This window comes from Rutidosis leptorrhynchoides, chromosome 10, assembly GCF_046630445.1.
Source record: "Rutidosis leptorrhynchoides isolate AG116_Rl617_1_P2 chromosome 10, CSIRO_AGI_Rlap_v1, whole genome shotgun sequence".
NCBI classification, from domain to species: Eukaryota; Viridiplantae; Streptophyta; class Magnoliopsida; order Asterales; family Asteraceae; genus Rutidosis; species Rutidosis leptorrhynchoides.
The window spans coordinates 186,477,036-186,621,214 of record NC_092342.1 but is presented as its reverse complement, the minus strand read 5'-3'; positions in this window follow the sequence as shown (position 1 = coordinate 186,621,214).

Below are 144,179 nucleotides of genomic sequence, written 5' to 3'. Positions count from 1 at the left end.
TCCAGAATGGGGCTTGTTGGGCCCGATAGATCTCTCTTTCGGATTCGCGTCAATTTGGGGGTATGTTCCCAAATTCTTGGGCTACCAAGCTAAAAGGGGCATATTCGGCTTCAATCCATTCAACCATATAATGTAGTTTCAATTACTTGTGTTTATTTCGTAAAACAGTTATAAAAGTGCATGTATTCTCATCCCAAAATATTAGATTTTTAAAAGTGGGACTATAACTCACAATGCAGGGTTGGCCTTGGATTCACGAACCTATATCATTCGTATATCTATATTAAAACATATAATCATAACTGAGCAAATTTACTTATTATACCTTTAATTTATATATTATGTATGTTTAATTTGTGTATATATTCATAATAGTTAATATTTATATAGTTATATTAATATATCTATATTTATATACATACTTGTTTAATATTTTATTTAAAAATCGATAATTTGTTATTTGTAAGTATTTATATAAATAATATTAGTAGGTTATATATATATATATATATATAGTTATGTGAAATTTTTAATATTATCATAGTATATGTAATAAGTATATTTCATGTACAAAATATATATCTGCTTAAAAAGGTAGTTTTTGATATTAATGTTTTACTAGTGATAATAATAATAACTTTATTAATAATGATAATATTAATAATAATAATAATGATATTGTTATTAATGATACTTATGTTAATAATAATCATAATAATAACTTGAATACTCATCCTACTTAATAATACTATCAATGATGATAATACTTACTATGTGATGACCCGGGAATTTCCGACCATATTTAAACTTAATCTATTATGATTTCGATACGATAATCAAAGTCTGTTACGTTAAGTCTCAAAATTTTTGAACTAGTTTGTACATACATTTGACCTTTGACTATTTCCGACGATTCACGAACAACTATTTGTAAATAGATAACATATATATTTAAATAGGTATTTATAATTTGAAATATAATTTAGAATATTATATAATCTAATTAATAGAATTTATATTGTAAAATAAATAAAATAAAATGCGATGTAATGGAAACTATAGTTATGAATATATAGCTATATATAAATATGTATATAAATATTACTTTTAAATATATAGAGTTATATTAAATCTATTTGTTTAAAAGTATATAATATATTTGTCTTAATAATTAAAAATTTCTATTTTTAAACTGTTAATATATAGAAAGGGAATATATTAAAAATAATTGATTTCAAGCTTAATTAGTAAACGTCAGTAATACTTGGTTGACATTTCGTTAGCGTTCATATAGATTTAGCATGAGTTTATGAAGGATTAAAATAAAAGTTGAACTGTAAATCGATTACGAAGATTTTAGATTTGTTAAAAATATTTTTACCTTTTTACGTTTAAATATTAGCACTCCGTACATATAAATCGAAACAGAAAATAAATAATTTTCGAACCTTTTTTATTAGGTTTCAAACAGGTAATGAGTGAAATAATTAAATATGTTTAATCTAAAAATTTGGGATTTCTAGAAACATTTTATATTTTAACTGTTTAGCAATGGACACGAAATAATATTCGAAGTCATAAATAATACATAGAAGTCTCCGGTGGCTTTACTGTTCTTTAACATGTGTTTAAGTTTATTATTATATTATTATTATTATTAATTAATAATTATTATAAATTATTAGCTTTATCATGCATATTACTTATACATAGATATAGACACAAAATTTGGAAAATATTGAAAAAGTACACCAACTCTGCCCACTTGATTTCACAATCACCAAACCTACCATCACCTTCATCATTTTTGTTGAACATCAAAACATCCAACCTCGATCGATAATTATTATTTTCTATCGGATAAAATAAATCACCACCATACAACACCTACATCCGCCACCCTAATCCGCCACTCCACCGGTCCTGTTTCTAATCGATAACAAGCTGCCAAAACAACAAAAACAATGCTGCAAATGTTTCTGTTTTAGCTGTAACACTAACTCCACAACCCACTTTGATCACCCTAAACCACCACCTTCACCTTCACAACCACCGTCTCCACCATCAAACCCCTCGTAAACTACTATTTTTATTTTTGTTGTTCGTAGTAAACCACCAGCTGCAACCACTGATGTCGAAGGCTGCTTGATGTGTTCTGTCGAGACCCAAATGAAAACCGAACTTACTGTTACCGGGACTATGTATTTTTTTTTGTCGCTAGAAACCACCACATATACCATTTTTCTTTTTATTTTTTTTATAGTCGCTGTTGATACCTGCTGCTGCTAATACCGTACTTCCATTTTTTTTCTTTCCTTGGACGACAAGAGATGTTAGTAATGATGATGTAAACCGTATGATAAAGATGATGATGATGATGAGATTGCTAAACAATAACCATGATTTTATGTATACGGTAATAATGATGATGGTATGATTTGAATGATGCAAAGTTGATTATGATAATGATATACGAGTATGATATATGTGTTGATATATTCGATTATGTTGAAGATGATAAAAGAAAATGGAACCAGAATTATTTGGGTTAAAAAGAAAAGTCCAGGAATAAAATCAGAAAAACAAAGATAGGCGAATGGTTGAGGGTGTGGTTGTTATCCGATAGGTCCTAGGTTCGATTCTCGTTTACTACATTTTTTTAAACAGTCAGCCACTAAGTTTATAATTGAGATTGACAAAATTATTTCGTGGGCCTGTTGGGCCGAAGATTTGCTAGAGTTTATATTAGGCCGATTATTGTTAAATGGATGTGCAACGTCGGGCTAATAATTGGGCCGAGGAATTTTCAATTTCTGTTGGGCCGTGACTCAACACCAATTTTCCTCTTGGGCTTGATCATATGACGGGCTAATAGGATAAATAGCTTTGGGTATTGAAAAATAACAGAAAAGCAATTGTGACAGAATGGTTTAGGAGTGTGCGGGTGAGCGAGAGGTCTCGGGTTCGAGTCCCGTCCCAGGCAGTTTATATCTTTTTGTTTCTAAGGTATAATTTGATATTTATTATTATTGTTATTATTATTATTATTATTATTATTATTATTATTATTATTATTATTATTATTATTATTATTATTATTATTATTATTATTATTATTACCATAATAGGTATTGTTATTAGTAACATTAATTCTAATATGATAATATTGTTAATATTATTAATTATAATGATATTGTTGTGTTAGTAACACTAATATTAATGTTATAAGTATTATTAACATTAACATAACGAATATTGTTATTATTATTATCGTTATTATTATTAAGATAATGAAAATTATTATTACTCCTAATATTTAGCAATATCATTATTTTAAATCAGATAAAGAGTATTATCAAATCTGTATATGTATCATACAACTAGGATTCTAATTATTATTATTATTATTAACAAAATTATTAACTTTAATATTTTTATTAGTAACATTAGGTATTATCATTATTATCACTTTTACCATTACAAATAATATTATGGTATTATTATAATTACTATATTTTAATAAACAAACGATATATATATATATATATATATATATATATATATATATATATATATATATATATATATATATATATATATATATATATATATATACTTAATACTTATAACATAAAAAAATTTATTGTTTTCATATACAAAATGAACAAATGAAACATATAAATATTATTAATATAAAAAGGATATAATTAATTAATATATATATATATATATATATATATATATATATATATATATATATATATATATATATATATATATATATATGTTCGATTACAACTATATATTAATAAATATACAAATGATATAGGTTCATGAATCCGAGGCCAACCATATACTTGTTCAATGTCGTTCTATGTATTTTTACTACAAAATACATTAGGTGAGTTTCATTAATCCCTTTTTAAATGCTTTTGCAATATATATTTTTGGGACTGAGAATACATGCGCTATTTTTATAACTGTTTTACGAAATAGACACAAGTAATTGAAACTACATTATATGGTTGAATGATCGAAATCGAATATACCCCTTTTTATTAAGTCTGGTAATCTAAGAATTAGGGAACAGACACCCTAATTGACGTGAACTCTAAAGATAGATCTATCGGGCCCAACAAGCCCCATCCAAAGTATCGGATGCTTTAGTACTTTGAAATTTATATCATGTCCGAAGGAGGATCCCGGAATGATGGGGATATTCTTATATTCATATTGTGAATGTCGGTTACCAGGTGTTCAATCCATATGAATGATTATTTTTGTCTCTATGCATGGGACATATATTTATGAGAAATAAAAATGAAAATCTTGTGGTCTATTAAAATGATGGAAATGATTATTTATGTTAAACTAATGAACTCACCAACCTTTTGGTTGACACTTTAAAGCATGTTTATTCTCATGTATGAAAGAAATCTTCCGCTGTGAATTAGCTCATATTAGAGACATTACTTGGAGTCATTCATGACATATTTCAAAAGATGTTGCATTCGAGTCGTTGAGTTCATCAAGATTATAATTAAGTCAATTATAGTTAGATGTATTATGAAATGGTATGCATGCCGTCAACTTTCGATGTAAATGAAAGATTGTCTTTTCAAAAACGAATGCAATGTTTGTAAATGTATCATATAGAGGTCAAGTACCTCGCGATGTAATCAACTGTTGTGAATCGTTTATAATCAATATGGACTTCGTCCGGATGGATTAGGATGGGTCTTGACATACTAATACTTAATTATAATAATAATAATAATAATAATAATAATAATAATAATAATAATAATAATAATAATAATAATAATAATAATAATAATAATAATAATAATAATAATAATAATAATAATAATAGTTATAATTGTAACTATAATATTAGTAATAATAATATTTGATAGTATATACTTTTATTGGTAATAATAATATTAATTATAGTTATAATACTAATAATAATAATTATAATAATTAAAATTATAATAATAATAATTATAATAATTATAATTCCAATAATAATAATAATAAATATTTTTGATATGATAACTACCTCAAAAGAAGCTTTTTTAAAAAAAAAAACATTGTCGCGAACTGGACTCGAACTCGTGAGCTCCCGCTCACCCACTAACCCTTTAACCGTTGGGCTGTTGCCCATTTTCTAGAATTAAACCCCACGAAATTACTTATAACCCGTAATAAATTGCTTCCATTCCTTCATCATCTTCTTCGTTAAAACCAACTGTGACCACAAAGTTAAAATCGATATTTACAATTTCAATTAAGGCATGGTATTGGAATAGACTTGACTGAAATTGTGTTTGTTTTGGATTAATAAACAAACAAAAAAATTAAAATTAAAAAGAAGAACAGATGCTGTTCGTGGAAAAGAAAAAAAATATAAACTCCACATCTGATTTTTAATTCACGAACGTTTTAGATAATACTCATAACATGAATTGTTTTTCAAATGACTCCTATGAACTTTCTCAATCATTAATTTCAACAAAAACGATCTATAAAACTTCAATTTGATTGAAGAACACAGGTTTGACTTTTAATTTTTGAAAGTTTGACTTCAAAATTCATGAGCAATTTGCGAAATTAGGTAATGAAAACTTACAGATAGTTTGTGTGGATGGTTTCTAAGAATTCTGCATTAATACATTTTGGGAATTCGTTCGATTTCAAGCTTTTGAATAATCATGGTCACGAACAGGGGAACGGGTCTGTTTTTCTTTATGTTTTCTGTTCTTGTTTTTCAAATGGCAGCAGTAGAGGATTACATAATGTAATTGAATGATGCCATAACAAGAATTGATAACGATTATTTTGTATTGACAAGCGAAGTTGACGTATAACGATGAGAGACAGAAAGTTAAATCAGAAACAGAAAAATTGAAATTGGTAGATGAAGTTAAATTGAGATTTGGGTTGTTTTGGTTTTTAATTCCACAATCAGGAGCAGTAAATACCAATCAAAAACAGTTGGTGGACAAAAGAAACCGATTTATACTTGTTTCCTTAATTTATTGTTTATAAAATAAATATTAATAATAATAATAATAGTATTAATCTTAATATTAATATTAATATGATATCAAAATAATAATAAGAAAAAATAAAATAATAACGATAATAATAATTAATAATAATGATATTAATATTAAAAATAATAATATTATTATTAATATAACAATTTATGTTATTTTACATAATTAACTATAACCATTACAATATATAATATTTTATCTTATTATATATATATATATATATATATATATATATATATATATATATATATATATATATATATATATATATATATATATATATATATATATATATATATATATATATATATATATATTAACTATATGCATATCTTATTCCTAGTAAACTATTATAGACATTTGTAGTTACCACAAATCATAAATAACGCATCATAAACGTTATTAGTTATATCTACATCCAAATAAAATATGTAGATATCAATAAACTATATATTGTAAAATATATAATTCATTAGTTATATAGTTATATATAGAATATTAAATTAAACTAATATATATATATCTAAAACATATGTTTTATTTTATAAACTTGCCATACATAACTATGTGTTTGCATATTAATTATATGTAAATATGAAAATATTAATAATGTTTTACATATATGAGTATTATATATTTATTATATATTTATTTAAAATATTATGTAATTTCGTAATAGAAACAAATATTATAAATTTCTACATGTAATGTTTATACTTTCTATATATATATATATATATATATATATATATATATATATATATATATATATATATATATATATATATATATATATAAAATAATAATTACGTGTAGAAATCATTTTAATGTAACTCATCCATTTGTTTATCTAGTCGACATCCATTATCTAAGTTATTTACACTCCATGATTCACAATATAAAAGGTAAATAGTTATCTTAACAAGGTCACGAGGAAATTATGGTAAGGCATGTATGGGAAATCAAACAGGAATCTCCATTAACATTTGTCTAGTTCTAGTAAATTGACACATTTGTTCTTACTTTTAAAACACGTTACCACTTTCCGAATATAGTTAAAAAATATAGATTTCTTAAATCACAGTGGACCTCACAAAAGAGACTCGTAATAATAATTCAATGTATCTGATAATTCAGTCATTTGATATTATCTTTTAATTCCGTCGATAATTATTTTAAATATATTTTGAATCAAATACGTTCATGTGAAGTATTATACGTATAATACTTTGTTAATATTTTCAAGTTATAATATATACATATATACATATATATTCACATTCGTTCCTATAATGGTTCGTGAATCTTTGGAATTTGGTCGAGGTTAAATGAATGTATGAACACAGTTTAAAATTCTTGAGATTCAACTTACAAACTTTGTTTATCGTGTCGGGAATATATAAAGATTAAAGTTTAAATTTGGTCAGAAATTTCCGGGTTGTCACCCCCGGTTGTCCACACTCATAACACTTTCTCGGTCCAGTAGGATTTGTCTTCCCCGCTAGGGTGGTGATCTTGCAGTCTTTGCCAATATGCCCGGTCCTTTTACATTTTTCACAGACCACGTTACAGTACCCGGTGTGATGCTTGTAGCATCTCTTGCACAGCGGCAGACTACCCTTGAAGTTAGAGTTTGAGCTAGTGTTCGAATTGGGGTTCCTTCCGTCGTTGTGCCTCTTAGAGGGTTTTGTTCAAAGACCCTCCCCTTGTTATTGTCCTACTTACGCTTCTCACTGCTACCCGATTCGGATTTAGCCCTTTCTGGTTCTTTGCTGGTGATTTGGTTCATCAGGGTATGCGCCATGCGCATAGCTTCCGGGACATCAGCTGGTTTTGAAGAGGTGACATTCCCTTGGATGGACTTGGGAAGTTGAAACGACCCGTCCATATTACTATAAACGCAGTACGTTATTCAGTGGTCCCATAGCGAGGTATTTGACCTCTATATGATACGTTTTAGAAAAATATTGCATTCATTTCATAAAAAGCACACCATTATTATACATAATGAATGTTTTAAACAAGTGGGCGATTATTTAAGAAATAATCCCCATGATACATCGGTTTCCAAATACTACACACCTGACATAACAATTGAATATAATACATGACAAAGGTTTTATTGAATGCAACACTTCATTTAAACAAAAGCATGAGACTCCATGCACAGCTTGCTCAGATAATGCAACAGCGGAAGACTTTCTTAAGGACCTAAGAATAAACATGCTTAAACAGTCAACACAAAGGTTGGTGAGATATATAGGTTTAGCATCGATATAAATATAGACCACAAAATTTTCATAGTTATAAATATATGTACACTCGCAAGTGTATAAAAGTATTCTATAAGTTATTGAGCGCTTCGGTAACAATACTTAACCATTAATGTGGCATATTCCCTTTATTATGAAATCTCCCTACACTGTACCAAGTGTAGTAAAAATGAAGTACTATGCAACCGTTTACGATACTAGAGCGACTAGCCCGATTGGGGTTGTCAAACCCGATAGATTTATCAATAGGATTCGCGCTTACATGCTCTTACAACATGTAAATATTAGTTACCAAGCTATTAGGGAAAAATATGCAAAGTGGTACAACTCAACGTAGAATATATTTTAAGTACTTGTGTCTATGGCGTAAAACATAAAATGCATGTATTCTCATCCCAAAATATTTGTAGAGTTTAAAAAAGGGACTATATACTCACGGTAGTAAAAGTATATTAATAATAAGTTTTTAACTTATTAAAAATATGGCCGTTGTCCTTGGATTCACGAACCTATAATAATAATAACGATTCAGATAATAATACATGTGAACAAAATTAATATAGCAAGTTCATATCATATATTCAATCACATGTGATTGTTTAAGTTTATATTTTCAATCACATGTGATTATTTAAGTTTATATTTTCAATCACATGTGATTATTTAAGTTGTCAAGTTTAGTAGTCCAAAATAGTCCGAAAAGTCCAACAGTCCAATAATCGGTATATATATATAATATTAGAATTACCCCACGGCGTATTGTGTACGTATTGTCTTGCATCAATCCAGAGACGTATTGTATACGTATTGTCTTAGAATTAACTAAGACGTATTGTGTACGTATTGTCTTAGGATTTATCAAAATGTATTGTGCACGTATTGTCATGGAACATACCAAGATTATTATATATACAATCTCGAAATTAATCAAGATTATAATATTTTATTATACTAATGATAACATGTCCAAATATATATAGAATATAGGAAAAGTTAACAAAGATATGGTTAATATAGCTTTTATAATATAAATTTCGTCCATACCACGTTAATTTTAGCAGATTTTGTTTTGCTCGCCAAATATTCATTACAACTCCGTTTAAAGTGAATCAAATTGCTATGAATTCCTTAAGAAGTCAATTTTACAAAACCATTTCGAAAAGTTTATCCCAAGTAGTAATTTTTAGAGCTTTACCCTCTTTTTTTGTCGGTGGACAGATTTGAAAAAATCCCAGCATCCACCCAATATATGACTTTTGATAAAATACTTACACTTTGTCTAAAATCATGAAAAAAATACTGGAAGTCTTATTTACATATATTAACATATTTCTAAAGTCTTAGCCTCGAACTCAAAGTCTAAGATAGGTTTTTAATTCCCAACCCAAAACAGCCCGCTTTTTATTGAATGGAGATTAAAGGATATATGTTAAGTTTCAAGGTGTTCTTCATATGTACAAGTTATAAGTTCTTATATTAACTTAATATAACATCATAATACATATATATAAGTGTTATTAGAGTTAAGTTAGAAAGATTAGATTAGTTTTTCAAACAAGTTTAGAATCAACTAAACTATGTTCTAGTTTATAAACTCTTATATAGATAGCTATAAACATATGAATTGAACAAGAGTTGAAGTAGAGTTTTTACCTCAAGTTTAGAATGTAAAGTTGCTGAAAAGAAGTAGTAGAACAAAACTTGAGAGAGTTTTTGCAAGTGTGTGTGAAAATTGGAAGTAAAATTTGGAAAATGAATGTGTAAAAATGAGTTAGAAATGGTGCTTATTTATAGGCTTGAAAATTTGGCTTTTAGTGAAAATATCTAAGATAAGTTAAAATGTATTAAGTCATGGATGACATATTAAATTGATTAGGTCATGGATGACATATTACACAAATAATGGCAGATTTCTATTGGTATATACCAATAGTAAATACTTCTAGAAGCTGTGTATAATACGGGTAAAAATACCGTATGAATGCGAGTAGAATTCTTGAGAAAATTGAACAGAAATACGAGTATAGCTATCCTTTATATGTATTGGTATATTATAAAGTGTATTCAATACTTGTAAGGATGTATTTACACTCGTAATACATTATATGTAAATACATTTTAACATAAGTTAATTACGTCGTTTAAATAGTAACATATATATTGTTCAAAAACTCTTTAAATTAGTAGTATGAAAATATATATACAATACTTTGTTAATATACTTAATGAGATATTTAATTATCATATTTGCAAGTTATATATATATAAATCCATATATATACACAATAATTAAACAATTAAATCAAGTTATGACTTTCGTAAATCGTCGGAATAAAAGGGTGAACAAAAGCTTGTGTAAAACTCTTTCTGGAGGTTCAAGATTTATTAAAAATTCATTGCTTATCAAGTCGGAATTATATAAAGATTAAGTTTAAATTTGGTTGGAAATTTCCGGGTCGTCATAGAAGTCCCCACAAATATCGTTCCATGCGCTTAAATTCCGGAGTAACCATAGTGAGAAACATCAAAGCTAGTTCCAAGTACCTTCAGTTATAACCATTGAGATCGGTTCCCACAACCTTCAAATCCCATAACTCAGCCTTCATTTTCTGTATCTCTGTCCTGGGGCAATACTCTTCAATCATGGCCCCCTTAAATTCCTCCCACGGGGTAGCATACGCCTCATCAATACCCTTAGCTTGAGCAAGTGTGTTCCACCAGGTTAGGACGCCGTCCGACAGCGTACATGAGGCATACTTGGTTTTGTTCATTTCTGAACAGTTGCTTACACGGAACACAGCTTTCAATTTCTCAAACCACCTAGTAAGTCCAACTGCCCCTCAGTACTACTAAAATTGTGGGGCTTGCAGCTTTGGAATTCCTTTTATGTGCACCCGTTATGATTGTGCTGGATAACCGGTGGAGCTTGGGGGTTCATTTCCACTATAGCTGCGGCTACCTGTTCGGCTATCATTTCTTCCATCTGTGCTGCTGTGGGCGTTGATCTTCCGTTGGCCATTGATCTTCTAAACAAAATTTTTGACTCAAGTCAAAATCCAGCATTCAAATAATAATAATATAGTATATGGTAACCACATGGAATCAACACAACACATGCTAATTAAGTAATGCAACTAGATACAAATACCATAAAATCATCATACAGTAACGTAAATAGAGCACCGTACAAAGATTAAACAACACTAAGTTTCATCCATTAATAAAAGTTGCATACATTCGCATAAGATTCGTACAATACATGAGTGAAACATGAAACTAAAAATGGGATTACACAAAGAAACCTAATACAAAAGCCTTATGGTGACGGTGGGTAAAGGATGTCCATTATGTGGGACATCTGGTCCTCGACCTCAGTTACCTGAGCATGGAGGATCTGCACTTCCCTCATCAGTTCCTCGACGACGGGGGATACTGGTGGGGCAGGTGGTGCAGATGGTACAGGTGGAGCAGGTGGTGCAGATGACGCTGGTAGAGCTGGTGGTGCAGACGGTCCAGCACCAGAAGTAGATGCTGCATATCGGGAAGCCTTACGCACAAATGGATCGGCAGGGTAAGGCACAACCCGCTTGCGGGCAGTGACCCTAACCTTTAGTCCATGTGCGTTTACGAACGATCTACCTCCGTTAACCCCTGGAATAACAGTACCATAAAAATGATAACGCTTCTTCGGTGGGGTAGAGGGTGGCTGCACGGGCGTCTCCTCAGGGTGCTCGTCGGAATCATCATCAGAATCCTCGTCGCTGGAATTGTCGGATGATGAGTCGTCGAAATCATCGGAAGGTGGATGTGCTCGGCCAGTAGTCATCAGTCGGTATCTTCCGGGTGGAATCGGCACGACACATCCATCAGGAAGGCGTCTAGCCCAATGACCATGCTCATTCCGGAAAGGAACGTCCCCATATTCCCCAAGAATCACAGCACCACCGAAATGGTGTTGTAGCTCCGAAGGTCCTGGGATAAGTGGAGCTGGAATCTCCGGTGGATCCTCGTGTCCGTCTGAGATGATCACTGGTCGGGTGCATGGCTACTGGCTCCAGAGGACGAAGCGCCAGAGTCGCTGGTGGGTAAAGAGGACGGGATCTGTGTGTCGGTAGCAGTAGCAGGCGAGGTGGAAGATGAGTCTGAGTCGCTCTTCAAAATGATAACGGGCGGGACATCCGACATCTGAACAAGGAAAAATAACTTTTTCCATGTCAGTAAGTCATAAAGCAAGCACGTATTAGGCAAAGTAACTATGACAGTCTAGATTATCTATAGCAGTAAGTAGCATGGCAATAACGGATCCTACAGAAGCATCATGCAATCAAAAGAAGATGGTAGCATGTAGTAGTGAAATCATGTAGTAGCATACGACATATAGCAGTAAAAGTAAGAGCAGCATGCAGCAAGTTCCGTAGAAACAAGTAAACTAGCAAGTTGTAGATTAGTCCTATTAGTGAATCCTACTCGGTCCAGTTTAGACTCACTAATGCAACCTATTTCCCTACAACCAATGCTCTGATACCAAATGTAACGCCCCGTACAAAATTAACGTGTACGGATCATCAACAACAGGATCATTACAAGGTCAATCACTATATGCTGTTTTAAAATAAGTTTGCATTCATAAAACAGAGTGACGTCTTAACCAACATTAAAAGTTTTACATCTGAAAGTATGCTTCTATGAATAGAAGCAATTAATAATAGTACGTGACCCAATGGTCGTTACGAATACATTGTTCAAAAGTAATAAAGTTTGAATGCAAAATAAACGTTTCATGCGAAGACATCTCTAATAAGCGTAGCGGGAGTCTACAAAGCATGTCAACTGCAGCGGAAGCAATCAAACCTTAAGCACCTGAGAAAAACATGCTTATAAATGTCAACACAAAGGTTGGTGAGCTATAGTTTAAGTATAACAGTAAAGCAAGGTAGGCCACGAGATTTCAGTGTTTCAAAACAGTATAAAAGTATATGTATAACCGTGGACACTTGGTAACTAACTTAACGTAAATAACACCCCCTAAAAGTACACTTAGCGAGTGCATAAGTTTATGAACTATTAAACACCCGTTAAATGCTAGCGCGACTAGCCCGAGTGGGGATGTCAAACCCTATGGATCCATATCTAAGATTCACGTTCACCGATTCAAAAACCAATGACTAAACCTTACCGAGCTAAGGGGAAACTTTATGCCGTTGTATAACCCACAGATATATAAAGTTTAAGTACTCGTGCCTAGTATGTAAAACGTAAAATGCGCAAGTATTCTCAGTCCCAAAATAGTTAAAGTAAAAAGGGATGCTATAACTCACAGTGAAAAGTAGCAAAGGTCAATACGCGGGAATAGTAAGCAAGTAGTTTGTCCGAAAGGTCCTCAACCTAAGTCAAAAGTTACTAAGTCAGTAAATCGTTCCCAAAGGTTTAAAAGTATGTAAATTAGGTTTTAAGTATCATCATCATTCATCATTAATCAAAAAGTGTAAAGTAAGTTTCAATCAAGAATAGAGTTTGAAATAAAGGCTGAGTTCGATCAGTCGCCACGAACTCTATACAAACTAAAATGAGGTGAGAACATTGGCCATGGCTCCGTATATGAGTCCCCTAGAGGCTGACCAATTTCCAGAACTAAACTCATCTTCGTTTGACCGTGGCGACGGTTTAAGTGCGAGTAGGTCAGAAATTTCAGCACAACGTTAAAAGGGTGTAGTGACTTTCGGATGGCCATAAATCCTAAACCGTAACTTGGATTAAGACGAGGTCTAAATGGAAAATCATCTACTCGAACCGAACTAGCTGGAAATAAACTTTTCCAGTAGCCCAGGTTATGATCAGACCCGGATAATAGTAGGTAAGGTGCTCCGGTGGGTTCTTGGTGCTTGATGCTCATCACGGTTCTCATCCTTGATGCTTATAGCTTCAAGTGTACAACTCGTTGATGTGTTTGCATCATCTTAACTAAGTTTTGACCATCATAACACTAGTGTAAGTCTAAAATATGTAGCACAACTCAATTAAGGGTTGTAAGTAGTTTGATGAACCAAAGTTAAATCAAGATCTTAGATCCGACACATACATGAGTTCAAATAGTAATATTAAGCTATAAACTTGAAAGTAAACTAAATAATCAAGATCTTAAGTTGTAGAACTTAGATCTTAGTTAGATCTTAAAGATCCTAGACTAGAAAGTCTAGATCTAGTGTTCTTAAGTTAGATCCTAAGTTATAAAACTTGGATCTTCACTTTAATGAAACCATAAGTTATGAAACTTATATTTTCATCTTGTAGAATGTATGTAAGCTTATAAGCTCTTATTTTCAACAAAATTAGAAGACCATAAGCTATAAAAACTTAGATCCAACATAAGTGTGTGAAGTTATAACTAGAAAGTTATACTTCCATGTTCTTGAACTTATAAAGTTAACTTTAGTTTCAAGAAATATGAGATCAAGTTTAACTAGTAATACTTGACCAAATTAACAATATTACAACTTTAAATTACTTACAAAAGAAAGAAATAAACTAAAGTTACAAGTATTATGTTCATGTTTGTTTCATACTTGAGAAGATTCAAATCAAAGTTTGGATCTTAAGGAAATAAACTTCAAGTATACAAAACATGAACACAAGTATGATTAAAAAGCTTATGAACTTTAAATCTTATAACATTTTAAGTGTAGAACCATAAGTTATAGAACTTAGATCCTTGTTCTTGGTTCTTCATCAAACAAAGATGAAAGTAACAAGATTACATGAAGATACAAACTAACAAGTTTGATCTTTTAACAACAAACAACAACAAACTAATGAAATGATGATGATTATTTTCAGTTTTAATGGAAGAAAAAGAAAGAAAATAAAGCTTGTTACTTACAAGTTTGAGAGAAAAAGATGAGAGAAAAAGAAGTGTAATTTTGTGTGTGTAAAAGTGAAATGAAACTAGCAAATAAGTAGCAAAGAAAAATTAAAAATGGAACTCCCTCCTCCCCTAGTTTGGCCGACGGATTTAGGAGCTCAAAGGGGAAAGGTCAAAAGCTACTTTCAAGCATGGGAAGATGGTGTAAGCTTAGAATGGTTTAAAGTTAAATGTATGGGAAAGAGTTACTAGCATGCTTGTGACAACTTTGCTTCCTCATTAGCTTAATTAATCTAAGTTTAAGCCTTAATAATTCACTAGCTTAATGTTGGGCTAACTAGTAGTCCATTAAGAAAAGTAGGGTGGGCTTCCAAGTCCATTAACATGAGTCCATGTATGTATGCAACAATTAAATAATTAAAGCCCAAGTAATTAACTAGTAACATTAATTAATTAAAAATAATTAATAATAATTAATGATGAACGTAAATAATATTCAAAATATTATTCGTGAAAAGTACGTGTGTCACAAAGATAAGTCGGGACATGTAAAGTCAATTATGATAACAATTAAATGTATAAAAATACATTTATTAAAGCGCAAGCATTAATAATAAATATTAATAAATATAAGTTGGAAAAACCAGGGTCGTTACATAGTTCGATAAGACCACCACTCTGATACCAAATGTAAAGACCCGTCCTAATCCATAACGACGAATACAATAACATATGATTACATCGCGAGGTATTTGAGCTCTATATGATACATTTTACAAACATTGCATTCATTTTTAAAAGACAACCTTTCACTACATCGAAAGTTGATATGCATGTATACCATTTCATAATATCCAACTTATAAATGACCTAATCTGTCATTTACTTAATAATAATCTCTACTGAACTCAACGACTTGAATGCAACATCTTTTGAAATATGCCATGAATGATTCCAAGTAATATCTTTAATGAATTGCCCTGTTCATTCCGATTATAAACGATTCACAATAGTTGATTTCATTGCGAGGTATTTGACCTCTATATGATACATTTTACAAACATTGCATTCGTTTTCCAATGACAAACTTTCTTTACATCGAAAGTTGAAGGCATGCATACCATTTCATAATATATCCAACTATAATTAACTTAATAATAATCTTGATGAACTCAACGACTCGAATGCAACGTCTTTTGAAATATGTCATGAATGACTCCAAGTAATATCTTTAAAATGAGCAAATGCACGGCGGAAGATTTCTTTCATACCTGAGAATAAAAATGCTTTAAAGTGTCAACCAAAAGGTTGGTGAGTTCATTAGTTTATCATCAAAATTCATTTCCATCATTTTAATAGACCACAAGATTTCATATATTTAATTGTACACGTAAACCGAGAACATAATAACACGCGTAACCCGCGAATTAAAATTCATTCATATGGTGAACGCTTGATAACCGACTTAACTTTAATGCATAGAATATCCCCAAACAGAACCTCTCGTCTGTATAATAATAATAATCTCGAAGTACTAAAGCATCCGTACCCCGGATGGGACTTGTCGAGGTCCATAGATCTATCTTTAGGATTCGCGTCAATTAGGGGCCATACCCGTTTCTTAATTATTAGGTTACCAAGCTAAAACGGGGTGATATTCAATATTCATAATCCAGCCATATAATGTAGTTTTTGATCACTTGTGTCTATTTCGTAAAACATTAATAAAATCAGCGCATGTATTCTCAGTCCCAAAAATATATATAAAAAGGGAGTAATGAAACTCACGATACTGTATTTTGTAGTAAAAATACATATGACGAATCTGAACAATGCAGGGTTGGCCTCGGATTCACGAACCTATATCATTTGTGTATTCATTAATATATATAATCGTAATCGAATAAATATATATATAAATTTCTTAGTTATATCATTTTTATGTTAATAACTTATATGTTATGTGTATTCATTGTATATATTTTAACTAAATAAGATATTAAGTTTGTTATGTTTTATATATTAAATATATTATATATATATATATATATATATATATATATATATATATATATATATATATCATTTGTTTGTTAAAATAGTATTTTAATAATATTAAGATAATATTAGAAGTAATATAATGATAATACTAATATTAAATATAATGATAACATCAGTAGTTTTAATAAGATTGATAATTTAATAATAATGGTAATGAAATTAATAATTTTGATATTATTACATAATATTTAATAATAATAATAATTATAACAATCTTATTATTAGTGGTAATCCTAATAATAATACTTTTATTCATAAAAATAATAGTAAGTCTAAAATGATACTAATACTTTTAATTATGATAATAATAATAATAACAATTATGATACTTATAATAATATTTATAATGTTAAATTGTATTATGTTCATAATAATGTTAATAATAATAATAATGATCATAATTATAATAGTAATACTACATATATTAATATTAGTAATAATAACAATAATATTAAGTAATGATAATAATATTTGTAATAATAACAATTTTAACAATAATAATAATAATAATAATAATAATAATAATAATAATAATAATAATAATAATAATAATAATAATAATAATAATAATAATAATAATAATAATAATAATAATAATAATAATAATAATAATAATAATAATAAAAGAAGTTATACCTCAAAAGGATATGATTTTAAAAAAAAAAAAGCCACTAGCAGGGTTTGAACCCACGACCTCCCGTTCACAGATAAACACCCCTGACCATCACTTCGTTTATGTTTTTCTGTTTTAATACCCATTTAATTATTTAAAACCCGTATTCTTTCTGTTTACTTTCTTCTTCATTCTATCTGGACTCAGACTGCTTGATTTAAAATCAATCATAATAGCAAAATTAAGAACTCGATGTATAAATGAAATTGAAAAGGAAAAACGTATTTTATGATACCTTAATCAATCAGATAACAGAAAGGTTTGGCAGCAGCAAAAGCAATCACGAAGAACACTAGTAAACTCTAATTTTGATTTCAAAATTTAGACATGTTTAGGTTAAGGTTATAACAAGAAGTAGATCATAAATCCTTTCTAGAAACTTTATATAACTTCAATTGAACTTGACACATCAAAACAGATTCGAATTTCACAAAGAAAACCTCGGTTAACTTTTTGTTTATAAACATTGATTTCAAAAATTCGTACTCGATATATAGAATTGAATCTTAAAATTTTGCAGAAAGATTTAACAAAAGATTCCTAACAAAACTGTGTTAACACATTTTGAATTTGATTGAGGAATCGAGCTTTTTGAATTATTATTTGGAAACAGAGTAGTTCCCATTGTTCTTCGCCTGTTTATGTTTCAATTCGTGTAATTAAAAGCTGTTAAGGTTAATTGTAATTGATATTTGATAAAGTAAGTTCTACTAACTTGTAAAATACCGAATTGTTTTGATTTTATAGAAAGTGTGGTTCATAAAAAATTCAATCAGGAACAGATAAGGAAAAATAAAAAAATAAAAGTTTAGTGCGATCTTCAACTGTATTCGTTTGTTACTGAGACTTATTGTGAAAGGACCCATTCATATACATTATAAACGATTTGCAATAGTTGATTACATCGCGAGGTACTTGACCTCTATATGATACATTTTACAAACATTGCATTCGTTTAAAAAAGACAAACTTTCTTTACGTTGAAAATTGACGGCATGCATATCATTTCATAATATATCCAACTATAATTGACTTAATAATAATCTTGATGAACTCAACGACTCGAATGCAACGTCTTTTGAAATATGTCATGAATGACTCCAAGTAATATCTCTAAAATGAGCTAATGCATAGCTTAAGATTTCTTTCGTACCTGAGAATAAACATGCTTTAAAGTATCAACCAAAAGGTTGGTGAGTTCATTAGTTTATCATAATCATTCATTTTGATCAATTTAATAGACTACAAGATTTTCATTTCCATTTCTCATAAATATACGTCCCATGCATAGAGACAAAAATATCATTCATATGGATTGAACACCTGGTAACCGACATTAACAAGATGCATATAAGAATATCCCCTATCATTCCGGGACATCCATCGGACATGATAAAACAACATCGAAGTACTAAAGCATCCGCTACAACGGATGGGGTTTGTTAGGCCCAATAGATCTATCTTTAGGATTCGCGTCAATTAGTAGATCGGTTTACTAATTCTTAGGCTACCAAGCAAAAGGAGCATATTCGGCTTCGATCATTCAACCATATAATGTAGTTTCGATTACTTGTGTCTATTTCATAAAACATTTATAAAAGCGCATGTATTCCCAGTCCCAAAAATATATATTGCAAAAGCATTTAAAAAGGGAGTAATGAAACTCACGGTACTGTATTTTGTAGTAAAAATAAATATGACGAGATTGAACAATGCAGGGTTGGCCTCAGATTCACAAACCTATATCATTTGTATATTTATTAATATTCAGAATTTTAATCGAATGAGTTTATATATATAGAATTTATTAATTATATCCTTTTTATCTTAAGAATATATATATATATATATATATATATATATATATATATATATATATATATACATATATATATACATATATATATATATATACATATATATATATACATATATATATATATATATATATATATATATATACTCATTCTGTATATATAAAACATATAAAGTTTATTATGTTATATGTATTAAATATATTGTTCGTTTTAAAATAGTAATTATAATAATATTATTAATATTGGAAATGGTAAAAATACTAATTATAACAGTAACAATATTATTAGTAATAATTTTTGTAATAATAATTATAATAATAACTAATTCATAGGTTTTCTACCAATGATAATAATAATGATAATAATATTAATAATAATGATAATACTAAAAATAATGATAATAATATAAATTATATTTATGTAAGTAATAAATTTCATGATATTAGTTATAATAACAAGTGATCTAAAAATATAATAACAAAAATAATAATAATAATAATAATAATAATAATAATAATAATAATAATAATAATAATAATAATAATAATAATAATAATAATAATAATAATGTTAGTCTTAGTAATAATAATAAGTAATCTAAAAATAATAACAACAACAATAATAATAATAAAAATCATAATAATAGAAAACTACCTCAAAGAAGTAGCCCTTAAAAAAAATGACCAAGTCCGGGTTTGAACCCGCGACGTCCCGCTAACCCGAATACATCCTTAACCAAGGCTATGTCTGTTTCATTTCTTCATCGCGTATTAACATAATTGTCATCATCAATTTCGTATCGAAATCCTAACTTAATCCTAATCACTAATCTAATCATATCATAACATAATCATCTTTTTTTTTTTCATTCTCTATATTGAATATATTCATCTAACCTTATATCATTTTCGAATCATCCCATCTCGATGATTATACTTAACCATCATCATCATCATTTATCTCTTAATATTACAATATCTATCATCATCATTCGTATTACTATCAATAATTCGAATCATAATTGTCATTTTATGTTCATAACATCATCAACATCAACCTAATAACCATATTATCATCATCTCTCATATCAACCTGTATTCATTTTACTCTGTAATAATATGTATCATTATCACTTATCAAGTTCACAATACTATCTACATTTCGGCCCAAGTAGAACAGCAGGAACACGGTAGCCCATCAACCATCGCCTAATGTAAATCCACTTAACTATAAATGGCCCAACTGAAAATAGTGAAATTAACGGCCCAATTTATAAATATGAAACTCTCAGCCCAATTCATAATCTATATGTTCTTAATTCATTCCAGTACCAGAAATAGAAGAAAAAAATAGCGGGTCCCGTAGCTAAAAATAAAACACGTACCCATGATTCTAGCTCGATTGCTTTTGTGTTTGGCATATGCGTTCGTTTAAAAAAAATAGAAACAACACATCATTTTCATTTTACAGCTCACCTTCCCTTTAACATTCCAAATATTTTAATCGATAGCTTTTAACATCATTCATCTCCATTATTCTTTTTATGCGAATAACATCACCATCATGAATTTCTGGGTTTCATTACTGTTTATAAATAAAACAGACAGGGAAATAGCAGCAAGAAGCTACCTTCAGAACATTATAAGGCTGTAACAGTAGCCTGTGGTGTTGGTCTTCGAACAGGTAGTGATGATTACTAATCAAAAACAGAAACAAGCTATAGCGGAACGGTAATAGTTGTAGGTTACAGTAACCAGTAGTGCACCTAATAAAAGTCTCATGGGTTTTTGTTGAGTGATTCACGATGGTATATGTGGGGTGATAGATTTTTTTGGTTAACGACCATAAGTATTTACGTGGTGGGTTTGTTGTGGGTTGGGTATCACTGATCGAACAGAAAAATAATAATGGAACTAGTAGTTAAGATGGTTTCTTGATGGCGATTGTTCGAAGATGGTGGTGACTCTTTGTTGATAGTGGTGATAGTAAATGAAGGTGGTGATTGTTTAAGGTGTTCCATGGTAGTTAATGGTTGTGATGGTGGTGGTGGAAGTTTGTTGGTTGATGAAGTGATAGATGTAAAGACCCGTCCTAATCCATAAGAACGAATACAATAACATATGATTACACCGCGAGGTATTTGACCTCTATATGATACATTTTACAAACATTGCATTCGTTTTAAAAGACAATATTTCATTACATCGAAAGTTGACAGGCATGCATACCATTTCGTAATATATCCAACTATAAATGAATTAATAATAATCTTGCTGAACTCAACGACTCGAATGCAACGTCTTTTGAAATATGTCATGAATGACTCCAAGTAATATCTCTAAAATGAGCAAATGCACAGCGGAAGATTTCTTTCATACCTGAGAATAAACATGCTTTCAAGTGTCAACCAAAAGGTTGGTGAGTTCATTAGTTTATCATAATCAATCATTTTCATCATTTTAATAGACCACAAGATTTTCATTTCCATTTCTCATAAATATACGTCCCATGCATAGAGACAAAAGTAATCATTCATATGGTGAACACCTGGTAACCGACATTAACAAGATGCATATAAGAATATCCCATATCATTCCGGGAAATCCTTCGGACATGATAAAAACGAATTCGAAGTACTAAAGCATCCGGTACTTTGGATGGGGTTCGATAGGCCCAATAAATCTATCTTTAGGATTCACGTCCATTAGTAGATCGGTTTACTAATTCTTAAGCTACCAAGCAAAAAGGGGCATATTCGGCTTCGATCATTCACCCATATAATGTTGTTTCATTTACTTGTGTCTATTTCATAAAACATTTATCAAAGCGCATGTATTCTCAGTCCCAAAAATATATATTGCAAAAAGCATTTAAAAAGGGAGCAAATGAAACTCACAATACGATATTTTGTAGTAAAAATATGCATACGACTGTAGTGACCCGAACTTTTCCATGTTTATATATATTAAATAAAATTGTTATTTACATGATTAAGTGTTTCCAACATGTTAAGCAATCAAACTTGTTAAGACTTGATTAATTTAAATAGGTTTCATATACACAATTGACCACCCAAGTTGACCGGTGATTCAAGAACGTTAAAACTTGTAAAAACTATATGATGACATATATATGATTATATATATAGTTAACATGATATTATGATAAGTAAGTATCTCATTAGGTATTTTAACAATGAGTTATATACATAAAATTGAGTTTATTGAATTAAGAAACTCGAAACGATATATATAATGATTATCGTTATAACAACGTCTTACTAAATACATATGAATCATATTAAGATATTGATACACTATGTTTAATCATGATAAATGATAAATAAACATGTCATTAAGTGTATTAACAATGAACTACATATGTAAAAACAAGAATACTAACTTAATGATTTCGAAACGAGACATATATGTAACGATTATCGTTGTAACAACATTTAACTGTATATATATCATACTAAGATATATTAATATATCATAATATCATGATAATGTAATAATTTAACATCTCTTTAGATATAATAAACAATGGGTTAACAACATTTAACAAGATCGTTAACCTAAAGGTTTCAAAACAACATTTACATGCAACGACTAACGATGACTTAACGACTCAGTTAAAATGTATATACATGTAGTGTTTTAATATGTATTTATAAAATTTTGAAAGACTTCAAGAAAATTATCAAAATACTTCTACATAACAAAAATGCTTACAATTACATCCTCGTTCAATTTCATCAACAATTCTACTAATATGCACCCGTATTCGTACTCGTACAATACACAGCTTTTAGATGTATGTACTATTGGTATATACACTCCAATTATCAGCTCTTAGTAGCTCATGTGAGTCACCTAACACATGTAGGAACCATCATTTGGCAACTAGCATGAAATATCTCATAAAATTACAAAAATATTAGTAATCATTCATGACTTATTTACATGTAAACAAAATTACACATCCTTTATATCTAATCCATATACCAACGACCAAAAACACCTACAAACACTTTCATTCTTCAATTTTCTTCATCAAATTGATCTCTCTCAAGTTCTATCTTCAAGTTCTAAGTGTTCTTCAAAAATTCTATAAGTTCTAGTTTCACAAAATCAAGAATACTTCCAAGTTTGCTAGCTTACTTCCAATCTTGTAAGTTGATCATCAAACCTCAAGAAATCTTTCTTATTTACAGTAAGATATTTTTCTAATACAAGGTAATACTCATATTCAAACTTTGATTCAATTTCTATAACTATAACAATCTTATTTCGAGTGGAAATCTTACTTGAACTTGTTTTCGTGTCATGATTCTGCTTCAAGAACTTTCAAGCCATCCAAGGATCCTTTGAAGCTAGATCTATTTTTCTCATTTAAAGTAGGTTTATCCACAAAACCTGAGGTAGTAATGATGTTCATAACATCATTCGATTCATATATATATATAACTACCTTATTCGAAGGTTTAAACTTGAAATCACTAGAACATAGTTTAGTTAATTCTAAACTTGTTCGCAAACAAAAGTTAATCCTTCTAACTTGACTTTTAAAATCAACTAGACACATGTTCTATATCTATATGATATGCTAACTTAATGATTTAAAACCTGAAAACACGAAAAACACCGTAAAACTGGATATACGCTGTCGTAGTAACACCGCGGGCTGTTTTGGGTTAGTTAATTAAAAACTATGATAAACTTTGATTTAAAAGTTGTTCTTCTGGGAAAATGATTTTTCTTATGAACATGAAACTATATCCAAAAATCATGATTAAACTCAAAGTGGAAGTATGTTTTCCAAAATGGTCATCTAGACGTCGTTCTTTCGACTGAAATGACTACCTTTACATAAACGACTTGTAACCTATATTTCCGACTATAAACTTATACTTGTCTGCATAGATTCATAAACTTAAGTTCAATATGAAACCATTGCAATTGTATTCACTCAAAACGGATTTAAAACGAAGAAGTTATGGGTAAAACAAGATTGGATATTTTTCCTTGTTGTAGCTACGTGAAAATTGGTAACAAATCTATATTAATCATATCCTAGCTAACTTATATTGTATAATACATATATTCTAATATATTATGTAATCTTGGGATACCATAGACACGTATGCAAATGTTTTGACATATCATATCGACCCATCTATATATATTATTTGGAACAACCATAGACACTCTATATGCAGTAATGTTGGAGTTAGCTATACAGGGTTGAGGTTGATTCAAAAAATATATATACTTTGAGTTGTGATCTAGCCTGAGACGTGTATACACTGGGTCGTGGATTTGGTCAAGATAATATATATCAATTTATTTCTGTACATCTAACTATGGACAACTAGTTGTAGGTTACTAACGAGGACAGCTGTGAAATGTCCCGTTCTTATTGATTAAAAACGTTCCATATTAATTGATTTCGTTGCGAGGTTTTGACCTCTATATGAGACGTTTTTCAAAGACTGCATTCATTTTTAAAACAAACCATAACCTTTATTTCATAGATAAAGGTTTTTAAAAAAACTTTACGTAGATTATCAAATAATGATAATCTAAAATATCCTGTTTACACACGACCATTACATAATGGTTTACAATACAAATATGTTACAACAAAATAAGTTTCTTGAATGCAGTTTTTACACAATATCATACAAGCATGGACTCCAAATCTCGTCCTTATTTAAGTATGCGACAGCGGAAGCTCTTAATAATTACCTGAGAATAAACATGCTTAAAACGTCAACAAAAATGTTGGTGAGTTATAGGTTTAACCTATATATATCAAATCATAATAATAGACCGCAAGATTTCATATTTCAATACACATCCCATACATAGAGATAAAAATCATTCATATGGTGAACACCTGGTAACCGACATTAACAAGATGCATATATAAGAATATCCCCATCATTCCGGGACACCCTTCGGATATGATATAAATTTCGAAGTACTAAAGCATCCGATACTTTGGATGGGGTTTGTTAGGCCCAATAGATCTATCTTTAAGATTCGCGTCAATTAGGGTGTCTGTTCCCTAATTCTTAGATTACCAGACTTAATAAAAAGGGGCATATTCGATTTCGATAATTCAACCATAGAATGTAGTTTCACGTACTTGTGTCTATTTTGTAAATCATTTATAAAACCTGCATGTATTCTCATCCCAAAAATATTAGATTTTAAAAGTGGGACTATAACTCACTTTCACAGATTTTTACTTCATCGGGAAGTAAGACTTGGCCACTGGTTGATTCACGAACCTATAACAATATATACATGTATATCAAAGTATGTTCAAAATATATTTACAACACTTTTAATATATTTTGATGTTTTAAGTTTATTAAGTCAGCTGTCCTCGTTAGTAACCTACAACTAGTTGTCCACAGTTAGATGTACAGAAATAAATCGATAAATATTATCTTGAATCAATCCACGACCCAGTGTATACGTATCTCAGTATTGATCACAACTCAAACTATATATATTTTGGAATCAACCTCAACCCTATATAGCTAACTCCAACATTCACATATAGAGTGTCTATGGTTGTTCCGAAATATATATAGATGTGTCGACATGATAGGTCGAAACATTGTATACGTGTCTATGGTATCTCAAGATTACATAATATACAATACAAGTTGATTAAGTTATGGTTGGAATAGATTTGTTACCAATTTTCAAGTAGCTAAAATGAGAAAAATTATCCAATCTTGTTTTACCCATAACTTCTTCATTTTAAATCCGTTTTGAGTGAATCAAATTGCTATGGTTTCATATTGAACTCTATTTTATGAATATAAACAGAAAAAGTATAGGTTTATAGTCGGAAAAATAAGTTACAAGTCGTTTTTGTAAAGGTAGTCATTTCAGTCGAAAGAACGACGTCTAGATGACCATTTTAGAAAACATACTTCCACTTTGAGTTTAACCATAATTTTTGGATATAGTTTCTTGTTCATAATAAAAATCATTTTCTCAGAATAACAAATTTTAAATCTAAGTTTATCATAGTTTTTAATTAACTAACCCAAAACAGCCCGCGGTGTTACTACGACGGCGTAAATCCGGTTTTACGGTGTTTTTCGTGTTTCCAGGTTTTAAATCATTAAGTTAGCATATCATATAGATATAGAACATGTGTTTAGTTGATTTTAAAAGTCAAGTTAGAAGGATTAACTTTTGTTTGCGAACAAGTTTAGAATTAACTAAACTATGTTCTAGTGATTACAAGTTTAAACCTTCGAATAAGATAGCTTTATATGTATGAATCGAATGATGTTATGAACATCATTACTACCTTAATTTCCTTGGATAAAACTACTGGAAAAGAGAAAAATGGATCTAGCTTCAATGGATCCTTGGATGGCTCGAAGTTCTTGAAGCAGAATCATGACACGAAAACAAGTTCAAGTAAGATCATCACTTGAAATAAGATTGTTATAGTTATAGAAATTGAACCAAAGTTTGAATATGATTATTACCTTGTATTAGAATGATAACCTACTGTAAGAAACAAAGATTTCTTGAGGTTGGATGATCACCTTACAAGATTGGAAGTGAGCTAGCAAACTTGAAAGTATTCTTGATTTTATGAAACTAGAACTTTTGGAATTTATGAAGAACACTTAGAACTTGAAGATAGAACTTGAGAGAGATCAATTAGATGAAGAAAATTGAAGAATGAAAGTGTTTGTAGGTGTTTTTGGTCGTTGGTGTATGGATTAGATATAAAGGATATGTAATTTTGTTTTCATGTAAATAAGTCTTGAATGATTACTCATATTTTTGTAATTTTATGAGATATTTCATGCTAGTTGCCAAATGATGGTTCCCACATGTGTTAGGTGACTCACATGGGCTGCTAAGAGCTGATCATTGGAGTGTATATACTAATAGTACATACATCTAAAAGTTGTGTATTGTACGACTACGAATACGGGTGCATACGAGTAGAATTGTTGATGAAACTGAACGAGGATGTAATTGTAAGCATTTTTGTTAAGTAGAAGTATTTTGATAAGTGTATTGAAGTCTTTCAAAAGTGTATAAATACATATTAAAACACTACATGTATATACATTTTAACTGAGTCGTTAAGTCATCGTTAGTCGTTACATGTAAATGTTGTTTTGAAACCTTTAGGTTAACGATCTTGTTAAATGTTGTTAACCCAATGTTTATAATATCAAAAGAGATTTTAAATTATTATATTATCATGATATTATGATGTACGAATATCTCTTAATATGATATATATACATTAAATGTCGTTACAACGATAATCGTTACATATATGTCTCGTTTCAAAATCATTAAGTTAGTAGTCTTGTTTTTACATATGTAGTTCATTGTTAATATACTTAATGAAATGTTTAATTATCATAATATAATGTTAACTATATATATAACCATATATATGTCATCATATAGTTTTTACAAGTTTTAACGTTCGTGAATCACCGGTCAACTTGGGTGGTCAATTGTCTATATGAAACCTAATTCAATTAATCAAGTCTTAACAAGTTTGATTGCTTAACATGTTGGAAACATTTAATCATGTAAATATCAATCTCAATTAATATATATAAACATGGAAAAGTTCGGGTCACTACAGTACCTACCCGTTAAATAAATTTCGTCCCGAAATTTTAAGCTGTTGAAGTTGTTGACGAATCTTCTGGAAATAGATGCGGGTATTTCTTCTTCATCTGATCTTCACGCTCCCAGGTGAACTCAGGTCCTCTATGAGCATTCCATCGAACCTTAACAATTGGTATCTTGTTTTGCTTAAGTCTTTTAACCTCACGATCCATTATTTCGACGGGTTCTTCGATGAATTGAAGTTTTTCGTTGATTTGGATTTCATCTAACGGAATAGTGAGATCTTCTTTAGCAAAACATTTCTTCAAATTCGAGACGTGGAAAGTGTTATGTACAGCCGCGAGTTGTTGAGGTAACTCTAGTCGGTAAGCTACTGGTCCGACACGATCAATAATTTTGAATGGTCCAATATACCTTGGATTTAATTTCCCTCGTTTACCAAATCGAACAACGCCTTTCCAAGGTGCAACTTTAAGCATGACCATCTCTCCAATTTCAAATTCTATATCTTTTCTTTTAATGTCAGCGTAGCTCTTTTGTCGACTTTGGGCGGTTTTCAACCGTTGTTGAATTTGGATGATCTTCTCGGTAGTTTCTTGTATAATCTCCGAACCCGTAATCTGTCTATCCCCCACTTCACTCCAACAAATCGGAGACCTGCACTTTCTACCATAAAGTGCTTCAAACGGCGCCATCTCAATGCTTGAATGGTAGCTGTTGTTGTAGGAAAATTCTGCTAACGGTAGATGTCGATCCCAACTGTTTCCGAAATCAATAACACATGATCGTAGCATGTCTTCAAGCATTTGTATCGTCCTTTCGCTCTGCCCATCAGTTTGTGGATGATAGGCAGTACTCATGTCTAGACGAGTTCCTAATGCTTGCTGTAATGTCTGCCAGAATCTTGAAATAAATCTGCCATCCCTATCAGAGATAATAGAGATTGGTATTCCATGTCTGGAGACGACTTCCTTCAAATACAGTCGTGCTAACTTCTCCATCTTGTCATCTTCTCTTATTGGCAGGAAGTGTGCTGATTTGGTGAGACGATCAACTATTACCCAAATAGTATCAAAACCACTTGCAGTCCTTGGCAATTTAGTGATGAAATCCATGGTAATGTTTTCCCATTTCCATTCCGGGATTTCGGGTTGTTGAAGTAGACCTGATGGTTTCTAATGCTCAGCTTTGACCTTAGAACACGTCAAACATTCTCCTACGTATTTAGCAACATCGGCTTTCATACCCGGCCACCAAAAATGTTTCTTGAGATCCTTGTACATCTTCCCCGTTCCAGGATGTATTGAGTATCTGGTTTTATGAGCTTCTCTAAGTACCATTTCTCTCATATCTCCAAATTTTGGTACCCAAATCCTTTCAGCCCTATACCGGGTTCCGTCTTCCCGAATATTAAGATGCTTCTCCGATCCTTTGGGTATTTCATCCTTTAAATTTCCCTCTTTTAAAACTCCTTGTTGCGCCTCCTTTATTTGAGTAGTAAGGTTATTATGAATCATTATATTCATAGATTTTACTCGAATGGGTTCTCTGTCCTTCCTTCTCAAGGCATCGGCTACCACATTTACCTTCCCCGGGTGGTAACGAATCTCAAAGTCGTAATCATTCAACAATTCAATCCACCTACGCTGCCTCATATTCAGTTGTTTCTGATTAAATATGTGTTGAAGACTTTTGTGGTCGGTATATATAATACTTTTGACCCCATATAAGTAGTGCCTCCAAGTCTTTAATGCAAAAACAACCGCGCCTAATTCCAAATCATGCGTCGTATAATTTTGTTCGTGAATCTTCAATTGTCTAGACGCATAAGCAATCACCTTCGTTCGTTGCATTAATACACAACCGAGACCTTGCTTTGATGCGTCACAATAAATCACAAAATCATCATTCCCTTCAGGCAATGACAATATAGGTGCCGTAGTTAGCTTTTTCTTCAATAACTGAAACGCTTTCTCTTGTTCATCATTCCATTCAAATTTCTTCCCTTTATGCGTTAATGCAGTCAAGGGTTTTGCTATTCTGGAAAAGTCTTGGATGAACCTTCTGTAGTAACCAGCTAGTCCTAAAAACTGGCGTATGTGTTTCGGAGTTTTCGGGGTTTCCCACTTTTCAACAGTTTCTATCTTTGCCGGATCCACCTTAATACCTTCTTTGTTCACTATGTGACCGAGGAATTGAACTTCTTCCAACCAAAATGCACACTTTGAAAACTTAGCGTACAATTCTTCCTTCCTCAATACTTCTAACACCTTTCTCAAATGTTCACCGTGTTCTTGGTCATTCTTTGAGTAAATAAGTATGTCATCAATGAAAACAATGACAAACTTGTCAAGGTATGGTCCACACACTCGGTTCATAAGGTCCATGAACACAGCTGGTGCATTAGTTAAACCAAACGGCATGACCATAAACTCGTAATGACCGTAACGTGTTCTGAAAGCAGTCTTTGGAATATCATCTTCTTTCACCCGCATTTGATGATACCCGGAACGTAAGTCAATCTTTGAATAAACAGACGAGCCTTGTAGTTGATCAAATAAGTCATCGATTCTCGGTAGTGGGTAGCGGTTCTTGATGGTAAGTTTGTTCAACTCTCGGTAGTCGATACACAACCTGAATGTACCATCTTTCTTCTTGACAAACAAAACAGGAGCTCCCCACGGTGATGTGCTTGGTCGAATGAAACCGCGCTCTAAAAGTTCTTGTAATTGGCTTTGTAGTTCTTTCATCTCGCTGGGTGCGAGTTTGTAAGGAGCACGAGCTATTGGTGCAGCTCCTGGTACAAGATCTATTTGAAATTCAACGGATCGATGTGGGGGTAATCCCGGTAATTCTTTCGGAAATATATCAGGAAATTCTTTTGCGACGGGAACATCATTGATGCTCTTTTCTTCAATTTGTACTTTCTCGACGTGTGCTAGAACAGCATAGCAACCTTTTCTTATTAGTTTTTGTGCCTTCAAATTACTAATAAGATGTAGCTTCGTGTTGCCCTTTTCTCCGTACACCATTAAGGGTTTTCCTTTTTCTCGTATAATGCGAATTGCATTTTTGTAACAAACGATCTCCGCTTTCACTTCTTTCAACCAGTCCATACCGATTATCACATCAAAACTCCCTAACTCTACTGGTATCAAATCAATCTTAAATGTTTCGCTAACCAGTTTAATTTCTCGATTCTGACATATATTATCTGCTGAAATTAATTTACCATTTGCTAATTCGAGTAAAAATTTACTATCCAAAGGCGTCAATGGACAACTTAATTTAGCACAAAAATCTCTACTCATATAGCTTCTATCCGCACCCGAATCAAATAAAACGTAAGCAGATTTATTGTCAATAAGAAACGTACCCGTAACAAGCTCCGGGTCTTCCTGTGCCTCTGCCGCATTAATATTGAAAACTCTTCCACGGCCTTGTCCATTCGTGTTCTCCTGGTTCGGGCAATTTCTAATAATGTGTCCCGGTTTTCCACATTTATAACAAACTACATTGGCATAACTTGCTCCGACACTACTTACTCCGCCATTACTCGTTCCGACACCATTTGTTCCTCTCGTTCTATTAACCCCTGGTCCGTAGACCTCACACTTTGCCGCGCTATGACCATTTCTTTTACACTTGTTGCAAAATTTGGTGCAGAACCCAGAGTGATTCTTTTCACACCTTTGGCATAGCTGCTTCTGATTGTTGTTGTTGTTGCGGTTATTATTGTTGTTGGGATGATTGTTGTAGTTGCTGTTGTTGTTGTTGTTGTTGTTGTTGTTGGGCCGTTTGTTGTAGTTGCGATTGATGTTGCGATTGTTGGTATAATTGTTGCGATTATTGTTGTAATTGCTGTTGTTGTTGTATTGGTGATTCTTATCACCGTTTTCCTCCCACTTTCTTTTGACTTGCTTCACATTGGCCTCTTCAGCAGTCTGTTCTTTAATTCTTTCTTCAATCTGGTTCACGAGTTTGTGAGCCATTCTACATGCCTGTTGTATGGAGGCGGGCTCGTGTGAACTTATATCTTCTTGGATTCTTTCCGGTAATCCTTTCACAAACGCGTCGATCTTCTCTTCCTCATCTTCGAATGCTCCCGGACACAATAGGCACAATTCTGTGAATCGTCTTTCGTACGTGGTAATATCAAATCCTTGGGTTCGTAACCCTCTAAGTTCTGTCTTGAGCTTATTGACCTCGGTTCTGGGACGGTACTTCTCGTTCATCAAGTGCTTGAATGCTGACTACGGTAGTGCGTACGCATCGTCTTGTCCCACTTGCTCTAGATAGGTATTCCACCATGTTAACGCAGAACCTGTGAAGGTATGCGTAGCGTACTTTACTTTGTCCTCTTCAGTACACTTACTTATGGCAAAAACCGATTCGACCTTCTCGGTCCACCGTTTCAATCTGATCGGTCCTTCGGTTCCATCAAATTCCAAAGGTTTGCAGGCAGTGAATTCTTTGTAGGTGCATCCTACACGATTTCCTGTACTGCTAGATCCAAGGTTATTGTTGGTATGTAGCGCAGCCTGTACTGCGGCTATGTTTGAAGCTAGAAAAGTACGGAATTCCTCTTCATTCATATTCACGGTGTGTCGAGTAGTCGGTGCCATTTCCTTCAAAATAGTTAAATGGAACAAGTTAATCATACAGAATATTAAGAGTAGTTAATAGTATTTCGTAGCATAATATGAACTCATTTATAAAAGCTTTTTCTTCATATTAGCGTTTTATAAGTTTAAATTCGGGTAGTACCTACCCGTTAAGTTCATACTTAGTAGCTAATATACAATTCAACTACTACAATTCTATATGAAAAACTGATTATAATAATATTTCGCGTTCAAACTTTTACACAATATTTTACAAACTTACAATACCGCTTATTTTACATATAGCATGAAATATAGCACACAATAAATTTGATAGAAGATGGTTGTGAAGATAATTCTAGCTAGTACACAAGTCGTTCAGCAAAGGCAATAAAGACACGTAATTCATACGTCCAGAAACAAGTCATGCATTCTGGTTTTACTAGGATTACTTCCCATCCTTGGTCTTGTGGAACATAACCGTTATGGCCATTGATAAGACAGCGTGTTGTAACGTCGTCAAAGGGACGAGGGTTACGTAATGTCCAACAGTCCCGTAACAATCTAAAAACCTCATTTCTTACCCCAATTACCGACTCCGTCACTTGTGGGAACGTTTTGTTTAATAGTTGTAGCCCGATGTTCTTGTTCTCACTTTGGTGAGAAGCGAACATTACTAATCCGTAAGCATAACATGCTTCTTTATGTTGCATGTTAGCCGCTTTTTCTAAATCACGAAGTCCAATATTCGGATATATTGAGTCAAAATAATTTCTTAACCCATTGCGTAAAATAGCATTTGGGTTCCCCGCAATATATGCGTTAAAGTAAACACATCGTAACTTATGGATTTCCCAATGTGATATCCCCCATCTTTCGAACGAAAGCCTTTTATAAACCAAGGCATTCTTGGAACGTTCTTCGAATGTCTTACAAACTGATCTCGCCTTAAATAGTTGTGCCGAAGAATTCTGACCGACTCTAGACAAGATTTCATCAATCATGTCTCCGGGTAGGTCTCTTAAAATATTGGGTTGTCTATCCATTTTGTGATTTTATACTGTAAAATAGACAAGAGTTAGATTCATAAAAAAAAAAATACTTATTAATACAAGAAATTTTTACATATATCATAAAGCATAAGCACACTATATTACATATATTACACCACACGAATACAACTATCTTATTCCGACTCGCTTGTTTCTTCTTCTTCGGTTTTGGTTTGTTTTGCCAAGTTTCTAGGGATATATGATGTTCCCCTAATACGAGCCGTCGTGATCCACAATGATTTAGAAAAACCTGGTGGTTTAGAGGTTCCCGGGTCATTGTTACAACTTAAGGACTTCGGGGGTTGACGATACATATAAAGTTCATCGGGGTTGGAATTAGGTTTCTCTATTTTTATGCCCTTTCCCTTATTATTTTCTTTTGCCTTTTTAAATTCAGTTGGGGTAATTTCTATAACATCATCGGAATTCTCGTCGGAATCCGATTCATCGGAGAATTGGTAATCCTCCCAATATTTTGCTTCCTTGGTGGAAACACCATTGACCATAATTAACCTTGGTCGGTTGGTTGAGGATTTTCTTTTACTTAACCGTTTTATTATTTCCCCCACCGGTTCTATTTCTTCATCCGGTTCCGATTCTTCTTCCGGTTCCGATTCTTCTTCCGGTTCCGACTCTTCTTCCGGTTCCTCTTCGGGAACTTGTGAATCAGTCCACGAATCATTCCAATTTACATTTGACTCTTCATTATTATTAGGTGAGTCAATGGGACTTGTTCTAGAGGTAGACATCTATCACATAATATCAAACGCGTTAAGAGATTAATATATCACATAATATTCACATGTTAAAAATATATAGTTTCCAACAAAATTTGTTAAGCAATCATTTTTCAAGTAAACACGGTCGAAGTCCAGACTCACTAATGCATCCTAACAAACTCGATAAGACACACTAATGCAAAATTCTGGTTCTCTAAGACCAACGCTCGGATACCAACTGAAATGTCCCGTTCTTATTGATTAAAAACGTTCCATATTAATTGATTTCGTTGCGAGGTTTTGACCTCTATATGAGACGTTTTTCAAAGACTGCATTCATTTTTAAAACAAACCATAACCTTTATTTCATAGATAAAGGTTTTAAAAAAAACTTTACGTAGATTATCAAATAATGATAATCTAAAATATCCTGTTTACACACGACCATTACATAATGGTTTACAATACAAATATGTTACAACAAAATAAGTTTCTTGAATGCAGTTTTTACACAATATCATACAAGCATGGACTCCAAATCTCGTCCTTATTTAAGTATGCGACAACGGAAGCTCTTAATAATCACCTGAGAATAAACATGCTTAAAACGTCAACAAAAATGTTGGTGAGTTATAGGTTTAACCTATATATATCAAATCATAATAATAGACCACAAGATTTCATATTTCAATACACATCCCATACATAGAGATAAAAATCATTCATATGGTGAACACCTGGTAACCGACATTAACAAGATGCATATATAAGAATATCCCCATCATTCCGGGACACCCTTCGGATATGATATAAATTTCGAAGTACTAAAGCATCCGATACTTTGGATGGGGTTTGTTAGGCCCAATAGATATATCTTTAGGATTCGTGTCAATTAGGGTGTCTGTTCCCTAATTCTTAGATTACCAGACTTAATAAAAAGGGGCATATTCGATTTCGATAATTCAACCATAGAATGTAGTTTCACGTACTTGTGTCTATTTTGTAAATCATTTATAAAACCTGCATGTATTCTCATCCCAAAAATATTAGATTTTAAAAGTGGGACTATAACTCACTTTCACAGATTTTTACTTCGTCGGGAAGTAAGACTTGGCCACTGGTTGATTCACGAACCTATAACAATATATACATGTATATCAAAGTATGTTCAAAATATATTTACAACACTTTTAATATATTTTGATGTTTTAAGTTTATTAAGTCAGCTGTCCTCGTTAGTAACCTACAACTAGTTGTCCACAGTTAGATGTACAGAAATAAATCGATAAATATTATCTTGAATCAATCCACGACCCAGTGTATACGTATCTCAGTATTGATCACAACTCAAACTATATATATTTTGGAATCAACCTCAACCCTGTATAGCTAACTCCAACATTCACATATAGAGTGTCTATGGTTGTTCCGAAATATATATAGATGTGTCGACATGATAGGTCAAAACATTGTATACGTGTCTATGGTATCTCAAGATTACATAATATACAATACAAGTTGATTAAGTTATGGTTGGAATAGATTTGTTACCAATTTTCAAGTAGCTAAAATGAGAAAAATTATCCAATCTTGTTTTACCCATAACTTCTTCATTTTAAATCCGTTTTGAGTGAATCAAATTGCTATGGTTTCATATTGAACTATATTTTATGAATCTAAACAGAAAAAGTATAGGTTTATAGTTGGAAAAATTAGTTACAAGTCGTTTTTGTAAAGGTAGTCATTTCAGTCGAAAGAACGACGTCTAGATGACCATTTTAGAAAACATACTTCCACTTTGAGTTTAACCATAATTTTTGGATATAGTTTCATGTTCATAATAAAAATCATTTTCTCAGAATAACAACTTTTAAATCAAAGTTTATCATAGTTTTTAATTAACTAACCCAAAACAGCCCGCGGTGTTACTACGACGGCGTAAATCCGGTTTTACGGTGTTTTTCGTGTTTCCAGGTTTTAAATCATTAAGTTAGCATATCATATAGATATAGAACATGTGTTTAGTTGATTTTAAAAGTCAAGTTAGAAGGATTAACTTTTGTTTGCGAACAAGTTTAGAATTAACTAAACTATGTTCTAGTGATTACAAGTTTAAACCTTCGAATAAGATAGCTTTATATGTATGAATCGAATGATGTTATGAACATCATTACTACCTTAATTTCCTTGGATAAACCTACTGGAAAAGAGAAAAATGGATCTAGCTTCAATGGATCCTTGGATGGCTCGAAGTTCTTGAAGCAGAATCATGACACGAAAACAAGTTCAAGTAAGATCATCACTTGAAATAAGATTGTTATAGTTATAGAAATTGAACCAAAGTTTGAATATGATTATTACCTTGTATTAGAATGATAACCTACTGTAAGAAACAAAGATTTCTTGAGGTTGGATGATCACCTTACAAGATTGGAAGTGAGCTAGCAAACTTGAAAGTATTCTTGATTTTATGAAACTAGAACTTTTGGAATTTATGAAGAACACTTAGAACTTGAAGATAGAAATTGAGAGAGATCAATTAGATGAAGAAAATTGAAGAATGAAAGTGTTTGTAGGTGTTTTTGGTCGTTGGTGTATGGATTAGATATAAAGGATATGTAATTTTGTTTTCATGTAAATAAGTCATGAATGATTACTCATATTTTTGTAATTTTATGAGATATTTCATGCTAGTTGCCAAATGATGGTTCCCACATGTGTTAGGTGACTCACATGGGCTGCTAAGAGCTGATCATTGGAGTGTATATACCAATAGTACATACATCTAAAAGCTGTGTATTGTACGAGTACGAATACGGGTGCATACGAGTAGAATTGTTGATGAAACTGAACGAGGATGTAATTGTAAGCATTTTTGTTAAGTAGAAGTATTTTGATAAGTGTATTGAAGTCTTTCAAAAGTGTATAAATACATATTAAAACACTACATGTATATACATTTTAACTGAGTCGTTAAGTCATCGTTAGTGGTTACATGTAAATGTTGTTTTGAAACCTTTAGGTTAACGATCTTGTTAAATGTTGTTAACCCAATGTTTATAATATCAAAAGAGATTTTAAATTATTATATTATCATGATATTATGATGTACGAATATCTCTTAATATGATATATATACATTAAATGTCGTTACAACGATAATCGTTACATATATGTCTCGTTTCAAAATCATTAAGTTAGTAGTCTTGTTTTTACATATGTAGTTCATTGTTAATATACTTAATGAAATGTTTAATTATCATAATATAATGTTAACTATATATATAACCATATATATGTCATCATATAGTTTTTACAAGTTTTAACGTTCGTGAATCACCGGTCAACTTGGGTGGTCAATTGTCTATATGAAACCTATTTCAATTAATCAAGTCTTAACAAGTTTGATTGCTTAACATGTTGGAAACATTTAATCATGTAAATATCAATCTCAATTAATATATATAAACATGGAAAAGTTCGGGTCACTACAAGCTGACTTAATAAACATAAAACATTAAAATGTATTAGAAATGTTGCAAATATATTTTGAACATACTTTGATATATATGTACATATTTGTTATAGGTTCGTGAATCGACCAGTGGTCAAGTCTTACTTTCTGACGAAGTAAAAATCTGTGAAAGTGAGTTATAGTCCCACTTTTAAAATCTAATATTTTGGAATGAGAATACATGCAGTTTTATAAATATTTTACGAAATAGACACAAGTTAATGAAACTACATTATATGGGTGAATGATCGAAGCCGAATATACCCCTTTTTGCTTGGTAACCTAAGAATTAGTAAACCTATCTACTAATTGACACGAATTCTAAAGATAGATCTATTGGGCCCAACAAACCCCATCCGTTGTAGCGGATGCTTTAGTACTTCGAGTTTTTATATCATGTCCGATGGATGTCCCGGAATGATGGGGATATTCTTATATGCATCTTGTTAATGTCGGTTACCAGGTGTTCACCGTATGAATGATTTTTATCTCTATGTATGGGATGTATTGAAATATGAAATCTTGTGGTCTATTATTATGATTTGATAATATATAGGTTAAACCTATAACTCACCAATATTTTTGTTGACGTTTTAAGCATGTTTATTCTCAGGTGATTATTAAGAGCTTCCACTGTTGCATACTAAAATAAGGACAAGATTTGGAGTCCATGCTTGTATGATATTATGTAAAACTGCATTCAAGAAACTTATTTTGATGTTATATATTCATATTGTAAACCATTATGTAATGGTCGTGTGTAAACGGTATATTTTAGATTATCATTATTTGATAATCTACGTAATGCTTTTTAAACCTTTATCGATAAAATAAAGGTTATGGTTGTTTTAAAAATGAATGCAGTCTTTGAAAAATGTCTCATATAGAGGTCAAAACCTCGCGACAAAATCAATTAATATGGAACGTTTATAATCATATGAACGGTACATTTCAGCTGGTATTCGAGTGTTGGTCTTAGAGAACTAGAAATTTGCATTAGTGTGTCTTATCGAGTTTGTTAGGATACATTAGTGAGTCTGGACTTCGACCCTGTTTTCTTTAAAAACGATTACTTAACACTTTTGTTGGAAACTATATGTTATTAACATGTAAATATTATGTGATATATTAACCTCTTAATGTGTTTGATATTGTGTGATAGATGTCTACCACTAGTACAAATCCCATCGATTCACCTAATAATAATGAAGAGTCGAATATATTTTGGGAAGATTCACAAATTCCCGAAGAGGAACCGGAAGAAGAGGAACCGGAAGAGGAGGAACTGGAAGAAGAGGAACCGGAAGAGGAGGAACCGGAAGAGGAGGAACCGGAAGAGGAAGAGGTTCCAGAGGAAGAAATATTGATACCTATAGTAAATCGATTAAATAAAAGAAAATTCTCAACCAACGGACCAAAGTTAATAATGGTCAATGGTGTTTCCGCCGAGGAAGCAAAATATTGGGAAGATTATCAATTTTTCGATAAATCGGATCCCGATGAGGATTCCGATGATGTTATAGAAATTACCTTGACCCAATTTAATAAAGCGAAAGAAAATAATAAGGGAAAAGGTATAAAAATAGAGAAACCCGATTCCAACCCCGATGAACTTTATATGTATCGGCAACATCCGTATTTCCTAAAATGTAACAATGACCCGGGAACCTTTAAACCACCAGGTTTTTCTAAACCATTGTGGAAAACAACGGCTCGTATTAGAGGAACACCATATATTCCTAGAAATATATATATATACACACATATATATACATATATACGAAGAAGAAGAAACCAGTGATTCAGATTAGAGGGTTGTAATCATGTTTTGTATTATATGTATTGTAGTGTGCTTGTAGTTTTATGTTCTATGTAAAAATTGCTTGTATTATTTGTTAATTATCTTTTACGAATCTAATCCTTGTCTATTTTACAGTATAAAAACAAAATGGACGTTAAGGGTAGACAACCGAATATTTTAGAAGACCTACCAGAGGATTTGATTGAGGAAATCTTGTCTAGAGTCGGTCAGAATTCATCAGCAAATTTAGTTATGGCGAAATTAACTTGTCAAACATTTGAAAGACTTTCCAGAAATGCCTTAGTTTATAAAAGGATTTCCTTTGATAGGTGGGGTATATCACATTGGGGAGACCGTAAGTTACGCCGTGTCTTCTTTAAAGCGTTAAATGCGGGGAACCCAAATGCAATTTTACGCTACGGGTTAAGAACCTATTTTGACTCAACATATCCCAACATAGGATTTCGTGAATTAGAAAGAGCTTCTAACATGCAACATAAAGAAGCATGTTATGCCTACGAGTTAGTGATGTTCGCTTCTTACCAAAGTGAGAAAAATAACATCGGATTGCAGCTTTTAAATAAAACCTTCCCACAAGTGACGGATTCAGTAGTTGGGGTGAGAAACAAGGTTTTTAGATTATTACGGGGCTGTTGGACATTACGAATGAAATGTCCCGTTCTTATTGATTAAAAACGTTCCATATTAATTGATTTCGTTGCGAGGTTTTGACCTCTATATGAGACGTTTTTCAAAGACTGCATTCATTTTTAAAACAAACCATAACCTTTATTTCATAGATAAAGGTTTTAAAAAGCTTTACGTAGATTATCAAATAATGATAATCTAAAATATCCTGTTTACACACGACCATTACATAATGGTTTACAATACAAATATGTTACAACAAAATAAGTTTCTTGAATGCAGTTTTTACACAATATCATACATGCATGGACTCCAAATCTCGTCCTTATTTAAGTATGCGACAGCGGAAGCTCTTAATAATCACCTGAGAATAAACATGCTTAAAACGTCAACAAAAATGTTGGTGAGTTATAGGTTTAAGCTATATATATCAAATCATAATAATAGACCACAAGATTTCATATTTCAATACACATCCCATACATAGAGATAAAAATCATTCATATGGTGAACACCTGGTAACCGACATTAACAAGATGCATATATAAGAATATCCCCATCATTCCGGGACACCCTTCGGATATGATATAAATTTCGAAGTACTAAAGCATCCGGTACTTTGGATGGGGCTTGTTGGACCCGATAGATCTATCTTTAGGATTCGCGTCAATTAGGGTGTCTGTTCCCTAATTCTTAGATTACCAGACTTAATAAAAAGGGGCATATTCGATTTCGATAATTCAACCATAGAATGTAGTTTCACGTACTTGTGTCTATTTTGTAAATCATTTATAAAACCTGCATGTATTCTCATCCCAAAAATATTAGATTTTAAAAGTGGGACTATACCTCACTTTCATAGATTTTTACTTCGTCGAGAAGTAAGACTTGGCCACTGGTTGATTCACGAACCTATAACAATATATACATATATATCAAAGTATGTTCAAAATATATTTACAACACTTTTAATATATTTTGATGTTTTAAGTTTATTAAGTCAGCTGTCCTCGTTAGTAACCTACAACTAGTTGTCCAAAGTTAGATGTACAGAAATAAATCAATAAATATTATCTTGAATCAATCCACGACCCAGTGTATACGTATCTCAGTATTGATCACAACTCAAACTATATATATTTTGGAACCAACCTCAACCCTGTATAGCTAACTCCAACATTCACATATAGAGTGTCTATGGTTGTTCCGAAATATATATAGATGTGTCGACATGATAGGTCGAAACATTGTATACGTGTCTATGGTATCTCAAGATCACATAATATACAATACAAGTTGATTAAGTTATGGTTGGAATAGATTTGTTACCAATTTTCACGTAGCTAAAATGAGAAAAATTATCCAATTTTGTTTTACCCATAACTTCTTCATTTTAAATCCGTTTTGAGTGAATCAAATTGCTATGGTTTCATATTGAACTCTATTTTATGAATCTAAACAGAAAAAGTATAGGTTTATAGTCGGAAAAATAAGTTACAAGTCGTTTTTGTAAAGGTAGTCATTTCAGTCGAAAGAACGACGTCTAGATGACCATTTTAGAAAACATACTTCCACTTTGAGTTTAACCATAATTTTTGGATATAGTTTCATGTTCATAATAAAAATCATTTTCTCAGAATAACAACTTTTAAATCAAAGTTTATCATAGTTTTTAATTAACTAACCCAAAACAGCCCGCGGTGTTACTACGACGGCGTAAATCCGATTTTACGGTATTTTTCGTGTTTCCAGGTTTTAAATCATTAAGTTAGCATATCATATAGATATAGAACATGTGTTTAGTTGATTTTAAAAGTCAAGTTAGAAGGATTATGTGACGACTCCGTCAAAACACTTAACGGCTCCGTCACTTGGTCCCACAGCTTGATCGAAACTCTATATGAATTTAATAAAACAACCTTGCATTCTTTATTTAAAAATGATTTCCTATAAAGGAGATCTAATAAAATGTATAAGTTTAGAAAAACCATACAATAATACTTTAACCAAAAGTTGACCCAAAACAAAGTCAACAAACAACCACTATTTAATGTAACAAAAATAGAATGCAAGTTAATGTTTAACAAAAGCTGCCATCATAAATATGCAGACTCTCTAAGCACAGCGGAAGCATTCAATCATGAACCTAAGAATAAAACATGCGAGTAACTGTCAACAAAAATGTTGAGTGAATTATAGGTTTAATATTGCAAACAATATTTAATTTAAACAATAAAAATTTATGTTTGAAAACATAAAAACTCCTTTTTGAACCTCAAAATTATATGCTAGAAAACATATAATAAAACATTATTCCATTTTCTGTGAGCCACATGGTAACCACTTAACCCTTTATTTACCCTTGCCAAACACAATAAATAATATACACCGAACAAGTGTATCTACAACTAAATACGAAGTACTAAACATTTCGATAACAAATTGCTAGCGCGACTAGCTCGAAATGGGGTTGTCAAACCCGATAGATCTATCCATAGGATTCGCGTTCACCAGTAGAAACCAGTGATTACAGTTACCAGACTAGGGAATATTTTTGTTCAACTCACAATGAATAATTTAAACCAACTTCCACTTGTCCAAAATATAAAATAAATTGCATGTATTCTCATCCCAAAAGATTTAAATAGAAAAATTGGACTATAACTCACCTTAAATAGCAACTGAAGAAATCTCACAAACAAGCGAACAGCAAGTAAAGTAAAGTGACCAAGAAAGATCACAACGCCGACCTATAAATAAAGCAGGTCGAAATAAATAACTAACTTAGGTCAAGTCTTAGTATGATAGCTATTGTACATGTTGCAAGTAGACATAGAACATTACTCAGCAAGCATCGGTTTGATTGGAACAGCATAAGGACACACACTTTCTATTTTTAGAAAGTTTCTATTTTTAGCAGGTTTCCATTTTTGGAAAGTTTCTATTTTAGGAAAGTTTCTATTTTAGGAAAGTTTCTATTTTTGGAAAGTTTCTATTTTAGGAAAGTTTCTATCTTTGGAAAGTTTCTATTTTAGGAAAGTTTCTATCTTTGGAAAGTTTCCAAATTTAGAAACTTCTATTTTTAGAAAGTTTTGAAGTTAGGAAAGTTTCCTTATTTAGAAAGTCCACAGAAGTCAACTGAAAGTCAAAGTCAACCGAAAGTCAACTCAAAAGTCAAACTTGGTCAACATAGTCAACATTAATTTGAAAAGTGTAAGTTATAATAATAACATAGGTTATAATGTTTATTAAAGTCAAAAGTGTAAAGTTATGTCATAACATAAGTTTAATTAAATAAAATGAATTATTAAAGTTAATATAAGTTGAAGTGTTATAATTAGTATAACATAAGTATTTAATTAATTAAATATTAATCATAATATAAGTTTTATTAATTAATAATGAATTTTAATTCATATCATAAGTATTATAAATTAATAATGAATTATTAATTATATCATAAGTTTCTAATTAAAATTATTAAATCATAAGTATTTAATAATTAAATCATAATTAAATAATAATTAAGTCTTATAATAATTAAATAATTATTTAATCTTTGTTATAAGTCTTATAATAATTTCTCAAAAATAAATTTAATACTTATCATAAGTATTTTCCTTTAATAATAAAAGTATTATTAATCATAAGTTTAATTAAAATGTTAATTAAATCATAATTAATAATTAAATGATATAATAAATATTTATATCATAAGTCTTAAATAATAATAATTACTTCTTTTATCATAAGTAATTTATTAATAATGAAAGCCATTCATTTTAACATAAGTTTAATCATTAACCATAAGTTTTAAGTTTAAAAGTTCATCGGGTCGTATCTTGAGCCCCGGGTGTCGGTTTCGGGCGAGTCACATATGCATCTCCGCCTACTCAAACCACCCGACACAATTATGTACTCAAGAACACTCCAAGAACAGTCCCTAGGTCGTGGATATCAGCCATGACAACACTTGGGAATTCAATTTACTCAAAACAGTGATTTAGGCACAACGGGTGAACCGTGGCTCGGATTTAGGTGACCCGAACATGAAAATTCGTCCCACCATCAGTCCTAACCAAATGGCACACCCTAAAGACACCAAGGATGATCACAAAGTCGGACCATACCTTGTTCTTGCCCATAACACCTTTAAATCTTTACCAAAAATCAAATTAAGCATATCTACGACTCCGGGAATCGAAACGACATGAATCCGGAGTCTAAAATTAATGTCTTGATGAGAGGAACTCATTTATATACTTTATTTTAACTTTTATATCAGTTACAAAGTCAGAAACACACGAAAAAGCTGCTGTCCCAATTAAATCAAACCGAAAACATATGCAAACGAGTAATTCTACGCATCCAATCAACCATACAATAACATACAATTATCATACTATCAATATAACATAAAAAATCAGTAAAATATAAGAAAAATCAAAAAGCTAGGGTTAGGGTTTATACCCTAATCAAGAATCAAGAGATAGCAACGTGTAGAGGAGAACGAGAGGAACGCGTTGATGTTAAAAGCCCTAAAATCCAAGCAATAATTGATGAAGAATGATGATGATATTGATGATGAATGTGGCGGCCTCAAAAAGAAAAATAGAGAGGAAGAAAGATGAGAGAAAAAGATACTTGCTAGTTTTAGGTTTAGAAAAGAAATGAGGAATAAAATGGAAATGAAAAATTGAAAAATAAAATAAAAATGGGGTATAAGGGGGTTTTGGCCGAAATTTTTAGAGGGGTGGGCCCCTCATGGACCACTTTGGCCAAAAAGAAGAATACTTGTGGCCCGATCACCCGAACGAAGCCCGAAACGCGAAAACGCTACTACGCGATTAATTTCGGAGAGATAACAAACACGCGACGAATAAAATATATAAACACTATATATAATCATATGACATCAAAATATCATATTTAAAATAAATTGGATTTAAAAATCCCAAAATCTTGACCGTTGGTTTGAAAACCGAAAAGATTCGCCGGATAGAAATCTGCGACACGTAGAAACGTATAACTTGAAATATGAATACAAATATTCATATAACACATAATAATTAATATATTATTACAAAAATAATAATATAGGTCTTAGAAATGACGTGTCACAAATAACAATTAACGGTCGTTAAATAATTAACGGCAAAAGATAACGGAAAAAGTAGGGTCGTTACAGTACCTTCCCGTTACGGAAATTTCGTCCCGAAATTTAAGCAGGTGCAGGGGTTGACTCAGCATCTGAGAACAAATGCGGGTACTTCTGCCTCATCTAGTCTTCATGCTCCCAAGTGAACTCGGGACCGCGTCTGGCGTTCCATCGAACTCGAACAATAGGAATTTTGCTCTGCTTGAGAGTCTTAACCTCTCGGTTCATAATTTCGACAGGTTCCTCAATAAAATGGAGTTGTTTATCAACATGAAGTTCCTCCAAAGGAATAGTTTCACCGGCCTAGGCCAAACACTTCTTCAAATTCGATACATGAAAAACATCGTGAACAGCACTGAGTTCTCGTGGCAACTTCAAACGATAAGCCGCCGGTCCAACTCTCTCAATAATCTCAAAAGGTCCAACAAAACGAGGACTCAACTTTCCCCTTTTACCAAAACGTATCACACCCTTCCAAGGTGAAACCTTTAACATAACACAGTCACCGACCTGAAATTCAATATCGTTCCTTCCCTTATTGGCATAACTCTTTTGCCGACTTCTGGCGGTTCTCAATCTTTCCTTAATCTGTACGATCTTCTTGGTAGTCTCATGAATAATTTCTGGACCTGTGAGTTGAGCATCCCCAACCTCATTCCAGCAGACAGGAGACCTACACTTTCTACCATACAGAGTTTCAAACGGTGCGGCTTTAATACTTCCATGATGACTATTATTATAAGAAAATTCGGCCAGTGGCAAGTACTTATCCCAACCATTACCAAAATTAATGATTCATGCTCGTAACATGTCTTCCAACGTTTGAATGGTCCTTTCACTATGACCTTCCAAAACCTCGATGTAAATCGACTGTCTCGGTCCGAAATAATAGATACGGGAACACCATGTCTAGAAACAATCTCCTTCAAATACAAACAGGTAAGCTTCTCTATCGAATCTGTTTCCTTAATTGGCAAGGAATGAGTTGACTTAGCGAGTCGGTCAATAATCACCCAAATGGTATCATAACCACCCACAACTCTTGGTAACTTCGTAATAAAATCCATTGTAATACCTTCCTACTTCCACTCGGGAATCTCAGGTTGCACCAAAAGTCCAGGCGGTTTATGATGTTCAGTTTTAACCTTAGCATAGGTCAAACACTTAGCCACATACGTAGCCACATCAGCTTTCAAATTAGGCCACCAATACAGCTCCTTAAGATCATGATACATCTTTCCTGAACCAGGATGAATAGAGTACCTAGACTTATGAGCCTTATCTAAAACAAGTTGTCGTAGATCACCAAACTTCGGAACCCAAAGGCGTCCCGCAAAAATACCGAGTGCCATCGGTTCGTACCTCAAACTGTTTACTTAAGCCTCGGACCTTCCCGTTACAAAATTTTCCTCTCTCAAGGCTTCTTGTTGAGCTGCAAGAATCTGCCTTGCGAGGTTTGTTCGAATGGTCATATTCAAGGCCCTAAACCTACGAGGTTCAACTCTCTCCTTTCGACTCAAAGCATCAGCCACAACATTGGCCTTTCCAGGATGATATAAAAGTTCAAAATCATAATCATTCAACGTCTCAACCCGTCATCGCTGCTTCACGTATAGCTGTTTTTGATCAAGAATATGTTGACGACTCTTGTGATCAGTGTACACTGTACTTTTGACCTCATATAAATAATGTTTCCAAATCTTAAGTGTAAACACAACAGCTCCTAACACTACATCATGGGTTGTATAATTCTGCTCATGAATCTTCAACTGGCGTGACGCATGCGCAATAACTTTCTTTCGTTGCATAAAAATGCAACCAAAGCCTTGACGCGAAGCATTACAATAAACAAGAAAATCATCATTACCCTCAGGTAGTGACAATATCGGAGTGGTAGTCAACTTCTTTGTAACGACCCGCACTTTTTCGATCATTCTATACTTATAAGATTAATATTTACATAAATTAAACCTTACCAACATGATAAGCAATCCAAATTGTCGAGACTTATGTTTTTCGAAAAGAGATTTACACAACGTTTGACCGTCTAGTTTGACCGATGATATCACGAACTATACAATATATGATAATTATACGTTTGTATATATATATATGTATATATACATGTTTAACATGATTTAAGGATGTTTTAATACCTCATTTTGTATTAATAACAATAAGTTATAAGTATATTTTGAAACTACTAACTTAAGTTTTCAAAACGATAACCATACGTAACGTTATTTGACTTAAATACTTATGACATATAATGTTTATACATATATCGTATAAGTAATGTATTTAATCATTTTTAAGGACTTAAATACATAAAACCATATAAGTATATTCACAAAAGATAGCTATATTTGAATCCTCGTTCCGTTTTCACAAGATTTCTATACGTATACTTAGGGTATATGTACCCGTATAAATACACAGTTTCTAGAAGTTTTACTATTGAAAAATACCAATTATTAGACTTCAATTATATGATCTTAGCAGCCTTTGATTAGTCAATACATGTGGGATCATATATGAGGACTTTTGAGCTAAAAATCAAAAAAATAAATTCTATATATACATATACATATATACGCCTATATACACATATGCACACTTTCATAACAATTTTCTTTCAAGTTAAATGATCTTCTAAACTCTCTTATCTTCAACCTTCAAGTGTTCTTCAAGGTCCTCATAAGTTTTTAGCTTCAAAACATCACTTAATCATCATAAGAAAACCCTTACAAAAATACTTCAAGAAAACCTTCCAAGAACACCAACTTACTTCCAATCTTTCATCCACTTCCATCACCCTTTTGGTTCTAGGTTCTTACTCCTCTTTTACAGCAACCTTGTCCAAGGAACTTGAGGTAGAATCTATGTTCATAACCTTATTCGATTCATATATATATAACTATCTTATTTTGTGGTATAAAATTTTAACAACAAGAACATAGTTTGAATGTTTTCAAACTTGTTTGCAAACTAAATAGATCCTTCTAACTTAACTTTTAAAATACTCCAAGACCTGTAATATAACTTAAATATATGCTAATTTAACAAGGTATAACTTGGTTTTTCAAAGATTATCTTAAAAACTGTTTTTACGACGTCGGAGTGCCACCGGGGACTGTTTTGGGTTGGATAATTAAAAACTATCTTAAACTTTGAATTGGAGGTTTATGTTCTGGAAAAATGATTTTTACTATGGATATGATAACACATAAAAATTCCATGATTTAATTCAAAGTATAAGTATTTTTAGAAAAATAATCATTTAAGGTTGTTTACATAAAGGAAAATGTTTAACTTCATAAGTTTCACTAAAGTTTCACCTATGCCGTGTGATTTTGAATACAAACCAAGGTATTTTCAGTTCATAGTCTTAAAGAGGGACTCGATCTAAGGAGGTGGCAAGTTGAATCAACGAAAACGGATTTGTAACGAAGAAACTATGACCGAAACAAAATTGGTTATCCAAGACTTGTTTAACTTCGGGATTAATTGGGAAAAATTAAATAAAATCACATCTTTCTAAGATAACATGATATTTTATATAATTCAATTTTATATGGTTCAGGATCACCCGTAAACAACACGAGAAGATTAACCATAAGATCCCATGATTGTACGCAACACGTCATTTGACAACACCGGTACTTTATGTACGCAACACGTCATTTGACAACACCGGTACCGTGGGTCAAGATTAATCTCGACCAATACATATACGATGGGGTTTTATTTATTTTGTTGGGGGTTTTATTTATTTCATTGCGGGTATATTAAACATCTAAAAATGAACCATTAAAATTGAATTACTAACAACGAACTGCTAACTACGGACTAAGGAATTATTCAAAGTATTAAAAGTATAACAAGTATATATATGTGACGTTTGTTTAAAAAGAAAAGGTATTGATATATTATATATGGATAGGTTCGTGATATCAACCGGAGACCAAGTCAAATTATATATATATATCTTCAAGACGAAAGTGAGTATATAGTCCCACTTTTAAACTCTAAATATTTCGGGATGAGAATACATGTATTTTATGTTTTACAATATGGACACAAGTAACTGAAAAATATATTCTACGTTGAGTTGTACCACTGGCATACTTCCCTGTAGCTTGGTAACTAATATTTACAGCGGTATTGTAAACGCGAATCCTGTTGATAGATCTATCGGGCCTGACAACCCCAACCGGACTGGACGACCAGTATTCAACGGTTGCACAGTACTTCGTTTCGTGACTACACTTGGTACGGTGTAGTAAGATTTCATAATAAAGGGAATATGCGACGTGATTAAATGTTAAGTATGGTTACCAAGTGCTCAACCACTTAGAATATTTTTTATTAAAATGTTTATATATGAAATCTTGTGGTCTATATATATATATATTGCTGCCGGCATTAAACCTATATCTCACCAACTTTATGTTGACGTTTTAAGCATGTCTATTCTCAGGTGATAATTAGAAGCTTCCGCTGCAACATGTTGAATTTAAACAAGATCTTGAGTATGCATATTTGTGTCAAAAATAAAACTGCATATCGGAGGATTTGTAATGTAAAATATGCTAGAAATCGTATTGTTATCATCACATGTAAAGTTTGTAAGTCTAAGATTATCGCTAAACGATAATCATCTTTATTTTGTCTAAAGCTTGTATCAAAATAAGAATTATGGTTTGTAATGTAAAATATATGCAGTTGTTCTTTTAAAAATGTCGCATATAGAGGTCAATACCTCGCAATGAAATCATACGTTATCTAACACGTTCTTATGGTTAAGGACGGGTTATGACATGTGGTATCAGAGCGGTGGTCTTAGCGAACCAGGTTTGCATTAGTGTGTCTAACTGATAAGTTGTTAGGATACATTAGTAAGTCTGGACTTTGACCGGGTTTGATTTAAAAACCATTGCTTATCATTGTTGGTTAAAATTTATATGTAAATATTATGTAGTACTAATGGGTTAGTTGTTGTGTGATAGATGTCGGGCTCAAAACTTGTTATCACATTCAGCGACTCCGAACCAGAATCTTCAGATGGTGTTCCAGTCATTAACCTATCCGATGACGAAAATAATATCTTTGGGGAAGACTCACAAATTCCGGATGAACCGACTATAGAGAACCCGGAAAGTGAACCCGAGGAGGAAAGTGAACCCGAGGAGGAAAGTGAACCCGAGGAGGAAAGTGAACCCGAGGAAGAAATACAGGAAATTACAAAAGACGAGTTCGAACTAGAAAAGAAACGAAAGGCTAATGAATTAGAAAATTCAAATCCCGAGTTTAGTAAGGATGATGTGGCACCAATTCCACTAGACACTACCACCCCTATTCCCGCTATTCCTATTCGTTCTATCCCGGCATCCAGTTCTTCAGTCCCACAGCCAAAATATAGGCAGACAGCCAGGATAAGCGTTAAGCGATTCATTGAACCTAAACGTCCTAGAAAATAGACCAAACGATGCGCTGCCGTATTAAACCATGGGATCATATAATGTTTTGTATAATATTATTAGTGTGGTTTGCTTAATGTTCGATGTAAGATAAGCATATGTAAAATAGTGAAGTGTGAAATGCAATAATTTTCCATGGTTAAGTATTATTTGGGTGGTAGTAATTGATTTTCGTACTAAGCTATTAAGTATGAACTTTAACGGGTAGGTACTACCCTAGATATAATTATAAAATGCTAATAAGAAGAAAAGGCTTTTATAATAATACCTGGTTCATATTATTAATAAGCTATAATGTACTGTAAATATACACTACATCTATAATATTCCATGTGAATAATTATTTTCTTTTCATTCTTATAGAAGAATATGGCGCGATTGAACCGAATGACGGAACAAGAAATCCAGGAACTCATCAATCAGTGAGTGAACGACAGAATGTTATGGGTCGAGGCTGCAAGAGGTGCTGCAGTTAACCCAAATCCTCGTGTGGGGTGCACTTACAAAACTTTTCAAGCTTGCAAGCCCTCATCATTCAGTGGAACAGAAGGACCGATCGGTTTAACCCGGTGGATAGAAAAGATGGAGACTGTGTTTAAAATAAGTGGTTGTGTTGAAAAGGACATGACCAAGTATGCATCGTGCACTTTACAAGATAGTGCACTCACGTGGTGGAAAAATTATGTGAAGGCTGTAGGAGGAGATGTAGCTTATCATACTCCGTGGGAAGAATTCAAAACGATGTTAATCAACGAGTATTGTCCAAGGAACGAGGTTAGGAAGTTGGAAGATGAATTACGAAGTCTGAAGGTTGTTGGTACTGAAATCACCAACTACAATCAGCGATTCATGGAATTAGTTTTGCTATGTCCTGAATTGGTTCCAACCGAAGAACGGAAGATTGAAATGTACAAAGATGGTTTGCCTAAAAAGGTCAAGGCAAATGTTACAGCATCGAAACCTAAGACAATTCATGAAGCTATAACCATGGCAAACGAGCTAATGGATCAGGTCATCATGGATAAGAAAGTATCCAATACTGATGTGAAGGTATCAGGTAACAAAAGAAAGTGGAATGGAAATTATGATCGAGGTAACCAACAACAATCTTTTAAGAAACAAGAAAACACGCAAGGTGCGGGTAGTGGTTTAAGCTTTGGTTATAAAGGACAAAATCCTTTATGCAACCGATGCCACAAACATCACTCTGGTTACTGTAATGTGGTATGCAACAAATGTAATCGAAAGGGTCATCTTGCTGAAGATTGTAGGGCTCTCGTTACAAATACAAATGGTACCAAGACTCCTGCCACCAATGCAAATAGAACTGCTTTGGCTACCATTACTTGTTTTGGGTGTGGAAAACAAGGTCACTATAAGAGCCAGTGCCCGAATCCAGAGAAGAATATCGAACCTGCACGTGGGAGAGCATTTGTTATTAATGCTAGAGAGGCATGTGAAGACCCGGAGCTTGTTACGGGTACGTTTACCATTAATAACTTATCCGCATCTATTATATTTGATACTGGTGCCGATAGAAGTTACGTGAGTAGAGGCTTTTACGCTAAATTGAATTGTTCATCATTACCTCTAGATGCTAAGTACATGATTGAGTTAGCTAATGGTAAACTAATTAAAGCCGATAAAATTTGCCGTGATTGTAAAATAAATTTAGCTGGAGAAACATTTAAAATTGACTTAATACCCGTAGAATTAGGAAGTTTTGATGTAATAGTCGGCATGGACTGGATGTCCAAAGTAGGAGCTGAAGTTGTGTGTGCCAAGAAGGCAATTCGCATTCCTTGTAAGGATAAAATGCCGGTGATGATTTATGGAGAGAAGGGTAACTCAAAGCTAAAACTCATTAGTTATTTGAAAGCTCAAAAGTGCTTGAAGAAAAGGTGCTATGCTATTTTAGCACATGTTAATAAAGTTGAAAAGAAAGAAAAAGATAAGTGCATCAATGACGTGCCTGTGGCAAGAGATTTTCCTGAAGTATTTCCGGAAGAGTTGCCGGGATTACCTCCATTTAGATTTGTAGAATTTCAAATAGATTTAGTACCAGGAGCTGCACCAGTGGCTCGTGCTCCATATAGACTTGCACCGTCCGAATTAAAAGAACTTCAAAGTCAGTTAAAAGAATTACTAGACCGTGGATTCATACGACCAAGCACTTCACCGTGGGGAGCTCCAATTTTGTTTGTTAAGAAGAAAGATGGATCTTTTAGGATGTGTATAGATTATCGTGAATTAAATAAGTTAACTATCAAAAATCGGTATCCACTACCGAGAATTGACGACTTATTTGATCAACTCCAAGGATCATGTGTGTACTCGAAAATTGACCTAAGATCGGGTTATCATCAATTACGTGTCAAAGAAGAAGATATACCGAAAACTGCTTTTCGGACACGTTATGGTCATTACGAATTTTTGGTCATGCCGTTTGGATTGACGAATGCGCCAGCTGTATTCATGGACCTCATGAATCGAGTTTGTAGTCCATATTTAGATAAGTTTGTTATCGTTTTCATTGATGATATTCTTATCTATTCCAAGAGTGAGCAAGAGCATGAACAGCATTTAAGGTTGATATTAGAGTTGTTGAGAAAAGAACAGCTATACGCTAAATTTTCTAAGTGTGCTTTCTGGTTAAAAGAAGTGCAATTTCTTGGTCACGTTGTTAGTAGCAAAGGAATTCAGGTTGATCCAGCTAAAATTGAGGCCATTGAAAAATGGGAGACTCCTAAAACACCAATGCAGATACGCCAATTTTTGGGTTTAGCCGGTTATTATAGAAGGTTTATTCAAGATTTTTCCCGAATAGCTAAGCCATTGACAGCATTAACGTAAAAAGGGAAGAAATACGAATGGACCTCGGAACAGGAGAACGCATTTCAATTACTGAAGAAGAAGTTAACTACGGCGCCTATTTTATCGTTACCTGAAGGGAACGATGATTTTGAAATATATTGTGACGCTTCGCGACAAGGTTTTGGTTGTGTTCTTATGCAACGGAAGAAAGTTATTGCATACGCATCCCGACAATTGAAGATTCACGAGCGAAATTATACGACGCATGATCTAGAATTGGGAGCAGTCGTGTTTGCATTGAAGATGTGGAGACACTACTTTTATGGAGTTAAATGCACTGTGTTTACTGATCATAAAAGCCTTCAACATATTTTTGATCAGAAACAGCTGAACATGAGGCAACGTAGGTGGGTCGAGTTAATAAACGACTATGATTGTGAAATTCGTTATCATCCCGGGAAAGCGAATGTGGTGGCTGACGCATTAAGCAGAAAGGAACGAGAACCAATTCGAGTACGAGCGATGAACATAAAAATTCGCATGAATCTCAACTCACAAATCAAAGAAGTTCAACGAGAAGCACTTACTAAAGAAAATATAGGAAATGAAATTATGAAGAAGTATGAGAAGCAACTCGTTATACGGGAAGATGGAATTCGATATTTTGCAAACCGTATTTGGGTACCGAAGTTGGGTGGATTAAGGAAGTTGATATTGAATGAGGCACATAAGACAAGATACTCGATACATCCTGGAGTTGGAAAGATGTACCAAGATCTTAAGACACATTATTGGTGGCCTAATTTAAAGACAGACGTTGCAACATATGTTGGGGAATGTTTAACTTGTTCCAAAGTCAAAGCTGAACACCAGAAGCCGTCAGGATTACTTCAACAACTAGAAATCCCAGAATGGAAATGGGATGGTATTACCATGGATTTCATCACGAAGTTACCAAAGACTGCCTGGGGATACGACACCATTTGGGTGATTGTTGATCATCTCACCAAATCTGCACATTTCTTGCCTATAAAGGAAACGGATAGAATGGAGAAACTATTACGATTGTATATAAAGGAAGTTGTTTCAAGGCATGGAATACCTATTTCCATTATATCCGATCGTGATAGTAGATTTACATCAAAGTTCTGGCAATCACTACAGGAGGCCCTAGGAACTCGTTTGGATATGAGTACCGCGTATCATCCGCAAACCGACGGGCAGAGTGAAAGAATGATTCAGACTCTTGAAGACATGCTCAGGGCATGTGTGATCGATTTTGGAAACGGATGGGATAAATATCTACCATTAGCAGAATTCTCGTATAATAATAGTTATCATGCGAGCATTAAAGTTGCGCCATTCGAAGCATTGTACGGATGGAAGTGTAGATCTCCTATTTATTGGAATGAAGTAGGAGATCGACAATTAACTGGTCCCGAGATCATACACGAAACGACTGAGAAGATAGTACAAATCAAGGAGAGATTGAAAACAGCCCGTAGTCGCCAAAAGAGCTACGCCGATGTCCGAAGGAAACCATTAGAGTTTCAAATCGGTGACATGGTTATGCTAAAGGTGTCACCTTGGAAAGGTGTAATACGTTTTGGAAAAAGGGGTAAACTAAACCCAAGGTATGTAGGCCCGTTCAAGATCATCGAACGCATTGGACCGGTAGCTTATCGACTCGAGTTACCGCAACAACTCGCCGGAGTACATAATACTTTTCATGTCTCAAACCTTAAGAAGTGTCTTGCAAAGGAAGACCTCACCATTCCTCTTGAAGAAATCCATGTCAACGAGAAACTACAATTCATCGAAGAACCAATCGAAATCATGGATCGTGAAGTTAAACGGCTCAAGCAGAGCAACATACCGATCGTTAAGGTTCGTTGGAATGCTCGAAGGGGTCCCGAGTTTACTTGGGAACGAGAGGATCAAATGAAACAAAAAATATCCACACTTGTTTTCCGATGACGCAAAATAGGTACAATTTTAAAATTTCGGGACGAAATTTATTTAACGGGGAGGTAATGTAACGACCCGCACTTTTTCGATCATTCTATACTTATAAGATTAATATTTACATAAATTAAACCTTACCAACATGATAAGCAATCCAAATTGTCGAGACTTATGTTTTTCGAAAAGAGATTTACACAACGTTTGACCGTCTAGTTTGACCGATGATATCACGAACTATACAATATATGATAATTATACGTTTGTATATATATATATGTATATATACATGTTTAACATGATTTAAGGATGTTTTAATACCTTATTTTGTATTAATAACAATAAGTTATAAGTATATTTTGAAACTACTAACTTAAGTTTTCAAAACGATAACCATACGTAACGTTATTTGACTTAAATACTTATGACATATAATGTTTATACATATATCGTATAAGTAATGTATTTAATCATTTTTAAGGACTTAAATACATAAAACCATATAAGTATATTCACAAAAGATAGCTATATTTGAATCCTCGTTCCGTTTTCACAAGATTTCTATATGTATACTTAGGGTATATGTACCCGTATAAATACGCAGTTTCTAGAAGTTTTACTATTGAAAAATACCAATTATTAGACTTCAATTATATGATCTTAGCAGCCTTTGATTAGTCAATACATGTGGGATCATATATGAGGACTTTTGAGCTAAAAATCAAAAAAATAAAGTCTATATATACATATACATATATACGCCTATATACACATATGCACACTTTCATAACAATTTTCTTTCAAGTTAAATGATCTTCTAAACTCTCTTATCTTCAACCTTCAAGTGTTCTTCAAGGTCCTCATAAGTTTTTAGCTTCAAAACATCACTTAATCATCATAAGAAAACCCTTACAAAAATACTTCAAGAAAACCTTCCAAGAACACCAACTTACTTCCAATCTTTCATCCACTTCCATCACCCTTTTGGTTCTAGGTTCTTACTCCTCTTTTACAGCAACCTTGTCCAAGGAACTTGAGGTAGAATCTATGTTCATAACCTTATTCGATTCATATATATATAACTATCTTATTTTGTGGTATAAAATTTTAACAACAAGAACATAGTTTGAATGTTTTCAAACTTGTTTGCAAACTAAATAGATCCTTCTAACTTAACTTTTAAAATACTCCAAGACCTATAATATAACTTAAATATATGCTAATTTAACAAGGTATAACTTGGTTTTTCAAAGATTATCTTAAAAGCTGTTTTTACGACGTCGGAGTGCCACCGGGGACTGTTTTGTGTTGGATAATTAAAAACTATCTTAAACTTTGAATTGGAGGTTTATGTTCTGGAAAAATGATTTTTACTATGGATATGATAACACATAAAAATTCCATGATTTAATTCAAAGTATAAGTATTTTTAGAAAAATAATCATTTAAGGTTGTTTACATAAAGGAAAATGTTTAACTTCATAAGTTTCACTAAAGTTTCACCTATGCCGTGTGATTTTGAATACAAACCAAGGTATTTTCAGTTCATAGTCTTAAAGAGGGACTCGATCCAAGGAGATGTCAAGTTGAATCAACGAAAACGGATTTGTAACGAAGAAACTATGACCGAAACAAAATTGGTTATCCAAGACTTGTTTAACTTCGGGATTAATTGGGAAAAATTAAATAAAATCACATCTTTCTAAGCTAACATGATATTTTATATAATTCAATTTTATATGGTTCAGGATCACCCGTAAACAACACGAGAAGATTAACCATAAGATCCCATGATTGTACGCAACACGTCATTTGACAACACCGGTACTTTATGTACGCAACACGTCATTTGACAACACCGGTACCGTGGGTCAAGATTAATCTCGACCAATACATATACGATGGGGTTTTATTTATTTCATTGGGGGTTTTATTTATTTCATTGCGGGTATATTAAACATCTAAAAATGAACCATTAAAATTGAATTACTAACAACGAACTGCTAACTACGGACTAAGGAATTATTCAAAGTATTAAAAGTATAACAAGTATATATATGTGACGTTTGTTTAAAAAGAAAAGGTATTGATATATTATATATGGATAGGTTCGTGATATTAACCGGAGACCAAGTCAAATTATATATATATATCTTCAAGACGAAAGTGAGTATATAGTCCCACTTTTAAACTCTAAATATTTTGGGATGAGAATACATGTATTTTATGTTTTACAATATGGACACAAGTAACTGAAAAATATATTCTACGTTGAGTTGTACCACTGGCATACTTCCCTGTAGCTTGGTAACTAATATTTACAGCGGTATTGTAAACGCGAATCCTGTTGATTGATCTATCGGGCCTGACAACCCCAACCGGACTGGACGACCAGTATTCAACGGTTGCACAGTACTTCGTTTCGTGACTACACTTGGTACGGTGTAGTAAGATTTCATAATAAAGGGAATATGCGACGTGATTAAATGTTAAGTATGGTTACCAAGTGCTCAACCACTTAGAATATTTTTTATTAAAATGTTTATATATGAAATCTTGTGGTCTATATATATATATTGCTGCCGGCATTAAACCTATATCTCACCAACTTTATGTTGACGTTTTAAGCATGTCTATTCTCAGGTGATAATTAGAAGCTTCCGCTGCAACATGTTGAATTTAAACAAGATCTTGAGTATGCATATTTGTGTCAAAAATAAAACTGCATATCGGAGGATTTGTAATGTAAAATATGCTAGAAATCGTATTGTTATCATCACATGTAAAGTTTGTAAGTCTAAGATTATCGCTAAACGATAATCATCTTTATTTTGTCTAAAGCTTGTATCAAAATAAGAATTATGGTTTGTAATGTAAAATATATGCAGTTGTTCTTTTAAAAATGTCGCATATAGAGGTCAATACCTCGCAATGAAATCATACGTTATCTAACACGTTCTTATGGTTAAGGACGGGTTATGACATTCTTCTTCAAAATCTGAAAGCAGTCTCTTGTTCATTATTCCACTCATACTTCTTCCCCTTATGCGTTAAAGCAGTCAGAGGTTTCGCTACTCGTGAAAAATCTTGAATGAACCTTCTATAATAGCCTGCTAATCCTAGAAACTGGCGAATCTGAGTAGGATTTTTCAGAATTACCCACTTTTCAATCTCCTCATTCTTAGCAGGATCAACTTGTATTCTCTGTTTACTAACAATATGTCCGAGGAAATTGAACTTCTCTTAATCAGAAAGCACACTTAGAGAACTTAGCGTACAATTCTTCTTTTCTCAATAGATCAAGCACTAACTCCAAACGTTCTTCGTGCTCTTCATCACTCTTAGAATAAATAAGGATGTGGTCGATGAAAATAATAACGAATTTGTCCAGATAGGGTCTGCACACACGATTTATGAGGTCCATGAACACAGCCGGTGCATTTGTCAATCCGAACAACATAACAAGGAATTCGAAGTGACCATAATGGGTGCGAAAAGCAGTTTTCGGAATATCAGATTCTTTAACCCGTAGTTGAAGATATCCGAAACGAAGGTCGATCTTAGAATAAATAGATGAACCTTGAAGCTGATCGAACAGATCATCAATTCTCGGAAGAGGGTAACGGTTCTTAACCGTAAGCTTGTTCAACTTGCGATAACCAATACACAAACGAAACGAACCATCTTTCTTCTTAACAAAAAGAACAGGAGCTCCCCAAGGGGACGAACTGGGACGAATAAAATATAGTTGCAACAATGAAGGGAGAACTATATGGAGTAGTCACATCGGTGACATAGATATATAAGGCAATTCTCTCAAAGGAGATAACGAGGATCATGGTCTTCAAAGTAAATTTTCATTACATTCCCGAAAGGAATGCGTACGAAAGGTGTGATATTTCATCGAGAGTGAACTTCCTTGTACAACGAGCGAGGAAATCTAGAATTCATCCATATTCTTAAATTTATGTGAGGATGAAAAGAATGTGAATCATGGGTTATAAGGAATGTCCGACTCCAGGTGAGATGAATCTCAAAAAAATAATTTCATGTACCTCAAAGTATTGAATACTATGATTGATGTTTACAAGGGTGTTGCGGTTGACAGCGAAAATTGAGAGTAGAAACTCCTCAAACGGTCTAGTGTAATATATATCCATGATACCCACTATAAAACAGTTGGGGTAGAAATTCACCTAGCGCCTTTTCTACAATAGGGTAACCACCGAGGGTACCCCAGAAAATTGATTTATCGGCCCGCGTTTCGGCCTTGCCCAACCCTAAGAAATAAAATTTTATAAGCACAAAGACTCTCCAACAAATTTTATAAAACCGGCATCCAAACTAGTGTAAGAATTTCTATCAATGAACTTAATGGTAAATTTCATCCTTAAACGGAGGATGAGAAGAACTGTGATCCAAACACTCCGAAAATTCTAATGTAATCAATCAAAGAAGTTTTGAAAAAGCTTTAAACGCCTGATGTAACCCCATAAACGGAACGAAGATCTTAGTAAACTTAGAAGTATGTACAACGTGTACCATTTTACGTAAAATAATTTGAGTTAATTAGACAACTCAATAAGAGTGGTTTTAAAATGTTAACTAGACAACTCAATAAAGGAGTGGTTTTAAAATAATTTTGAAGGTATAATTTAGTATATACTAGCCAAAATAGGTAAGAGTAAATTTATTCATTTGAACCCATACATACATATATGATTTTATAAATTGTATACATGACAAAATATCTCATTACTTCCATTCACCCATAAATCTCATGAGAACCGCCCAATTACACAAATGTGTAAAAATTTTAATGTAAAGCAGGGTATCCGCATTACAGAGGTTACGAGTTGAAGTAAGATCGTTGAAGCTCGGGTGAAGGACTTGAATCATCTTGCGACATCTAATCAATAAATGCTACGAGGTCATGAAACCCAATGAGATAAATATTGTTTTGACATTTATCAGGACACAAGTCCTTGGGTCAAAACTAGTCACGTGCAAAGCTGTCACTAACAAGCGAGTTATGAATGATAAAACATGGGGTAAGTAGTTCGGTTAAGACGAGTCTCTCGTATATCAACAAATAAGATAATGAGTATCTTCCTTACTCATGTAACAACGTTAGAATTTCCGAATGAGTGGTGTACAAATTTTCTTTGACTCACTTTCTATTCCTCATGTCACAATATTGGGACTTTTTATGAATTAACGTAATATAATCACGTTGGCCTGACGCCATTATATTTCACTAACTCATAGTTCCATTCCAATATCACTACATAAGGTCAGGACACGTGGTCAACCTCGAATTTCAACACAATTTCCCTAAAACAATTTCTTAACAATGTGCTAAGGATAGCACAAGAGACAAAGACATCGAAAGTAATGAATATGAGTAACGATGACATAAAAATGTCTTCGAAGTACCAAGAATCTCTAAAAGTCAAGAATGACGTTTTTCGTTTCAACAACCAAGGCACATAGGCACAACGGCACAAAGGCGCGTAATATAACAAAAATGTTATATACCCAAACACAATAGCTGAGATTGAAATGCCGAGCCTTTAGAAGTTAAGAATGACATATCGCGTAATATAACTCAAACGTTATATACATAACCATAATTGATGACATAGAAATGACGAGAATTCTAGAACACGTAATGTAACTCAAACGTTATATCAATAAACACAAATTATGACATAGAAATGTCGAGAATTTCAGAAGCCAAGAATGACACCCCCTCGGTTTCACTAACCGAGGTGTTCCTATGAAAGATGAACTCGCATGAGTCGGAGAATGCGTTTAAATCAGAATGGGAGTTCCTCCCGGATTCAGAACATAGTAGTAATGTATGTATGATAACAACATACATACCAACACGATACAAATAATCACATATAATAATATATAATAGGCCGGGCTGTAGACTAGACTCACTAATGCTCCCGATTGACTCGGGTAACGACATCAATGCAGCCTAATTCCCTACAACCAAGGCTCTGATACCAACTGTGACGACTCCATCAAAACACTTAACGGCTCCGTCACTTGGTCCCACAGCTTGATCGAAACTCTATATGAATTTAATAAAACAACCTTGCATTCTTTATTTAAAAATGATTTCCTATAAAGGAGATCTACTAAAATGTATAAGTTTAGAAAAACCATACAATAATACTTTAACCAAAAGTTGACCCAAAACAAAGTCAACAAACAACCACTATTTAATGTAACAAAAATAGAATGCAAGTTAATGTTTAACAAAAGCTGCCATCATAAATATGCAGACTCTCTAAGCACATCGGAAGCATTCAATCATGAACCTGAGAATAAAACATGCGAGTAACTGTCAACAAAAATGTTGAGTGAATTATAGGTTTAATATTGCAAACAATATTTAATTTAAACAATAAAAATTTATGTTTGAAAACATAAAAACTCCTTTTTGAACCTCAAAATTATATGCTAGAAAACATATAATAAAACATTATTCCATTTTCCGTGAACCACCTGGTAACCACTTAACCCTTTATTTACCCTTGCCAAACACAATAAATAATATACACCGAACAAGTGTATCTACAACTAAATACGAAGTACTAAACATTCCGATAACAAATTGCTAGCGCGACTAGCTCGAAATGGGGTTGTCAAACCCGATAGATCTATCCATAGGATTCGCGTTCACCAGTAGAAACCAGTGATTACAGTTACCAGACTAGGAAATATTTTTGTTCAACTCACAATGAATAATTTAAACAAACTTCCACTTTTCCAAAATATAAAATAAATTGCATGTATTCTCATCCCAAAAGATTTAAATAGAAAAATGGGACTATAACTCACCTTAAATAGCAACTGAAGAAATCTCACAAACAAGCGAACAGTAAGTAAAGTAAAGTGACCAAGAAAGATCACAACACCGACCTATAAATAAAGCAGGTCGAAATAAATAACTAACTTAGGTCAAGTCTTAGTATTATAGCTATTGTACATGTTGCAAGTAGACATAGAACATTACTCAGCAAGCATCGGTTTGATTGGAACAGCATAAGGACACACACTTTCTATTTTTAGAAAGTTTCTATTTTTAGCAGGTTTCCATTTTTGGAAAGTTTCTATTTTAGGAAAGTTTCTATTTTAGGAAAGTTTCTATTTTTGGAAAGTTTCTATTTTAGGAAAGTTTCTATCTTTGGAAAGTTTCTAATTTAGGAAAGTTTCTATCTTTGGAAAGTTTCCAAATTTAGAAACTTCTATTTTTAGAAAGTTTTGAAGTTAGGAAAGTTTCCTTATTTAGAAAGTCAACAGAAGTCAACTGAAAGTCAAAGTCAACCGAAAGTCAACTCAAAAGTCAAACTTGGTCAACATAGTCAACATTAATTTGAAAAGTGTAAGTTATAATAATAACATAGGTTATAATGTTTATTAAAGTCAAAAGTGTAAAGTTATGTCATAACATAAGTTTAATTAAATAAAATGAATTATTAAAGTTAATATAAGTTGAAGTGTTATAATTAGTTAACATAAGTATTTAATTAATTAAATATTAATCATAATATAAGTTTTATTAATTAATAATTAATTTTAATTCATATCATAAGTATTATAAATTAATAATGAATTATTAATTATATCATAAGTTTCTAATTAAAATTATTAAATCATAAGTATTTAATAATTAAATCATAATTAAATAATAATTAAGTCTTATAATAATTAAATAATTATTTAATCTTTGTTATAAGTCTTATAATAATTTCTCAAAAATAAATTTAATACTTATCATAAGTATTTTCCTTTAATAATAAAAGTATTATTAATCATAAGTTTAATTAAAATGTTAATTAAATCATAATTAATAATTAAATGATATAATAAATATTTATATCATAAGTCTTAAATAATAATAATTACTTCTTTTATCATAAGTAATTTATTAATAATGAAAGCCATTCATTTTAACATAAGTTTAATCATTAACCATAAGTTTTAAGTTTAAAAGTTCATCGGGTCGTATCTTGAGCCCCGGGTGTCAGTTTCGGGCGAGCCACATATGCATCTCCGCCTACTCAAACCACCCGACACAATTATGTACTCAAGAACACTCCAAGAACAGTCCCTAGGTCATGGATATCAGCCATGACAACACTTGGGAATTCAATTTACTCAAAACAGTGATTTAGGCACAACGGGTGAACCGTGGCTCGGATTTAGGTGACCCGAACATGAAAATTCGTCCCACCATCAGTCCTAACCAAATGGCACACCCTAAAGACACCAAGAATGATCACAAAGTCGGACCATACCTTGTTCTTGCCCATAACACCTTTCAATCTTTACCAAAAATCAAATTAAGCATATCTAGGACTCCGGGAATCGAAACGACATGAATCCGGAGTCTAAAATTAATGTCTTGATGAGAGGAACTCATTTATATACTTTATTTTAACTTTTATATCAGTTACAAAGTCAGAAACACACGAAAAAGCTGCTGTCCCAATTAAATCAAACCGAAAACATATGCAAACGAGTAATTCTACGCATCCAATCAACCATACAATAACATACAATTATCATACTATCAATATAACATACAAAATCAGTAAAATATAAGAAAAATCAAAAAGCTAGGGTTAGGGTTTATACCCTAATCAAGAATCAAGAGATAGCAACGTGTAGAGGAGAACGAGAGGAACGCGTTGATGTTAAAAGCCCTAAAATCCAAGCAATAATTGATGAAGAATGATGATGATATTGATGATGAATGTGGCGGCCTCAAAAAGAAAAAGAGAGAGGAAGAAAGATGAGAGAAAAAGATACTTGCTAGTTTTAGGTTTAGAAAAGAAATGAGGAATAAAATGGAAATGAAAAATTGAAAAATAAAATAAAAATGGGGTATAAGGGGGTTTTGGCCGAAATTTTTAGAGGGGTGGGCCCCTCATGGACCACTTTGGCCAAAAAGAAGAATACTTGTGGCCCGATCGCCCGAACGAAGCCCGAAACGCGAAAACGCTACTACGCGATTAATTTCGGAGAGATAACAAACATGCGACGAATAAAATATATAAACACTATATATAATCATATGACATCAAAATATCATGTTTAAAATAAATTGGATTTAAAAATCCCAAAATCTTGACCGTTGGTTTGAAAACCGAAAAGATTCGCCGGATAGAAATCTGCGACACGTAGAAACGTATAACTTGAAATATGAATACAAATATTCATATAACACATAATAATTAATATATTATTACAAAAATAATAATATAGGTCTTAGAAATGACGTGTCACAAATAACAATTAACGGTCGTTAAATAATTAACGTCAAAAGATAACGGAAAAAGTAGGGTCGTTACAGATTAACTTTTGTTTGCGAACAAGTTTAGAATTAACTAAACTATGTTCTAGTGATTACAAGTTTAAACCTTCGAATAAGATAGCTTTATATGTATGAATCGAATGATGTTATGAACATCATTACTACCTTAAGTTCCTTGGATAAACCTACTGGAAAAGAGAAAAATGGATCTAGCTTCAACGGATCCTTGGATGGCTCGAAGTTCTTGAAGCAAAATCATGACACGAAAACAAGTTCAAGTAAGATCATCACTTGAAATAAGATTGTTATAGTTATAGAAATTGAACCAAAGTTTGAATATGATTATTACCTTGTATTAGAATGATAACCTACTGTAAGAAACAAAGATTTCTTGAGGTTGGATGATCACCTTACAAGATTGGAAGTGAGCTAGCAAACTTGAAAGTATTCTTGATTTTATGTAACTAGAACTTGTAAAATATATGAAGAACACTTAGAACTTGAAGATAGAACTTGAGAGAGATCAATTAGATGAAGAAAATTGAAGAATGAAAGTGTTTGTAGGTGTTTTTGGTTGTTGGTGTATGGATTAGATATAAAGGATATGTAATTTTGTTTTCATGTAAATAAGTCATGAATGATTACTCATATTTTTGTAATTTTATGAGATATTTCATGCTAGTTGCCAAATAATGGTTCCCACATGTGTTAGGTGACTCACATGGACTGCTAAGAGCTGATCATTGGAGTGTATATACCAATAGTACATACATCTAAAAGCTGTGTATTGTACGAGTACGAATACGGGTGCATACGAGTAGAATTGTTGATGAAACTGAACGAGGATGTAATTGTAAGCATTTTTGTTAAGTAAAAGTATTTTGATAAGTGTATTTAAGTCTTTCAAAAGTGTATAAATACATATTAAAACACTACATGTATATACATTTTAACTGAGTCGTTAAGTCATCGTTAGTCGTTACATGTAAGTGTTGTTTTGAAACCTTTAGGTTAACGATCTTGTTAAATGTTGTTAACCCAATGTTTATAATATCAAATAAGATTTTAAATTATTATATTATCATGATATTATCATGTATGAATATCTCTTAATATGATATACATACATTAAATGTCTTTACAACGATAATCGTTACATATATGTCTCGTTTAAAAATCATTAAGTTAGTAGTCTTGTTTTTACATATGTAGTTCATTGTTAATATACTTAATGATATGTTTACTTATCATAGTATCATGTTAACTATATCTATATCCATATATATGTCATCATATAGTTTTTACAAGTTTTAACGTTCGTGAATCGCCGGTCAACTTGGGTGGTCAATTGTCTATATGAAACATATTTCAATTAATCAAGTCTTAACAAGTTTGATTTCTTAAAATGTTGCAAACATTTAATCATGTAAATATCAATCTCAATTAATATATATAAACATGGAAAAGTTCGGATCACTACAGTACCTACCCGTTAAATAAATTTCGTCCCGAAATTTTAAGCTGTTGAAGGTGTTGACGAATCTTCTGGAAATAGATGCGGGTATTTCTTCTTCATCTGATCTTCACGCTCCCAGGTGAACTTGGGTCCTCTACGAGCATTCCATCGAACCTTAACAATTGGTATCTTGTTTTGCTTAAGTCTTTTAACCTCACGATCCATTATTTCGACGGGTTCTTCGATGAATTGAAGTTTTTCGTTGATTTGGATTTCATCTAACGGAATAGTGAGATCTTCTTTAGCAAAACATTTCTTCAAATTCGAGACATGGAAAGTGTTATGTACAGCCGCGAGTTGTTGAGGTAACTCAAGTCGGTAAGCTACTGGTCCGACACGATCAATAATCTTGAATGGTCCAATATACCTTGGATTTAATTTCCCCCGTTTACCAAATCGAACAACGCCTTTCCAAGGTGCAACTTTAAGCATGACCATCTCTCCAATTTCAAATTCTATATTTTTTCTTTTAATGTCAGCGTAGCTCTTTTGTCGACTTTGGGCGATTTTCAACCGTTGTTGAATTTGGATGATCTTCTCGGTAGTTTCTTGTATAATCTCCGGACCCGTAATCTGTCTATCCCCCACTTCACTCCAACAAATCGGAGACCTGCACTTTCTACCATAAAGTGCTTCAAACGGCGCCATCTCAATGCTTGAATGGTAGCTGTTGTTGTAGGAAAATTCTGCTAACGGTAGATGTCGATCCCAACTGTTTCCGAAATCAATAACACATGCTCGTAGCATGTCTTCAAGCGTTTGTATCGTCCTTTCGCTCTGCCCATAAGTTTGTGGATGATAGGCAGTACTCATGTCTAGACGAGTTCCTAATGCTTGCTGTAATGTCTGCCAGAATCTTGAAATAAATCTACCATCCCTATCAGAGATAATAGAGATTGGTATTCCATGTCTGGAGACGACTTCCTTCAAATACAGTCGTGCTAACTTCTCCATCTTGTCATCTTCTCTTATTGGCAGGAAGTGTGCTGATTTGGTGAGACGATCAACTATTACCCAAATAGTATCAAAACCACTTGTAGTCCTTGGCAATTTAGTTATGAAATCCATGGTAATGTTTTCCCATTTCCATTCTGGGATTTCGGGTTGTTAAAGTAGACCTGATGGTTTCTGATGCTCAGCTTTGACCTTAGAACACGTCAAACATTCTCCTACGTATTTAGCAACATCGGCTTTCATACCCGGCCACCAAAAATGTTTCTTGAGATCCTTGTACATCTTCCCCGTTCCAGGATGTATTGAGTATCTGGTTTTATGAGCTTCTCTAAGTACCATTTCTCTCATATCTCCAATTTTTGGTACCCAAATCCTTTCAGCCCTATACCGGGTTCCGTCTTCCCGAATATTAAGATGCTTCTCCGATCCTTTGGGTATTTCATCCTTTAAATTTCCCTCTTTTAAAACTCCTTGTTGCGCCTCCTTTATTTGAGTAGTAAGGTTATTATGAATCATAATATTCATAGATTTTACTCGAATGGGTTCTCTGTCCTTCCTGCTCAAGGCATCAGCTACCACATTTGCCTTCCCTGGGTGGTAACGAATCTCAAAGTCGTAATCATTCAATAATTCAATCCACCTACGCTGCCTCATATTCAGTTGTTTCTGATTAAATATGTGTTGAAGACTTTTGTGGTCGATATATATAATACTTTTGACCCCATATAAGTAGTGCCTCCAAGTCTTTAATGCAAAAACAACCGCGCCTAATTCCAAATCATGCGTCGTATAATTTTGTTCGTGAATCTTCAATTGTCTAGACGCATAAGCATTCACCTTCGTTCGTTGCATTAATACACAACCGAGACCTTACTTTGATGCATCACAATAAATCACAAAATCATCATTCCCTTCAGGCAATGACAATATAGGTGCCGTAGTTAGCTTTTTCTTCAATAACTAAAACGCTTTCTCTTGTTCATCATTCCATTCAAATTTCTTCCCTTTATGCGTTAATGCAGTCAAGGGTTTTGCTATTCTGGAAAAGTCTTGGATGAACCTTCTGTAGTAACCAGCTAGTCCTAAAAACTGGCGTATGTGCTTCGGAGTTTTCGGGGTTTCCCACTTTTCAACAGTTTCTATCTTTGCCGGATCCACCTTAATACCTTCTTTGTTCACTATGTGACCGAGGAATTGAACTTCTTCCAACCAAAATGCACACTTTGAAAACTTAGCGTACAATTCTTCCTTCCTCAATACTTCTAACACCTTTCTCAAATGTTCACCGTGTTTTTGGTCATTCTTTGAGTAAATAAGTATGTCATCAATGAAAACAATGACAAACTTGTCAAGGTATGGTCCACACACTCGGTTCATAAGGTCCATGAACACAGCTGGTGCATTAGTTAAACCAAACGGCATGACCATAAACTCGTAATGACCGTAACGTGTTCTGAAAGCAGTCTTTGGAATATCATCTTCTTTCACCCGCATTTGATGATACCCGGAACGTAAGTCAATCTTTGAATAAACAGTCGAGCCTTGTAGTTGATCAAATAAGTCGTCAATTCTCGGTAGTGGGTAGCGGTTCTTGATGGTAAGTTTGTTCAACTCTCGATAGTCGATACACAACCTGAATGTACCATCTTTCTTCTTGACAAACAAAACAGGAGCTCCCCACGGTGATGTGCTTGGTCGAATGAAACCACACTCTAAAAGTTCTTGTAATTGGCTTTGTAGTTCTTTCATCTCACTGGGTGCGAGTCTGTAAGGAGCACGAGCTATTGGTGCAGCTCCTGGTACAAGATCTATTTGAAATTCAACGGATCGATGTGGGGGTAATCCCGGTAATTCTTTCGGAAATACATCGGGAAATTCTTTTGCAATGGGAACATCATTGATGCTCTTTTCTTCAGTTTGTACTTTCTCGACGTGTGCTAGAACAGCATAGCAACCTTTTCTTATTAGTTTTTGTGCCTTCAAATTACTAATAAGATGTAGCTTCGTGTTGCCCTTTTCTCCGTACACCATTAAGGGTTTTCCTTTTTCTCGTATAATGCGAATTGCATTTTTGTAACAAACGATCTCTGCTTTCACTTCTTTCAACCAGTCCATACCGATTATCACATCAAAACTCCCTAACTCTACTGGTATCAAATCAATCTTAAATGTTTCGCTAACCAGTTTAATTTCTCGATTCCGACATATATTATCTGCTGAAATTAATTTACCATTTGCTAATTCGAGTAAAAATTTACTATCCAAAGGCGTCAATGGACAACTTAATTTAGCACAAAAATCTCTACTCATATAGCTTCTATCCGCACCCGAATCAAATAAAACGTAAGCAGATTTATTGTCAATAAGAAACGTACCCGTAACAAGCTCCGGGTCTTCTTGTGCTTCTGCCGCATTAATATTGAAAACTCTTCCACGGCCTTGTCCATTCGTGTTCTCCTAGTTCGGGCAATTTCTAATAATGTGGCCCGGTTTTCCACATTTATAACAAACTACATTGGCATAACTTGCTCCGACACTACTTGCTCTGCCATTACTCGTTCCGACACCATTTGTTCCTTTCGTTCTATTAACCCCTGGTCCGTAGACCTCACACTTCGCCGTGCTATGACCATTTCTTTTACACTTGTTGCAAAATTTGGTGCAGAACCCCGAGTGATTCTTTTCACACCTTTGGCATAGCTGCTTCTGATTGTTGTTGTTGTTGAAGGTATTTCATATGCCCGAGAGACATATTAAATTAATGTGGCTAATAGGTTATGATCCAAGTCGGGTCATACCCAATAACAAACTTACCGACACCTTATTCGTATTTGATCTTAGCGATTGGTTCGTTGATTAAATACGCGACACTTGAATTTTAGAAAATGGTTTCTAAATTATTAACACTTGATATGTATATATAAATTATGGAATAATTTATATAAGGATTTAATTATTTATAGGTTAAATAATTAATTAAGTTATGTTACATTTTATAAATTGGTTTTGTAAAATATACATAACAAATATGCAAGCTTATAAAATGAGTTTTATAAAATTAAGTTTTATAAAAACTGATTTCACAAATCAGTCTTTTAACAACTACTTTATATAATAACATGGTAATGTGAGTGACATGGGAGTTGTAATAAGCATGCAATTGTTTATTAGTGACCACCCATGCTTAACCAAGACCAAGACATAGTGTTCTACACACACACATGCATTAAAACACATCAATAAGCTTGCAAACTGCTCAGTTTTTCCAGCCCCATGTGGCTGTCCAAAAACGTGGTTAAGGGCTGAAACAAAGGGTTGTTCAAGCTCATTAACAAGTGAAATTCAAGTGTAATAAATCCTAACCAATAGCTAGGGTGTTGGTGCATAGTTTGGCGTATAATCTCTTGAGGTTTCATGCTTTTGAAACTTGCATTCAACATCATCTCTTGAAGAGTTTGCTGTCCAGATTTTTGGGTTCAAAGGAAGTGGGTTTCAAGCTAGATTAACAAGGGTGTTAAGGTTATAAAGTCTAGCTAACTTAAGGGTGGTGTTGGAGGATCAAAGGCTTGAAGTTCTACACATTTGTTCATCATCTTACTACCATTTTGGACAGCCCTTAAACTTGTTTTAAGGAGGTATAAAACTCTTTCCTTTCTTGTTAATTTGTAAGCATAATTTCATAACTTGATCCTTGTGGGATTTAGCTTTAATTGGTTTAAAGATTAAACAAGTAAATTGGTAATTACACGCTTCCGTTTTCTTATAATCTTAAATGGTTTTAAGATATATGAACTTGTTAAATCCCAACAATGGTATCTAGAGCCGAAGTTGTTGAAATATGCTTCGAATTGTAGTCTTTAAACCCACTAAATTTGCATTCTAAGTACATGCATGAATATGGAATGCAAAAATTTTCGGGTTTGGGAGGGTTGGTATAGTTGGCCGATTTTAGGAAGAGTTCCAATTGGGTTTGGAACTTGCAAATTGGTCAATTTTGTTGTATGTTTAAGTTCACAATCAATGCCTTGACCTTATGATGTTTGCATGTGTGTTTGAATGGATATTTGCTTGGTTGATTTATTATTTTGATATGGTTGTAATATTCATTCAATTTGGTTTGTAAAATTAATTATTCATTTGGTATGTAATATTAATTTTGGTTATGTAATTTATTTTATATTTGGCATGTAAAATAGATTAGGTTGTATTTTCATTTTCTAGACAAAATGTATTAGGATATATTTTGTAACAAGATGAAGATGCATGAAGATCACAAGGAAGAACACAAGAAGCATGTGGATGCAAGGTTAAGTGGGAGGTTAAAACCTCTTACTTTGTGTTTTACCCATTGACCGGTTGCATTTTGTTTTCGGCTAAACAAAATGTCTACCAAAAGGCTTGATTGTGAACATTTGTTTTGCATGCGTGGTTGTTTTAATTTCTTGTATGATTGTGGATTGTATGTTTGTATGCTACAAGTTAATCACACAAGTTAACAACAAACAAAACTAAAATTTAATTGGTTAAATTAGACGTATTAATGACATGCAAAACGACAATTTAATTGGTTAAATTAAAAGCAACTAAAGACCTTAATAAATGGTTATTAAGAACAAGAAAGGATTACACATATAAAATGGTTTATATCAAAGTAATAAAATTGGATTTATTACATGACATGAAAAATGGATTTTCAAATGTACCATACACTAAATGCATGTTGGTGTATGGCATAAAAGTTTTCTCAAACTAGAATTAATGAAAACTTAAAATCCCTTTTACAAACAAGGAAAACAAGTTTAACGCCATCCTTTTGTGTGACACTTAAGCATGTTAGGGAACTCATGATGGGATAAAGGTCACCTAACCGTCATTAACAAACTAATGTGGTTAAGGTGAATTTTACATGCTTGTGGGATAAAGGTCACCTAACCACCTGTACGTTAAGTTTACACGTTTATACAAGTAGGACAACTTGATTTGGGAATCATGAACTTAGGGTCACCGAAGCATGAGGAACAAATAGGCGTTGATGGGATAAATATGCCATGCAAAAGGATTGCATGATCCCATACCTAGAAGTTGCAAAAGGATTGCAATTGTCATGGAATTACTACCTAGCTAAATCAAATAACGGGATAAAGGTCACCTAACCGAAATTTGGTTTACCGTTGGATTCTAAAATTTAACATGGATCAATTAAACTAAAAGGGTATTGATTGTTAAATTATAAATCAATTCTTAAACAAACTTTGTCAAATTTTGTAGATGGCCGCCAATAACAAACAACAACATTCCAAACGCACCAATCAACTTTAATAACCTATCATTGAGGTCCATCCTCGGAAAAGAAAATAACTCCCAATCCATTTCATCTTATGTACTAAAGATGAAAAGCCTTATTGATTGATTGCACCGTCTCAACAGTCCCGTGTCAAATGAATTAACCACGGACCTTATCCTCAACTCTTTGTCAAAAAGGTTTGACACATGCGTGTTGAATTACAGCATGAATGATTGGGATAAGAGCATTGGCGAATTACATGTCATACTAAGGACGGATGAATCAAGCATGGGTAAAAAGGCTTCACCCATGCTCATGATCAAAGAAGGTGGATCCAAGGATGAATCCTCTTCTAAGCCAAAGGTGGATAAGAAGAAAGGACCCACCTACAAGGGCAAAGGAAAAGGTAAGATGGTTTCCCCAACCAACAACACTAAATGGCAAAAGGTTGCCAGACAAGCAAACCCCAAGGAAGATCCGTGCTATGGTTGCAGTGTGATAGGTCACTGGAAACGCAACTGCCCGGTCTACCTAAAGGAGTTGAATGCAAAGAGGGATGCAGGGCAAACCTCAGGTAATGTATACAAGATATACGTTGAGCTTAGTATTACTTCTTCTAATACATGGGTATTAGACACAGGATGTGGAACTCATATTTGCAATTCATTGCAAGGGTTCATAAGAAGTAAACTAAATGCGGGAACAACAAGTCTCTACATGGGAAATGGTGCAAAGGTGCACGTAAAAGCTCAAGGAGACTTTGTTTTAAAGCTACCAAGTGGTTTGGAGCTTATATTTAAAAATGTTTTGTATGCACCTGATTTAACACGAAACATTATTTCTGTTTCCCGTTTGAAACAATATGGTTTTAATCTTAATTTCATTAATGATGATATCCATGTTTCTTTGGATAATGTATTCTATTTTAAGGCTACGCCTTCAAATGGAATTTATGAATTGGTTCATGATGACACATTATCTAGTAGCTCAATATACCATACAAGCACCAAGAAACTCAAAAGGGATTTGAGTGATTCCTACTTATGGCATTGTCGCCTTGGTCACATAAACAAGAATCGAATACATACACTTCAAAAGAATGGACTTTTGAAATCAAATGAACTTGACTCATTTGATGTATGTGAATCTTGTTTACAAGGCAAAATGACTAAAGCACCTTTCAAAGGGACCTATGAAAGGGCTAAGGACTTATTGGAATTAATACATTCGAATGTATGTGGACCCTTTAAGCCCATAGCTAGGAATGGTGAAAGATACTTCGTTACTTTCATTGATGACTTCAGTCATTTCGGATATGTCTACTTATTAAGACACAAGGACGAAACTTTTGAAGTATTCAAGGAATATCAAAACGAAGTACAAAATCAACTCAATAAGACAATCAAGGTACTTCGTACCGATAGAGGAGGTGAATACCTAAGCGATGCCTTCCAAGATCATCTTAGGAGTTGTGGGATTATCTCACAACTTACTCCACCAGGAACACCCCAACTTAATGGAGTGTCCGAAAGGAGGAACCGAACCCTAATGGATATGGTTCGATCTATGATGGCAAGAAGCTCGTTACCTTTATCATTTTGGGGTTATTGTCTAAGCTCCGCCGCTCGTATTTTAAATATAGCCCCAACCAAGAAAGTGGAACGAACTCCTCATGAGATGTGGTTTGGAAAACCTCCATCTCTATCATACTTAAAGGTATGGGGATGTGAAGCTTATCCTAAGCGTTACGTCCCTAATAAGTTGAATACTCGATCCACGAAGTGTATCTTCATAGGATATCCCAAGGGTGATATGGGATACTATTTCTATGATCCATCCGAGCAGAATGTATTTGTTGCTCGGAAGGCAGAATTCCTTGAAACTAAGTTCCTAATGGAAGGAAATAGTGAAAGGAAAATAGATCTTGAAGAGGTTCAAGATCAAGTAGATGATACACAATTGGTTAACACTAGCACACAACATGAAAATGTTGATAGTGATCAAATGGATGATCAAAATACACAAGACATTTGTAGATCTGGTAGGATTAGCAATCCTCCTGAGAGATATGGGTTTCTCATAGATGGTTGCTATACGGTTGATTTGGATGAACCAACAAACTACCAAGATGCTTTATCAAGGATTGATAAAGATAAATGGCAGGAAGCCATGAAATCTGAGATGCAATCCATGTATGACAACCAAGTTTGGGAACTTGTTACGCAACCTCCTGGCTCTAGGCTAGTTGATTGTAAATGGCTTCTCAAGGAGAAAACCAACATACATGGAAACTTGGATACATACAAGGCTAGACTTATAGCAAGAGGTTTCACTCAAACTCAAGGAATTGACTATGATGAAACCTTTTAAACCCGTGGTGATGCTAAAGTCTATTAGGATATTATTTGCCATTGCTTCTCATTATGATTTTATGATATGGCAAATAGATGTCAAAACTGCTTTACTAAATGGATATCTTAAGGAAGATGTCTATATGGTTCAGCCTAAAGGTTTTGTTGATCTGAAATATCCGAATAAAGTATACAAGTTAAAGAAATCAATCTACGGATTGAAGCAAGCATCGATAATGTGGAATCATCGTTTTAATGAGGAAGTCAAGAAATTTGGCTTCATTAATAACGGTGATGACGCTTGTGTATACAAGAAAGCTAGTGGGAGTACTGTCATGTTCCTTGTACTATATGTGGATGATATATTATTATTTGGGAATGATATTCCGCAAATGCGAGGAGTTAAGACTTGGCTAAGTAGCTGCTTCTCCATTAAGGATACTGGAGAAGCACAATACATTTTGGGATTAGGATCTACAGGGATAGATCCAAGAAATTGATAGGTTTGAATCAAAGTGCATACATTAAAAAGGCTTGAAAAAGTTCAAGAAGTAAACTCTAAGAAAGGTTTGGTACCTTTTCAAAGAGGGGCGTTTCTCAGTTCATCTCAGTGCCCCACCACGAAAGATGAACAAGAAAGCATAAGAATGTCCCATATGCGTCTGCTATTGGGTCAATCATGTATGCGATGATATGCACTAGAACGGATGTGTCATGCGCTCTTAGAATGACAAGTAGATACCAGAATAACCTGGGAATTAGTCATGGGACTGCGGTTAAAAGTATATTGAAATACCTTAGAAGGACTAAGGATATGTTTCATATATACGGGTCTGGTGAGGAGGAACTCGCTGTAAAAGGTTACGTGGACGCGAGCTTCCAAACTGAAGGTGCGGTCCCTTGGAAGAGTTAAAAATAGAATGTTGTTGCTTTATTCACTACAGAATCAGAATACATCGCCGTCCCATTGGCAGCTGAGGAAGCTGCATGGATGAAGAAATTCATCGACGACTTAGGAGTGGTCCCTTCCATTCAGGACCCTCTTGAGATCTTTTGTGATAACGAGGGTGTGATTGCTCAAATCAAGGAACCTCGTGCTCACCAAAAGACCCGTCACATTGAGTGGAGATTCAACTACATAAGGGATGAAGTTGAAAAAGGAAAGATATGTATTCGCAAGGTTCACACAGATCTTAATATAGCGGATCCACTCACGAAGCTCTTACATGGAGCAAAACATGAAGGGCATGTTAGTGCATTAGGGCTTCGATATTCTAGTGATTGGTCATGATCTGTTTTAAGTATTGTAACGGAACGAATTGGTTCAAACTCATTAATATAATTATTGGTTAGTTTATTTTGAGTTATGTTCCCATTTTGCATATTTTATCCATGAATAAGACATTATTCTAAATTCCGTAGTCGATCACATTTATGGGAATGAGTGTGAGGTTTAGACTATTATGAACTTGGATTGGTATACATTCACGGAATGAATGTAGGGCTAGGTTGCTACCAAGGTTCATAGATATTTGTGGGATACAAATATTGGAAGACCCGCTCTCAAGACTTACTATATGGAGCCTTTGTGGTTGATCACATATAATCTTGAGTAAAGGCGAATATCATAATATCCTCTGACCTGAGATACATATTGGGTCCTAATATTCACCGAGTATTATGCCTTGATTCTTTCCTTCGCTATTCTGAAATATGGTAGTACATAAGGAAGAGCTCAGGTATAATGCAAAGTGTGTATCTAGGACGTATGTAGTCAAGATGGAATTTGTCCCTCTTATTCGTTGAGAGTCAGATGTCTAAGGCCTGATAAAGTTAAATCTAAAAGAGAGTGGTCACTCTGTATCTCTTGGATTTGACATGACATCTAGGATTAAAGGATATAATGAAAAGATTCACCTATATATCAATTCGAGTTGGGTACTCAAAAAGGATGATGTTATTGAATGGCACAAAGTCATAACATATTGGGGGTGGTGGACGGTGTGTTAGGCTGTATCCATCACTTGCATTAATTTCTTATGTTTCTCGTGCAAGTGGGAGATTGAAGGTATTTCATATGCCCGAGAGACATATTAAATTAATGTGGCTAATAGGTTATGATCCAAGTCGGGTCATACCCAATAACAAACTTACCGACACCTTATTCGTATTTGATCTTAGCGATTGGTTCGTTGATTAAATACGCGACACTTGAATTTTAGAAAATGGTTTCTAAATTATTAACACTTGATATGTATATATAAATTATGGAATAATTTATATAAGGATTTAATTATTTATAGGTTAAATAATTAATTAAGTTATGTTACATTTTATAAATTGGTTTTGTAAAATATACATAACAAATATGCAAGCTTATAAAATGAGTTTTATAAAATTAAGTTTTATAAAAACTGATTTCACAAATCAGTCTTTTAACAACTACTTTATATAATAACATGGTAATGTGAGTGACATGGGAGTTGTAATAAGCATGCAATTGTTTATTAGTGACCACCCATGCTTAACCAAGACCAAGACATAGTGTTCTACACACACACATGCATTAAAACACATCAATAAGCTTGCAAACTGCTCAGTTTTTCCAGCCCCATGTGGCTGTCCAAAAACGTGGTTAAGGGCTGAAACAAAGGGTTGTTCAAGCTCATTAACAAGTGAAATTCAAGTGTAATAAATCCTAACCAATAGCTAGGGTGTTGGTGCATAGTTTGGGGTATAATCTCTTGAGGTTTCATGCTTTTGAAACTTGCATTCAACATCATCTCTTGAAGAGTTTGCTGTTCAGATTTTTGGGTTCAAAGGAAGTGGGTTTCAAGCTAGATTAACAAGGGTGTTAAGGTTATAAAGTCTAGCTAACTTAAGGGTGGTGTTGGAGGATCAAAGGCTTGAAGTTCTACACATTTGTTCATCATCTTACTACCATTTTGGACAGCCCTTAAACTTGTTTTAAGGAGGTATAAAACTCTTTCCTTTCTTGTTAATTTGTAAGCATAATTTCATAACTTGATCCTTGTGGGATTTAGCTTTAATTGGTTTAAAGATTAAACAAGTAAATTGGTAATTACACGCTTCCGTTTTCTTATAATCTTAAATGGTTTTAAGATATATGAACTTGTTAAATCCCAACAGTTGTTGCGGTTATTATTGTTGTTGGGATGATTGTTGTAGTTGCTGTTGTTGTTGTTGTTGTTGTTGGGCCGTTTGTTGTAGTTGCGATTGATGTTGCGATTGTTGGGATAATTGTTGCGATTATTGTTGTAATTGCTGTTGTTATTGTATTGGTGATTCTTATCACCGTTTTCCTCCCACTTTCTTTTGACTTGCTTCACATTGGCCTCTTCAGCAGTCTGTTCTTTAATTCTTTCTTCAATCTGGTTCACTAGTTTGTGAGCCATTCTACATGCCTGTTGTATGGAGGCGGGCTCGTGTGAACTTATATCTTCTTGGATTCTTTCCGGTAATCCTTTCACAAACGCGTCGATCTTCTCTTCCTCATCTTCGAATGCTCCCGGACACAATAGGCACAATTCTGTGAATCGTCTTTCGTACGTGGTAATATCAAATCCTTGGGTTCGTAACCCTCTAAGTTCTGTCTTGAGCTTATTGACCTCCGTTCTGGGACGGTACTTCTCGTTCATCAAGTGCTTGAATGCTGACCACGGTAGTGCGTACGCATCGTCTTGTCCCACTTGCTCTAGATAGCTATTGAAATGTCCCGTTCTTATTGATTAAAAACGTTCCATATTAATTGATTTCGTTGCGAGGTTTTGACCTCTATATGAGACGTTTTTCAAAGACTGCATTCCTTTTTAAAACAAACCATAACCTTTATTTCATAAATAAAGGTTTAAAAAGCTTTACGTAGATTATCAAATAATGATAATCTAAAATATCCTGTTTACACACGACCATTACATAATGGTTTACAATACAAATATGTTACATCGAAATCAGTTTCTTGAATGCAGTTTTTACACAATATCATACAAACATGGACTCCAAATCTTGTCCTTATTTTAGTATGCAACAGCGGAAGCTCTTAATATTCACCTGAGAATAAACATGCTTTAAACGTCAACAAAAATGTTGGTGAGTTATAGGTTTAACCTATATATATCAAATCGTAATAATAGACCACAAGATTTCATATTTCAATACACATCCCATACATAGAGATAAAAATCATTCATATGGTGAACACCTGGTAACCGACAATAACAAGATGCATATATAAGAATATCCCCATCATTCCGGGACACCCTTCGGATATGATATAAATTTCGAAGTACTAAAGCATCCGGTACTTTGGATGGGGTTTGTTAGGCCCAATAGATCTATCTTTAGGATTCGCGTCAATTAGGGTGTATGTTCCCTAATTCTTAGATTACCAGACTTAATAAAAAGGGGCATATTCGATTTCGATAATTCAACCATAGAATGTAGTTTCACGTACTTGTGTCTATTTTGTAAATCATTTATAAAACCTGCATGTATTCTCATCCCAAAAATATTAGATTTTAAAAGTGGGACTATAACTCACTTTCACAGATTTTTACTTCATCGGGAAGTAAGACTTGGCCACTGATTGATTCACGAACCTATAACAATATATACATATATATCAAAGTATGTTCAAAAATATATTTACAACACTTTTAATATATTTTGATGTTTTAAGTTTATTAAGTCAGCTGTCCTCGTTAGTAACCTACAACTAGTTGTCCACAGTTAGATGTACAGAAATAAATCGATAAATATTATCTTGAATCAATCCACGACCCAGTGTATACGTATCTCAGTATTGATCACAACTCAAACTATATATATTTTGGAATCAACCTCAACCCTGTATAGCTAACTCCAACATTCACATATAGAGTGTCTATGGTTGTTCCGAAATATATATAGATGTGTCGACATGATAGGTCGAAACATTGTATAGGTGTCTATGGTATCTCAAGATTACATAATATACAATACAAGTTGATTAAGTTATGGTTGGAATAGATTTGTTACCAATTTTCACGTAGCTAAAATGAGAAAAATTATCCAATCTTGTTTTACCCATAACTTCTTCATTTTAAATCCGTTTTGAGTGAATCAAATTGCTATGGTTTCATATTGAACTCTATTATATGAATCTAAACAGAAAAAGTATAGGTTTATAGACGGAAAAATAAGTTACAAGTCGTTTTTGTAAAGGTAGTCATTTCAGTCGAAAGAACGACGTCTAGATGACCATTTTAGAAAACATACTTCCACTTTGAGTTTAACCATAATTTTTGGATATAGTTTCATGTTCATAATAAAAATCATTTTCTCAGAATAACAACTTTTAAATCAAAGTTTATCATAGTTTTTAATTAACTAACCCAAAACAGCCCGCGGTGTTACTACGACGGCGTAAATCCGGTTTTACGGTGTTTTTCGTGTTTCCAGGTTTTAAATCATTAAGTTAGCATATCATATAGATATAGAACATGTGTTTAGTTGATTTTAAAAGTCAAGTTAGAAGGATTAACTTTTGTTTGCGAACAAGTTTAGAATTAACTAAACTATGTTCTAGTGATTACAAGTTTAAACCTTCGAATAAGATAGCTTTATATGTATGAATCGAATGATGTTATGAACATCATTACTACCTTAATTTCCTTGGATAAACCTACTGGAAAAGAGAAAAATGGATCTAGCTTCAATGGATCCTTGGATGGCTCGAAGTTCTTGAAGCAGAATCATGACACGAAAACAAGTTCAAGTAAGATCATCACTTGAAATAAGATTGTTATAGTTATAGAAATTGAACCAAAGTTTGAATATGATTATTACCTTGTATTAGAATGATAACCTACTGTAAGAAACAAAGATTTCTTGAGGTTGGATGATCACCTTACAAGATTGGAAGTGAGCTAGCAAACTTGAAAGTATTCTTGATTTTATGAAACTAGAACTTTTGGAATTTATGAAGAACACTTAGAACTTGAAGATAGAACTTGAGAGAGATCAATTAGATGAAGAAAATTGAAGAATGAAAGTGTTTATAGGTGTTTTTGGTCGTTGGTGTATGGATTAGATATAAAGGATATGTAATTTTGTTTTCATGTAAATAAGTCATGAATGATTACTCATATTTTTGTAATTTTATGAGATATTTCATGCTAGTTGCCAAATGATGGTTCCCACATGTGTTAGGTGACTCACATGGGCTGCTAAGAGCTGATCATTGGAGTGTATATACCAATAGTACATACATCTAAAAGCTGTGTATTGTACGAGTATGAATACGGGTGCATACGAGTAGAATTGTTGATGAAACTGAACGAGGATGTAATTGTAAGCATTTTTGTTAAGTAGAAGTATTTTGATAAGTGTATTGAAGTCTTTCAAAAGTGTATAAATACATATTAAAACACTACATGTATATACATTTTAACTGAGTCGTTAAGTCATCGTTAGTCGTTACATGTAAGTGTTGTTTTGAAACCTTTAGGTTAACGATCTTGTTAAATGTTGTTAACCCAATGTTTATAATATCAAATGAGATTTTAAATTATTATATTATCATGATATTATCATGTATGAATATCTCTTAATATGATATATATACATTAAATGTCTTTACAACGATAATCGTTACATATATGTCTCGTTTAAAAATCATTAAGTTAGTAGTCTTGTTTTTACATATGTAGTTCATTGTTAATATACTTTATGATATGTTTTCTTATCATAGTATCATGTTAACTATATATATATATATCCATATATATGTCATCATATAGTTTTTACAAGTTTTAACGTTCGTGAATCACCGATCAACTTGGGTGGTCAATTGTCTATATGAAACATATTTCAATTAATCAAGTCTTAACAAATTTGATTGCTTAACATGTTGGAAACATTTAATTATGTAAATATCAATCTCAATTAATATATATAAACATGGAAAAGTTCGGGTCACTACAGTACCTACCCGTTAAATAAATTTCGTCCCGAAATTTTAAGCTGTTGAAGGTGTTGACGAATCTTCTGGAAATAGATGCGGGTATTTCTTCTTCATCTGATCTTCACGCTCCCAGGTGAACTCGGGTCCTCTACGAGCATTCCATCGAACCTTAACAATTGGTATCTTGTTTTGCTTAAGTCTTTTAACCTCACGATCCATTATTTCGACGGGTTCTTCGATGAATTGAAGTTTTTCGTTGATTTGGATTTCATCTAACGGAATAGTGAGATCTTCTTTAGCAAAACATTTCTTTAAATTCGAGACGTGGAAAGTGTTATGTACAGCCGCGAGTTGTTGAGGTAACTCTAGTCGGTAAGCTACTGGTCCGACACGATCAATAATCTTGAATGGTCCAATATACCTTGGATTTAATTTCCCTCGTTTACCAAATCAAACAACGCCTTTCCAAGGTGCAACTTTAAGCATGACCATCTCTCCAATTTCAAATTCTATATCTTTTCTTTTAATGTCAGCGTAGCTCTTTTGTCGACTTTGGGCGGTTTTCAACCGTTGTTGAATTTGGATGATCTTCTCGGTAGTTTCTTGTATAATCTCAGGACCCGTAATCTGTCTATCCCCCACTTCACTCCAACAAATCGGAGACCTGCACTTTCTACCATAAAGTGCTTCAAACGGCGCCATCTCAATGCTTGAATGGTAGCTGTTGTTGTAGGAAAATTCTGCTAACGGTAGATGTCGATCCCAACTGTTTCCGAAATCAATAACACATGCTCGTAGCATGTCTTCAAGCGTTTGTATCGTCCTTTCGCTCTGCCCATCAGTTTGTGGATGATAGGCAGTACTCATGTCTAGACGAGTTCCTAATGCTTGCTGTAATGTCTGCCAGAATCTTGAAATAAATCTGCCATCCCTATCAGAGATAATAGAGATTGGTATTCCATGTCTGGAGACGACTTCCTTCAAATACAGTCGTGCTAACTTCTCCATCTTGTCATCTTCTCTTATTGGTAGGAAGTGTGCTGATTTGGTGAGACGATCAACTATTACCCAAATAGTATCAAAACCACTTGCAGTCCTTGGCAATTTAGTGATGAAATCCATGGTAATGTTTTCCCATTTCCATTCCGGGATTTCGGGTTGTTGAAGTAGACCTGATGGTTTCTGATGCTCAGCTTTGACCTTAGAACACGTCAAACATTCTCCTACGTATTTAGCAACATCGGCTTTCATACCCGGCCACCAAAAATGTTTCTTGAGATCCTTGTACATCTTCCCCGTTCCAGGATGTATTGAGTATCTGGTTTTATGAGCTTCTCTAAGTACCATTTCTCTCATATCTCCAAATTTTGGTACCCAAATCCTTTCAGCCCTATACCGGGTTCCGTCTTCCCGAATATTAAGATGCTTCTCCGATCCTTTGGGTATTTCATCCTTTAAATTTCCCTCTTTTAAAACTCCTTGTTGCGCCTCCTTTATTTGAGTAGTAATGTTATTATGAATCATTATATTCATAGATTTTACTCGAATGGGTTCTCTGTCCTTCCTGCTCAAGGCATCGGCTACCACATTTGCCTTCCCCGGGTGGTAACGAATCTCAAAGTCGTAATCATTCAATAATTCAATCCACCTACGCTGCCTCATATTCAGTTGTTTCTGATTAAATATGTGTTGAAGACTTTTGTGGTCGGTATATATAATACTTTTGACCCCATATAAGTAGTGCCTCCAAGTCTTTAATGCAAAAACAACCGCGCCTAATTCCAAATCATGCGTCGTATAATTTTGTTCGTGAATCTTCAATTGTCTAGACGCATAAGCAATCACCTTCGTTCATTGCATTAATACACAACCGAGACCTTGCTTTGATGCATCACAATAAATCACAAAATCATCATTCCCTTCAGGCAATGACAATATAGGTGCCGTAGTTAGCTTTTTCTTCAATAACTGAAACGCTTTCTCTTGTTCATCATTCCATTCAAATTTCTTCCCTTTATGCGTTAATGCAGTCAAGGGTTTTGCTATTCTGGAAAAGTCTTGGATGAACCTTCTGTAGTAACCAGCTAGTCCTAAAAACTGGCGTATGTGTTTCGGAGTTTTCGGGGTTTCCCACTTTTCAACAGTTTCTATCTTTGCCGGATCCACCTTAATACCTTCTTTGTTCACTATGTGACCGAGGAATTGAACTTCTTCCAACCAAAATGCACACTTTGAAAACTTAGCGTACAATTCTTCCTTCCTCAATACTTCTAACACCTTTCTCAAATGTTCACCGTGTTCTTGGTCATTCTTTGAGTAAATAAGTATGTCATCAATGAAAACAATGACAAACTTGTCAAGGTATGGTCCACACACTCGGTTCATAAGGTCCATGAACACAGCTGGTGCATTAGTTAAACCAAACGGCATGACCATAAACTCGTAATGACCGTAACGTGTTCTGAAAGCAGTCTTTGGAATATCATCTTCTTTCACCCGCATTTGATGATACCCGGAACGTAAGTCAATCTTTGAATAAACAGACGAGCCTTGTAGTTGATCAAATAAGTCGTCGATTCTCGGTAGTGGGTAGCGGTTCTTGATGGTAAGTTTGTTCAACTCTCGGTAGTCGATACACAACCTGAATGTACCATCTTTCTTCTTGACAAACAAAATAGGAGCTCCCCACGGTGATGTGCTTGGTCGAATGAAACCACGCTCTAAAATTTCTTGTAATTGGCTTTGAAGTTCTTTCATCTCGCTGGGTGCGAGTCTGTAAGGAGCACGAGCTATTGGTGCAGCTCCTGGTACAAGATCTATTTGAAATTTAACGGATCGATGTGGGGGTAATCCCGGTAATTCTTTCGGAAATACATCGGGAAATTCTTTTGCAATGGGAACATCATTGATGCTCTTTTCTTCAGTTTGTACTTTCTCGACGTGTGCTAGAACAGCATAGCAACCTTTTCTTATTAGTTTTTGTGCCTTCAAATTACTAATAAGATGTAGCTTCGTGTTGCCCTTTTCTCCGTACACCATTAAGGGTTTTCCTTTTTCTCGTATAATGCGAATTGCATTTTTGTAACAAACGATCTCCGCTTTCACTTCTTTCAACCAGTCCATACCGATTATCACATCAAAACTCCCTAACTCTACTGGTATCAAATCAATCTTAAATGTTTCGCTAACCAGTTTAATTTCTCGATTCCGACATATATTATCTGCTGAAATTAATTTACCATTTGCTAATTCGAGTAAAAATTTACTATCCAAAGGCGTCAATGGACAACTTAATTTAGCACAAAAATCTCTACTCATATAGCTTCTATCCGCACCCGAATCAAATAAAACGTAAGCAGATTTATTGTCAATAAGAAACGTACCCGTAACAAGCTCCGGGTCTTCCTGTGCCTCTACCGCATTAATATTGAAAACTCTTCCACGGCCTTGTCCATTCGTGTTCTCCTGGTTCGGGCAATTTCTAATAATGTGGCCTGGTTTTCCACATTTATAACAAACTACGTTGGCATAACTTGCTCCGACACTACTTGCTCCGCCATTACTCGTTCCGACACCATTTGTTCCTTTCGTTCTATTAACCCCTGGTCCGTAGACCTCACACTTCGCCGCGCTATGACCATTTCTTTTACACTTGTTGCAAAATTTGGTGCAGAACCCCGAGTGATTCTTTTCACACCTTTGGCATAGCTGCTTCTGATTGTTGTTGTTGTTGCGGTTATTATTGTTGTTGGGATGATTGTTGTAGTTGCTGTTGTTGTTGTTGTTGTTGTTGGGCCGTTTGTTGTAGTTGCGATTGATGTTGCGATTGTTGGGATAATTGTTGCGATTATTGTTGTAATTGCTGTTGTTGTTGTATTGGTGATTCTTATCACCGTTTTCCTCCCACTTTCTTTTGACTTGCTTCACATTGGCCTCTTCAGCAGTCTGTTCTTTAATTCTTTCTTCAATCTGGTTCACTAGTTTGTGAGCCATTCTACATGCCTGTTGTATGGAGGCGGGCTCGTGTGAACTTATATCTTCTTGGATTCTTTCCGGTAATCCTTTCACAAACGCGTCGATCTTCTCTTCCTCATCTTCGAATGCTCCCGGACACAATAGGCACAATTCTGTGAATCGTCTTTCGTACGTGGTAATATCAAATCCTTGGGTTCGTAACCCTCTAAGTTCTGTCTTGAGCTTATTGACCTCGGTTCTGGGACGGTACTTCTCGTTCATCAAGTGCTTGAATGCTGACCATGGTAGTGCGTACGCATCATCTTGTCCCACTTGCTCTAGATAGGTATTCCACCATGTTAACGCAGAACCTGTGAAGGTATGCGTAGCGTACTTCACTTTGTCCTCTTCAGTACACTTACTTATGGCAAACACCGATTCAACCTTCTCGGTCCACCGTTTCAATCCGATCGGTCCTTCGGTTCCATCAAATTCCAAAGGTTTGCAGGCAGTGAATTCTTTGTAGGTGCATCCTACACGATTTCCTGTACTGCTAGATCCAAGGTTATTGTTGGTATGTAGCGCAGCCTGTACTGCGGCTATGTTTGAAGCTAGAAAAGTACGGAATTCCTCTTCATTCATATTCACGGTGTGTCGAGTAGTCGGTGCCATTTCCTTCAAAATAGTTAAATGGAACAAGTTAATCATACAGAATATTAAGAGTAGTTAATAGTATTTCGTAGCATAATATGAACTCATTTATAAAAGCTTTTTCTTCATATTAGCGTTTTATAAGTTTAAATTCGGGTAGTACCTACCCGTTAAGTTCATACTTAGTAGCTAATATACAATTCAACTACTACAATTCTATATGAAAAACTGATTGTAATAATATTTCGCGTTCAAACTTTTATACAATATTTTACAAACTTACAATACCGCTTATTTTACATAAAGCATGAAATATAGCACACAATAACTTTGATACAAGATAGTTGTGAAGACAATTCTAGCTAGTACACAAGTCGTTCGGCAAAGGCAATAAAGACACGTAATTCATACGTCCAGAAACAAGTCATGCATTCTGGTTTTACTAGGACTACTTCCCATCCTTGGTCTTGTGCAATATAACCGTTATGGCCGTTGATAAGACAGCGTGTTGTAACGTCATCAAAGGGACGAGGGTTACGTAATGTCCAACAGTCCCGTAATAATCTAAAAACCTCATTTCTTACCCCAATTACCGACTCCGTCACTTGTGGAAACGTTTTGTTTAATAGTTGTAGCCCGATGTTCTTGTTCTCACTTTGGTGAGAAGCAAACATTACTAATCCGTAAGCATAACATGCTTCTTTATGTTGCATGTTAGCCGCTTTTTCTAAATCACGAAGTCCAATATTCGGATATATTGAGTCAAAATAATTTCTTAACCCGTTGCGTAAAATAGCATTTGGGTTCCCCGCAATATATGCGTCAAATTAAACACATCGTAACTTATGGGTTTCCCAATGTGATATCCCCCATCTTTCAAACGAAAGTCTCTTATAAACCAAGACATTCTTGGAACGTTCTTCGAATGTCTTACAAACTGATCTCGCCTTAAATAGTTGTGCCGAAGAATTCTGGCCGACTCTAGACAAGATTTCATCAATCATGTCTCCGGGTAGGTCTCTTAAAATATTGGGTTGTCTATCCATTTTGTGTTTTTAAACTGTAAAATAGACAAGAGTTAGATTCATAAAAAAATACTTATTAATACAAGCAATTTTTACATATATCATAAAGCATAAGAACACTATATTACATATATTACACCACACGAATACAACTATCTTATTCCGACTCGCTCGTTTCTTCTTCTTCGGTTTTGGTTCGTTTTGCCAAGTTTCTAGGGATATATGATGTTCCCCTAATACGAGCCGTCGTTGTCCACATTGGTTTAGAAAAACCTGGTGGTTTAGAGGTTCCCGGGTCATTGTTACAACTTAAGGACTTCGGGGGTTGACGATACATATAAAGTTCATCGGGGTTGGAATTAGATTTCTCTATTTTTATGCCCTTTCCCTTATTATTTTCTTTTGCCTTTTTAAATTAAGTTGGGGTAATTTCTATAACATCATCGGAATTCTCGTCGGAATCCGATTCATCGGAGAATTGGTAATCCTCCCAATATTTTGCTTCCTTGGCGGAAACACCATTGACCATAATTAACTTTGGTCGGTTGGTTGAGGATTTTCTTTTACTTAACCGTTTTATTATTTCCCCCACCGGTTCTATTTCTTCATCCGGTTCCGATTCTTCTTCCGGTTCCGACTCTTCTTCCGGTTCCTCTTCGGGAACTTGTGAATCAGTCCACAAATCATTCCAATTTACATTTGACTCTTCATTATTATTAGGTGAGTCAATGGGACTTGTTCTAGAGGTAGACATCTATCACATAATATCAAACACGTTAAGAGATTAATATATCACATAATATTCATATGTTAAAAATATATAGTTTCCAACAAAAATGTTAAGCAATCATTTTTAAAGAAAACACGGTCGAAGTCCAGACTCACTAATGCATCCTAACAAACTCGATAAGACACACTAATGCAAATTTTCTGGTTCTCTAAGACCAACGCTCGGATACCAACTGAAATGTCCCGTTCTTATTGATTAAAAACGTTCCATATTAATTGATTTCGTTGCGAGGTTTTGACCTCTATATGAGACGTTTTTCAAAGACTGCATTCCTTTTTAAAACAAACCATAACCTTTATTTCATAAATAAAGGTTTAAAAAGCTTTACGTAGATTATCAAATAATGATAATCTAAAATATCCTGTTTACACACGACCATTACATAATGGTTTACAATACAAATATGTTACATCGAAATCAGTTTCTTGAATGCAGTTTTTACACAATATCATACAAACATGGACTCCAAATCTTATCCTTATTTTAGTATGCAACAGCGGAAGCTCTTAATATTCACCTGAGAATAAACATGCTTTAAACGTCAACAAAAATGTTGGTGAGTTATAGGTTTAACCTATATATATCAAATCGTAACAATAGACCACAAGATTTCATATTTCAATACACATCCCATACATAGAGATAAAAATCATTCATATGGTGAACACCTGGTAACCGACAATAACAAGATGCATATATAAGAATATCCCCATCATTCCGGGACACCCTTCGGATATGATATAAATTTCGAAGTACTAAAGCATCCGGTACTTTGGATGGGGTTTGTTAGGCCCAATAGATCTATCTTTAGGATTCGCGTCAATTAGGGTGTATGTTCCCTAATTCTTAGATTACCAGACTTAATAAAAAGGGGCATATTCGATTTCGATAATTCAACCATAGAATGTAGTTTCACGTACTTGTGTCTATTTTGTAAATCATTTATAAAACCTGCATGTATTCTCATCCCAAAAATATTAGATTTTAAAAGTGGGACTATAACTCACTTTCACAGATTTTTACTTCATCGGGAAGTAAGACTTGACCACTGATTGATTCACGAACCTATAACAATATATACATATATATCAAAGTATGTTCAAAAATATATTTACAACACTTTTAATATATTTTGATGTTTTAAGTTTATTAAGTCAGCTGTCCTCGTTAGTAACCTACAACTAGTTGTCCACAGTTAGATGTACAGAAATAAATCGATAAATATTATCTTGAATCAATCCACGACCCAGTGTATACGTATCTCAGTATTGATCACAACTCAAACTATATATATTTTGGAATCAACCTCAACCCTGTATAGCTAACTCCAACATTCACATATAGAGTGTCTATGGTTGTTCCAAAATATATATAGATGTGTCGACATGATAGGTCGAAACATTGTATAGGTGTCTATGGTATCTCAAGATTACATAATATACAATACAAGTTGATTAACTTATGGTTGGAATAGATTTGTTACCAATTTTCACGTAGCTAAAATGAGAAAAATTATCCAATCTTGTTTTACCCATAACTTCTTCATTTTAAATCCGTTTTGAGTGAATCAAATTGCTATGGTTTCATATTGAACTCTATTATATGAATCTAAACAGAAAAAGTATAGGTTTATAGACGGAAAAATAAGTTACAAGTCGTTTTTGTAAAGGTAGTCATTTCAGTCGAAAGAACGACGTCTAGATGACCATTTTAGAAAACATACTTCCACTTTGAGTTTAACCATAATTTTTGGATATAGTTTCATGTTCATAATAAAAATCATTTTCTCAGAATAACAACTTTTAAATCAAAGTTTATCATAGTTTTTAATTAACTAACCCAAAACAGCCCGCGGTGTTACTACGACGGCGTAAATCCGGTTTTACGGTGTTTTTCGTGTTTCCAGGTTTTAAATCATTAAGTTAGCATATCATATAGATATAGAACATGTGTTTAGTTGATTTTAAAAGTCAAGTTAGAAGGATTAACTTTTGTTTGCGAACAAGTTTAGAATTAACTAAACTATGTTCTAGTGATTACAAGTTTAAACCTTCGAATAAGATAGCTTTATATGTATGAATCGAATGATGTTATGAACATCATTACTACCTTAATTTCCTTGGATAAACCTACTGGAAAAGAGAAAAATGGATCTAGCTTCAATGGATCCTTGGATGGCTCGAAGTTCTTGAAGCAGAATCATGACACGAAAACAAGTTCAAGTAAGATCATCACTTGAAATAAGATTGTTATAGTTATAGAAATTGAACCAAAGTTTGAATATGATTATTACCTTGTATTAGAATGATAACCTACTGTAAGAAACAAAGATTTCTTGAGGTTGGATGATTACCTTACAAGATTGGAAGTGAGCTAGCAAACTTGAAAGTATTCTTGATTTTATGAAACTAGAACTTTTGGAATTTATGAAGAACACTTAGAACTTGAAGATAGAACTTGAGAGAGATCAATTAGATGAAGAAAATTGAAGAATGAAAGTGTTTATAGGTGTTTTTGGTCGTTGGTGTATGGATTAGATATAAAGGATATGTAATTTTGTTTTCATGTAAATAAGTCATGAATGATTACTCATATTTTTGTAATTTTATGAGATATTTCATGCTAGTTGCCAAATGATGGTTCCCACATGTGTTAGGTGACTCACATGGGATGCTAAGAGCTGATCATTGGAGTGTATATACCAATAGTACATACATCTAAAAGCTGTGTATTGTACGAGTATGAATACGGGTGCATACGAGTAGAATTGTTGATGAAACTGAACGAGGATGTAATTGTAAGCATTTTTGTTAAGTAGAAGTATTTTGATAAGTGTATTGAAGTCTTTCAAAAGTGTATAAATACATATTAAAACACTACATGTATATACATTTTAACTGAGTCGTTAAGTCATCGTTAGTCGTTACATGTAAGTGTTGTTTTGAAACCTTTAGGTTAACGATCTTGTTAAATGTTGTTAACCCAATGTTTATAATATCAAATGAGATTTTAAATTATTATATTATCATGATATTATCATGTATGAATATCTCTTAATATGATATATATACATTAAATGTCTTTACAACGATAATCGTTACATATATGTCTCGTTTAAAAATCATTAAGTTAGTAGTCTTGTTTTTACATATGTAGTTCATTGTTAATATACTTTATGATATGTTTTCTTATCATAGTATCATGTTAACTATATATATATATATATCCATATATATGTCATCATATAGTTTTTACAAGTTTTAACGTTCGTGAATCACCGATCAACTTGGGTGGTCAATTGTCTATATGAAACATATTTCAATTAATCAAGTCTTAACAAATTTGATTGCTTAACATGTTGGAAACATTTAATTATGTAAATATCAATCTCAATTAATATATATAAACATGGAAAAGTTCGGGTCACTACAGCTATTCCACCATGTTAACGCAGAACCTGTGAAGGTATGCGTAGCGTACTTCACTTTGTCCTCTTCAGTACACTTACTTATGGCAAACACCGATTCGACCTTCTCGGTCCACCGTTTCAATCCGATCGGTCCTTCGGTTCCATCAAATTCCAAAGGTTTGCAGGCAGTGAATTCTTTGTAGGTGCATCCTACACGATTTCCTGTACTGCTAGATCCAAGGTTATTGTTGGTATGTAGCGCAGCCTGTACTGCGGCTATGTTTGAAGCTAGAAAAGTACGGAATTCCTCTTCATTCATATTCACGGTGTGTCGAGTAGTCGGTGCCATTTCCTTCAAAATAGTCAAATGGAACAAGTTAATCATACAGAATATTAAGAGTAGTTAATAGTATTTTGTAGCATAATATGAACTCATTTATAAAAGCTTTTTCTTCATATTAGCGTTTTATAAGTTTAAATTCGGGTAGTACCTACCCGTTAAGTTCATACTTAGTAGCTAATATACAATTCAACTACTACAATTCTATATGAAAAACTGATTATAATAATATTTCGCGTTCAAACTTTTATACAATATTTTACAAACTTACAATACCGCTTATTTTACATATAGTATGAAATATAGCACACAATAAATTTGATACAAGATGGTTCTGAAGATAATTCTAGCTAGTACACAAGTCGTTCAACAAAGGCAATAAAGACACGTAATTCATACGTCCATAAACAAGTCATGCATTCTGGTTTTACTAGGATTACTTCCCATCCTTGGTCTTGTGGAACATAACCGTTATGGCCGTTGATAAGACAGTGTGTTGTAACGTCGTCAAAGGGACGAGGGTTACATAATGTCCAACAGTCCCGTAATAATCTAAAAACCTCATTTCTTACCCCAATTACCGACTCCGTCACTTGTGGGAACGTTTTGTTTAATAGTTGTAGCCCGATGTTCTTGTTCTCACTTTGGTGAGAAGCGAACATTACTAATCCGTAAGCATAACATGCTTCTTTATGTTGCATGTTAGCCGCTTTTTCTAAATCACGAAGTCCAATATTCGGATATATTGAGTCAAAATAATTTCTTAACCCGTTGCGTAAAATAGCATTTGGGTTCCCCGCAATATATGCATCAAAGTAAACACATCGTAACTTATGGGTTTCCCAATGTGATATCCCCCATCTTTCAAACGAAAGTCTCTTATAAACCAAGACATTCTTGGAACGTTCTTCGAATGTCTTACAAACTGATCTCGCCTTAAATAGTTGTGCCGAGGAATTCTGACCGACTCTAGACAAGATTTCATCAATCATGTCTCCGGGTAGGTCTCTTAAAATATTGGGTTGTCTATCCATTTTGTGTTTTTAAACTGTAAAATAGACAAGAGTTAGATTCATAAAAAAATACTTATTAATACAAGCAATTTTTACATATATCATAAAGCATAAGCACACTATATTACATATATTACACCACACGAATACAACTATCTTATTCCGACTCGCTCGTTTCTTCTTCTTCGGTTTTGGTTCGTTTTGCCAGGTTTCTAGAGATATATGATGTTCCCCTAATACGAGCCATAATTTTCCACATTGGTTTAGAAAAACCTGGTGGTTTAGAGGTTCCCGGGTCATTGTTACAACTTAAGGACTTCGGGGGTTGACGATTCATATAAAGTTCATCGGGGTTGGAATTAGATTTCTCTATTTTTATGCCCGTTCCCTTATTATTTTCTTTTACCTTTTTAAATTCAGTTGGGGTAATTTCTATAACATCATCGGAATTCTCGTCAGAATCCGATTCATCGGAGAATTGGTAATCCTCCCAATATTTTGCTTCCTTGGCGGAAACACCATTGACCATAATTAACCTTGGTCGGTTGGTTGAGGATTTTCTTTTACTTAACCGTTTTATTATTTCCCCCACCGGTTCTATTTCTTCATCCGGTTCCTCCTCTTCCGGTTCTGATTCTTCTTCCGATTCCGACTCTTCTTCCGGTTCCTCTTCGGGAACTTGTGAATCAGTCCACGAATCATTCCAATTTACATTTGACTCTTCATTATTATTAGGTGAGTCAATGGGACTTGTTCTAGAGGTAGACATCTATCACATAATATCAAACGCGTTAAGAGATTAATATATCACATAATATTCACATGTTAAAAATATATAGTTTCCAACAAAATTTGTTAAGCAATCATTTTTCAAGTAAACACGGTCGAAGTCCAGACTCACTAATGCATCCTAACAAACTCGATAAGACACACTAATGAAAAATTCTGGTTCTCTAAGACCAACGCTCGGATACCAACTGAAATGTCCCGTTCTTATTGATTAAAAACGTTCCATATTAATTGATTTCATTGCGAGGTTTTGACCTCTATATGAGACGTTTTTCAAAGACTGCATTCATTTTTAAAACAAACCATAACCTTTATTTCATAGATAAAGGTTTTAAAAAGCTTTACGTAGATTATCAAATAATGATAATCTAAAATATCCTGTTTACACACGACCATTACATAATGGTTTACAATACAAATATGTTACAACAAAATAAGTTTCTTGAATGCAGTTTTTACACAATATCATACACGCATGGACTCCAAATCTCGTCCTTATTTAAGTATGCGACAGCGGAAGCTCTTAATAATCACCTGAGAATAAACATGCTTAAAACGTCAACAAAAATGTTTGTGAGTTATAGGTTTAAGCTATATATATCAAATCATAATAATAGACCACAAGATTTCATATTTCAATACACATCCCATACATAGAGATAAAAATCATTCATATGGTGAACACCTGGTAACCGACATTAACAAGATGCATATATAAGAATATCCCCATCATTCCGGGACACCCTTCGGATATGATATAAATTTCGAAGTACTAAAGCATCCGGTACTTTGGATGGGGCTTGTTGGACCCGATAGATCTATCTTTAGGATTCGCGTCAATTAGGGTGTCTGTTCCCTAATTCTTAGATTACCAGACTTAATAAAAAGGGGCATATTCGATTTCGATAATTCAACCATAGAATGTAGTTTCACGTACTTGTGTCTATTTTGTAAATCATTTATAAAACATGCATGTATTCTCATCCCAAAAATATTAGATTTTAAAAGTGGGACTATAACTCACTTTCACAGATTTTTACTTCGTCGGGAAGTAAGACTTGGCCACTGGTTGATTCACGAACCTATAACAATATATACATATATATCAAAGTATGTTCAAAATATATTTACAACACTTTTAATATATTTTGATGTTTTAAGTTTATTAAGTCAGCTGTCCTCGTTAGTAACCTACAACTAGTTGTCCACAGTTAGATGTACAGAAATAAATCGATAAATATTATCTTGAATCAATCCATGACCCAGTGTATACGTATCTCAGTATTGATCACAACTCAAACTATATATATTTTGGAATCAACCTCAACCCTGTATAGCTAACTCCAACATTCACATATAGAGTGTCTATGGTTGTTCCGAAATATATATAGATGTGTCGACATGATAGGTCGAAACATTGTATACGTGTCTATGGTATCTCAAGATTACATAATATACAATACAAGTTGATTAAGTTATGGTTGGAATAGATTTGTTACCAATTTTCACGTAGCTAAAATGAGAAAAATTATCCAATCTTGTTTTACCCATAACTTCTTCATTTTAAATCCGTTTTGAGTGAATCAAATTGCTATGGTTTCATATTGAACTCTATTTTATGAATCTAAACAGAAAAAGTATAGGTTTATAGTCGGAAAAATAAGTTACAAGTCGTTTTTGTAAAGGTAGTCATTTCAGTCGAAAGAACGACGTCTAGATGACCATTTTAGAAAACATACTTCCACTTTGAGTTTGACCATAATTTTTAGATATAGTTTCATGTTCATAATAAAAATCATTTTCTCAGAATAACAACTTTTAAATCAAAGTTTATCATAGTTTTTAATTAACTAACCCAAAACAGCCCGCGGTGTTACTACGACGGCGTAAATCCGATTTTACGGTGTTTTTCATGTTTCCAGGTTTTAAATCATTAAGTTAGCATATCATATAGATATAGAACATGTGTTTAGTTGATTTTAAAAGTCAAGTTAGAAGGATTAACTTTTGTTTGCGAACAAGTTTAGAATTAACTAAACTATGTTCTAGTGATTACAAGTTTAAACCTTCGAATAAGATAGCTTTATATGTATGAATCGAATGATGTTATGAACATCATTACTACCTTAAGTTCCTTGGATAAACCTACTGGAAAAGAGAAAAATGGATCTAGCTTCAACGGATCCTTGGATGGCTCGAAGTTCTTGAAGCAGAATCATGACACGAAAACAAGTTCAAGTAAGATCATCACTTGAAATAAGATTGTTATAGTTATAGAAATTGAACCAAAGTTTGAATATGATTATTACCTTGTATTAGAATGATAACCTACTGTAAGAAACAAAGATTTCTTGAGGTTGGATGATCACCTTACAAGATTGGAAGTGAGCTAGCAAACTTGAAAGTATTCTTGATTTTTTGTAACTAGAACTTGTAAAATATATGAAGAACACTTAGAACTTGAAGATAGAACTTGAGAGAGATCAATTAGATGAAGAAAATTGAAGAATGAAAGTGTTTGTAGGTGTTTTTGGTCGTTGGTGTATGGATTAGATATAAAGGATATGTAATTTTGTTTTCATGTAAATAAGTCATGAATGATTACTCATATTTTTGTAATTTTATGAGATATTTCATGCTAGTTGCCAAATGATGGTTCCCACATGTGTTAGGTGACTCACATGGGCTGCTAAGAGCTGATCATTGGAGTGTATATACTAATAGTACATACATCTAAAAGCTGTGTATTGTACGAGTACGAATACGGGTGCATACGAGTAGAATTGTTGATGAAACTGAACGAGGATGTAATTGTAAGCATTTTTGTTAAGTAAAAGTATTTTGATAAGTGTATTTAAGTCTTTCAAAAGTGTATAAATACATATTAAAACACTACATGTATATACATTTTAACTGAGTCGTTAAGTCATCGTTAGTCGTTACATGTAAGTGTTGTTTTGAAACCTTTAGGTTAACGATCTTGTTAAATGTTGTTAACCCAATGTTTATAATATCAAATAAGATTTTAAATTATTATATTATCATGATATTATCATGTATGAATATCTCTTAATATGATATACATACATTAAATGTCTTTACAACGATAATCGTTACATATATGTCTCGTTTAAAAATCATTAAGTTAGTAGTCTTGTTTTTACATATGTAGTTCATTGTTAATATACTTAATGATATGTTTACTTATCATAGTATCATGTTAACTATATATATATCCATATATATGTCATCATATAGTTTTTACAAGTTTTAACGTTCGTGAATCACCGGTCAACTTGGGTGGTCAATTGTCTATATGAAACATATTTCAATTAATCAAGTCTTAACAAGTTTGATTTCTTAAAATGTTGCAAACATTTAATCATGTAAATATCAATCTCAATTAATATATATAAACATGGAAAAGTTCGGGTCACTACAACGAAACCCTCGTCCTTTTGACGACATTACAACATGCTGCCTAGCCAATGGTAATAACGGTTATTTTCCACAAGATCAAGAATGGGAAGTCGTCTTAGTAAAACCTGAATGCATGACTTGTTTCTGGACTTATGAATTACGTGTCTTTATTTCTTTTGTTGAACAACTTGCGTATTAACTAGAATTGCCTTCATAGCTTCCGAGTAGCAACGTTATTATGTGCTATATTTCATCCTATATGTATTATAGCGGTATTGTAAGTTTGTAAAATATTGTATTAAGTTTGAACGCGAAATATTTTTGTAATAAGTTTTTCATATAGAATCGTAGTAGTTGAATTGTATAATAGCTGCTAAGTATGAACTTAACGGGTAGGTACTACCCGAATTAAAACTATAAAATGCTAATATGAAGAAAAAGCTTTTATAAATAAGTTCATATTATGCTATGAAATACTATTGACTACTCTTAAATTCTATATGATTAACTCAATTCTTTTGGCTATTTTGAAGGAAATGGCACCGGCGACTCGTCAGAACTTGAACATGAGTGAGGAAGACTTCCGTGTTTTCCTTGCTGCGAACATAGCCGCAGTGCAGGTTGCAATGCAAAATAACAATAACTCTGGATCTAGCAGTGGAACTAATTTCGCAAGAAATTGTGTAGGATGCCCCTACAAAGAATTCACTGCCTGCAAACATTTGGAATTTGATGGAACCGAAGGACCAATTGGATTGAAACGGTGGACAGAGAAGGTCGAATCGGTGTTTGCCATAAGTAAGTGTACTGAAGAGGACAAAGTTAAGTACGCTACGCATACCTTCACAGGTACGGCGTTAACGTGGTGGAATACCTATCTTGAGCAGGTAGGACAAGATGCTGCTTACGCACTACCATGGTCAGCATTCAAGCAATTGATGAACGAGCAGTATCGTCCCAGGAACGAGGTCAATAAGCTCAAGGTAGAGCTTAGAGGATTTCGAATGCAAGGTTTCGATATCATCACGTACGAATGACGATTCACAGAATTGTGCCTATTGTGTCCCAGAACATTTGAAGACGAAGAAGAGAAGATCGACGCATTTGTAAAAGGGTTACCGGAAAAAATTCAAGAAGATGTGAGTTCACACGAGCCCGCCTCCATAAAAAAGGCAAGTCGAATGACTCACAAATTAGTGAACCAGATCGAAGGAAGGATTAAAGAGCAGGTGACCGAAGAGGCTAACATGAAACTAGTCAAGAGAAAGTGGGAAGAAACCAATGACAAGAGTCACCAATACAACAACAACAATCACAACCAAAATCGCAACAACTATCCCAATAACCGCAACATCAATCGCAACAACAACTTCAACAAACGTCCCAACAACAATAATAACAACAACAACAGCAACAATAACAATCCCAACAACAATCTCAATAACAACAATGGCAACAAAAACCAAAAACAGCCATGCCAAAGATGTGAAGAGCATCACCTGGGGTTCTGCACAATATTTTGCAACAGGTGTAAAAGAAATGGTCATAGCGCGAAGAAGTGCGAAATCTACGGACCAATGCATAACAGAACTAAAGGAACAAATAATGTCGGAATAAATAATACCGCCATAGTTTGTTTTGGATGTGGAAAACAAGACCACTTTAGTAGAAATTGGCCGAATCAGGGGAATACTAATGGGCAGGGCCGCGGAAGAGTTTTCAATAATAATACGGCAGAAGCGCAGGAAGACCTAGAGCTTGTTACGGGTACGTTTCTCATTGACAATAAATCTGCTTATGTTTTATTTGATTCGGGTGCGGATAGAAGCTATATGAGTAGAGATTTTTGTGCTAAACTAAGTTGTTCACCGACGCCCTTGGATAATAAATTTTTACTCGAATTAGCAAACGGTAAATTAATTACAGCAGATAATATATGTCGGAATCGAGAAATTAAACTGGTTAGCGAAACATTTAAGATTGACTTGATACCAGTAGAGTTAGGGAGTTTTGATGTGATAATCGGTATGGACTGGTTGAAAGAAGTAAAAGCAGAGATCATTTGTTACAAAAATGCAATTTGCATTATATGAGAAAGAGGAAAACCCTTAATGGTGTACGGAGAAAAGAGCAATGCGAAGTTAAATCTTATTAGTAACCTGAAGGCACAAAAACTAATAAGAAAAGGTTTCTATGCTGTGCTAGCACACGTCGAGAAAGTCAATTTCGAAGAAAAGAACATCAATGATGTTCCAGTCGCAAAAGAATTTCCCGATGTATTTCCGAAAGAATTACCGGGACTACTTCTACACCGATCCGTTGAATTTCAAATAGACCTTATACCGGGAGCTGCACCAATAGCTCGTGCTCCATACAGACTCGCACCTAGCAAAATGAAGGAACTTCAGATCCAATTACAAGAAATTTTAGAGCATGGTTTCATTCGACCGAGTACATCACCGTGGGGAGCTCCTGTTTTGTTTGTCAAGAAGAAGGATGGTACATTTAGGTTGTGTATCGACTACCGAGAGTTGAACAAACTTACCATCAAGAACTGCTACCCACTACCGAGAATCGACGACTTATTTGATCAACTACAAGGCTCGTCGGTTTATTCGAAGATTGATTTACGTTCTGGGTATCATCAAATGCGGGTGAAGGATGATGATATTCTAAAGACTGCTTTTAGGACGCGTTACGGTCATTACGAGTTTATGGTTATGCCGTTTGGATTGACGAACGCACCAGTTGTGTTCATGGACCTCATGAACCGAGTGTGTGGGCCATATCTTGACAAGTTTGTCATTGTTTTCATCGATGACATACTTATTTACTCGAAGAATGATCAAGAGCATGAAGAACATTTAAGAAAAGTGCTAGAGTTGTTGAGAAAAGAAAAACTGTACGGTAAGTTTTCAAAGTGTGCATTTTGGTTGGAAGAAGTTCAATTCCTCGGTCACATACTGAACAAAGAAGGTATTCAGGTGGATCCAGCAAAGATTGAAACCGTTGAAAAATGGGAAACCCCGAAAACTCTGAAGCATATACGCCAATTTTTAGGACTAGCTGGTTACTATAGAAGGTTCATCCAAGATTTTTCCAGAATAGCAAAACCCTTGACTGCATTAACGCATAAAGGGAGGAAATTTGAATGGAAGGATGAACAAGAGAAAGCGTTTCAATTGTTAAAGAAAAAGTTAACTACGACACCTATATTTTCATTACCTAAAGGGAATGATGATTTTGTGATATATTGTGACACTTCAAAGCAAGGTCTCAGTTGTGTATTAATGCAACGAACGAAGGTAATTGCTTATGCGTCTAGACAATTGAAGATTCACGAGCAGAATTATACGACGCATGATTTGGAATTAGGCGCGGTTGTTTTTGTATTAAAGACTTGGAGGCACTACTTATATGGGGTCAAAAGTATTATATATACCGACCACAAAAGTCTGCAACATATATTTAATTAGAAACAACTGAACATGAGGCAGCATAGGTGGATTGAATTGTTGAATGATTACGACTTTGAGATTCGTTACCACCCGGGGAAGGCGAATGTAGTAGCCGACGCTTTGAGTAGAAAGGACAGAGAACCCATTCGAGTAAAAGTTATGAATATAATGATTCACAATAACCTTACTACTCAAATAAAGGAGGCGCAACAACGAGTTTTAAAAGAGGGAAATTTAAATGATGAAATACCCAAAGGATCGGAGAAGCATCTTAATATTCGGGAAGACGGAACCCGATATAGGGCTGAAAGAATTTGGGTACCAAAATTTGGAGATATGAGAGAAATGGTACTTAGAGAAGCTCATAAAACCAGATACTCAATACATCCTGGAACGGGGAAGATGTACAAAGATCTCAAGAAACATTTTTTGTGGCCAGGTATGAAAGCCGATGTTGCTAAATACGTAGGGGAATGTTTGACGTGTTCTAAGGTCAAAGCTGAGCATCGGAAACCATCAGGTCTACTTCAACAACCCGAAATCCCAGAATGGAAATGGGAAAATATTACCATGGATTTCATCACTAAATTGCCAAGGACTGCAAGTGGTTTTGATACTATTTGGGTAATAGTTGATCGTCTCACCAAATCAGCACACTTCCTGCCAATAAGAGAAGATGACAAGATGGAGAAGTTAGCACGACTGTATTTGAAGGAAGTAGTCTCCAGACATGGAATACCAATCTCTATTATCTCTGATAGGGATGGCAGATTTATTTCAAGATTCTGGCAGACATTACAGCAAGCATTAGGAACTCGTCTAGACATGAGTACTGCCTATCATCCACAAACTGATGGGCAGAGCAAAAGGATGATACAAATGCTTGAAGACATGCTACGAGCATGTGTTATTGATTTCGGAAACAGTTGGGATCGACATCTACCGTTAGCAGAATTTTCCTACAACAACAGCTACCATTCAAGCATTGATATGGCGCCGTTTGAAGCACTTTATGGTAGAAAGTGCAGGTCTCTAATTTATTGGAGTGAAGTGAGGGATAGACACATTACGGATCCGGAGATAATACAAGAAACTACCGAGAAGATCATCCAAATTCAACAACGGTTGAAAACCGCCCAAAGTCGACAAAAGAGCTACGCCGACATTAAAAGAAAATATATAGAATTTGAAATTGGAGAGATGGTCATGCTTAAGGTTGCACCTCGGAAAGGCGTTGTTCGATTTGGTAAACGAGGGAAATTAAATCCAAAGTATATAGGACCATTCAAGATTATTGATCGTGTCGGACCAGTAGCTTACCGACTTGAATTACCACAACAACTCGAGGCTGTACATAACACTTTCCACGTCTCAAATTTGAAGAAATGTTTTGCTAAAGAAGATCTCACTATTCCGTTAGACGAAATCCAAATCAACGAAAAACTTCAATTCTTCGAAGAACCCGTCGAAATAATGGATCGTGAGGTTAAAAGACTTAAGCAAAACAAGATACCAATTGTTAAAGTTCGATGGAATGCTCGTAGAGGACCCGAGTTCACCTGGGAATGAGAAGATCAGATGAATAATAAATACCCGCACTTATTTCCAGAAGATACGTCAACACCTCCAACTGCTTAAAATTTCGGGACGAAATTTATTTAACGGGTAGGTACTGTAGTGACCCGAACTTTTCCATGTTTATATATATTAAATGAAATTGTTATTTACATGATTAAGTGTTTCCAACATGTTAAGCAATCAAACTTGTTAAGACTTGATTAATTTAAATAGGGTTCATATAGACAATTGACCACCCAAGTTGACCGGTGATTTACGAACGTTAAAACTTGTAAAAACTATATGATGACATATATATGATTATATATATAGTTAACATGATATTATGATAAGTAAGTATCTCATTAGGTATTTTAACAATGAGTTATATACATAAAATTGAGTTTATTGAATTAAGAAACTCGAAAAGATATATATAACGATTATCGTTATAACAACGTCCTACTAAATACATATGAATCATATTAAGATATTGATACACTATGTTTAATCATGATAAATGATAAGTAAACATGTCATTAATTGTATTAATAATGAACTACATATGTAAAAACAAGAATACTAACTTAATGATTTCGAAACGAGACATATATGTGACGATTATCGTTGTAACAACATTTAACTATATATATATCATACTAAGATATATTAATATATCATAATATCATGATAATGTAATAATTTAACATCTCTTTAGATATAATAAATAATGGGTTAACAACATTTAACAAGATCGTTAACCTAAAGGTTTCAAAACAACATTTACATGTAACGACTAACGATGACTTAACGACTCAGTTAAAATGTATATACATGTAGTGTTTTAATATGTATTCATACACTTTTGAAAGACTTCAACACAATTATTAAAATACTTCTACTTAACAAAAATGCTTACAATTACATCCTCGTTCAGTTTCATCAACAATTCTACTCGTATGCACCCGTATTCGTACTCGTACAATACACAGCTTTTAGATGTATGTACTATTGGTATATACACTCCAATGATTAGCTCTTAGAAGCCTATGTGAGTCACCTAACACATGTAAGAACCATCATTTGGCAACTAGCATGAAATATCTCATAAAATTACAAAAATATTAGTAATCATTCATGACTTATTTACATGTAAACAAAATTATACATCCTTTTGATCTTAAAGCTAAGGGGTATAAAATACTATTAAATTTTACAAGGAAATACTATTAAATACGATACAATTTTACACAAGATATTTATTTATTTATTGAATGGATATACATAAACCTTGCTACAACACTTATAGGCAGTGTACCTAATCGTACAGTAGTGTAGTTTTTAGTAAGTCCGGTTCGTTCCACAGGGAATCTTTTTCACAAAGCTTAACGCTATATTAGTTTAAATTTATAAAAATACAAATATATATATAAGTAATATTATTATTATAAAGGGGAGTTTTTACCGTTTAATGACCGGTTTGTCGATTTTAAAAACTTTAGTTGCAGTTAAAACAAAATGTAAAATATTAAATAAATAAAAGACTTAATTTAAAGCGTAAAGTAAATAACGATAATGAAATTGCAAATAATAAAAGTGCGATAAAATAGACTTGCGATAATTAAAAAGTACGATAATTAAAAGTGCAATTAAATACAATAACAATAAATTAAAATGCGATAATTAGAAGTGCAATTAAATATAAAATAAAGGAAATTAAATATGAAATAAAAGAATTATGCTTATTTAAACTTCCGTAATCATGATGTTTGACGTGTTGATTTTAGTTTTATGCCCATGGGTTAATTGTCCTTTGTCCTGGATTATTTAATATGTCCGTCTGGTTTTTGTCCATAACAGTCCATCAGTCATAAATATAAAGTGCGAGTGTCCTCGTCAAATTATCCTTATACTCGAAGTTTAAATATTCCAACTAATTGGGGACTTAAACTGTAACAAGATTTTAATACTTTGTTTAATAATTACACCAGGATGTCGACTGAGTGTAACCCAAGTTTTTAATACTTTGTTATCAATTATGCCAAGTGTCCTTGTATGTAATTTCACCCCTGTTTTAATAATTCTAGTGGCTATTAATCCATTCCCGTGTCCGGTTAAATGAACGATTATTCGTACATATAAATACCCCGCCCATCGTGTCCGATCGAGTGTATATGGTTATTTATAGGGACGTCCAATTGTAAATCTTTATATTAACATTAACAAATTATCATTTAGTTAAACAAATATAAAGCCCATTAATAGCCCATAGTCTAATTTCCACAAGTGTCGTTCTTTTGTCCAAACCCCAATTATGATACAAAGCCCAATTACCCAATTTTAATATTTTTAGCTCAACATCATGATTACTTCGGATTAAATAAGCATAATAATAACTTAGCTACGAGACATTAATGTAAAAAGGTTGAACATAACTTACAATGATTAAAAATAGCGTAGCGTTACACGGACAGAATTTCGACTTACACCCTTACAACATTCGCTAACACACCCTTATTATTAGGATTTAAAATTAAAATTAAAATTAAAATATAAATTATATATACATATACTACGTTGAGTGAAGAAGAAAAAGATGTGTTTTTGTGGTGCACCAAAGTTTGATTTTTATAGGCATGTGGGCTGGAACTGGGGCTCATGCGATCGTATGGATTTATGCCTTCCAGGCCATGCGATCGCATGGCCAGCTGGGGAGGCTCACATTTGGTTGTTTTCTTCTGCCGACGGTTTTATAATATAATATAATATATATATTAATTTTAAGAATTAATTATATATTATATTATATTTATGTGCATAGTTGACTTGTAATTTTTAGTCCGTTGCGTCGAGCGTTGAGAGTTGACTCTGGTCCCCGTTCCAAATTTTCGAACGTCCTTGCGTACAATTTAATATCTTGTACTTTGCGTTTTGAATCTTGTACTCTTGTAATTTTGAGACGTTTCTTATCAATAATTGGAACCTCATTGATTGTATTTTGTACTTTTGAGCTTTTTGGTCGTTTGCGTCTTCAATTCGTCGAATCTGTCTTTTGTCTTCACCTTTTATTATTTAAACGAATATCACTTGTAAATAGGAAAATTGCAACTAAAAACTTGTCTTTCTTGAGGAATAATGCTATGAAATATATGTTCGTTTTTAGCATTATCAAATATTCCCACACTTGACCGTTGCTTGTCCTCAAGCAATATAGTCTTGAAATACAAGAATCACTTCTTTATTCTTCACACTTTGTACATCAGTGATTTCTTTACGGCGGTATAAACAATGGTAGTAACGATGTGGTTTACAGTCCCACATGACTATAAAATTTAGATCCATTAAGGAAATTGAATCTTTATGAAAACATTTGATCTTTTAAAAATTAAATCTAGTTTTTACCCTAGATAAGTTTTCCAGAATAACCCTTCACCGGTGTTTGCAAAATATTTTTGTGGGCTTGGTGGGTTTCAGATTTGAAAATTTTAGCTCAAAACTTGTGGTTTTGTATCACCCACTTGCTAACCTTGTATTAGGAAAGCAACACATCCAGTATACTTGCTCCGTATATTACCTTTCGGTAAACTACCGTCCGGTTGTAAAGGAAAGCGTTGAACAAGCAACTGTTAAAGCAATGTCCCCTGACATGCTTTTAATTATGGTATATAACGTGTCGGACGCAATTACTATCCTGTCTTTAACCATGCTATGCAACCACCGTTCTTACGGTTGACACCCGATTTGGTTCAGATGACCTAATGAATTCCAGGTGAATTCCTAGGATTTTACGTTCAATGGTAATGAACGCATTGAAAATGGGTTTTCAGAAAACAAATCAGTTTATAATTTGATCAAAATATTTTCTCGTTCAAGCTCGAGTTTAGATATCATTGAATTCTATGAGTTTGAATTCTCAATCTTTAAGGTCAATCTCTAGGATTGAGTAATATCAGGCTTAAAAGCTGATTTTTGATCTTTTAAGGAGATTATCCTTTCTGGGGATCTGATTTATTAGTCTTATCAAGCTAATTTGCACGGTGCCCCCCGTTGTACGAGATAAATCCTTCTCATGGTTAGGATAAATCTGACCACTTGGCGACCCTGTTTTATGCTGAGGTCCGTGGATTTCCTGCTGATTTTAGAGATGACTTTTCTAGATTTTTCATCAACCTACAGCTGGTCTGGACGACAACTTTATGACCTAAATCAAGAAGCGCGTTTCTTTTTCGAAAGACTTTACTTCCTTTTAACGATGGAATTGATTCATCGTGTAGATCCATCTCTTATTTTCTTTCATCGGGTAAAACAGTTTAGTTTAGTCCAAAGCAAAAGTATCTTCAATTATTTGTTACAGAAATATGTGACATATGTTTAAGATAACTTGGTAATTTTTCCCACACTTGGCTTTTATTTTCCTTTTTTATTGTCCTCTATTCCATTTTAAATGAATTTTAACATTTTGGTTTATTTCTCAATTTATGTCCTTTCTGAGGTAACAATAATTTCGATGTTAACACCTAGTTTTATCGTTCATAAATATGTATAAACATGATTTTGTGTTCGTTTAATTGAAAATTTTGAAAAATTTTACTAGAATTGGGTAGTCAGTATATAAGACTAGGGATGTTCTTTATCATCAGAGAGCACTAGATTCTAATACAACTACTACGTTACTAGTATTTTTAATGGTAACCAAGTGTTTAAGATAAAAATTTTAAAAATCCGAAAGAATTTAACCCCTTCCCACACTTAAGATCTTGCAATGCCCTCATTTGCAAGAAATCAGTAACAATTTAAATTATTGAGTGTGATTAGCGTAAAAATGATTAAATTTTACCAAAGTTTCCAACATATTGGCGTTTGGTTGCTGAATGATAAATGGTGCATATCATTTGTTCATTTCGTCTGTTGTTACATCACATTTATTTGTCATCTTGTCGTCAAAATTAGTAGCTTTTGCTGAACTTAATGCCAGTCTTTGAAAATGCGCTGTTTTACCCTATTTTGTACAATTTACAATATACATACATACAAATATAAACATGCATGACAATTTGAAATGGGACTTAATATCCCACTTTAAAATCCTAAATGTGAAATATTAGTACACAATAATAATAAAAATGATAAAGATTACATAAGTATATTCAATAACATAAGTTTAAACATGAATAAGTAAAAAGATAAAAACATAAAAATCATATAAATAACCAAATGGAACTAAATCAGTCTGGATATGGGTTCTAGTTCATCTCGTCAGCTGGGTTCCATTGTTGGTTATAGGTGTTTTGATAGGCTTGGTTATAGTCATACCGGTTAAAGGGTGGTCGGATATCGGTGCTATGTGGCAAAAAATGAGCAGGTCGAGTAGGTACGTAATTATTTGGTACCTGATATGATAGCTGGCTCATGATTTGGTGCTGATGAACTAACCAGCTATCATGTTGGCGTCGCCTATAATCCTCGTATACTCGCTCGGAGTTCCACTGCTCATACATACTATGTCTGGCCGCGTTCTTCATTGCTTCCTCATCTATACGAACGTGGACGTCAAGAATAGCATCTCGAAAGACATCCCTAATGTCTTCTGCCTCCTCCATTTCCTCTTCTGAGCTTCTCTCTACCTGAGGATGAGATCCCTCATAGGGTACTGCCTGGTTACGTCTACTTTTCAATACCTTAGCACCCACATAAACTTTCAATCCTAAGGGCTCAACCTGTTCTCTACAAAGCTGTAATGGACCCCCTTGGTTCCCATCAACACCTAAATACTCTCCAATGAGAGTAACAAAAATACCTCCTCCTATTATACTCCCATCCTGCATTCCCTCTACCATTTTAGATAAATAAAAAGCAACACAGTAAGGGATATTGACAAAGCTTCTAGGATCCCGAATACACTTTAGGTAGAATAAATCATGTAAGGTAATTTTTTCTTTATTATGACCTCTCTGTGTAATCGAGTTAGCCAAAAATCTATGAATAATACGAAGCTCGGCTCTGTCAATATGTGTATAGGAGTGTCCTCCTGCTCGTGTAAAAACATCAAAATGTGACATACGCCTCCAAATGGCGTCAGCGTCAAAGTTACTATCTACCCTTTCACCATAATGAATCAAATTTGTACAATCGGGTAATAGGAACTCACCAGGAGTATATATCTGTAAGGCCCTGGCCATGTCCAGCATGGACATTCTGTACATCCTACCGCCAAGGATAAACCTAAGAAATCTTCTATCATCTATTCTAACTATATTTGTATCAAGTGATACAGTACTCATCAACTCAACACACCATTCCTTATATACAGGTCTACGAATGGTGAAAAGACGTTCCCAATCTGTAAAAGAAGAACTGCCATACCTTTGAACTAAAAGCTGTCTAACACGGTCAGCTAGATGGACCGTTTCCAAAGGGGCCCAATCGATTACCCTTGGCACCTCTACATTTTTTGTTACCAATTTGAATTTGTTCCTTTGATATGTCTCATAATCTCTCCATCTCCTATCAAATCTCAGATTAGGATGCAGAGTATGCTCAGGAATCGTTGGGAATTCTACTGGCGGCCTCATTGGGAATACTATGAATTCATCAACAAACTGTACCGGATCATAATAAGGTATGTGCTGATCAGGCTGTTGTTGTGGTTCTTGTTGTGGTTCTTGTTCGTGTTGCATTTCTGGTTCTGGTGCTGATGTTGGTCGTCTAGATGATGATGCTCCTGAACCTCCAGTATCGGCTTTCTGCAAAACACATTAAACACAAAATTTGTGCATCCAAATATGCATTAGTGTTAGCAAAATAACAACTTAAAACAATCATTATAACATGTTAAATCAAAATTAAACTTATACACATTTTCACAATTTTTCACAATTCTACACTTTTTAAATAAGCACATATGAAAATGTATACAAAGTTCATAAGCATTTAACTCAAATAACATGTCAAATTAGTCATTACTAATAATTAAACAAGTCTCAAATGGCAATTACATCAAATTAATCAAGTTCATGAATTTTGAACTTAAAAAGTCCACTTTAATCTCCAAAAATCATGTTTAGGATCAATGTTTGGATCATTTAACTATCTAAACATGTTACACTACTCAATTTAGCAATAATTCATGACAAAAATTGGCCATAACCTATTTATATCAAAAAACCCCAAATTGCTCAAGAACACAAACCCTAGATTTCTAAAAATTTTGAAGTTTTTGGCTTCAAATCATGTTAAATAGCATCAATCTAGGTTATACATGCATAAAATACTAACAATTTAACACTAATTACACTAGAAATTAAAAAAGTTGCATTAGGAAAAAAATTGATAATTATCACAAAAACTAGGAATTTATAGAGTTTAGGGGTGTAATTTTTACCATTTTGCTGAAGAATGAGAATCTAGGCATGATTAAAGCAAGAAAAATGACGAATTACGGTGGATTTTGGTGAATTTTGATGAAGATTTGAGAGTATTTTCGTATGTGTTGTGTGTGTGTTGGTGTGAGGCAGAACAGAACAGGCTGTATGTATCAGGCCTATTTTCCAGCTCCATGCGATCGCATGGAGTTGGAGTGCAATACCCATGCGATCGCATGGGTAACCGGGAACAGTTTTTTCAGCTTTTTTTTTTTTTTATAAAACCTTATACTTTATAAAACTTATAATTAATTAAATTTTAAAAATTTGTTTTCCTTTAGGAGCGAGGGTGTTTTGGATCGATGTCCTAGTCTATCCCTTGACAAAATTTTTAAAATTTGTCAAATCAAAGCGCGGTTTTAAAAGTAAAGATTTTTGGATTTTTTAATGTTTTTGACATACTTTAATTCAATAAAATTAAAAATAATGATAATAAAAGTTCTCGTCCCTCCCTCGGGTAAAGCAATTTCGGTTCAAAGACCTAGTCTTCAACTCACGACGAATTTTAAAAATCATATTTTTAACTTAGCGAAATAAAGTAAATTTTTGTTTTTAAATTCACACCAAACTTAAATTTAAAATGCATAAAATTAAGAATTCATATAATAAAAATTAAAAATTCACACCAAACTTATATTATATTTTTGTTTTTAAACATACAAACTTATATTAAAAAGATTAATTTTTCAAATATTTACAATTTTAAATATATTAATTTTAAAAATTTTACAATATTATTTTAATTTTTATATATTAATTTTTAAAAACATGGTAAAAATAAAATTAAAAATCTTTTTGGTCTTTTATCCCACTTTAATCAATCAAATATTATCAAAAATATGCGCCCCTCTTTTCGGTAAAGTAATTTCGGTTCCATGACCTAATTTAACTCATTACGAATTTTTGAAATATTTTGGGTTGATTGATTAAAGATATTTATACCTTAAGAATAAACGTTAAATTTCGCAGTGATGTAATAAATTTTTGAATGATATCAATAATTTCGGTCGCCAAACCTAATTTTATTCAATACCAATTTAATACTTTATAGCGAACAAATTAGCGTTTATTATCAAAAGGTTAAAAATAAAAAATTAAAAAATAAAAACTGTACAGACTTACCTGTGAGATAGTATTCTTAGTTATATGATCTATCCCATTCATAAGATAGTCGGTTTAATTGGTTTTCCATAGCCACATAGGCGTAACCTCGAGCATTCAGTGTTTTTTCTTCTAAACATATGGACGGTCAGTCTCTGCATAAAGTAACAAATTCGGTGTTTGAATAGGTTTGATTATTTGAACATTTACCTCCATGTGACCATTTTCCGCATTTGTGACATCTTTCAAGGTGTCGTGCTCTTCTTTTCGCTGCGGATTTTGATTTTCCTTTACCAAATTATAACTTATTATCTTCGCATCTGGATTCTTTTCTTACTCCGTCCAATCTTTCTCTGATTACTGATACTATTTCACTCGGAAGTGTGTCATTATTACGTTTAGTGATCAAAGCGTGTAGCATTAGACGATGGTTTAGTTCACAGGCAGTCTTCATTTCATAAAAACCTAAAAAAAATAAAAATTCAGAATGGGGGGAGAAGACTAGTTCTTTAGGGTCTGCTAGGGAAAGACCATTCGGGTTCCATTTTCGAGAACTACACAAAAACAGAAAATCTAACACTAACAGAAATACATATTATCCTTTAAAGACTTGATTCTCCCCACACTTAGTTAGCTGTGGTATGAAAATTGTGATTAACTTCGTTGTCGATTTCCATTGGACTATCTATGTAATGTTTAACTCTGTGACCATTAACTTTAAATTCAATTCCATTTGAATTTATTAATTCTACTGTTCCGTGTGGGAAAACTCTTTTGACTATGAATGGTCCAGACCATCTTGATTTCAATTTTCCAGGAAATAGCTTGAATCGTGAATTGAAAAGAAGAACTCTGTCTCCTTCTTTGAATTCTTTTGAACTTCTGATTCTTTTATCATGCCATTTCTTCGTTCTTTCTTTATAGATTAATGAATTTTCGTATGCTTCATGTCTTAATTCTTCTAATTAGTTTAGTTGACTTAACCGTAGACGTCCAGCTTCATATAAATCAAGATTACATGTCTTCAAAGCCCAAAATGCTTTGTGTTCAATTTCTACTGGAAGATGACATGCTTTTCCGTAGACGAGTTTAAAAGGTGTGGTTCCAATTGGAGTTTTGTAGGCTGTTCTTAAAGCCCAGAGTGCATCCTCCAATTTAATGGACCATTCCTTCGGATTTGATCCTACGGTTTTCTCTAGAATACGTTTTAAAGCTCGGTTGGTATTTTCAACTTGTCCACTTGTTTGTGGATGATATGCGGTGGAGATTTTATGAGTTACTCCATATCTTTTGAGAACTTTCTCAAGTTGATTATTACAGAAATGAGTACCCCGATCACTTATTAAAGCTTTCGGTGTTCCAAACCTTGCAAAAAGACGTTTTAAAAAGTTGACTACAACTTGTGCATCGTTAGTTGGGAGAGCTTGTGCTTCCACCCATTTAGATACATAATCAATGGCTACGAGAATATAGAGATTATTATGAGATTTTAGAAATGGACCCATAAAGTTAATACCCCAAATGTCAAATACTTCACATACTTGGATGACATTTTGTGGCATTTCATCACGTTGACTTATTTTTCCAGCCCTTTGACAAGCATCACAGGATTTGCAAAGAAGGTGTGAGTCTTTGTAAATTGTAGACCAATAGAATCCAGCATCATAAACTTTTCTTGCTGTTAGTTGAGGCCTATAATGCCCTCCTGTTGGTCCTGTGTGACAATGGTTTAAAATTTTACTAGCTTCATCTCCGAATACACATTGGCGTATTATTCCATCGGGACAACTTTTAAACAGATGTGGATCTTCCCAGAAATAGTGTTTTATATCACTGAAGAATTTCTTTCATTTTTGGTACGATAATCCTTTTTCAAGGAATCCACATACTAAATAGTTTGCATAGTCTGCAAACCATGGAATTTCGTTATAATCTATCTTCAATAGATATTCATCAGGAAAGTTGTCTTGTATGGCCGATTCATTTCTTCTAATTCGGAATTTTCAAGACGAGAAAGATGATCAGCGGCGAGATTTTCTGCTCCTCTTTTATCTCGGATTTCAATATCGAACTCTTGTAAGAGTAAGATCCAACAGATTAATCTTGGTTTGGCATCTTGTTTCAAAAATAGGTATCTAAGAGCAGAATGGTCGGTATAGACCACCGTTTTTGCTAGAACGAGATATGAACGAAATTTGTCAAAAGCAAAGACAATAGCAAGGAGTTCTTTTTCAGTAGTTGTATAGTTCGTTTGTGCTCCTTGTAATGTCTTACTAGCATAATATATAGGTTGAAATCATTTTTCAATCCTTTGTCCTAAAACGGCTCCCATTGCAAAATCACTTGCATCGCACATTAGTTCAAACGGTAGATTCCAATTTGGTGTTATCATGATCAGCGCATTAGTGAGTTTTTCTTTAAGAATATTAAAAGATTTGATACATTCATCTGAAAAGATGAATGGAGCATCCTTTTCTAGGAGTTTATTCATAGGAGTGGCAATTTTAGAAAAATCTTTTATGAAACGTCGGTAAAAACCGGCATGCCCTAGAAAACTCCTAACTCCTCTAACATTGGTGGGATGTGGAAGTTTAGCAATTACATCTATTTTAGCTCTATCCACTTCAATTCCTTCTTTTAAAATTTTATGACCAAGAACGATGCCTTCTTTAACCATGAAATGGCATTTCTCCCAATTAAGTACTAGATTTGATTGTTCGCATCTAATAAGCATTCGTTCCAGATTAACTAGACATGATTCAAATGTATCACCGAAGACTGAAAAGTCATCCATAAAAACTTCCATGCATTCTTCTATCATGTCGTGAAAAATCGCCATCATGCACCTTTGAAAGGTTGCAGGGGCGTTGTAAAGTCCAAATGGCATGCTTTTGTAAGCAAAAGTACCATAAGGGCACGTGAATGTGGTTTTCTCTTGATCTTCGGGTGCTATTGGAATTTGAAAATATCCGGAAAAACCATCAAGAAAACAATAGTAACTATTTCCGGCTAATCTTTCCAACATTTGATCAATAAAAGGTAAGGGAAAGTCATCTTTTCTGGTGGCGTCATTTAATTTTCTATAATCAATACATACACGCCATCCTGTTATAGTCCTAGTAGGAATAAGCTCATTTTTTTCATTTGTAATGACAGTCATGCCACCCTTCTTAGGCACGCATTGAACTGGGCTTACCCATGGACTATCAGAAATTGGATAAATTAGACCTGCGTCTAGCAGTTTAATAATTTCTTTTTTAACTACATCTTGCATATTCGGATTTAGTCTTCGTTGGCGTTGCACATACGTTTTATGACCTTCTTCCATAAGGATTTTATGAGTGCAATACGAAGGACTTATTCCTTTAATATCATGAATCTTCCATGCAATGGCTGTTTATGAGCTTTCAACATAGAAATGAGTTGTGATTTCTCATTTTCAGTAAGAGAAGATGATATTATTACAGGTAATTCAGATTCACCATGTAAATAAGCGTATTCCAAATGGTTTGGAAGTGGCTTTAACTCTAATTTCGGAGGTTCTTCTATCGATGATTTGTATCGATATCTGTCTTCTTCTTTTAGCATTTGAATTTCTTCTGTTGTTGGTTCATATCCATTAGCTATAAGTGTAGCTAACATTTCAGCTTCATCAATTGGTTCATTACCTTCTCCTAAAGAACATTCTCATGTTCCTTGTAATTCTGGAAATTCTTCTAACAATTCTGCATGTGAATCTATAGTTTGAATATAATAACATGTATCATCTGTAGATTGCGGTTGTTGCATTGCTCTATCAACTGAAAAAGGTAACACTCTCATCCTCTATACTTAGGGTCAGTTTCTTACCAAACACGTCTATCATTGCTTTAGTCGTGTTTAAGAATGGTCTTCCTAATATGAGAGGAACTTGAGAATCTTCTTCCATGTCCAGAACAACAAAATCTACTGGAAATACTAAAGTACCAACTTTAACTAGCATATTCTCCATTATCCCTCTAGGATATTTTATTGATCGATCGGCTAGTTGTATACTTATTCTAGTTGGTTTCAATTCTCCAAGGTCTAGTTTAGTGTATAGTGAATACGGCATTAAATTTATACTAGCACCTAAGTCTGCCAATGCTTCTATTGAACTAAGACTACCCAGAAAACATGGAATTGTGAAACTTCCTGGATCAGATAGTTTTTCTGGTATCTTATTCAACAGCACTACTGAACAATTAACATTCATAGTAACAGCCGAGAGTTCTTCCATTTTCTTTCTATTTGAGATTAGATCTTTCAAGAATTTAGCATATCTAGGAATTCCTGAAATCACATCAATGAAAGGAAGATTTACATTTATCTGTTTAAACATATCCCAGAATTTGGATTGCTCGGCTTCAAGTTTCTCTTTCTTCATTTTACTCGGGTAAGGAAGTGGTGGTTGGTATGGTTTAACATAAGGTTTAGCCTTAACTGTGTTATCTTCATTAACCTTTTCAACTACCGGTTCTTTTTCCTTATCTTGATCAGGTTATGGTTCTTGTGGAGTAGGAATAGCTTCATCAAAAGTTACAGGTATTTCAGGTGGTTTAAGTGTTGTACCACTTCTTGTGGTAATGGCTTTAGCTATTTCATTCCGGGGGTTTGCATTTGTATCACTAGGTAAACTTCCCGATTTTCTTTCACCTATTAACCTTGCTAGGTTACTTACTTCTTGTTCCAAGTTTTGAATAGAAGCTTGTTGATTTCTAAATGCTTGAGCATTTTGTTCATTAGTTTGGTTTTGAGATGTGAAAAACTGCGTTTGAGTTTCAACTAGCTTCGTCATCATATCTTCTAAATTCGGCTTTTTATCATCGGGTTGTGGTGGTTTGTTTTGAAAATTAGGTCTTTGCTGGTTGTAAGTATTGTTAGATACTTGTTGATTGCTAGGACCTTGTTGGTTGTTGTATGGAATATTTTGATTATAATTCTGGTTTTGATTGTAGATCGGTCTTGGCGGTTGATAATTATTCTGATAATTATTTCCAGGCCTTTGGTTTATGTATGAAATATTCTCTCTTTGTTCCATTGTTAATTCAATACTGAGACAATCTTTTGTCAAATGTGGTCCTCCACACTGCTCACAACTAATTTGTATTGAGTGAATATCCTTAGTCATCTTTTCCATTCGTCTCTCGACAGCATCTATCTTTGCGAAAATGGAATCTAAGTCATGGCTAGAATCGGCTCTAGCTGCTTTAGATGATCTAACGATATCTTTTTCTTGGTGCCACTCATGTGAATGGGAAGCAGTGTTATCAATAATTTTATAAGCATCAGTTTCGGTTTTCTTCATAATGGAACCACCAGCTGCTATATCGATGTCTTTTCTTGTAGTGATGTCGCATCCTTGGTAGAATATTTGTACTATTTGACAGGTGTCTAAACCATGTTACGGACATCCTCTTAATAACTTTCCAAATCTTGTCCACGCCTCATATAGAGTTTCATTCGGTTTCTGTGTGAACGTAACAATTTCTCCTTGAAGTCTTATGGCTTTAGATGCCGGAAAGAATTGTTTAAGAAATTTTTCAACTAAAACGTCCCATGTATCAATCGCCCCTTCAGGTAACGATTCCAACCAATCTTTGGCTTCTCCCTTTAAAGTCCAGGGAAATAACATGAGATATATCTGTTCATCCTCCACTTCTCGGATTTTAAATAGTGTGCAGATCCTATTAAAGGTACGAAGATGTTCATTTGGATCTTCCTTCGGCGCACCACTAAATTGGCATTGATTAGTCACCATGTGTAGAATTTGTCCTTTGATTTCATAATCTGGCGCATTTATGTCTGGATGAGTAATTGCGTGACCTTGGCCAGTGCGTTTAGCTCTCATTCGGTCTTCCATACTTAAAGGTTCCAGATTCTCCATAATAGAATTTGTTGAATCCGAATCACTAGAGGATTCTGATTTAATGGTTCGTTCCTCAACAATCTCTGTTTGAATGATTGGTGGTTCCGGAGGAAAGTTTAGTGGTTCAGGATCTATGAATCGTCCCTAAATATTCTCCGGATTCTCAATTGTGAGGTCGGGTTCAAAAAATGGATTATCGGAAATTTGAATTGGAGTACTTGGTCGACTGGATGACGATTCTAAAGAAAAATCAACGGCGGTAATATTTGCTAAATGTCTTGATCTAGTTACATGTGGTGAACGTACAAAAGGTGGTGAACGTCTTGCTCGGTGCATTCACTGAATATCCTATTAGTTTTTAAAAAGGAAAGAAAAATTATATAAGTTATCCAATCAATAGACTTTTCTGATTTTGCTCACATTTCGAATAGCCAAAAGATGCAGCAAAGGGGCAGGATTCGTTTGGTCTCAATATAATTGAGGACTGTTTGGCTCCAATAACCCGGTCCACATACAAATCCAACTATTACTACGAACCAGAAAATTTTGATGTCTATCAATTTAACCACTTAAAATAAATTTTCGTAATTTTAAGAAATTTAGATAAGAAGTAGAATAAAAATCTATGTCCTAAAAACTAGAATAGCGAGAAATAAGAAAGAAAAAGAGCGCGTCGAAAAAGGTCGAAAAAGAAAAGAAAAATTGAAAAAGGCGTTGAAAAATAAGAAATAAAAAGAGTGACTTATAAAACTTTAAAACATTCGCCTAACCCAACCTTATTACTACCACTAACTTAAAATTATAATCGCAAATTGAGATTACTAATTGGAATGATAATTGATACATAGGTAAAAGGCGTCGAGAAATAAGAAAATAGCGCGTCTAAACTTAAAAAGGAACTAAAAATTTAAAACTAAAAGTTGCGTCTTAAAGCTTACAAGTAAAACTATATCTCAAATGGAAATAACTTAAAAAGGTACTAAAACTTAAAAAGGCGTCGCAAAATTCTAAAGCACCTAAGTCTTAGTCTAAAGAAAAAGCACTTAAGGGATTTTACGGCAAGGCCTAAAAATCTAGAAATAAAAATAACTATCGCAAAAACTATGAATTAAAAATAAATACGAGCGAAAAATACAAAAATTACGCTAAAACTATTAAAAAGGGACAGAATATAAAAATATATAAAAAGTTGTAAAAATTACAATTTTTATAAAAATATTATTTTTATATTATTTATTTTATAAAACTATTAATTTTTTAAATTATTAAAACTAATTTAGACTTAAAATACAAATTATAAATAAACTAAACTAAATAATAAAATAATTATAACCTAATTAGGGTTATTAATTAATAATAATTATTATTATAAACCCTAATTTCGTACAGCTTATGTTTCAGGCGAGTCAAATCACTCCATGCGATCGCATGGAGTGTATGCTATATATTCATGCGATCGCATGAAGTAGAAAATCGGGCTAGATGGGTTGGGCTGCTACAGTGTAGCCCGTAAACTTTTATATTTTTTTTTTCCGTTTTGATGTTTTGATGTTTTATAAAAAAAAAATATTTAAATAAAATTTATATTTTTAAATACTAAAAATAAAAATAAAGAAACTTTATAAAACTTATATATTTAACAAACTCATAAAAATAAATAAATTTTTGTTTTTCTTTTTATATTTTTGAATTTTTAAAACGTATTTTTACAAAAACGTATTTTTATAAAAGTAAACTAAAAATAAAAATCTTTTTTTTATATAGCGTTGCGCTTCCGGCTTTTAAGCTAAATTTTTAAGTTCCCCGGCAGCGGCGCCAAAAATACTTGATGTTAAAGCTAAGGGGTATAAAATACTATTAAATTTTACAAGGAAATACTATTAAATACGATACAATTTTACACAAGATATTTATTTATTTATTGAATGGATATACTTAAACCTTGCTACAACACTTATAGGCAGTGTACCTAATCGTACAGTAGTGTAGTTTTTAGTAAGTCCGGTTCGTTCCACAGGGAATCTTTTTCACAAAGCTTAACGCTATATTAGTTTAAATTTATAAAAATATAAATATATATATAAGTAATATTATTATTATAAAGGGGGGTTTTTACCATTTAATGACCGGTTTGTCGATTTTAAAAACTTTAGTTGCAGTTAAAACAAAATGTAATATATTAAAAAATAAAAGACTTAATTTAAAGCGTAAAGTAAATAACGATAATGAAATTGCGAATAATAAAAGTGTGATAAAATAAACTTGCGATAATTAAAAAGTACGATAATTAAAAGTGCAATTAAATACAATAACAATAAATAAAAATGCGATAATTAGAAGTGCAATTAAATATAAAATAAAGGAAATTAAATATGAAATAAAAGAATTATGCTTATTTATACTTCCGTAATCATGATGTTTGACGTGTTGATTTTAGTTTTATGCCCATGGGTTAATTGTCCTTTGTCCTGGATTATTTAATATGTCCGTCTGGTTTTTGTCCATAACAGTCCATCAGTCATAAATATAAAGTGCGAGTGTCCTCGTCAAATTATCCTTATACTCGAAGTTTAAATATTCCAACTAATTAGGGACTTAAACTGTAACAAGATTTTAATACTTTGTTTAATAATTACACCAGGATGTCGACTGAGTGTAACCCAAGGTTTTAATACTTTGTTATCAATTATGCCAAGTGTCCTTGTAAATAATTTCACCCCTGTTTTAATAATTCTAGTGGCTATTAATCCATTCCCGTGTCTGGTTAAATGAACGATTATTCGTACATATAAATACCCCGCCTATCGTGTCCGATCGAGTGTATATGGTTATTTATAGGGACGTCCAATTGTAAATCTTTATATTAACATTAGTTAAACAAATATAAAGCCCATTAATAGCCCATAGTCTAATTTCCACAAGTGTCGTTCTTTTGTCCAAACTCCAATTATGGTACAAAGCCCAATTACCCAATTTTAATATTTTTAGCCCAACATCATGAATACTTCGGATTAAATAAGCATAATAATAACTTAGCTACGAGACATTAATGTAAAAAGGTTGAACATAACTTACAATGATTAAAAATAGTGTAGCGTTACACAGACATAATTTTGACTTACACCTTTACAACATTCGCTAGCACACCCTTATTATTAGGATTTAAAATTAAAATTAAAATATAAATATAAATTATATATACATATACTACGTTGAGTGAAGAAGAAAAAGATGTGTTTTTGTGGTGCACCAAAGCTTGATTTTTATAGGCATGTGGGCTGGAACTGGGGCTCATGCGATCGCATGGATTTATGTTTTCTAGGCCATACAATCGCATGGCCAGCTGGGGAGGCTCACATTTGGTTGTTTTCTTCTGCCGACGGTTTTATAATATAATATAATATATATATTAATTTTAAGAATTAATTATATATTATATTATATTTATGTGCATACTTGACTTGTAATTTTTAGTCCGTTGCGTCGAGCGTTGAGAGTTGACTCTGGTCCCGGTTCCAGATTTTCGAACGTCCTTGCGTACAATTTAATATCTTGTACTTTGCGTTTTGAATCTTGTACTCTTGTAATTTTGAGACGTTTCTTATCAATAATTGGAACCTCATTGATTGTATTTTGTACTTTTGAGCTTTTTGGTCGTTTGCGTCTTCAATTCGTCGAATCTGTCTTTTGTCTTCACCTTTTATTATTTAAACGAATATCACTTGTAAATAGGATAATTGCAACTAAAAACTTGTCTTTCTTGAGGAATAATGCTATGAAATATATGTTCGTTTTTAGCATTATCACCTTTATATTTAATCCATATACCAACGACCAAAAAGACCTACAAACACTTTCATTCTTCAATTTTCTTCATCAAATTGATCTCTCTCAAGTTCTATCTTCAAGTTCTAAGTGTTCTTCATAAATTCTATAAGTTCTAGTTTCATAAATTCAAGAATACTTCCAAGTTTGCTAGCTTACTTCCAATCTTGTAAAGTGATCATCCAACCTCAAGAAATCTTTATTATTTACAGTAAGATATCTTTCTAATACAAGGTAATACTCATATTCAAACTTTGATTCAATTTCTATAACTATAACAATCTTATTTCGAGTGGAAATCTTACTTGAACTTGTTTTCGTGTCATGATTCTGCTTCAAGAACTTTCAAGCCATCCAAGGATCCTTTGAAGCTAGATCTATTTTTCTCATTTCCAGTAGTTTATCCACAAAACCTGAGGTAGTAATGATGTTCATAACATCATTCGATTCATATATATAAAACTACCTTATTCGAAGGTTTAAACTTGAAATCACTAGAACATAGTTTAGTTAATTCTAAACTTGTTCGCAAACAAAAGCTAATCCTTCTAACTTGACTTTTAAAATCAACTAGACACATGTTCTATATCTATATGATATGCTAACTTAATGATTTAAAACCTGAAAACACGAAAAACACCGTAAAACTGGATATACGCCGTCGTAGTAACACCGCGGGCTGTTTTGGGTTAGTTAATTAAAAACTATGATAAACTTTGATTTAAAAGTTGTTCTTCTGGGAAAATGATTTTTCTTATGAACATGAAACTATATCCAAAAATCATAATTAAACTCAAAGTGGAAGTATGTTTTCCAAAATGGTCATCTAGACGTCGTTCTTTGGATTGAAATGACTACCTTTACAAAAATGACTTGTAACCTGTATTTCTGGCTATAAACTTATACTTTTTATGTATAGATTCATAAACTTAAGTTCAATATGAAACCATAGCAATTTTATTCACTCAAAATGTATTTAAAACGAAGAAGTTATGGGTAAAACAAGATTGGATATTTTCCTTATTGTAGCTACGTGAAAATTGGTAACAAATCTATATTAATCATATCCTAGCTAAATTATATTGTACATATATTCTAATATATTATGTAATCTTAGGATACCATAGAAACGTTTGAAAATGTTTTGACATATCATATCGACCCATCTATATATATTATTTGGAACAACCATAGACACTCTATATGCAGTAATGTTGGAGCTAGCTATACAGGGTTGAGGTTGATTCCAAAAATATATATAATTTGAGTTGTGATCTAGCCTGAGACGTGTATACACTGGGTCGTGGATTGGGTCAAGATAATATATATCAATTTATTTCTGTACATCTAACTATGGACAACTATCTGTAGGTTACTAACGAGGACAGCTGACTTAATAAACTTAAAACATTAAAACGTATTAGAAATGTTGTAAATATATTTTGAACATACTTTGATATATATGTACATATTTGTTATAGGTTCGTGAATTGACCAGTGGCCAAGTCTTACTTCCCGAAGAAGTAAAAATCCGTGAAAGTGAGTTATAGTCCCACTTTGAAAATCTAATATTTTGGGATGAGAATACATGCAGTTTTATAAATGTTTTACGAAATAGACACAAGTAAATGAAACTACATTATATGGGTGAATTATCGAAGCCGAATATACCCCTTTTTGCATGGTAACCTAAGAATTAGTAAACCGATCTACTAATTGACGCGAATTCTAAAGATAGATATATTGGGCCCAACAAACCCCATCCGTTGTAGTGAATGCTTTAGTACTTCGAGTTTTTATATCATGTCTGATGGATGTCCCGGAATGATGGGGATATTCTTATATGCATATTGTTATTGTCGGTTACCAGGTGTTCACCGTATGAATGATTTTTATCTCTATGTATGGGATGTATTGAAATATGAAATCTTGTGGTCTATTATTATGATTTGATAATATATAGGTTAAACCTATAACTCACCAACATTTTTGTTGACGTTTTAAGCATGTTTATTCTCAGGTGATTCTTAAGAGCTTCCGCTGTTGTATACTAAAATAAGGACAAGATTTGGAGTCCATGCTTGTATGATATTATGTAAAACTGCATTCAAGAAACTTATTTTGATGTAATATATTCATATTGTAAACCATTATGTAATGGTCGTGTGTAAACGGTATATTTTAGATTATCATTATTTGATAATCTATGTAATGCTTTTTAAACCTTTATAGATAAAATAAAGGTTATGGTTGTTTTAAAAATGAATGCAGTCTTTGAAAAACGTCTCATATAAAGGTCAAAACCTCGCGACGAAATCAATTAATATGGAACGTTTATAATCAATATGAACGGGATATTTCAACAACGACACTGAACAATGCAGGGTTAGCCTCGGATTCACGAACCTATATCAAGTATATATATTAACATACATAATAACAATTAACAAGTTTAATATGATAAATATACTTCTTATATTAATAATTTATATGTTATATTAATAATTAAATAACTTATTTTCATTCTATATATTTTAAGTGGTTAATATTTATTTTCATGATACATTTATTAATATTAATATAGTAAATATTTATTTAAGTAGTTTATTCTATTAGGGTTTATATATGATAAAAAAAATTATACTTATATATTAATTGATATATCTTATATTCAGTTTAATTAATATCCTCTTAATAATAAAAATATAATGATATGTAATATTAATATTTTTGTAATATATTTTTATATAAAAATATCTATTTGTAATACTACTGATACTGATAAGAATGATGATAATAATGATAATAATAATAATGATAATAATAATTTTAATAAGGATAATAATTTTAATCAAAATGTTAAATTTTAATAAAAATGATAGTTTTACTAAAAATGAAAATTTTGAAATTTTTTAATTATAATGATACTTTACTTTAATAATATAATGATAATAATAATAGTGTTAATAATAAAAATCAGATTTTCCATAACTTCGTGTTTAATTTCTTAACTTATAACTTCAGTTCCTATAACTTGATTTCATAGTCATATTCATAATTGAACATGTATTCATATAATTTTATAACTATTTTCCATAATTTTTACCATAACAACTTTTATTATTAATTTTATATTAAAACTTTTATTTACATGTTCATAATTATGTAAATAATAATAACAATAATAATAATAATACTAATAATAAGATAATAATAATAATAATAATAATAATAATAATAATAATAATAATAATAATAATAATAATAATAAAAATGAAAATAGTAATAATAAAACTACCTTAAAGGATTTAAAAGGCTTTCCTAAAAATAAATGCTCCAAACCGGGTTCGAACCTATGACCTCTTGCTTCACAAAAACACACCCAAACCATTGAACCATTTTACTAATCTTGTTTTAATTTGATCAGTTAATTATTTATTATGTCCGAACTATTTACTTCTTCTTTAAACACGAATCATTATCATCTAATCTAACCATCATCATAAATGCATCATTCATCTTATCACCACCATGTTCGTTATCCCTTCTCGGTTCCACAGCAAAACAGGAAACGTGGCCCAACTGAAATTACAAGCTCTTGGCCCAACTGAATTTACAAGCTCTCGGCCCAACTGAATTTACAAGCTCTCGGCCCAACCATGCAGCCCATAACACGATTTAAAACATAATGGCCTAATAATTATTTATGCCCGAGAAAGAAAATGGCTTTACGATTCCAGTTAATAAATTGGGGTTTGGATTTCGGTTCAATCAACAAAAAGGAACGGTCCCCATCATACCTTAACTTTCCCAGCTTATCATTCCCATTGTTAATACTTCACTTGTTTTCGTTTTTAATTCTTACAGAAATAGCAAAAGTGAAAGCGAGAATTTCTAGTATTAGTGGCCTAGTTCCATGGTTTGTCAAAAGAGAGAAGAAAAGAAAATTAAAATATAAAAGAAAAAAAATAAAAACACAAAGTGGGTTTGTGATGGTGTTATGGTGACAGTGGAGGCTTCCATCGCATCATTCGAATGGAGAAGAACATAGTAGGCCGTAGAAAACAATTTAACAGTAAAGGTGTTGGTTAAAATTATATCACAAAGGTGGTGGTTTTAATGGGTTGTATAGGTGGTGATTTGGTGATTCATAATGGTGTTTCTTGCTGGGTGATATTCGATTAAAGAGAAGAAAGAAAAAAAACGAATCGGTAGTTAAAGAAAACATATTGCAATTATGATGATCTAGTGATGGTTTGTTGTGGTTATTTTGTGAGCGGAACTGAATGAATAGAAGTGTTAAGGTGTACGAGTGATTTGATGGATATGTTCAATGGTTTTGGGTTTGTTGGTGGGTTTGATGGCGGGTTTTGGTGAGGTTCGATGGTCCTCGAACAAAGTAGCACACAACAAGGTAACAAGTGTATGATCAAATAAGAAGAAACTGGTAGCTTTATGGTTTAATGAAGGTGTTCGAACAGGAGGGTTACAGGAAATAGAAAAATGGATGCATGGTTAGCAGGTGACGGTTTTTCTGGTTTACTCAAACAGAAACAGAAACATAGTAATGGCAGCTAACCACTTGATGGTCTTCATGGATTTCGTGGCTGTGATGGTTGGTTTAGACGATTGCAATAAACAGAAAACAATAAGTTGTTGGGTGGATTTATGATGTTGGTGAATGATGGCGGTTTGTGGTGTTGAAAGGTGGTGGTAGTCAATGGTGAAAGGAGATGGATGGAAGGGGTGGTAACAAGAGTAGTGATAGAGGTGGTGTCATTGGATCTCGGTTTACATATATCATATAAGAGCTCCTATAAACATATATAGATATTTGGTACATGTATATTATATAATATTCTGTAATCAATCAACACATCACAGCACTCATTCAATTAATATGGTGTTTTTATCAATCACGGACATATTCCCCACTAATTGATAACAGAAAATATATAATAATATTAATAATTTAATAACTACGTAAAGACATAATCACATGTTAAAATTTTGAAAGCCACCATTCACTTGTCCTTTGTACCGACAGTTTAATACGAATGTTATATCGTGGACCGTTGCTAAACAGTTATTGATAAACTTAATCCAGAAAAATCCCATTTTTTTAAAATTAAATCCATTTATTTATTTTGGTCATTATGGTATAAAATTCAATCATTAATTTAATAAATAAAAATTACATCAACTGTCCCTCTCAATTCTGGAAAAAATATAAAAAGTGTTCAAATTAAATAACTAGATTCTAAATACATTTTTAGTAAGCCTAAAATTTATAGAACTCATTTTTGGATCACCGTTTATTTTAAAATCATATAAGTTAGTTTTTAACTTGATTAATAACTATCAAGATGATAAACGAGTGCTACGAGCGTTTATTAAATAAATTCTAAATTATATATAATCAATGTACTTTTCATATATAGATAGATTTATAGTAATGTCATATATTATTTTATTTACACAAATAAACTAACTCATATAAGTTTCTATTTCAAATAAAAAAATATATATAATTACATTTATATTTAATAATGTGTGTATCTATTTACAAATAGTCGTTCGTGAATCATCGAGAGCAGTCGACGGTCAATTGAATATATGAACATCGTTTCAAAATTTTCTAGACTCAACATTACATACTTTTCTTATCGTGTCAGAAACATATAAAGATTAAGTTTAAATTTGGTCAGAAATTCCCGGGTCGTCACAGTACCTACCCTTTAAAGAAATTTCGTCCCGAAATTTGAGTGAGGTGGTCATGGCTGACAACAGAAATGTTTTCATGAAAAATATGAGTTGATGAAAAGAGTTTTATCATCATCGAGTAATACAAATAAAACAATTCGATTATTCGAAGTGTATGAGTGAAGTTATCACAAAAGAGTGAACTGAATTAAGTAGAGGTTCGACTTAACTTTTGACGTGGTTACAGTTGATTTTCGAAATTCAAGGGATTTAAAGAAAATCTTTAAAATCTACAAGATATGGTTCTTCGATGAATAAGGAAATTAGAATCTCTATAATTAAATATGGTGATCTGCCTCGATTACTCCTGTCTGATATTTCCATTATAAATTAAACTCTTCCGTCCCATTATTCTCACCATTCCTATAGTTTCTTTCTTAGTTTATACATCCAAAAGATTGTGAAAATGCTTAATCCAGTTCTAATACTTGATATTTTCCTAATTATCATTTCCATCATCCTTCTTTCCAATCTTCCACCAGAGAAATCTGTTTACTTCTCCTATTACCTTGGGTGATATTATTCTTAATTATACCGTGTCTTTATATTGCTATTCTTATTAATATCCATGGTTTGTGACCCCCGTGTTGTTATTGGGCTTTATATTTTCTCTTATATTTTAGAGCTCTTTGCCTTTTTATTCTCTTCTCGACCTCTAGTAAAGCGAGTAATGGTCCATAATTTGTAAGTATGGAGTTTCGAATGAACTTAATGTTATAATCAAGAAAGAACGTAATAGAACTATCAAGAATATACTTTCTTGATATGTTCAGAAGTTAAATAGAATGAAAGAGTTATGTAACGTGGCACATGATGACGTTATGATCTGTGAATCATCATGTCCCATTAGAAACTCAGCATGACTTACTGTAATATAATCACGTTGATCAAGTGTCATTATATTATACTAACTCATGCATCAATTTCCAACACTACTTCAAAAGTATTCTTATTTTAAACTCGAAGGTTTACAGAATATAGAAACTAAGATAGTTTCCTTTTATGATATATCACAGATAGCGCGGAGAGATAATTTATATCGGACGAGAATATTTATGAAGATATCTTCAGAAATATTGAGGATATTAATAATGAAAGATATGATAATATCTTAGAATTTTTGAATCAAATTGTGATGAAGAAATTCATTCACGATGATTTAGAGCGATTAAGGAGCAAGGTATTTGTTAAAGATTTCATCAGAAACAGAATCATCAGGATTCTTTTATGTACAAGTTTATTCCTTGTTCAGAGTCTCTTTCATGATTTGCTCAATTCATTTTTCAGTATCAAAATCTTTGAGCTTTTCCAACACTCCATTCTTTATCATCAAACTTTTGACAGTTAAGGCAGTCTTCAGTTTTCACTGCTTCATCAGCTTTTTCAAAACTCAGGAAACTGATTCATAAGCTAAAGCGCTTTTCAAAAATTCAGAATTGAAATTCGTAAATCCAGGAGATAGAAGTTATATATATATATATATATATATATATATATATATATATATATATATATATATATATATATATATATATATATATATATATATATATATTGTTGTCGTAGAATCGCTGAGAATTTCGAGATTATCGATTGATGCCTTCCGGTACTTGGTATGGTAATTATCGTTACGAGATACCGATGAGTTCATGATAAGACTTCAATAGATAAATATATTGATTTGTCGTAGAGATTTAAGCCAAGGAGCAACGAGGTTGCTGGTACATCTGCTAGTAATTTAGTGGAATATAAAAGATTCCCCGGTAACAATAAAAGAGCATGCATATATATCAAGGTTATAATAAGGTTGTTTCGAACAAAAAGTCGAAGTTGACTTGCTGGAGCTGTGACAAAACTGGATATCTCGATCAGGAGTTGCAAAGTTATTTTCGGTAATAATAACACTAAAGAAATTAGCACAGCTATGTGTTAAACGTTTACTCAGGTTCTGAGTGTTTTTCAGGTGCAACACTATATGCATCAATCTTTTCTTTCGTAAATGAAGTGCGGTTGGTTCATCCTCTCGATTGAGGTGTTTTCAAGAATCATGAAAGGTTTGAACGCAGATTGTAATCGTCAAGAAACAAATAAGGTTTAAGATGAACTCAAATGGCAAACTTGAAGAAATATTTAGTTTCATATGTTATAATTAATATTTTAATTCATTTTAATTGTCCAATGTTATTAGTCCACAGTCGATAGTCGAAAGTTAACAGTCCAATAATTCATATATAGTTTAATATATAATATTCGAATTAACTAATAAGTATCGTGACCCGTGTACATGTCTCAGACTCGATCACAACTCAAAGTATATATATTATTATAGAATCAACCTTAACCCTGTATAGCTAACTCGATCATTACTGCATATAGAGTGTCTATGGTTATTCCAAATAATATATATAGATGCGTCGATATGATATGTCAAAACATTGTATACGTGTCCCGATATTTAAAATGCGTAAATAACAGTATTTAAATGACGATAAATAAAGTGCGTAAAATAAATAACAGAAATTAAATGACGATAAATAAAATTGCGAGAATATAAAATGCGATAAATAAACTGCGATAAATAAATTGCGATAATAAAATGTAATAAGGAATTAACAGTTAGCAAGGAACAGTTAGCTAGGATTTTGTTAGCGTGGATTCTTAACAAAATTTCTCATAGTTAATTTGTTTGTTTCTAACAAATTTTATTTTGTCCAATGTTTTCTTCATTATGCCACTTGTCGGATTCTGATAGGTCAAAATCCAAATATGAAATTGAATGAAAAGGGTTATTCTGTGGTGAACGAATATGTATATCTGTGGATGTAAGTAGGATAGTAAATGGCTTGTTGAATCAGATTCGAAGAATGTACAGTGTAATTTATTAATGTGAAATCTAAATATTCCTTGGGTATTACCTACCCGTTAAAATATTTTCATCATTAACAGTTTGTACAAAAGAATTAATTACAATCTTTATGAAAACATATATACATATGTATTTTCTTCAGATGTAATCATGGATTTAATGAGTTAATATGATATTAATCTCATTTGCTTTACCGTTAGAACAAGAATACATAATCTCTAAAACATTAGAGATTACATAATCGTCATGTCGAACGAAGATCAAGGATGTAGAACGAACGAAGATAATCGATGTAGGACAAGATGTAGAACGAAAATTATGCTCGAGGTATAGATTGCGATGTTGAGGCATGTGATGTTGAAACTTGGGTTGTTGGTGGTACTGGTGTTGATGTTGTTGCTGAAGCAGGTAAGTTTTGCACCATATTCTCCAAATTGATTACTCTAGCGCGAAGCTTGTTGACTTCTTCCATTATTCCGGAATGATTGTCGGTCGGAACGAGCGGCTGAATAAGATTTAGAATTGTAGATAGAATATAATCGTGACGAGCTACTCTGGAAATGATGCTGAAAATGGTGTTTCGGATTGGTTCGTCAGTAAGTGCTTCAGGTTCTTCGCCAAGAGGGAAATTTGATTGGTGAAAAGGATCGCCTTCTTCTCGTTTCCATTAATTAATTCGACTATGAACTCAGCCCTAATTCATCCAGAATTGATGATGGCTGATTGGTTGATCCATTCCGGTTACACTGCTTTCGGATCTCAGGTAGAAATCTATATCGGAATGGCTGTCGGAACCCGAGAAATTTGAACTAGTTGCGAGTTGTATCTTATACGGTCAGATAAAGGGTTTTTCGACATGAAATGATTTTCAGATATAGGATGATATTCTAATTAAATAGAATACCTATATATAGTACAGGAATTCCTGTAGATTACAGAGGAATTTTTCGGAAGCTGTCAGGCAAAGTTTACAGTAATAGATACGCTAAGATACGAATTTATCTATACTCTATCTATGCAATAGAGGTAGTAAGACGTGTCTATACTTTAAGGATGATAAGCAAATAATTTTCGACACGGAATGATAAGCAAAAATTTTGACATGCAGACACGGTCGAAGTCCAGACCCACTAATGCATCTAAACAACTATCAGTTAGACACACTGATGTAAGACCTGGTTCGCTAAGACCACCGCTCTGATACCACATGTAAAGACCCGTCATAATCCATAAGAACGAATACAATAACATATGATTACATCGCGAGGTATTTGACCTCTATATGATACATTTTACAAACATTGCATTCGTTTTAAAAGACAATTTTTCATTACATCGAAAGTTGACAGGCATGCATACCATTTCGTAATATATCCAACTATAAATGACTTAATAATAATCTTGATGAACTCAAGGACTCGAATGCAACATCTTTTGAAATATGTCATGAATGACTCCAAGTAATATCTCTAAAATGAGCAAATGAACAGCGGAAGATTTCTTTCATACCTGAGAATAAACATGTTTTCAAGTGTCAACCAAAAGGTTAGTGAGTTCATTAGTTTATAATAATCAATCATTTTCATCATTTTAATAGACCACAAGATTTTCATTTCCATTTCTCATAAATATACATCCCATGCATAGAGATAAAAGTAATCATTTATATGGTGAACACCTGGTAACCGATATTAACAAGATGCATATAAGATTATCCCCTATCATTCCAGGGAAATCCTTCGGACATGATAAAAACGAATTCGAAGTACTAAAGCATCCGGTACTTTGGATGGGGTTCGTTAGGCCCAATAGATCTATCTTTAGGATTCGCGTCAATTAGTAGATCGGTTTACTATTTCTTAGGCTACCAAGCAAAAAGGGGCATATTGAAATGTCCCGTTCTTATTGATTAAAAACGTTCCATATTAATTGATTTCGTTGCGAGGTTTTGACCTCTATATGAGACGTTTTTCAAAGACGGCATTCATTTTAAAACAAACCATAACCTTTATTTCATCAATAAAGGTTTAAAAAGCTTTACGTAGATTATCAAATAATGATAATCTAAAATATCCTGTTTACACACGACCATTACATAATGGTTTACAATACAAATATGTTACAACAAAATAAGTTTCATGAATGCAGTTTTTACACAATATCATACAAACATGGACTCCAAATCTCGTCCTTATTTAAGTATGCGACAGCGGAAGCTCTTAATAATCACCTGAGAATAAACATGCTTAAAACGTTAACAAAAATGTTGGTGAGTTATAGGTTTAACCTATATATATCAAATCATAATAATAGACCACAAGATTTCATATTTCAATACACATCCCATACATAGAGATAAAAATCATTCATATGGTGAACACCTGGTAACCGACATTAACAAGATGCATATATAAGAATATCCCCATCATTCCGGGACACCCTTCGGATATGATATAAATTTCGAAGTACTAAAGCATCCGGTACTTTGGATGGGGTTTGTTAGGCCCGATAGATCTATCTTTAGGATTCGCGTCAATTAGGGTGTCTGTTCCCTAATTCTTAGATTACCAGACTTAATAAAAAGGGGCATATTCGATTTCGATAATTCAACCATAGAATGTAGTTTCACGTACTTGTGTCTATTTTGTAAATCATTTATAAAACCTGCATGTATTCTCATCCCAAAAATAATAGATTTTAAAAGTGGGACTATAACTCACTTTCACAGATTTTTACTTCGTCGGGAAGTAAGACTTGGCCACTGGTTGATTCACGAACCTATAACAATATATACATATATATATCAAAGTATGTTCAAAATATATTTACAACACTTTTAATATATTTTGATGTTTTAAGTTTATTAAGTCAGCTGTCCTCGTTAGTAACCTACAACTAGTTGTCCACAGTTAGATGTACAGAAATAAATCGATAAATATTATCTTGAATCAATCCACGACCCAGTGTATATGTATCTCAGTATTGATCACAACTCAAACTATATATATTTTGGAATCAACCTCAACCCTGTATAGCTAACTCCAACATTCACATATAGAGTGTCTATGGTTGTTCCGAAATATATATAGATGTGTCGACATGATAGGTCGAAACATTGTATACGTGTCTATGGTATCTCAAGATTACATAATATACAATACAAGTTGATTAAGTTATGGTTGGAATAGATTTGTTACCAATTTTCACGTAGCTAAAATGAGAAAAATTATCCAATCTTGTTTTACCCATAACTTCTTCATTTTAAATCCGTTTTGAGTGAATCAAATTGCTATGGTTTCATATTGAACTCTATTTTATGAATCTAAACAGAAAAGTGTAGGTTTATAGTCAGAAAAATAAGTTACAAGTCGTTTTTGTAAAGGTAGTCATTTCAGTCGAAAGAACGACGTCTAGATGACCATTTTATAAAACATACTTCCACTTTGAGTTTAACCATAATTTTTGGATATAGTTTCATGTTCATAATAAAAATCATTTTCTCAGAATAACAACTTTTAAATCAAAGTTTATCATAGTTTTTAATTAACTAACCCAAAACAGCCCGCGGTGTTACTACGACGGCGTAAATCCGGTTTTACGGTGTTTTTCGTGTTTCCAGGTTTTAAATCATTAAGTTAGCATATCATATAGATATATAACATGTGTTTAGTTGATTTTAAAAGTCAAGTTAGAAGGATTAACTTTTGTTTGCGAACAAGTTTAGAATTAACTAAACTATGTTCTAGTGATTACAAGTTTAAACCTTCGAATAAGATAGTTTTATATGTATGAATCGAATGATGTTATGAACATCATTACTACCTTAAGTTCCTTGGATGAACCTACTGGAAAAGAGAAAAATGGATCTAGCTTCATGACACGAAAACAAGTTCAAGTAAGATCATCACTTGAAATAAGATTGTTATAGTTATAGAAATTGAACCAAAGTTTGAATATGATTATTACCTTGTATTAGAATGATAACCTACTGTAAGAAACAAAGATTTCTTGAGGTTGGATGATCACCTTACAAGATTGGAAGTGAGCTAGCAAACTTGAAAGTATTCTTGATTTTATGAAACTAGAACTTTTGGAATTTATGAAGAACACTTAGAACTTGAAGATAGAACTTGAGAGAGATCAATTAGATGAATAAAATTGAAGAATGAAAGTGTTTGTAGGTGTTTTTGGTCATTGGTGTATTTATTAGATATAAAGGATATGTAATTTTGTTTTCATGTAAATAAGTCATGAATGATTACTCATATTTTTGTAATTTTATGAGATATTTCATGCTAGTTGCCAAATGATGGTTCCCACATGTGTTAGGTGACTCACATGGGCTGCTAAGAGCTGATCATTGGAGTGTATATACCAATAGTACATACATCTAAAAGCTGTGTATTGTACGAGTATGAATACGGGTGCATACGAGTAGAATTGTTGATGAAACTGAACGAGGATGTAATTGTAAGCATTTTTGTTAAGTAGAAGTATTTTTATAAGTGTCTTGAAGTCTTTCAAAAGTGTATGAATACATATTAAAACACTACATGTATATACATTTTAACTGAGTCGTTAAGTCATCGTTAGTCGTTACATGTAAATGTTGTTTTGAAACCTTTAGGTTAACGATCTTGTTAAATGTTGTTAACCCAATGTTTATAATATCAAAATAGATTTTAAATTATTATATTATCATGATATTATGATGTACGAATATCTCTTAATATGATATATATACATTAAATGTCGTTACAACGATAATCGTTACATATATGTCTCGTTTCAAAATCATTAAGTTAGTAGTCTTGTTTTTACATATGTAGTTCATTGTTAATATACTTAATGATATGTTTACATATCATAATATCATGTTAACTATATATATAACCATATATATGTCATCATATAGTTTTTACAATTTTTAACGTTCGTGAATCACCGGTCAACTTGGGTGGTCAATTGTCTATATGAAACCTATTTCAATTAATCAAGTCTTAACAAGTTTGATTGCTTAACATGTTGGAAACATTTAATCATGTAAATATCAATCTCAATTAATATATATAAACATGGAAAAGTTCGGGTCACTACACATATTCGGCTTCGATCATTCACCCATTTAATGTAGTTTCATTTACTTGTGTCTATTTCGTAAAACATTTATAAAAGCGCATGTATTCTCAGTCCCAAAAATATATATTGCAAATGCATTTAAAAAGGGAGTAAATGAAACTCATAATACGATATTTTGTAGTAAAAATATGCATACGACGATACTGAACAATGCAGGGTTAGCCTCAGATTCACGAACCTATATCAAGTATATATATTAACACACATAATAACAATTAACAAGTTTAATATGATAAATATACTTCTTATATTAATAATTTATATGTTATATTAATAATTAAATAACTTATTTTCATTCTATATATTTTAAGTGGTTAATATTTATTTTCATGATACATTTATTAATATTAATATAGTAAATATTTATTTAAGTAGTTTATTCTATTATGGTTTATATATGATAAAAAAAAATATACTTATATATTAATTGATATATCTTATATACAGTTTAATTAATATCCTCTTAATAATAAAAATATAATGATATGTAATATTAATATTTTTCTAATGTATTTTTTATATAAAATATCTATTTGTAATACTACTGATACTGATATGAATGATGATAATAATGATAATAATAATAATGATAATAATAATAATTGTAATAAGGTTAATAATTTTAATCAAAATGTTAAATTTTAATAAAAATGATAGATTTACTAAAAATGAAAATTTTGAAATTTTTTTAATTATAATGATACTTTACTTTAATAATATAATGATTAATGATAAATGATAATAATAACAGTGTTAATAATAAAAATCAGATTTTCCATAACTTCGTGTTTAATTTCTAAACTATAACTTCAGTTCCTATAACTTGATTTCATCGTCATATTCATAATTGAACATGTATTCATATAATTTTATAACTATTTTCCATAATTTTTACCATAACAAATTTTATTATTAGTTTTATATTATAACTTTTATTTACATGTTAATAATTATGTTAATAATAATAACAATAATAATAATACTAATAATAAGATAATAATAATAATAATAATAATAATAATAATAATAATAATAATAATAATAATAATAATAATAATAATAATAATAATAATAATAATAATGAAAATAGTAATAATAAAACTACCTTAAAGGATTTAAAAGGCTTTCCCAAAAATAAATGCTCCAAACCGGGTTCGAACCGATGACCTCTCACTTCACAAACACACACCCAAACCATTGAACCATTTTACTAATCTTGTTTTAATTTGATCAGTTAATTATTTATTATGTCCGAACTATTTACTTCTTCTTCAAACACGAATCATTATCATCTAATCTAACCATCATCATAAATGCATCATTCATCTTATCATCACCATGTTCATTATCCCTTCTCGGTTCTGAAATGTCCCGTTCTTATTGATTAAAAACGTTCCATATTAATTGATTTCGTTGCGAGGTTTTGACCTCTATATGAGACGTTTTTCAAAGACTGCATTCATTTTTAAAACAAACCATAACCTTTATTTCATAAATAAAGGTTTAAAAAGCTTTACGTAGATTATCAAATAATGATAATCTAAAATATCCTGTTTACACACGACCATTACATAATGGTTTACAATACAAATATGTTACATCGAAATCAGTTTCTTGAATGCAGTTTTTACACAATATCATACAAACATGGACTCCAAATCTTGTCCTTATTTTAGTATGCAACAGCGGAAGCTCTTAGTATTCACCTGAGAATAAACATGCTTTAAACGTCAACAAAAATGTTGATGAGTTATAGGTTTAACCTATATATATCAAATCGTAACAATAGACCACAAGATTTCATATTTCAATACACATCCCATACATAGAGATAAAAATCATTCATATAGTGAACACCTGGTAACCGACATTAACAAGATGCATATGTATAAGAATATCCCCATCATTCCGGGACACCCTTCGGATATGATATAAATTTCGAAGTACTAAAGCATCCGGTACTTTGGATGGGGTTTGTTAGGCCCAATAGATCTATCTTTAGGATTCGCGTCAATTAGGGTGTCTGTTCCCTAATTCTTAGATTACCAGACTTAATAAAAAGGGGCATATTCGATTTCGATAATTCAACCATAGAATGTAGTTTCACGTACTTGTGTCTATTTTGTAAATCATTTATAAAACCTGCATGTATTCTCATTCCAAAAATATTAGATTTTAAAAGTGGGACTATAACTCACTTTCACAGATTTTTACTTCGTCGGGAAGTAAGACTTGGCCACTGGTTGATTCACGAACCTATAACAATATATACATATATATCAAAGTATGTTTAAAATATATTTACAACACTTTTAATATATTTTGATGTTTTAAGTTTATTAAGTCAGCTGTCCTCGTTAGTAACCTACAACTAGTTGTCCACAGTTAGATGTACAGAAATAAATCGATAAATATTATCTTGAATCAATCCACGACCCAGTGTATACGTATCTCAGTATTGATCACAACTCAAACTATATATATTTTGGAATCAACCTCAACCCTGTATAGCTAACTCCAACATTCACATATAGAGTGTCTATGGTTGTTCCGAAATATATATAGATGTGTCAACATGATAGGTCGAAACATTGTATACGTGTCTATGGTATCTCAAGATTACATAATATACAATACAAGTTGATTAAGTTATGGTTGGAATAGATTTGTTACCAATTTTCACGTAGCTAAAATGAGAAAAATTATCCAATCTTGTTTTACCCATAACTTCTTCATTTTAAATCCGTTTTGAGTGAATAAAATTGCTATGGTTTCATATTGAACTCTATTTTATGAATCTAAACAGAAAAAGTATAGGTTTATAGTCGGAAAAATAAGTTACAAGTCGTTTTTGTAAAGGTAGTCATTTCAGTCGAAAGAACGACGTCTAGAAGACCATTTTAGAAAACATACTTCCACTTTGAGTTTAACCATAATTTTTGGATAGAGTTTCATGTTCATAATAAAAATCATTTTCTCAGAATAACAACTTTTAAATCAAAGTTTATCATAGTTTTTAATTAACTAACCCAAAACAGCCCGCGGTGTTACTACGACGGCGTAAATCCGGTTTTACGGTGTTTTTCGTGTTTCCAGGTTTTAAATCATTAAGTTAGCATATCATATATATATAGAATATGTGTTTAGTTGATTTTAAAAGTCAAGTTAGAAGGATTAACTTTTGTTTGCGAACAAGTTTAGAATTAACTAAACTATGTTCTAGTGATTACAAGTTTAAACCTTCGAATAAGATAGCTTTATATGTATGAATCGAATGATGTTATGAACATCATTACTACCTTAAGTTCCTTGGATAAACCTACTGGAAAAAAGAAAAATGGATCTAGCTTCAACGGATCCTTGGATGGCTCGAAGTTCTTGAAGCAGAATCATGACACGAAAACAAGTTCAAGTAAGATCATCACTTGAAATAAGATTGTTATAGTTATAGAAATTGAACCAAAGTTTGAATATGATTATTACCTTGTATTAGAATGATAACCTACTGTAAGAAACAAAGATTTTTTGAGGTTGGATGATCACCTTACAAGATTGGAAGTGAGCTAGCAAACTTGAAAGTATTCTTGATTTTATGTAACTAGAACTTGTAAAATATATGAAGAACACTTAGAACTTGAAGATAGAACTTGAGAGAGATCAATTAGATGAAGAAAATTGAAGAATGAAAGTGTTTGTATGTGTTTTTGGTCATTGGTGTATGGATTAGATATAAAGGATATGTAATTTTGTTTTCATGTAAATAAGTCATGAATGATTACTCATATTTTTGTAATTTTATGAGATATTTCATGCTAGTTGCCAAATGATGATTCCCACATGTGTTAGGTGACTCACATGGGCTGCTAAGAGCTGATCATTGGAGTGTATATACCAATAGTACATACATCTAAAAGCTGTGTATTGTACGAGTACGAATACGGGTGCATACGAGTAGAATTGTTGATGAAACTGAACGAGGATGTAATTGTAAGCATTTTTGTTAAGTAGAAGTATTTTGATAAGTGTCTTGAAGTCTTTCAAAAGTGTATGAATACATATTAAAACACTACATGTATATACATTTTAACTGAGTCGTTAAGTCATCGTTAGTCGTTACATGTAAATGTTGTTTTGAAACCTTTAGGTTAACGATCTTGTTGAATGTTGTTAACCCGTTGTTTATTATAACAAATGAGATGTTAAATTATTATATTATCATGATATTATGATATATAATATATCTTAGTATGATGTATATACAGTTAAATGTCGTTACAACGATAATCGTTACATATATGTCTCGTTTCGAAATCATTAAGTTAGTAGTCTTATTTTTACATATGTATTTCATTGTTAATACACTTAATAATATATTTACTTATCATTTAACATAATTAACCAAGTGTATCAATATCTTAATATGATTCATATGTACCTAGTAAGACGTTGTTATAACGATAATCGTTATATATATCGTTTTCGAGTTTCTTAAATTAATAGTCTCATTTTTATGTATATAACTCATTGTTAAAAATACTTAATGAGATACATACTTATAATAAAAACATGTTAACTATATATATAACCATATATATGTCATCGTATAGTTTTTACAAGTTTTAACGTTCGTGAATCACCGGTCAACTTGGGTGGTCAATTGTCTATATGAAACATATTTCAATTAATCAAGTCTTAACAAGTTTGATTGCTTAACATGTTGGAAACATTTAATCATGTAAATATCAATCTCAATTAATATATATAAACATGGAAAAGTTCGGGTCACTACAGTACCTACCCGTTAAATAAATTTCGTCCCGAAATTTTAAGCTGTTGAAGGTGTTGACGAATCTTCTGGAAATAGATGCGGGTATTTCTTCTTCATCTGATCTTCACACTCCCAGGTGAACTCGGGTCCTCTACAAGCATTCCATCGAACCTTAACAATTGGTATCTTGTTTTGCTTAAGTCTTTTAACCTCACGATCCATTATTTCGACGGGTTCTTCGATGAATTGAAGTTTTTCGTTGATTTGGATTTCATCTAACGGAATAGTGAGATCTTCTTTAGCAAAACATTTCTTCAAATTCGAGACATGGAAAGTGTTATGTACAGCCGCGAGTTGTTGAGGTAACTCAAGTCGGTAAGCTACTGGTCCGACACGATCAATAATCTTGAATGGTCCAATATACCTTGGATTTAATTTCCCTCGTTTACCAAATCGAACAACGCCTTTCCAAGGTGCAACTTTAAGCATGACCATCTCTCCAATTTCAAATTCTATATCTTTTCTTTTAATGTTAGCGTAGCTCTTTTGTCGACTTTGGGCGGTTTTCAACCGTTGTTGAATTTGGATGATCTTCTTGGTAGTTTCTTGTATAATCTCCGGACCCGTAATCTGTCTATCCCCCACTTCACTCCAACAAATCGGAGACCTGCACTTTCTACCATAAAGTGCTTCAAACGGCGCCATCTCAATGCTTGAATGGTAGCTGTTGTTGTAGGAAAATTCTGCTAAAGGTAGATGTCGATCCCAACTGTTTCCGAAATCAATAACACATGCTCGTAGCATGTCTTCAAGCGTTTGTATCGTCCTTTCGCTCTGCCCATCAGTTTGTGGATGATAGGCAGTACTCATGTCTAGACGAGTTCCTAATGCTTGCTGTAATGTCTGCCTGAATCTTGAAATAAATCTGCCATCCCTATCAGAGATAATAGAGATTGGTATTCCATGTCTGGAGATGACTTCCTTCAAATACAGTCGTGCTAACTTCTCCATCTTGTCATCTTCTCTTATTGGCAGGAAGTGTGCTGATTTGGTGAGACGATCAACTATTACCCAAATAGTATCAAAACCACTTGCAGTCCTTGGCAATTTAGTGATGAAATCCATGGTAATGTTTTCCCATTTCCATTCCGGGATTTCGGGTTGTTGAAGTAGACCTGATGGTTTCTGATGCTCAGCTTTGACCTTAGAACACGTCAAACATTCTCCTACGTATTTAGCAACATCGGCTTTCATACCCGGCCACCAAAAATGTTTCTTGAGATCCTTGTACATCTTCCCCGTTCCAGGATGTATTGAGTATCTGGTTTTATGAGCTTCTCTAAGTACCATTTCTCACATATCTCCAAATTTTGGTACCCAAATCCTTTCAGCCCTATACCGGGTTCCGTCTTCCCGAATATTAAGATGCTTCTCCGATCCTTTGGGTATTTCATCCTTTAAATTTTCCTCTTTTAAAACTCCTTGTTGCGCCTCCTTTATTTGAGTAGTAAGGTTATTATGAATCATTATATTCATAGATTTTACTCGAATGGGTTCTCTGTCCTTCCTGCTCAAGGCATCGGCTACCACATTTGCCTTCCCCGGGTGGTACGAATCTCAAAGTCGTAATCATTCAATAATTCAATCCACCTACGCTGCCTCATATTCAGTTGTTTCTGATTAAATATGTGTTGAAGACTTTTGTGGTCGGTATATATAATACTTTTGACCCCATATAACTAGTGCCTCCAAGTCTTTAATGCAAAAACAACCGCGCCTAATTCCAAATCATGCGTCGTATAATTTTTTTCGTGAATCTTCAATTGTCTAGACGCATAAGCAATCACCTTCGTTCATTGCATTAATACACAACCGAGACCTTGCTTTGATGCGTCACAATAAATCATAAAATCATCATTCCCTTCAGGCAATGACAATATAGGTGCCGTAGTTAGCTTTTTCTTCAATAACTGAAACGCTTTCTCTTGTTCATCCTTCCATTCAAATTTCTTCCCTTTATGCGTTAATGCAGTCAAGGGTTTTGGTATTCTGGAAAAGTCTTGGATGAACCTTCTGTAGTAACCAGCTAGTCCTAAAAACTGGCGTATGTGTTTCGGAGTTTTCGGGGTTTCCCACTTTTCAACAGTTTCTATCTTTGCCGGATCCACCTTAATACCTTCTTTGTTCACTATGTGACCGAGAAATTGAACTTCTTCCAACCAAAATGCACACTTTGAAAACTTAGCGTACAATTCTTCTTTCCTCAATACTTCTAACACCTTTCTCAAATGTTCACCATGTTCTTGGTCATTCTTTGAGTAAATAAGTATGTCATCAATGAAAACAATGAGAAACTTGTCAAGGTATGGTCCACACACTCGGTTCATAAGGTTCATGAACACAGCTGGTGCATTAGTTAAACCAAACGGCATGACCATAAACTCGTAATGACCGTAACGTGTTCTGAAAGCAGTCTTTGGAATATCATCTTCTTTCACCCGCATTTGATGATACCCGGAACGTAAGTCAATCTTTGAATAAACAGACGAGCCTTGTAGTTGATCAAATAAGTCATCGATTCTCGGTAGTGGGTAGCGGTTCTTGATGGTAAGTTTGTTCAACTCTCGGTAGTCGATACACAACCTGAATGTACCATCTTTCTTCTTGACAAACAAAACATGAGCTCCCCACGGTGATGTGCTTGGTCGAATGAAACCACGCTCTAAAAGTTCTTGTAATTGGCTTTGCAGTTCTTTCATCTCGCTGGGTACGAGTCTGTAAGGAGCACGAGCTATTGGTGCAGCTCCTGGTACAAGATCTATTTGAAATTCAACGGATCGATGTGGGGGTAATCCCGGTAATTCTTTCGGAAATACATCGGGAAATTCTTTTGCAATGGGAACATCATTGATGCTCTTTTCTTCAGTTTGTACTTTCTCGACGTGTGCTAGAACAGCATAGCAACCTTTTCTTATTAGTTTTTGTGCCTTCAAATTACTAATAAGATGTAGCTTGGTGTTGCCCTTTTCTCCGTACACCATTAAGGGTTTTCCTTTTTCTCGTATAATGCAAATTGCATTTTTGTAACAGACGATCTCTGCTTTCACTTCTTTCAACCAGTCCATACCGATTATCACATCAAAACTCCCTAACTCTACTGGTATCAAATCAATCTTAAATGTTTCGCTAACCAGTTTAATTTCTCGATTCCGACATATATTATCTGCTGAAATTAATTTACCATTTGCTAATTCGAGTAAAAATTTACTATCCAAAGGCGTCAATGGACAACTTAATTTAGCACAAAAATCTCTACTCATATAGCTTCTATCCACACCCGAATCAAATAAAATGTAAGCAGATTTATTGTCAATAAGAAACGTACCCGTAACAAGCTCCGGGTCTTCCTGTGCCTCTGCCGCATTAATATTGAAAACTCTTCCGCGGCCTTGTCCATTCGTGTTCTCCTGGTTCGGGCAATTTCTAATAATCTGGCCCGGTTTTCCACATTTATAACAAACTACATTGGCATAACTTGCTCCGACACTACTTGCTCCGCCATTACTCGTTCCGACACCATTTGTTCCTTTCGTTCTATTAACCCCTGGTAAGTAGACCTCACACTTCGCCGCGCTATGACCATTTCTTTTACACTTGTTGCAAAATTTGGTGCAGAACCCCGAGTGATACTTTTCAACCTTTGGCATAGCTGCTTCTGATTGTTGTTGCGGTTATTATTGTTGTTGGGATGATTGTTGTAGTTGCTGTTGTTGTTGTTGTTGTTGTTGTTGTTGTTGGGCCGTTTGTTGTAGTTGCGATTGATGTTGCGATTGTTGGGATAATTGTTGCGATTATTGTTGTAATTGCTGTTGTTGTTGTATTGGTGATTCTTATCACCGCTTTCCTCCCACTTTCTTTTGACTTGCTTCACATTGGCCTCTTCAGCAGTCTGTTCTTTAATTCTTTCTTCAATCTGGTTCACTAGTTTGTGAGCCATTCTACATGCCTGTTGTATAGAGGCGGGCTCGTGTGAACTTATATCTTCTTGGATTCTTTCCGGTAATCCTTTCACAAACGCGTCGATCTTCTCTTCCTCATCTTCGAATGCTCCCGGACACAATAGGCACAATTCTGTGAATCGTCTTTCGTACGTGGTAATATCAAATCCTTGGGTCTGTAACCCTCTAAGTTCTGTCTTGAGCTTATTGACCTCGGTTCTGGGACGGTACTTCTCGTTCATCAAGTGCTTGAATGCTGACCACGGTAGTGCGTACGCATCATCTTGTCCCACTTGCTCTAGATAGGTATTCCACCATGTTAACGCAGAACCTGTGAAGGTATGCGTAGCGTACTTCAGTTTGTCCTCTTCAGTACACTTACTTATGGCAAACACCGATTCGACCTTCTCGGTCCACCGTTTCAATCCGATCGGTCCTTCGGTTCCATCAAATTCCA